Source organism: Cornus florida, unplaced genomic scaffold (assembly GCF_030987335.1).
Source record: "Cornus florida cultivar Cherokee Brave unplaced genomic scaffold, ASM3098733v1 CherokeeBrave_3.0.0_Hap2_Chr10, whole genome shotgun sequence".
Lineage (NCBI taxonomy): Eukaryota > Viridiplantae > Streptophyta > Magnoliopsida > Cornales > Cornaceae > Cornus > Cornus florida.
The window spans coordinates 79,795,296-79,939,474 of record NW_026775580.1 but is presented as its reverse complement, the minus strand read 5'-3'; the positions used below and the strand labels follow the sequence as shown (position 1 = coordinate 79,939,474).

General features: G+C 36.4%; 9 protein-coding genes, 1 long non-coding RNA gene and 2 pseudogenes across 22 annotated transcripts; 5 read left to right on the top strand and 7 right to left on the bottom strand.

The window, feature by feature from the left end:
- Nucleotides 1-6,306: 6,306 nt before the first annotated feature.
- On the bottom strand, nt 6,307-6,975 carry LOC132277936 (uncharacterized). The gene has a single exon (XM_059779776.1). The coding sequence runs from the start codon at nt 6,973-6,975 to the stop codon at nt 6,307-6,309; it is 669 nt and encodes a 222-aa protein (XP_059635759.1).
- A 586-nt stretch (nt 6,976-7,561) lies between these two features.
- On the top strand, nt 7,562-15,730 carry LOC132278807 (uncharacterized). Its single transcript, XM_059780705.1, has 7 exons — nt 7,562-7,643; nt 7,725-8,211; nt 8,371-8,581; nt 10,994-11,250; nt 12,886-12,987; nt 14,547-14,642; nt 14,764-15,730. The coding sequence occupies exons 3-7, from the start codon at nt 8,419-8,421 to the stop codon at nt 14,956-14,958; spliced, it is 813 nt and encodes a 270-aa protein (XP_059636688.1). The 5' UTR covers nt 7,562-7,643; nt 7,725-8,211; nt 8,371-8,418; the 3' UTR covers nt 14,959-15,730.
- Nucleotides 15,731-23,941: 8,211 nt separating this feature from the next.
- LOC132278808 (uncharacterized) lies at nt 23,942-36,485 on the top strand. Of its 8 annotated transcripts, none has more exons than XR_009471124.1 (10): nt 23,942-23,976; nt 27,254-27,355; nt 27,767-27,812; nt 32,551-32,664; nt 32,784-32,844; nt 34,802-34,915; nt 35,035-35,095; nt 35,240-35,626; nt 35,748-35,793; nt 35,874-36,484. It is a non-coding gene; the product is annotated as an uncharacterized LOC132278808 (long non-coding RNA). The 8 variants fall into 8 exon arrangements; XR_009471126.1 differs by having other exon boundaries at nt 23,959-23,976; nt 27,268-27,355; XR_009471127.1 differs by having other exon boundaries at nt 23,960-23,976; nt 27,764-27,812; nt 35,874-36,485.
- Nucleotides 36,486-38,474: 1,989 nt separating this feature from the next.
- LOC132278866 (glucan endo-1,3-beta-glucosidase 6-like) lies at nt 38,475-43,326 on the bottom strand. The gene is made up of 2 exons (XM_059780763.1): nt 41,911-43,326; nt 38,475-39,814 (listed from the first exon to the last, which is right to left on the bottom strand). Exons 1-2 carry the CDS (start codon nt 42,246-42,248, stop codon nt 38,698-38,700), a joined length of 1,455 nt encoding a protein of 484 aa, XP_059636746.1. The 5' UTR covers nt 42,249-43,326; the 3' UTR covers nt 38,475-38,697.
- A 3,890-nt stretch (nt 43,327-47,216) lies between these two features.
- Nucleotides 47,217-48,850, bottom strand: LOC132277935 (uncharacterized). Its single transcript, XM_059779775.1, has 3 exons — nt 48,641-48,850; nt 48,431-48,553; nt 47,217-47,363 (listed from the first exon to the last, which is right to left on the bottom strand). The coding sequence occupies exons 1-3, from the start codon at nt 48,848-48,850 to the stop codon at nt 47,217-47,219; spliced, it is 480 nt and encodes a 159-aa protein (XP_059635758.1).
- A 13-nt stretch (nt 48,851-48,863) lies between these two features.
- LOC132277934 (uncharacterized) lies at nt 48,864-49,256 on the bottom strand. Its single transcript, XM_059779774.1, has one exon. The coding sequence runs from the start codon at nt 49,254-49,256 to the stop codon at nt 48,864-48,866; it is 393 nt and encodes a 130-aa protein (XP_059635757.1).
- Nucleotides 49,257-49,277: 21 nt separating this feature from the next.
- On the bottom strand, nt 49,278-52,361 carry LOC132277933 (organic cation/carnitine transporter 7-like). Its single transcript, XM_059779773.1, has 4 exons — nt 51,268-52,361; nt 50,422-50,935; nt 50,079-50,298; nt 49,278-49,491 (listed from the first exon to the last, which is right to left on the bottom strand). Exons 1-4 carry the CDS (start codon nt 51,526-51,528, stop codon nt 49,278-49,280), a joined length of 1,209 nt encoding a protein of 402 aa, XP_059635756.1. The 5' UTR covers nt 51,529-52,361.
- Nucleotides 52,362-57,850: 5,489 nt separating this feature from the next.
- Nucleotides 57,851-76,136, bottom strand: LOC132279233 (organic cation/carnitine transporter 7-like). 4 transcript variants are annotated; one of them, XM_059781159.1, is made up of 8 exons: nt 75,932-76,136; nt 73,940-74,043; nt 63,726-63,810; nt 63,365-63,633; nt 59,499-59,736; nt 58,651-59,164; nt 58,324-58,526; nt 57,851-58,233 (listed from the first exon to the last, which is right to left on the bottom strand). In XM_059781159.1, the coding sequence occupies exons 4-8, from the start codon at nt 63,631-63,633 to the stop codon at nt 58,003-58,005; spliced, it is 1,455 nt and encodes a 484-aa protein (XP_059637142.1). In that variant the 5' UTR covers nt 63,726-63,810; nt 73,940-74,043; nt 75,932-76,136; the 3' UTR covers nt 57,851-58,002. The 4 variants fall into 4 exon arrangements, with proteins under 4 accessions (XP_059637142.1, XP_059637141.1, XP_059637144.1 ...); XM_059781158.1 differs by lacking the exon at nt 73,940-74,043; XM_059781161.1 differs by lacking the exon at nt 73,940-74,043 and having other exon boundaries at nt 63,750-63,810.
- A 14,021-nt stretch (nt 76,137-90,157) lies between these two features.
- Nucleotides 90,158-90,844, bottom strand: LOC132278993 (arabinogalactan O-methyltransferase 1-like; annotated as a pseudogene).
- A 4,624-nt stretch (nt 90,845-95,468) lies between these two features.
- LOC132277932 (uncharacterized) lies at nt 95,469-115,084 on the top strand. Its single transcript, XM_059779772.1, has 6 exons — nt 95,469-96,239; nt 96,331-96,494; nt 102,429-102,603; nt 102,709-103,224; nt 113,386-113,622; nt 114,992-115,084. The coding sequence occupies exons 1-6, from the start codon at nt 95,469-95,471 to the stop codon at nt 115,082-115,084; spliced, it is 1,956 nt and encodes a 651-aa protein (XP_059635755.1).
- A 7,084-nt stretch (nt 115,085-122,168) lies between these two features.
- On the top strand, nt 122,169-130,832 carry LOC132278781 (organic cation/carnitine transporter 7-like). 3 transcript variants are annotated; one of them, XM_059780667.1, is made up of 8 exons: nt 122,169-122,387; nt 122,516-122,589; nt 122,662-122,788; nt 124,202-124,439; nt 128,219-128,732; nt 128,867-129,069; nt 129,957-130,283; nt 130,475-130,832. In XM_059780667.1, exons 2-7 carry the CDS (start codon nt 122,520-122,522, stop codon nt 130,263-130,265), a joined length of 1,461 nt encoding a protein of 486 aa, XP_059636650.1. In that variant the 5' UTR covers nt 122,169-122,387; nt 122,516-122,519; the 3' UTR covers nt 130,266-130,283; nt 130,475-130,832. The 3 variants fall into 3 exon arrangements, with proteins under 3 accessions (XP_059636650.1, XP_059636648.1, XP_059636651.1); XM_059780665.1 differs by having other exon boundaries at nt 122,516-122,788; XM_059780668.1 differs by lacking the exon at nt 122,516-122,589 and having other exon boundaries at nt 122,170-122,387.
- Nucleotides 130,574-138,569, top strand: LOC132277931 (organic cation/carnitine transporter 7-like; annotated as a pseudogene).
- The last annotated feature ends 5,610 nt before the right edge of the window (nt 138,570-144,179 follow it).

Genomic DNA, 144,179 nt, shown 5'->3' with positions numbered 1-144,179 from the left:
TTATTTAGTGTTCCTTTCCTGTCTAAATTCTTTTATTATCATCATTTTGTATTCCATGCTTGTATATTGCCAATTGTTTTTTATATCCCTCGTTTTTCGTGTATAAGCCTGATCAACTTATGCGTGGAAAATGTGGGGGTGTTACACCGGGGGTCCGAACCGTTAGCCGGGTCCTTACTCGAACCCAAGGTCATCCACGTCAAACCTAACATTTCAAGTGTCAAAACATGGTCTTGAGGGTCAACACATGGCTCTCACAAAGTCCTTAAACAAACTCCAAGGGGTCAAGAGTGGGTTACAGAGGAAGAAGGAACAAGGAAAACTAAACAAGCACACTTCGGTCGACTGAAGTGGAGCTTCGGTCGCCGAAGCAGGCCTCCAAGAATCGGTCGACCGACACACTGCTTCGGTCGACCGAAGCTAATATACGGAGAGCACATGAACATTTCGGTCGACCGAACCCTATTTTGGTCAACCGAAATGGAGATCTCGAGCTTATAACTTATATTGGTGTCTTTAATAAAAAAAAATACCCATACATAATTCTTGTATGCTTTCTGTAACATCCCGAACCCGGGGGTCAGAATCGTTAGCCGGGTCCTTACTCGAACCCGAGGTCATCCACGTCAAACCTAACATTTCAAGTGTCAAAACATGGTCATGAGGGTCAACACATGACTCTCACAAAGTCCTTAAACAAACTCCAAGGGGTCAAGAGTGGGTTACAGAGGAAGAAGGAACAAGGAAAGCTAAACAGGCACACTTCGGTCGACCGAAGTGGAGCTTCGGTCGGCCGAAGCAGGCCTCCAAGAGTCGGTCGACCGACATATTGCTTCGGCCGACCGAAGCTGAGATACCGAGAGCACATGAGCGTTTCGGTCGACCGAACCCTATTTCGGTCGACCGAAATAGAGATCCCGAGAGCTGCATTCAGTTCGGTTGACCGAAACAGGTCTTTCGAGTCTTGGTCCTGAACTTAACATACTGTGATATGAAAATGAAAGGGGAAGCTAAAATGGAGACTTTACACCATGGGCAACTTACATCAAAATGAATTTCAAGCATCTATTTACATTATCCTTTACATACCAAATGAACTTAATACATTTTTACATCATATACTTTACAAAATAAGTTCAAATTCAACAAAATACATTTAAAATGCCCTTCAAATTCTCTCAAGCCTGTGGTGGATTTTCATCCGCCAATTCTTTGCCGTAACCTGAAAAAAATGATAAATATATTGGGGTGAGCAAATTGCTCAATAGAAGGCACTTCAGACACGCCTCTTGTGTCCCCGTGAATCCATACAAAGAATAGAGTAATAAGAAATAGGGATCATATAATGTAGGGACAATAAACAACATAATGACAAACTCATTATAACCAATGCAATGCAATGAAATGCAATGCATGCTAATGTCGCTCCCCATTTTCATTCTAAAACCACCACTTTCAAACGGTTAATATAACCCGCCCTTTGGTGACCTCGCAGCGACACGAGAGAAGGATTGGCTAGTGTCCCTGACCCTTGGTACCCCCGCGATATCATTATGGGGCCCTGCTAGCTCAACCATGCTAGGGCAGTTTCCTTAGTTCCCTCTAGGCTCTATGAACCCTCCGGCCCTTTGGTACCTCCGCGGCGACTAGGTTTTCACAAAATCAATTCATCAAAAACAATTTCCCCAAAACTCCCCATTTTCATATCAAAACAATATTTCCCTTTTTCATACCCAATGTTGATGGATGAATGCATCAATGTCATGTCTATGCCCATCATTCCACAACCAACTCAAATTTAATTAACAAAGCATGGTTCATAAGGATTTCCAAAGAATTTATAACATGTGGTCATACAAGAAGAATCTAGCATGATAGACATATGAAAACCGGCACTCAAACATGTTTTTCACATAGATCATTCAACACATATAATTACACAATTGAGCAAATTACATAACAACTAAGCAATTAACTAGATGCTATACAAATTAGACATGTTAAACAACCATTTATGAGAAGATAACTCACAAACGTACAAGATTGCATGGATTAATGGCCCCTACCTCTAGATTGAGCAAAACCCTTGAAATGGGTCTCCAATTTCGAAATCCCTAGGGAGGCTCAAAGCTGAAATTGTTGGTACTCATGTGTAGAGCTCGTCGTGCTTTCCGTTTTGCCTCAAACGGCACTCCAAATCACTAAGTATGGAGATGGAAATCAAAGATCAAAGCTTGTAAATCAAAAGGAAAGAAAAAGAAAATGAAAAGTGAGAGGAAGAGAAGGTTACGGGGAGAGAGAAAGAGTGAGTGAGAGAATGTGGTCTCTAGACCACTTTTGAGTTAGTGGTGGGTCCCACTCCTTTTGAATTTCTTTTCTCTTTTTCTTTAGTTTTAATTCAACACCACAAAAATAAATATATGCACCACCAAATAAATACCACATAAATCTCATGAAATAAAATGTATGAAATGCAAATGGACTCAACCACAAAAAGCGAAAAGACAGAAATGCCCTTGCGGCAACAAAATTCCAGAAAAATGGAAAAATGCAGAAAATCAGAAACATCACACTTTCATTTTATACACATGTGGGATAATAATTTTCCTTTTTCTTATACATCCTACTTTTTTGCCCGTTATGTTTTCTTTGTGCAGGAAAGCTTGTTCAACCTGGAGGTACTCTTGATATTTTTTATTTACATTATAATTATCACGTTGAGATTAGTCTGTTTTAAGTGTGATCTTGCAGTTGGGGATTTGATTATATGCATTTTCCTATTATTTTCTTATTGTTGAACATTTGTATTTGCATGTTGCAACCATCATAAATATTGCAAATATGTGCTCTTCTTATGCACCTTTTTGTAAATGAGCAAATACACTAAATTAGCATATTGGATTGGTAAATTGAAGCTTCTACACGTACTCCAAAATATTGGCCTTGATGGAATGACATCGAGAACTGATTTCTAATTCCAAATAACCTGTCTATCATGAAGTCAACATCACACTTCCTGCAGTTAGTGCATGAGCAACAACTCAAACACTAGCAATTTGTAACGTGAGTTAATAAACATGAAGCGCTTAATTCTAACGATAATTTTTTTTTCTCCTTATTACTTATGTTAGTTTTGATTTTAAAGAAAAATAATAGGAAAGGAAGCTCAAATAAGAAGGATACATTTCTTTCAGTGCTTTGCATATTTCATTTCAATATTAGATAGCATGAGCCTTAACTCATAATATTATTCTCCTTTTCTTTTAGACAATTGATTTGTAATTTTTAAAAATATTTTCCAATAATGTTTTATTTTTTATTTTTTGGTTAGAAGACCATCATTTCCTTTCTTAATATAAGAGTGGTTTTGAATGATGCAGCTTCTATTTTAAAGAATCCAATTTACCTTTTCTTTTTCCCCCAAACTCTAATTTTACAAATACTAATATGAAGTTACAGAATTAAATAAGTTATAGGCATTTTAGGAATCAAAATCTGATGGCACCATTAGGGGGTTCTACTCATAATAGCATAGATAAATTTTGACAAATATATGGGATAGTTCTGTGACATGATACTCCCAGTTCTCATAATTCATCTATGAAGTGAAAGACAATCACATTCACGACCTGAACTACCTTATAGAGTTTTAATTATGTATGATCAATGTTTTAGCATATTAGGATGGATTTGCACAAATGACTAGGTAGAGAGAAAGGCAAGGAGAGTCAAATGAGAAAGAAATTAAGTGGAAGATATGATTGTATAAAGGGGTGTTGGAGAAAGGAATCGGATAGGAAATAAAATATTACGAGTATAATTTGTTGGCTATAGTTTAAACCAACTAAATAATTTCTAAGTGAAGAGAGAAGAGAAACAAATATTGTATTGTATTGAATTCTTTGTTGTGTTGATATGCTTTAACAACAAATCCCTTGCACTATATATATTATTCTCCTATAGACCTTTGAACTTTTCAAGACAATTCTCAACCACACATATGATGCCTGCACTCACATGATACATGCACTCACTTGATACATGTACACACTTGATACATGTACCCTCTTGATACATGTACAATAACAATACATGAATAAACCCAAAATGCATAATGAACATGCATGGCATTAATTTATTTTTAACACACCCCCCTTAATGCCATGTTGTGACACCCAACAATTCTCTAAAATATTCAAACTTATTTTTTGGAAGTGCTTTGGTAAAAATGTCCGCAACTTGGTCTTCAGTTTTACAATACTTGAGTTGAATCTCTTCATTCTCCACGGCTTCTCTAATGAAGTGATGCTTGATTGCAATGTGTCTTGTGCGACTATGGAAAATAGGATTCTTTGTCATAGCAATTGCGGATTTGTTGTCACATAAAATTGGAGTAGCTTCTCTTTGCTTCTCACTAACATCTTCAAAAATTCTCCTTAGTCATATTACTTGTGACGCTGCCAATGATGCTGAAATATACTCAGCCTCGGCAGAAGATTACGACACCGTTTCTTGCTTTTTAGATGCCTCTTGTTTAATTGCTTCTTCAAAGTTCTTCAGTTCAACAACACAAAAAATTGCATACACATCATTAAGACTTTTCATTCTTCTTGGAGTTGAACTTGGAGATGAGGAATTTGAGTTTGATGGAAAAGTTGGGATTGATTGTAAGTTAGATACGGGAGACATTTCTTGTGGAACTTCAAGAAAATCTTCATTTTCACTTTCTTGATTTCTTGATTCTTCATTGAAAATGGAAATTTGATCTTGAACTTTCTTCTCTTTCCAATCCCAAGCAGCCTTCTCATTAAAGAGAACATCTCTACAAATAATCAATTTATTCTTCTTCAAATTAAAGAGTCTATATCCCTTTGATTTTGAGCTATAACCCACAAAGATGCATTTTTCACTAACTTCATCAAGTTTGTGCCTCACTTCTCTTGGAACATAAGCAAAACAAATACACCCAAAAACTTTCAAGTGGTTCAATGATGGCTTCTTTCCACTCCATGCTTCAAATGGAGTTTTATTCTCCACCGCTTTTGTTAGACTCCTATTTATCAAGTAAACAGCCGTATACACGACTTCATCCCAAAATGATTTAGGCAGCCCCTTCTTATGAAGCATTGATTTTCCTATCTCAATAATTATTCTATTTTTTCTTTCTGCCACTCCATTTTGTTGTGAAGTGTACCTAACCATTAATTGCCTCTCCAAGCCAATATCTTCACAAAACCTTTTAAACTCATTTGAGTTGTACTCTCCACCTCTATCACTTCTTAACACTTTGATAAGATGGCCACTTTGCCTTTCAACAAGCTTTTAAAATTTTTTGAAAATAGAGAACACATCTGATTTTTGTCTCATGAAATAAATCCATGTCATTCTTGAAAAATCATCAACGAAAATAATAAAATACTTGTTAACCGCTTGAGTTGGTGTTGTCATTAGTCCACACACATCGGTATGAACAAGCTCTAATGATGTTTTAGCCCTCCATGCATTCTCTTTCGGAAATGACTCTCGGTGATGCTTGCCAAGAACACAACCTTCACAAACTTCTTTAACTTCTTGTATTGTTGGCAGCCCATACACCATGCTATTTTGTTGTAAATTCTTTAAGCTTTGGAAATTCAAATGCCCAAGTCTTCTATGCTAAAGCCATGACTCATCAACAACATCCATCTTCAAGGCCATATTTTTCTAACATAAAAAAGTGAGAGGAAAGCTTCTATTTTTCCCCATCTTGATTTTTGCCACAATATGATTTTATCCTCCCTTGTCATAAATTTTGCAAGAGTCCTCATCAAAATGAATAGAGTACCCATGCTCTACAAGCTGTCCAACACTTAACAAATTTTGCTCCAAATTTGGAACAAGTAACACATCCCGAATATGTTTTCTTCCTTTTTTTGTCTCTATGGCAATAGTGCCTTTTCCCTTTGCTTAGACCAAGGCACCGTTTCCCATCCTCACTTGAGAATTTGATGAAGAATCAATCTCAAAAAATATATTTTTATCTCTGGTCATGTGGTTACTACACCCACTATTAAGAAACCACACATCATCCTTTTGTTCCAATGTCGTGTGACAAGCATAAAACATGTTCGCTTCACCTTCTTGCTCTTCGAAAAAATTAGCTTGCTAATTTGTTTTCAACCGGCAATCTTTTGAATATGTCAAAATTTCTTGCAATTGAAACATTGAAGTTTTCCTCGAAACCAACAATCTTTGTCAACATGGCTACTTCTCTTGCAAATTCCACAATTTTGTTGAGTGAACTCTATATTTCCACTTCTCTCAAAATTATTTCTTCATCTTCCTCTTCCTCTTGAATTTCTTCCTCTTCCTCTTTGAATTTTCGTATCTTCCACCTTTAGAAGATTCACCTTTGGATCGATCAAAACTTGATGGGTATTTTTCTTGATTTTTGGAACTAACATTGAGCTTGGATTGAAAAACACTCTCAATTGTCTTTTTGTAACGCCTACTCAACCTTTGCTCAAATACTTTTATGGAACCCATCAATTCTTCAACACTCAAGTTTTCAAGCTCTTTAGTCTCTTCAATAGCAGTAACAATAGAGTCATATTTTTCCGGCAAACTAATTAGAATTTTTTCAACAATTCTTTGATTAGAAATATCTTCCCCATAGGTCTTCATTTGGTTTACCACCTCCATAATTCTAGAAAAATAATCTTTCAACAATTCCATTTCTTTCATCTTCATATTTTCAAAATCTCTTCTCAAAGATTGGAGTTTTACAGTTCTTACCTTCGTGCTGCCTTTATACTCATTCTCGAGAATATCCCATGCCTCATTTGCTTTAGAAGCATTGATAATTCTGGGAAAGATTGTATCAGCAACTCCTTGTTGAATCAAGCCTAAAGCTTTTGCATCTTTCTTCTTATGATCTTTCAATTGTTGTCTTTGGGCATTAGTCAAAGTTGTTGTATCATTCGGTTCATCACTCATTTTCAACATAATTCCATAAATCATATGAGAAAAAAATTGTCTTCATCTTCAAATACCAAAAATCATAATTTTCCCCATCAAAAATGGGAAGTGATGATTGATGGGCACCTTGGTTTTGATTGCCTGTAGTCACCATCACGATCGATCTTCTTTGGGGTTTGTTTTCCCGTCAATAAGCTTCACGCCCAGTTTGCTCTTGATCGAAATCAAGCTCTGATACCACTTATGTTGGCTGTAGTTTCAACCAACTAAATAATTTCTAAGTGAAGAGAGAAGAGAAACAAATATTGTATTGTATTGAATTCTTTATTGTGTTGATATACCTTAACAACAAATCTCTTACACTATATATACTATTCTCCATAGACCTTTGAACTTTTCAAGACAATTCTCAACCACTCACATGATACATGCACTCACTTGATACATATACAATAACAATACATTAATAAACCCAAAATGCATAATGAACATGCATGGCATTAATTTATTTTTAACATAATTAGCGTAATAACTTCTATGAAGGAGCTTTCCCCGTTTTATATATGTTTTGTACTATGGCACTTCTTTCTTGGGCGTTTCTATTGCTAGAATCGAATTTCATAATTTTAGACACTTAATTTTAGTTATTTGGTAGTCCCCAACACATGACCTACGGAGTACAAATGGTAGGTGTATCAGAATTCACGCAATATGTATGTATTTGAATGTATGAATAATTGGTATAGTCTAAGATATTTGTTTTACAGAAAGGCCCGACATCAAGTCTAAGTTCAATAATATGTTATACCAACTCTTCCCCGACCCAGTCAAGGAGTTTGTTTTGAGGCTATCCTTTGTGTGTTGGGAAAATTCGATAATGCTGAGAAGTATTTTTCTTGAATTTCTAACCTCTTCTCCTTCTATTTTTTATTTTTGTTCTAGTCTTTTCTAAATTAAATTTGCATGATCTGCTGAATTATTCTTCTCTCCTAGCCTCCTTCCCCAAAACCAAAAAAAAAAAAAAAAAAAACAACTAGTTGATGGTCATTATTTTCTTAATTCATTCTAGGATGGAGGAACGAGCTGCTGGGTGGTATCGTCTTACCAGAGAAATCCTTAAGCTCCCAGAAGCACCTTCTGTATCATCAATGGAACCTAATGCTGAATCAATAGATTCCAATCTGTCAAAGCCCACTAAAGATAAATCTTTAAAGACAAGGCGTCCACAACCCTAAGAGAACTTGTAATTAGAAGGTTCGTGCTGTTTTTATTTTTTATTTTTTCCAATAGAAATTTTATTTATTTTTTGGTGGTGATGTTCTTAAAAGTTGGTGATGTGGTTGAACCGCACTTGGTTATGAGTAATATTTTTTAATTAAAGTCATGCTGGACTTCCTTTGCAATTTCCTTCAGGTTGGAAAGTTCTTCCCTCAGGTTCTCGAAGCGAGAGTTGTGTAGGAGATGGGAAAAAGTCGGGCTGCTGCTTTTTCCTTGGGTGTTCAGGATATTGATGGAGGAGTGCATGTTAATTCATATTCTGAAAATTGTGATTCAATTTATGCAGATTATGAGAACACAGTTGCCGAAGGTAGGCTTTTCTATTTTCCTTCTTGCCGGTTACATGGTATTTCTTTGCTTAAGCTCAACCTTCGTTGAAGTTTCTACAGAATCAATGGTCATCAAAATCTGATGTTTTCAGTTAACATGGTGCTAGATTATGATTAACAATGACATGTGTATACATACTTTAAAATGGTGTTACCACAATTTTACCAGTGTTAACGCTGGTGTTTTCAGTTAACATGGTGCTAGATTATGATTATCAATGACATGTGTATACATACTTTAAAATGGTGTTACCACAATTTTACCAGTGTTTTTTTTTGGTAATTTTATCTAATGTTATTTTGGAGTAATGGGGAAAAGAGTCTGACAAGCATGAAGATGCATTTCGAGCCTGTGTGCAGCCTTTTGTGCAAAAATGATACCAAGAAATAGATTTGTCTCTAGTATTCCCTTCCCAGCACTTTGTAGGTGGGGGTGGGATCTGCACTGGGTTATGCCTACTTTTATAGATATTTTGGTGTCTAACTCGATCTATTGTGGCTCCATTTCTATCTGATTGTAAGAATATGTGGCTGGAGCACCTCTTCTTGTCAAACTTTTAATAGCGGGTGGAAAATGTGGTTGTAGTTTGTCAAAATTATATTGATTATACATAGGAAGGGAGAGGTTGACGAAAATGTTACTCATAATTAGAATAAAATGGTTTAGTTGGTTGGGTGCTTTTGAAGTTCTTGCAATTGATGCATATCTTAAAATAGAAAATTTCTATAAAGCAAGTGATAGACAGACAATGCTGAGTACTTGAAAAACAATATGTTCATAAATTTAGTATAGACAATTTTCTAACATGTCATAGGCATAAATCCATCTTGTCTTGGTGATGTGTCCATCAAACTCGAGCCGTCATAGTTGATTGGTGCTTGTGTAGAAGATTCTTTTGTAGTCTATAATCTATTGAACAAAAACAAGTACCAGATGTGTAATCTAACATGGGGGTACCAAGTAGGACAACTTGCTTGGATATTTTGAGACAAGTACATTTGTTTGTGTTTGTGAATCGACACTATCGAACATGAATATTTATATCTGATTGATTTAAGAGATAACTGAGTTCTTGGATGAGTCACTTGTCTCCAATTGATGTTATATTTGGCTTGCGTTATGAACACAATAAAGGCATATACTCCTACTCAGATTGGTAAAAGATGTATTCTACATTAAGTTATTGGGTTATAAGTTTTGGTGTAAAATGATCCTCTACACAATTTATCTATGCTTGCGCATGTTAAGGAACCCTTGAGAGTTTGTAAATGCTAAAAATAATTATAAGCACAAAATGTTGTAATGCCCTTATAGTTTTGCACAAATTTTATGTAAATTAACATGGAAATTTTTCTAGATTGTAATAGTGAAAAGTATCTGAAATGGCACAATTTAATTTTATACTTCCAAGACCGGGAAAAGGGATGAGAAAATTTTAAATGTAGTTGAAAGGGTCAAATGTGGAGAGGAAAACAAATATTGCTTAATGAAGTGTTGACAGGAGAAGATGGTTCTATGTAAAATCCCAATTAGTTGGGATAAAAGGCTTATTGAGTTAAGAAGATGTTAATTGTTCACTTCTCGGTTGGTTCCTTTATTTTTCCATAATTCTTTTCTTTACATTGCTTAAATATGTAATATTTGGAATTTTGGGCCATGTATGAGAACTAGGGTTTTGTTTCATTGTTTTTCGGTTCTGTTCTCTTCTTGGTAATCTCTTCTTTTGAGTTTTTCTGTTTCAATTTGTCAAGTCAAATTATTGCTTGGAGTGAGATAAAAACTTCTCATAGTTCTTTGATATATATATATATATATATATATATATATATATAAGTCATTTAGAAGGTGACGTTATTGGATCAAATTCTCCAAAATAGGATTTGGAAAGAAGGAATAAGATACATATGTAGTAAAAGGTTTTATGTCTACTATACTGAATTTTTTGATATCCTAACTATTGATTTAGCTTCTTTGCCACTAGAACAGAAGGAACCATATTTCCTCTTTTCTTTTTTTTTCATGCATTTGAGCATATTGTTTTAAAACCACATAACTTACAATACAATATATTCAATTTGGTAGTGTTACATTCAAGCTACTTGGGAAGAGTAAACTATAGCCATTTGTCTCCTTTCTTTCATGATTCAGTGCTGAATTGTTTTGGATTAACTGATAGGGAAATTTCTTACTTGTATCCGTTGAATAGCAACCTAATTGTTTGAATATACCTTGAGAGTTGTGAATTTATCCAAATGGTCGATATCATCTGAATGCATTTTTTGTTTTGCTCCTTCCCCTGAGGGGCTTTTTTTACATGATTCCTGTCGAAAAGAAACCTAATTGTCTGAATATATTGAGTTATGAATTTATCCACATTGTGGATATCATCTTAATGCATTCTTCATTTTTGGCGCTCCCCCTCCTATAGCTCACTGCAAAGTCTCTTCTGTATCTAATGGACTTGGCAGCAAGGAAAAAATTGTGGGTTTATTGGCTTCTTTAATGGAAGTAGTGCAAAGTACTGTTGCATGGGAATGTTTTTATGTTCGGGAAATGGTAGTCGATGCATTGATCTGGATCCAAAGTCCACAGAGATCATTTGATGAACTAGAATACATTATTGCGTCAGAACTCTCTGATCCAGCTTGGCCAGCAACGCTATTCATGTTGCATGCTCGTTTTAAGGTACTTGGCATGCGTCAAAGATATTTTATTTATTTATTTTATTTTGAGGCATAAATGATGTTTCTTTTGGCAGTCCTTGTTCATTTGCATTTTCTTATCTAATCATATTCCCTGCTATACATTATTACAATGATATATATATTTCTTCATTTGTAACTTCATGCATTCTTAAAGACGAACAATTTTTTATGTAATTATTGAACACCAATTTCACCTGTATGAATTGTAATTTTTAATGCTTGTATTGCCCAAGTGGCATTTGACAGATTGACAAGAACATTTTTTGCGCCTTAAAAATAGGTTATTCTTCTTTTTTTCTGTTTTGAAGGAATCAGTTGATCACACATTCATCTATCTTTTGGATCACAATTTATGTCCCATTTTTTTCTTTTTTTCTTTCTATATGATCATGGATTCTTTTATGGTTAGGTTCTATTAGGGTCTTTCTGTTTGCAATTATGTGGAGTACAAGGAAGATTTTGGGGGAAAGATTATTGGTTCTTTAAAGGGTCAGTTTTGGATATTGAAAAGTTACAGAGATAACAAATTATTTGTTTTGTTTATGTGGTTTTACTTCAATATCTACAGATCTGTGACTGGACTAAACAACTAAAAAATCATTATAGTTATTTGGAGTTCTGTTCTTCCATTTGAAATTATCCATGTTCTTTTTGGGAGTTGGTTGCTTCCTGTCCTGGCCCTGTTTTTTCTTCCCCTTACTTTTCAAATCTAATATAATTTTTAAAAAATATTTAAAGGTATTGTTATGTGATATAATTACTAATTGATATCATGTTTTAATGGTACTCCATTCGTGTAGAATTTAACAAAGTATTTAGTCCTTAGACAGATGTAGACTAAAGAGAAAATTTTATAGGACCGTTATTAGACCAACTATGGTGTATGGAGTGGATTGTTGGGACATAAAAAAAGAAACAAGAACAACGCCTTCATGTAGTAGAAATGAGAATGTTAAGATGGATGAGTGGTGTGACTAGAAGAGATAATAGGGTCACTAATGAGATTGTGAGACGAAAAATTAGGTAGCACCCATTGGTGGGAAAGTTAGAGAGTAGAATTAGATGGTTTGGACATGTACATGAGAAACCTATAGATGCGCTGGTCAAACGAGGAAGGCTAGTTGCAATAGAAGGTAAGAGAGGGAGAGGGCGTTCAAAAATGACATGGGAAGAGGTTATTAAAAAGGACTTTAAAAAATTAAATATTGTAGGTGAAATGGCATGTAATAGAAGAGATTGGGAGAGAGAATCCATGGGGCCTACCCCATTCATATGGGATTAAAACAAGGATGATGCTGATGAGGATGATTTAGTCCTTAGAGTGACGTGCTGTTGGTTGAAACATAAATTTATAGTGCAAAAAAATATTTATTTTTAAAAAATTTATAGTATGACATGCATTTTACAATACTTTTTCTTATTAAGATCGTATTCAGCATTCTATAAAATTTATCACAGCTTGTAAGAAAATATCTTTTGTTGCATAATTAAGCTTTATCACTAAAAAATTTAGTTTTGAATACCTCACATGAATTTATATGTTCCCTTATATTACACATGCTTATGGTGTAATGTACTTGTCACTTTCCTTTTTGTTTCATTGTTGACTTATTAGGCCACTCCAAATATGGCTGTCACTCCGCTTGAAATTGCGAGAGAATTTGCTACTAAAGTGCCTGGGAAGATTGATGTTGATGTGCTTCAACTACTGGGGAAAGTACGTTCACACTCAATCCCCGTGTCTGCTATACTTTTTCTCACTGATGCAAGATTTCTATATTTTTTTATTTTTGTCATTATCTATTGATTCTCTTGTGTTGAACTATATCTCTTCCATTTTTCATATACGGTTTGTTGGTAGCAAAGTGGAACAATGTTCATGACTTATAATTCATTGTCTTTTTTACTTATTTATTTTGTATGTCATTCAAATAAGCAGGTGGAATAAGTCTAATGTAGAAAAATTATGCAAACTATAAGATTATATGAAAGAGATAAGTAAGAATACAAGAAAGAAGATGAGCTATCCTTCAGAGGATAACAAACCAATCTTCATTGAGAGAAAATTGGCCCTCATATAATGAATTTAAAGAACAAGCCCCTTTTTTAGCCAAAGAGTCTACTTTTTCTTTGTTGATGTTGGGATCCATTTGATTTCCACCTCCAATGAAGTAAACAAATAAAAAATCTCTCTCAGAATATGATTATATTGCCAAGGCTCAAAAAGTCCCAATCTAATCCACCCTACCACCAATTGAGATCGCCATCAATTAAACAATAATGCAAGTCAAGGCATACACTGTTCTTAGATCTTCAAAAGGGTAGAAAACATGAAATGGTGTTTCAGGGCCTCCCCGAGGTACCCCTAATGCAAAAGCTAGGGATTACTAAGGTAACTAGCACCAAGGTTATCGGGTATTGTGGCAGGGTTCATCTAATTGGTATTCATTTTATTATGGGCCATATACTAAACAAAAGAGCCTTGACTTTAGGAGTAACCTAGGCCTTACAGATAAGGTTTTCTGCAAAGAAGGAATAGTTTTCAGATTTTGAAAGATGTCAAAAATAAGATTTAGAATTAACAGTCTCACTGAATTTTGATCTCAAGCATGTCTCACTTGGCCTAAAGATGATATACATATCTCCTTAGGAAGGGGGAATTTGACGAAAGCTCAATATTTTCCTGACCATTCAATTTTTGGAAAGAGTGGATGTCCCAAAAGTGAACAGGATGACAATGGACCCCAGAAAATAGGGGACCCTTGAAGCCTAGATATTCTAAAAGGACAAGGGAAGGCCCATCTAGTTAAGGATCATTCACTGATGCCACAACCTAAAGAACAATCTAACCATCTATTACTTTCACATATGGAACTTTCTCCTTTTTTCCACAAGTGTTTAAAATTTTTTCCTTGTTGACTCATGCCCTAGAATTGTACACTCTTGATCATACTTCCTGCTGTTTTTTGTTCTCACTGTGTTTCCTGCTCATACATGTTAGAGTTGATTCCCCATTTTACATTTGGCTGACATGCTGTCATGGTTCTATTACTTTAATTGACCTTGTAAACGACTTTTGTCACTTTAAAAGGTCTCTCAACCATCTCTCTCCCTTTCAGGGTCATCTTTGTTGTATGTCAGCCGTCCATCTGGTATTTAGATAGGAAGTGGCCTATAGTAGAGTAACTTTGAAAATATATAAGCTTTTGTTGCGCTTATGATTTGTTAATGATTTTTACTAACCACATTTCTATTTAATGATTGTTCAAATTGCAGACTTGTCTTGTTGGAGCAGGTCATGGATCAATAGATAGGGTATCTGCCTCTGATCCGAAATCGGCTCTGGCATTACAGAGATTAGTCCAGGCAGCTGTAAGCATTTTATATTATCAGTAGGTTCATTGATGAGTATGCTTAGTTCTGATAACCCCAAAAAAGGGTGCGGACTAGGTTCATTCTTCTTTTATTAGTCTATGAAATAATACACTTGCAGGTAATGTTTCTTGGAGAAAATGTGAATTATGCTGCTTCTGAATATGCTTGGGAATCTACAACCCCTCCTGGAACTGCATTAATGATGCTAGAAGCTGATAAATTGGTTGCTGCTGCCATTTCTCGTAATCCTACTCTGGCCGGTGCACTGACTCAGCCCCAAGGGTGTGCTTTCAGTGGTACCTGGGAGGTATAAGTTTTCACCTTGGCATTCCCCAGAGAGATTGTCTCTCATAATGTCAAACATATAAAAAAATTTATAAGTCAAGTAGTCAACTCGTTCTTTGCATACTCCATGCTTATGATAAATGATCTTTATGTGTCGGTTTAAATTGTTCAACTTTTAAATTATGAGAGTAAAGGTCATAATATATATTGCACCACGTATTGACAGTTCCAAAATTCCTTGTTGAAGGAAGAACAAAGCACCCAAACATCTCTCTCTCCTCCTCCGCACATTTGCAAAAGAGAGGTGGTTTATTTTTATATTTTTTGTTTTTTATTTTAACTTTGCAACAACTTTGGAATGAATATTGATGATTAAGAGCTTGAGGATGAGGAGACAGATTATTGTGAACTAGTGCTGCATGTGGAAGAGGGATGAGAAGTTGGTGAACCATCTACTTCTTCATTGTCTAGTGGCTCGGGATAGCTTGGCCATGCTCTTGGGTTTGTTCGGGGTATACTGGGTAAGGCTTTTTACGATGATGAGCTTGCTTGAGACTTGGAGAGATTGTATAGTGGGGGTTAATGGAGGGCCGACACCTTTGTGCTTATGGTGGTGGATTTTGTGGAGGGAGAGTAGACTCCTATTGGGGTGCTTAAGTTCTCTACTATTAATTCTTTCTTCTTCTTTTTTCTTCGTGTTTTTTTTTTTTTTGGATGCTTTACTTATCAAGATATGTAAAAGAGAGTTGATGGTTGTATATTTGGTTACTGATATGAAATAATAAGTTAGAATTCTTATCTTTCATGGATTCAGTGATGATGCATGTATTTGAAGTCTATAATAAGTATGGTACTATAATTTTCTTCATTTATACTAGATTTTAACCAAGTTTTTTATTAATGCTGTCATTGTTACGCTTACACTTGTCACTATAGATGTTGGTCCTCTTAGGTATGATTGGAGACTTTTGAAAATGACGAGTTGTTTTTCAAACAATTGAGTGGCCTTTAAATTCCTCTGTCTCAAACGGTTGACCAATATATTTTATAAATACATATAACACAGATTGATACATATATAGAAAAAGTAGGATGAAAATGATGGCCTCCTCTCAGGGGAGATTTGAGGTGCACCCTATCGAGTTCGCTTTGAGTGTTTGGGGGCATTCATTCCCAAGGAATGCAGTTTGGTGCATCTAGTGTTGTCAAAGGCGCAACCTGTGCCTGCTGTGTGCCCAAACACGCCTTTGACAATATTTATGTCTTTAATGTGGGATATGAATACTTTAATAGTAATTTAATTTTTTCATTGTGCACCTCGCCTTGTTTCTAGGTTCCAGAGGACATCTAGTGCCTTGGTGCACCTTGGGCCTTTGATGACAATGGGTGCATCAAGTCTACCCTTAATGTGGATTTATATATATATACATATTCCTTGGACAACAACTCTGGAGTGGATATTGATGATTGAGAGCCTAGGAGAAGACATAACTAGAGTTAATATGGCTATTTAATTAACACGTGACATAAATCAAGAGTGACACTTGTTGCTAATAAAATAAAAGGAAGGCCGGTTTAGGTTGTCTAGACATGTATAATTTTGACCTGTGGATGCACCGTTAAGAGAAAAAGAAGATTAGTTTCAAGAGGAATAAAATAAAAGTAGGCTAAACAATTTGGATAGAATAATTAGATTTGATTGGAAAAAAATAAATATAATGGGTGAGAGAGATCTCAATAGTAATGAATGAAATAAGATAATAAATATGGCCTATTCCATTTATGTGTGATACAGGGAAGGATAATTGTGATGATCATAAACTTACGGAAAAAGAAGAATGATAGAATATGTAACGACCCACTCCACCACATGGTATGATATTGTCCGCTTTGGGCCTGAGCCCGCACGGTTTTGCTCTTAGGCTTCACCCCAAAAGGCCTCATACCAATTGGAGGTGACACACTTACATATAAGTACTTCACCTTTCCTCTACCCAGGCGATGTGGGACTGTGCACCCGTAGCTCGCCAGTGTGGTAGCCTGACAGTGTCTCTCGCACCCGCCCACGGCACACCCGCCCACAGGGTCATCACAATCCACCCCCCTTGGAGGCCCGACGTCCCCGTCGGCACACTTCCGGCTGGGTCAGGCTCTGATACCATTTGTAACGACCCACTCCACCACATGGTATGATATTGTCCGCTTTGGGCCTGAGCCCGCACGGTTTTGTTCTTGGGCTTCACCCCAAAAGGCCTCATACCAATTGGAGATGATGCACTTACATATAAGCACTTCACCTTTCCTCTACCCAGGCGATGTGGGACTGTGCACCCGTAGCTCGCCAGTGTGGTAGCCTGACAGTGTCTCTCGCACCCGCCCACGGCACACCCGCCCACAGGGTCATCACAATCCACCCCCCTTGGAGGCCCGACGTCCCCGTCGGCACACTTCCGGCTGGGTCAGGCTCTGATACCATTTGTAACGACCCACTCCACCACATGGTATGATATTGTCCGCTTTGGGCCTGAGCCCGCACGGTTTTGCTCTTAGGCTTCACCCCAAAAGGCCTCATACCAATTGGAGGTGACACACTTACATATAAGTACTTCACCTTTCCTCTACCCAGGCGATGTGGGACTGTGCACCCGTAGCTCGCCAGTGTGGTAGCCTGACAGTGTCTCTCGCACCCGCCCACGGCACACCCGCCCACAGGGTCATCACAATAATAAGGGCTCATTAGACCCATGGCCATAACAAAAGGGTAGTGCACTCCCAAATAAGTAGGTCCCTGACCATACCCAAAAGTCATCATAGGATCAACCCCTGACTACCCATTCGACTAATCCAAACTCATCCATTAATTATTAATTATGATAAATTACGAAATATATTATCAATTAATAATTTAAATTAATAAGTAATACACCCAAACACACTTTTAATTTAAAAAATAGAACTCTAATGACCCAACCACTTAGAGTACTAAATTCTGGACATAGTCTAATATTTTTAGAATAAGAATACTATTTTTCCTTATTTCCTTTAGTTTAAAAAATCAATTGAAAAGAATAATAATAAAATATAAAGAAATAGTATTTTATTTTATTTCCTTTAATCAAATTGTATTTTATTTCAATTTATTTTCAATATCAATGAAATATGAAAAATAAGAGTAACTTGCAATTTAACCCAGCCATCACGTGCGTACGAGTCACTGTAATTATGGGCTAAACTCAGATGTATAAAATATCAAATAAACATATGTATAAACAAATGCCATTGATGCACGCATTATCCAGTCCTGCTACGTGATTGACATGAACCAAAGTAATCATGTATACAATGCAATACTCTCTATATCTATCAATCACAAACAGACAGTCTCTAAACTCAATTTTCGCAAGTTATATATATATATATATATATAGGTAAGAATGACCAAAAAGTAAGAGTATTCAAATTAGTTAATATTAAATCATATAAAAATCCTAATCAAGTTGCAATACTACTGCCAACTATAATCCGATGCATACAATCACTTAAGAATTCTAAAGGCATACTAGATTAAATTTAAGAAAAATTCAAAGTTACACCCTAACCATTCCATCCCAATTAGACTCATAATGTACCAGCAATCCAATCAATATCTTAAGAAATTTATCTATCAACCTGTATCATCAGTAACCTAAATTATGGGACTTTGATTCGGATCATCAACTATTTTATATAACAAGATTAGGATCGTACAATTTCGGTTCAATCAAAAAAAAATGCAGACAAGGCTTCAATTCCTAATTCACATGTTCGTTTCTAATCATATATACATATATCCATATAAAGATGCTTGCTTTCATCTACATGCCTACATGAATTATACATACATGTATATATATAGATCCAAAGTTAACATACATAATAGACAATTTATAATTCTATGATCCAGTCCTCGAACCATATCTCATAGACTACATCAGACAAATTGTTCATAACAATAACTAAATATTAATAATCATTCTGATTATTTTGGTGAGATCAATAAATCGTAACATGTAGACTTATATTTCAATTTACTAATATAATAGTAACATAACCAATCTTTACAAATTTAACAAAACCAATAACCAAAGTTTCTACAATTGAATTTTTATCTAATCTTTAGTAATAAATAATTCTCGTCCAATTAAATTCAAGACAACAACCTATACAACTATATTATCCTAATCATAACTATCATTAAGTATATATATATATATTTTTTTCCTACTATTTATTAAAACATACAAAATTCATCAAAAGCAAGTTCCAAATATATATAAGAGTACAATGCAAGATTAACTTGCCTGGTATAAATAATTCTTCCTTTCTACGCGACTTCCCGATTACCGTTCCTTTCCCCCGGCTACTGCAGGAAAACACGACGTCAAATCACTCTCTCTGGTCCCTTCTTCTCCCGTTATCGTGCTAATATATCTTTTTTTATATATATAAATAAAACGTATTAGAGAGTTATAGAGATATAAGGAGTCTGGTGAGATAAATTAGTTTTTTTTTTAAATTTAAATTATTTAACAAACTTTATCACAATCACCCATTTAAATTAAAACAGAGATAACCATTAAATTATATTAAGTAAATAAATATATGATATAAATATATATATATGTATTTTACACGGGTCTTACATTCTACCCTCCTAGAAAGAAATTTCGTCCTCGAAATTTGCGTACCTTATTCGAATAGATGTGGGTACTTTCCCTTCATTTCTGACTCTAGCTCCCAAGTAGCCTCTCTCTCATCCTGATGATTCCACTGTACCTTCACCAGAGGTATCTCTGCCCGCCTCAACTGTTTCACCATACTGTCAACAATGCGAACAGGTGTCTCAACATAGGTCGTATTAGGGCAAATCTGGACCTCTGTGCAGTCAATGACCTGAGTTTCATCCCTCAAGCACCTCCTCAACATAGAGACATGGAAAACATCATGAACAGCTGATAGTCTAGGTGGTAGAGCCAATCTATATGCCACCACTCCAACCCTCTCTGTGATCTCAAAAGGTCCAATGAATCGAGGAGCTAACTTCCCTTTCTTCCTACCAAATCTCGTAACCCCCTTCATTGGTGATACTTTCAAGAACACCAAGTCACCCACGCTAAACTCCAAAGCACGACGGCGTCGGTCTGCATAACTCTTTTGTCGACTCTGAGCTGTGCGAAGTCGATCTCGAATGATGGCAACCTTCTCCGTAGTCTCTTGCACCAACTCTGGCCCCAAAAAACTACCATCACCAACCTCAGCCCAACATACAGGTGAACGACAAGGTCTACCATAAAGTGCCTCATATGGTGCCATGCCGATACTAGCCTGATAGCTATTATTATAAGCGAACTCAACCAATGGTATGTGATCCTCCCAACTGCCCCGAAAATCTAGCACACAAGCACGAAGCATATCCTCCAACACCTGAATGACCCTCTCAGACTGGCCATCGGTCTGAGGATGAAAAGCAGTACTCAAACTCAAAGGAGTACCAAAAGCTGCTTGGAAACTACTCCAAAATCGAGATGAAAAACGAGGATCACGATCTGAGACAATAGACACCGGCACTCCATGAAGCTTAACTATGTCTCTAATGTAGATCTTACACAATTCCTTTACAGTATCAGTAGCTCGAATGGGTAGAAAATGAGCTGATTTAGTCAATCGGTCCACTATCACCCATACTGTATCATGGTTATGTATCGACCTCGGTAACCCCACTACAAAATCCATCGTCACATGCTCCCATTTCCACTCAGGCACAGGCAAAGGCTGTAATAGTCCTGCTGGTCTCTGGTGCTCAGCTTTCACTCGCTGACAAGTGAGACATCTAGATACAAACTCTGCCACATCACGTTTCATGCCTTCCCACCAGAACTGCCTCTTAAGATCATGATACATCTTAGTGCCACCTGGGTGCACTGTGTACCTAGAGTGATGTGCCTCCTCTAAAATCTCTCTCTTGAGGTCTGCTAAGTCTGGAACACATAGCCTACCTCGAAATCTCATACCACCATCAGCTCCATATGTCCAGTCAACATTACCTTCATCATTAACAGCCTCAACTGCTTTGGTCTGTAACCTGTCATCCTGAGTCTGAGAATGAATGATCCGGCTGATCAAAGTAGGTTGTACAGTCAAACTACAAAGAAGAGCCCCTGTACTCTGAGAACTCGGCATTATAGAAAACTCTGCCAATGCCTCTAACATCATCCACTCCTGAATCATCATAAAGGCAACTAATCCTCTCGGTTTTCGACTCAAGGCATCCGCTACCACATTAGCCTTTCCAGGATGATACTGAAGGGTCATATCAAAATCCTTCATCTTCTCCATCCACCTCCGTTGCCTCATATTCAACTCCTTCTGAGTGTAGAGGTATTTGAGGCTCTTGTGATCAGAGAATAACTCAAATTCCTCGCCATACAAGTAATGCCTCCACACCTTCAATGCAAGAACCACTGCTGCCAATTCCAGATCATGTGTAGGGTAATTCTGCTCATGTGGCTTAAGCTGCCTAGAGGCATACGCTACCACCTTGTCATCTTGCATCAAAACACAGCCAAGACCCTGATGTGATGCATCTGTGTAAATCACAAATCTCTCACCACTAACAGGAATGGTAAGAACTGGTGCCGAAGTCAATCTCGTTTTCAACTCCTCAAATGCCTGCTCACAGCGGTGATCCCAAACAAACTTCACATCCTTCCGAGTCAAACGGGTCAATGGTGCAGCAATCTTGGAGAAACCTTTAATGAAACGCCTGTAGTATCCTGCCAGTCCTAAGAAGCTACGAATCTCAGTGACAGTAGTAGGCCGTTTCCAACTCATCACAGCCTCCACCTTGGCAGAATCTACTGAAACTCCATCCTTAGAGATCACGTGCCCCAAAAACTGAATCTGCTCTTGCCAAAAGTCACACTTCTCAAACTTAGCATAGAGCTGATGCTCACGCAAAGTCTGAAGTGTAATGCTCAAGTGTCTCTCATGTTCCTCCTTAGTCTTGGAATATATCAGAATGTCATCAACAAATACCACAACAAACTGATCCAAGTAAGGTCGAAACACTCGGTTCATCAAATCCATAAAAGCTGCCGGAGCGTTAGTCAGCCCAAAAGGCATGACTAAAAACTCATAGAGGCCATAACGAGTCCTAAAGGCAGTCTTAGGAATATCCTCATCCCTAATCCTCAGCTGATGGTACCCAGTCCTCAAGTCAATCTTAGAGAACAACTGCGCCCCTCTGAGTTGATCAAACAAATCATCGATGCGTGGCAATGGGTACTTGTTCTTAATAGTGACCTTATTCAGCGCACGGTAGTCAACACATAAGCGGAGTGACCCATCCTTCTTCTTGACAAAAAGAACAGGTGCTCCCCAAGGTGATGTGCTAGGTCGAATAAACCCCCGATCTTGCAACTCTTGAGTCTGTTTCTTCAACTCACTCAATTCAACTGGCGCCATTCTGTAGGGTGCCCTAGAGATAGGTGAAATACCAGGAGTGAGGTCGATGCAGAAATCCACTGCCCTCCTAGGAGGCAAACCTGGAATATCCCGAAACACATCTGCATACTCTGACACTGTAGGCAACTGATCTATAGTCACGCATTGCTCAACCACCTCGATGTGGGCCAGAAATCCCATAGTCATGGTGCCCTCAAACTCCCCACACTTATATCGAGAAGGAAACTGTCCCGGAACTGAGAATACAATAATCCTCTCATGGCAGTCCAACTGAGCATGATATCTAGCCAACCAATCCATACCCAGTATAGCGTCAAATTCTCTCATACGTAATACTATTAAATCAATAGGATACTCCAACTCCCCAATTGTAACAGGGCAAGCACGACATATTCTATCAAGTGTCGTCGCGCTCCCGAGTGGAGTTGTAATAGATAAGGCATTACTTATATGTCCAGGTTCTAATCCCAGTGTATTCACAAATGATAGTGCAATAAAAGAAAATGAAGAACCTGAATCAAATAGTACTCTAGCTATACTGCCATAAATAGTAAGTGTACCTTCCACTGCTGGTGGTGCACGATCCTGTCTCCCATCTGGAACAACTGCATAAACCCTTGCACCTCCTTGTTGATGTGGTGCCTGACCTTTCTGCTGGTTATTCTTGTGAGGCTTGGGACAATTACGAGCCAAATGTCCTTGCTCACGACAATTGTAGCAATGCCCGCTGAACTGATATGGCTGTGCATCATGAGGTGTGGCTGGTACTAAAGCTGTGGATTGCTCACCTTCACCAACTCTCTGCCGTTTCCCTGCTCGCCAATCTTGTCTACCTCTCTGCCAAGACTGACCCTGCCAGTTTCTCTGAGTCTGCTGCTGCTGCTGACCCCTCTGATTCTGTTGAGAGTTACTCTGATTCTGTTGAGTGTTGCTAGTCCCCTTACCTTTCTGTTCTGCCCTACGCTCCTTCTGTTTCTGAAAGGCAATATTATTATTCTCCTCTACTGCCATAGCACATTCCACCACTCTAGCATATGTGTCAAAACGATGACCCACCACAAACTTCTTCACATAAGAGACCAATCCTCGCTCAAACTTTCTAACCTTGTGTAACTCATTCGCAACAATGTGAGGAGCGAATCGGGATAGCTCTGTAAACTTCCTCTCGTACTCACTAACTGACATCTCATTATTCTGTTCCAGCTGCGTGAACTCTGCTGCCTTCTTTTCCTTCACTGATTGTGGAAAGTATTTGTCATTGCCGATTGCCCTTTACTACGTTGTTCTACTTCGTAAAGACCTCAACTCCTATAGCATATTTAACCACGACTTTTCTTATTGTTGACAAAAGACTTTTGGTTTACCTTAAAATTTGGTTTAAGCCTGAATTTGGACATCCTTACATCTTCGCCGGTCAAATTTGTCTGACTGAATTTTTGTATTATTAGCGGCAAATGATGATGAGGAACACTTGTGAGAGGCGGCGATGGCTTAATTAGCAGCCGTACTTTTCGTACTGATGCGGTTAAGAATAAGTTTCCAAGTAAGTGTGTTTATGATACATGTGTCTTAACTTTTCATTTGAATGATAATTTTAGTACATGTGATCCCTGCTTGAGCGCTAGTTTATAATACGTTACTTATCCTGCTCCAAAAGCTCTATTTATAGCTTATGAGCTTAGAGCCTAATGCAGTTTTATATTTTCATTGTTTAGGTTGCACTTCTCTGTTCATTTGAATTTGGCTGGGAGCTTCTTATAGATTGAAACCCTCTAGTTTTAAAACAGATTAAAAAATAAAATAAAAATGATGAGGGGAAGATTTATAAATCTTATCTCTAGGTATCCTGGTGGGATTCAAATGAATACATAAGACATAGATACTATTTGTTCGGATATTTCATATGTTCAATCTATAGTTGTTGCCATTTATGTTACCCAGACTTGGGTATGGGTACGGGTTCGTGTCTAGGGGTCAGATTCATCAATCTATCACTTTACAGGAAATGGAGATTTGGCTTAAAAGTATCCAATATTTGGACACGCCACTTCGGCGAAGAAGAAAATTTGTAAGCCTTTTTTTTTTTTTTTTTTGTGAGACATCAGTTTTCTAATGAAAATAAAAAAATAAATATATTAGCTGTACTTTTTGATAGAAAATTTTATTTTATTACCTTATTCATTTGGCTCATTTGCAAAGTCAAAGTGTCTTTATAAAGGGAGAACAAACAACAAAAGGCACAATATTGTATATAGATACTATACATATTACCAAAAGTAAAGTACAACACACCTGTAAACTATTAGACTTTTCACTTTTGTTAAAAGGCCAAATGTCTTATATCTAAATTAGGATGAATTGAAATTGAATAAGAAATAGAAAAGGAATGAGAAAAGAATCATCTAAATTAGGATGAATTGAAATTGAATAAGAAATAGAAAAGGAATGAGAAAAGAATCATCTTATATCTAAGTAAATTGTAATGCAAATTGGAGTACGTTTCACAATTGTGTTTTTTGAAAAGTGAATTGCTTTCAAAAACAAATGAGAACCATGCTAGTAATGAAATAAGGTCATTAAAGTAGCACCAGCATATAAAAATGAGGACCGTTATTGCCATCAGGGCTTGCTCAAGCCCTAATCGGAATTGAGTGCGAATATAACGGGCCAGCTTTGGTCTATTTGAAATGTTTTGCTTGTTTTGCTGGGCTGCGCCTTCCTGTGTAGTCAATTTTTTGGGCTTGTTTGGCTTGTTGCTATCTCGGTGAATGCCATGCTGTAATTTTTCTCAATCTAAACCACACTTCTAAACACTATATTTTTAAATATTCAAAGTGATCATCAAGTTAGGATCTCAACTACCTTCCGAAAAACAATGATAGGACCTCTTAAACAAGTTCGTATTTCGAACACAATGGTCGACCAGCACAATCCAAATAATTAAGAAAGGATTTTGTAGGGCCAGAGTCCTAGTTGTGCAGTACGATTTGTGGAATTGGTCAACTGATTGCAAATGCCTGCCCCTAAAACCTAAATTTGCAGCACAATTAAGATTTTTTTTTCGGTCTAGTGATTTTTTTATGAAATAGCGGAGGTATAACTGGACCGTAAGTTACTTAACCCTTAGGTTGCAATACAATTATGAAATTCTCATTAAAAAAAAATAAAGAAAAAGAAAATGAAAGTGACAAAAATGTGAGCAAGTGGCATAACAAACAGAAGGTAAATTGCTTAAAAGTTTATAGTGACAAATAAAGAATAAAAATGATGTAATTCAAAGTTACATGTACAATATCAGATTATAGGCAGCCCCGGCCCAAACTGATTTGAGAGAATCCAGTTGCTTTAAAAAGTTGTGAATTTAATGGGAAAATTAAATATAGTCTGGAAACACACACGAGTAGAACCATCAGCACAGGGAAATAATTTGGAGGTTCTGCAACCATCTTCATGTCTCCCAAAGAAAGAAGCTGCTATTTTAATAGTTAGAGCTATAAACACCTTCTTCTTTTAAGCATGGCCTGATTATATGCTCTGTTTAATCTACTTTGCTTGCATTAAATTATCAGTTTCCGAAAGGTGCAAAATCTGCTTCCTCTAGAGTATCTTAATTAGGTATTTATACAAATATAGTTTTGTGCATCCTAAAGCCACTGTAGATTCATCACTTAAATTGGTAAAAATATAACCTGAATTAATCTATTTATTATGATTTTTTTAATAGAAGGAAATCTAATTAGACAAGAATAAATTTAAAGAAAATAAAATAATTTGAAACTTACGGGTAGTTATCATGTGGTCTTCCAATTCTATCTTTCCACATGTCTTCTCAACTATATTCTTTAACCCACTTTGATCTCACGTTTTAACTCACTTTGTTTTTTTTAAGAATCTGAAGTAGCTATCCAGAAAACTACGTAGTTTCCTCATCTTTAATTGTTCCCCAAAACTTGTGCCATATGTTATTCTTACAACCATTTCGTTAGATGCACTAACACTTCAAATTTATTATAATATTGGGGTATATTCTGAGCAAGTGTGATCGGCCACATTTCAAGTAATCATAAAATCAGTTATATTTCAAGATATCGGTCACATTTCAATCTTCTAATAATTAATCGATAATTATAGTACAAACACTTGTAATACAGAGCTATTTGATCTAGCACCGGCTTCATGGAGACCCAGATTCAGCTTGTTCCAGTCCACGCACCAAGGATTATGATTAACATATCATTACTGTATAATGATTACCATCTTTCAATATTATATATATATATATATATATATATATTACGAGATGAAAACCGATAAAATTCTTCAGCATATTTAGCAATCGTTCTACTTACCAGCGTAGGACTGATATTTCTGATAAAGAACCTGTTCGTTATGAATCATGGTATCAATGTTAAGTTCATGTATCATTTATGAAGTTGGAAACGATACTGAAAAAACACCAAGAAATTTTGAATACATCGCCTGCTCCTAAATGCATTTTTGTTTAGTTTTTTTGTTTAGTTTTGTGTGCCGATCTACTTTGGGTCTGTTTAGTAATATGAATTAATTCCTACTTTCTGCTGTCAATTCTGAGAAAACAAAAATAAAAGTAAAATCACGTTTATTAAATTACTTTTACTTTTTCATTTTAAGGAAGTAATTTCTAAATTTGTAAAGAGAAGAGTTCTCACTTTCTCTATTTTCTGTACTGTGCGGAGAAAGTATTTTTGATACTGTAGCGCTAAGTAAAAACACTGTAGCGCTAACTTTGAAAGATAAAATCTGTCCTCATTTATGTCATCATCTCAATGACGCAACCCTAGCATCTCGCCCTCAGATCTGCTTCTACCAAGGCGATTCTTCATCCCTTATCTGCGACCGTCGATCGGCGAAGGAGACTCAACGGCCAACCAACAACAACACCTGTAAGTTCGCCTTCTCTTCTCAGATTCTATCTCTCCTCGTATATGAAAATTTTGCCCTAGAATCTACAATTTTTTTTCCTGAATCATTTTGCAAATGGCTTGATGAGCTGCCGCCCTTAGGTGAGAGCTATACAGAGTAAACTTTTGGTGAATTTTGGATCTGTGATGCATGGTAGATCTGTTATATATTTCGTGGGCTCTATTTGATTCTATAGTAGTAACTCTCAAGGAAAACCGAGTCTTGTTTGGCCACACTTCACAAGCTGATAGTTGGTTCTATTTGATTGGCTTTTGAAACTTTTCCATTTGAATGTTTTCATGAAATTCATCTGGTCTTTCTTTATTTATTTTTTTAATTTGAAAATTCTGCCTAAAATTTCGTCCATTTTTGGTTGACCATGTGATAAGAAGAATGTGAATAATCCTTGCTGCACTCTACTTCCACGCATATCAGCAGGTAAGCATTTCAAAAGTTGTGTTTCTTTCATTTCCTTTTTTAGTCAAATTTCATTTGTTCTTTAAGATCGCTTAGTTTATTTTTCTAGCACCTGCCCTAGCAGCTTGTTCAAGTTGTAAATTTAAAATACAGCATTCATTGTAATTTTATCCCAAATTGTTTGAACTTTTATCATCTAGCACAAAAATGCATACTGCTAGAAAGATAAGTTGAATACATTGACAAATTCAAATGAAATTTTGCTTTTTATGTTGTTGCTTATATGAGAATTTTTGGTCAATCTTTAATATACTTCTGGTTATTTGATTCCAAATCTTGAGTGATTTTGAACATGTAGCTCTGTAGAAAATGTTGGACACTAAAATTTTCCTTTAAGGTGCTAATTTCACCTCCAGATGGGTATACTATCTGGCAGTGTGCATCTTCCTATTTTTTAATTTATTTAGGAAAAATATTTGTAAGACATTAAAATGGTTGAGATTATTCAAAATTTTCTACCTACATCATTAGAAAAGAATTGTCTCTACTTATTTGTTTGCTTGCTTGCGGAATTATTTTCTAATAATTTTCCTTTTTTTATTTGGTAATGAGCCATAAATGATTTATCTTTTTGTGAAAAATAAAATAAAGAGCAGACTAATGACATTTACTTTAATAATTGTGAAAAAGGGTTTTACGTAGGCTTAGCAATTATAGCCATGCATTACTAATATGTAAGTTTTGGGTGTAACCCAAAAAAATAGAAGAAATCATTAGCCTCAACTTTTAAGTTGATTATGAAGGTTGAATTTGTTTCTTCTATGATTAAATTTAATCACCAATAATGTCAAGGCTAAAATAATTCGGTAGTTTTATTTGTTAATAGACTTTATAAATGCCAAAATGCAATAGATATAAAAAGATATAAAATAATGTAAATTACTAAAAGCAAAAACAGAAATTTATTATTTTTTACTAAACACACTTTCTGTGTTTTGCTTTCAAATTTCAAAAGTAGACAGCAGTTTACTAAACACACTTTCTGTGTTTTGCTCTCAAATTTCAAAAGTAACTCGCAGTCTACTAAACATAATTTTATTTTCTGTTTCACCTCAAAGAAATCAAAATTATGATTTTACTTTTCGAAAAAATGAAAGTAATAATGTATTTCTTTCTCCATCTCTCTTCTCCAAAGAACCAGTCTGAACGTCTCTCTTTCACTCTCTTGTTTCTCCCCCCCGCCCACCAAAACGAACTAAGGTATGCTTTTCTTCACGATTTCTATTCATATTTTTAAAACTCCAATTTCTCAATCAATTTCCAACTCTCCCCGTTCTCCTCGTTTTTAGAATTATTTTGTGTATTTCTTCTTACAATTGCAAAGCCCAGGTTTCAATAACTTCACAGCATGCCGTTGATATTTTTTACAATCGAGAAGCCCAGATTATTATTATTATTATTATTTTTAATTTCTGGTTAGCAGAAAAATTCTTTGAGTTTTATTTATTAATTTTTATGACAATTGAACAACCTATTTTTTCCATAAAAGTCCTAATAAAATTTCCAATCTAGAAGGATAGTATTATAATTTCATACCATGGATATACTTTATTTAGTCTTTACACTGTAAATGTTAATGCAGGAATATTTTAAAATAAAGCATTACTTATCTTATCTTTTTCCTCCACGATTTGTAAGAAGAAAAAATCTTCTAGGGTTTCACTACACTTATCTTATTAGGACTCGTCACACTCTCTGGACACGTACTCACACAACTCCGTTTTGACTGACCCTTCCTCCTCTTTTCCTTAACTTTCTCGCTCTCAACATATCTCCTCCTCTCTGCTCTCTCGACCACAAACCTCTTCTCCTCCCCTCCATTTTGTATTTTTTATTTCTTTTTAATATTTTCAGTAGGCTTTTTGTTTCAGTTCCACTTCAACTTCTTACTATCACTAGTTCATAAATCAGAGTTATGGAAGGCCGACCCAAAGAAGTCCTCCCTCTATTGGTCTAGAGAAATAAAGAGAATAATGCATATTTCATGGGACTTCAAATCATGTTTTGGGGAATCAGAAGGGTTAATTTATTTAGATTTTTTTTTACACCGGTAACCGACATATTGTGCCTCATACACTTGTGCTTAATGGTTAAAATTCTGACATTTGCTTCAATGATTAAAATTCAGAGACTGGAAACCACCTCTTTCTTGGTTCCCAAAACATGATATGAAGTACAATGAAATATGCCGGAGAATCACTCCCTTGTCTTCCCTTGGGCATAGGAGCTGCACTTTAAGTGGTAAGACTTAAAAATCAAAATCTGTTCACAACTGGATATGGAAAATCAGACAGCAGGTGCTACCAGGAATTTTTTTTTTTTCCTTTTTTAAATATCTGCTGATCCAAAGAAAATGAAATTTGATAGAAAATAACTAGACACAGACTTACACATGTAAAAATTTTGAAATATTTTAAGAAAAACAGCCCCATGAACACCGAACCTAAAACCAATCCTGCAGCACATGAAATATTCGAGCAGCAACAATAATTTTTCTTTTCAACGCCTCAATTATTATCTTTACTTCACACAAGCTCAATAATTTTTCTTTTCAACGCCTAAAAAATGTAAGAGAGTTGGTGCACATTGCAACCACAATCTACATCATAGACTATGTCAATGCACCATGCATTTAGTAATAATTCACTGCTCATAAAGATAACAAGATAAAGCATATATATTATATTACAGAACAAATAAATGCATAAATTATTAAACTAACATGAATAATATTCTATCACAAACTTTATATAACCATTAGCACATACAGGAATCAAACAACCAGATGGGTAGGAACCCTTCTTGGGCATGGAGGAGGTTTTTGGGAGCTAGGTATTTTTTGAAAGAGGGTCTAAAGTGGAGAATTTGGGAATGATGCAAAGATAAAGATAAGGGATGATGGTTGGGTTGATGGATTGAAGGGTTTCAAAGTTTTTTCTACTGAATCAACAAATGGGCAAATTCAGTGGTTTCTCAACTTATTGATGATCTCTGGAATGAACCTCCAATTGGTCAACTCTTTAATCATGTTGAAAAGGAGTTGATCTTAAAAATTCCTCTTAGTAAGATGGGGAGTGATGATTGTCTTGTCTGGGGTCCTCCTAATGACGGTAATTTCACGGTTACCATGTGGGAATGGAGTTAAAGCTTAAGGAGAAATCTTCTAAATCCAACAAGTAAGTGTAGTAGGAGAGTGGTGAATTCCAGTTTTTTGAAGACCGTTTGGAATCTGAAAGTTCAACCTAAAATAAAGCACTTTCTTTGGAGGGTCGGGCTTAATAAAGTGACTATTGCTGACTCATTGTGCAAGAGGGCAGACCCAGTTGATGTGGTGTGTAGTTTGTCCGGGGCTGGCCCTGACCAAGGCAGTCTCCTAGGCCTCAAAATTTATAGGCCCAAGGATGATGGGCCACCACAAAAATAAATAAATAAATAAACATCACAATCACATATAAACAATAATAATTTTTTGGACTATTAAGAATTTAACATTTAAACAAGACAATCTGATTCATAATTCCAAACTCAATCCTAGCAGTTCACACCAATTAAGAAAGGACATATCTTCAACCGTTCAATATTATTCCTGAAAAACACACGAATAGCCATTTTGAACCGTCGGATTCACTTTTCCTCCCCACACCTGCATCCTAAATATATTTTTAGGGCAAATCATTACAGCCTCCCCAATCGCCTCCATCTCTCTTCTCGTTCTCAACTCTGAACTTGCCCCTCCCTCTTTCTCTCGCAACTGCAAACTACAAAATCTACAAGAATCAGAAGTTTAGAACCCATATATTTCAGTTTATCTATCTGTCTGCTAGAATCAAAAGCTCAAAACCTATTACCTATATCAAAACCCATATCGGCGTATCATTTCAGATTGTTCAAAAAATCAAAACCCATATCTTTCGGTTTCCATCGCCCGCTGTTCCAGTTCGGGTCCGTTCGCAAGCTTCAGCCGCTGGCCCGCTGTCTCTCAACTCTCAAGCTTGCCTCCCTGTCTCTCAGCAACTGCTAACTTGTATGTATGAGTTTTGTTTTAATTTTTTTTTTTTTTTTTTCTAAATCAATTAACCAAGGTCTGTAATTCTTGTTTTGCAAACTTAAATCCTATTTGGTGAATTTTTTTATGATCTTTTTTATATAATTTTTATTTTATGAATTTTAGTTATAAATATTTGTGAAGATAATGACTGAAATAGGATCTCCCTTGGATTTGAAAGACTAATTGGTAAATTTGGGTTGGATGTATGAGTTTTGTCCACATGATTTGCATTTCTATACAGGAGTGCCGTCACTTTGATGTAACATATATTAAATAATTTGTGTCTCTTGTGTGTGTTAATAAGCATGTATTTGTGTGTGTAAATAAGTATGTATGTGAGAGAGAGAGTTACCCTAAATTGACAACCAGATTCAACAAAGATAAAAGCCATAGTTTGACACATCACTTAAGATACCTTCAAAGGAAATGAGCAGAAAAGCCATGCCTAGACGGGCTATTGTTACTGCAGAGTGCGAATGCACAAGTAGTGATCTTCTTCTTTTTCATTCTAAAATTATGTAGATTGTGTGTCCTCAACTCTTCAGTGCTATATTCCATTTTTATTTTTTTGGGTAATTTTTTTGTGATTTTTTCATTATTTGTTTGTTCAAAAACCCTAAATTTTCATACTTATTTTTTCATATTGTGTAGATTAGAGAGAGAGAAGAAGAGGAAGTTGAGTGAAACCCAATTCACTTTGGTGGTCTATTATTAGGGTTACATTGTCGCAATTTTAAGGGTTAGACATGTCCCCTCAATCATCAGGTAGCTAACTTTTATTTTTCTTCTAACTTTTTGATCTTTGCTAGTATATTATTTTATTAACGTTTTGCATGCTCTCTTTATCGATTAAGATGTGTATAAATTTTGTGCTTTTAATATAGGTTTAATTCTTGCTAAGGGAGAAGCTATTTGGAATGAGTGGTGTCGGTAAAGAGTAACTGAGTAAGTCGATTTGTGCTTATTTTTTATTTTCTGTCTTATTTATTAGTATGGTAATAAGTCATTCATGGTTAAGCAATATATTCATCTTAGTTGTATTAAAGTTGCGATATTTATCCTGTGCCAAATTTTATGTACATAGCCTCGTTGGCAAACAATTGATATGCTAAAACGAATTCAAAGAAAATATTAACTGCTCAAAACATTAATTTGCTGCTCATTACCATTTTGGTCTGTGTAATGTGTGTGTGCCTTTCTGCTCTCTTTCTCCCCCTGATACCCTCAAACCAAATTCTACAACCCCATTATATACGGTGATACATTGGAGTGAACATTGTAAAGTGTAAATATGGATTATATGCATTTTTGCCGTTCGCAAGCTTCAGCCGCTGGCCCGCTGTCTCTCAACTCTCAAGCTTGCCTCCCTCTCTCTCTCTGCAACTGCTAACTTGTATGTATGAGTTTTGTTTTAATTTTTTTTTTTCTTTCTAAATCAATTAACCTAGGTCTGTAATTCTTGTTTTGCAAACTTAAATCCTATTTGGTGAATTTTTTTATGATCTTTTTTATATAATTTTTATTTTTTTATTTTATGAATTTTAGTTATAAATATTTGTGAAGATAATGACTGAAACAGGATCTCCCTTTGCAGGATTTGAAAGACTAATTGGTAAATTTGGGTTGGATGTATGAGATTTGTCCACATGATTTGCATTTCTAAACAGAAGTGCATTCACTTTGATGTAACATATATCAAATAATTTGTGTCTCTTGTGTGTTGTGTTAATAAGCATGTATTTGTGTGTGTATAAATAATTATGTATGAGAGAGGGAGAGCTATCCTAAAATGACAACCAGATTCAACAAAGATAAAAGCCCGGAAACTAGAAAAAATTAAAAAATAATTTTAGGGCAAATCATTTCAGCCTCTCCAATCGCCTCCATCTCTATTCTCGTTCTCAACTCTAAACTTGCCCCCTCTCTCTCTCCCTCTCTCTCCAACTGCAAACTATAAAATCTACAAGAATCAGAAGTTCAAGAACCCATATACTTAAGTTTATTTATCTGTCGGCAAGAATCAAAAGTTCAAAACCTATTACCTATATCAAAACCCATATCGGCATATCATTTCAGATTGTTCAAAAAATCAAAACCCATATCTTTCAGTTTCCATCGCCCGCTGTTCCAGTTTGGGTTTGCCATTCGCAAGCTTCAACCGCTGTCCCACTGTCTCTCAACTCTCAAGCTTGCCTCCCTCTCTCTCTCTCTGCAACTGCAAACTTGTATGTATGAGTTTTGTTTTAATTTTTTTTTTTCCTAAATCAATTAACCAAGGTCTGTAATTCTTGTTTTGCAAACTAAATCCTATTTGGTGAATTTTTTTATGATCTTTTTTATATAATTTTTATTTTTTTATTTTATGAATTTTAGTTATAAATATTTGTGAAGATAATGACTGAAACAGAATCTCCCTTTGCAGGATTTGAAAGACTAATTGGTAAATTTGGGTTGGATGTATGAGTTTTGTCCACATGACACTTTGATGTAACATATATCAAATAATTTGTGTCTCTTGTGTGTGTTAATAAGCATTATTTGTGTGTGTAAATAAGTATGTATGTGTGAGAGAGAGGGTTATCCTAAAATGACAACCAGATTCAACAAAGATAAAAGCCATAGTTTGACACATCACTTAAGGTACCTTCAAAGGAAATGAGCAGAAAAGCCATGCCTAGACGGGTTATTGTTACTGCAGAGTGTGAATGCACAAGTAGTGAAGGATGTATAGACCACTAGTCTTTTTCTTCTTTTTCAATCTAAAATTATGTAGATTGTTTGTCCTCAACTCTTCAGTGCTATATTCCATTTTTATTTTTTTGGGTAATTTTTTTGTGATTTTTTCATTATTTGTTTGTTCAAAAACCCTAAATTTTCATACTTAATTTTTCATATTGTGTAGATTTGAGAGGAAGAAGAAGAGGAAGTTGAGTGAAACCCAATTCACTTTGGTGGTCTATAATTAGGGTTACATTGTTGCAATTTTAAGGGTTAGACATTTCCCCTCAATCATCAGGTAGCTAACTTTTATTTTTCTTCTAACTTTTTGATCTTTGCTAGTATATTATTTTATTAACGTTTTGCATGCTCTCTTTATCAATTAAGATGTGTATAAATTTTGTTCTTTTAATATAGGTTTAATTCTTGCAGAGGGAGAAGTTATTTGGAATGAGCGGTGTCGGTAAAGAGTAATTGAGTAAGTCGTTTTGTACTTATTTTTTATTTTCTGTCTTATTTCTGGTGTGTGCATGGTTCCTATCATAGATTTTGTTTGATCTTATAATTTTTTCATTTTTATAAAATTGTTTTAAAAAATATTTTGTTTGATCTTGAAATGCAGCCCTTTCATAGATTCGAACATCGAACTGGAGCACGACAAAAAGTTACATTCTTATGGGCTGTTCATGGAAACTCACGCTGCATTACGAACGCTTAAGAGCCCTAAATATTTGTGTTTTGAAGAGTTGTCAAGTGACGCCATTAAAACATCCCATAATTGTTTGTTTTTGGCAATCTCCACCCTTAATATTTCCGGATTTTTTGTGGAAGGGAAACAAGCAGGGTATAGAGGAATATTGAGAGATTCCTCAAATTCTTTTTTGTACCACATCTATGACCAACTTCCTGGTGCAAAATCCTTGGAATCTGTTGTGCATTAGATCCTATAAAAAGGATACCGGCAGTTAGGAAAATAATTTTAGAAATTGACCATCAAAACATTGTCAAGGTGCTAACTTTTGCCGAGCATGCTCCATTGGAATATATATATAAGCTTTTAGTACAAAGATTGAGTTTAAAATCAGATTCCAGTTTCAAAATACATTGATTTGTAAATGATGGTTTTGCAGGCAAATTTTTGATAGGTTGTCAAACTTAAATATTGGAACTTTATAGGTAAGCTTTTAGTACAAAGATTGAGTTTAAAATCAGATTCCGTTTCAAAATACATTGATTTGTAAATGATGGTTTTGCAGGCAAATTTTTGATAGGTTGTCAAACTTAAATATTGACAAGCATCGGATCGTGTTTCTACATACTCAGGGCAACGGTACCACCAATCGGATGGCATATCTAGCTGCCAACACGAGGGTATACAGTTTTCTCTGTAAAGATCTTGATTTAAATCTACAAATTGGCTACGATAATGATGGGAAGTGTTCACGTTACGAGATCGTTTACAAAAATTGATACCGACTCTACATGATTATTGTTAGATTGCATCAGGGAGTTCCCACTCTCTTTGTAGCTACAGACCCTCATATATATATATATATATATATATATATATATATTCCCAGATGCTATGAATTGGTGGTATACTGCGTTTATGGCTGGGAATCTTCTTCCCAACAGTTATAGATAAATTGATACCGACTTTGTGATAGTTTACTCTGTTTTTTTGGTGCTCCATTTCCCATGCCTGGTGCGTTTTTGTTTATACAGCCTTATTTTTGCTGGGGTTCCTGGCTTTTCTCTTTTCAAAGGGGAATGCCTCTCTTTCCACTTATGTACCCAATAGTTTGAGTTAATGAAAATGTTAATTACCAAAAAATATAAATAAGACGTTTGCTTGCAAGCAGTGTTAGTGTTGTCATTGGGCTTGAGCTGAGAAACTATAGTTTCAGCGGCCACTGTGATGGAGCAGAAGAAACGCAAGCTAGTGATTATTTTACAGTTGGGTAATAATTTTTTCCATCTTATTTTCTTTCTTTCTTAATGCGTGTATTCTATGGTTCTAGATTTGTTTGGTTGATGGGAAATTTAGAAAAATAAAAATTGTGAAAAATTCATTATTGGGAACCTGAGAAAGCAAAGACTTGCTTGTCTTTTTAGCCTAAACCTAATGCATCAATTTCAGTTAGTCTAGAGATAATATTCTGTTCCCTTCTTTCTTGTCTTCATTTTGACTGAAAAGGCCTGCAACTAAACCGACGGATGTCTGCTTTGTTGGCAAGAAGAAAATTGGAAACTTCAGAGATACTAATTAAGCATGCTGAAACTTTCACTCGTTGATGGTAGTGTCGGCCTATGTTTTTTTGTGGTTTAGAAAGCTTTCAAAATTACGCGAAGGCCGAAACCAAAAGAAAAGGATCTACTAACACGAAACCCTAAAAATTAACCATCTCCTCTATAGATTTAGAATTCTTTTTCATCACCCAACAAAAACGATAGTTGATAATATAATTTCAAAGCCTCAACATAACATTCCTTCCTCCTCATCAAATGATCCTTTAACTCAATAACCTGCAGTACAACATATATTTATTATTAGTCTCATGATTCAGCTTAAATATTGGTTGGAAAAAAAATGCAGAGACCTCCATGAGATTAGAGAACTAGAATTGCAATAAGCATAAGTTGAACTTGCTAATGCAAAAAATAGTGGTATATGTACATACATGTGTGTGTGTGTGTATAGAGGAGACTGGGTGATGTAATTAGAAAGCAAAGGTGAGGCAAATGATTGTTGGTTCATCATGGCTCATTATGCATAGTAGCATGCGTGTGACTGTGGATGTGTTTAATCCTAAATTACACACATTCATGAGAAATATTAATGTTAGGTACTTAATTCTTCATTTATTTAGCAGCCCCTATGTCTGTTAGTGGATCTGTGGGCCTCTTGGACCTTATGGACATGGAAGGCCCAATTACTTGGCCCTTTTCAACTTCAGGTTGGGCTGTAGTATGACTTCAAAATTCACCCTTGTATCTGCCTGTGTTTTGAGTCTCTTGATACGAATACTGTCACACTGGACGATTGTTCTGTTTTTTTTTTTTTTTAATCACTAGTTTCCAACAAAAACTCTTTATTAGTAATGATTGACATTTTTTGCTATTTCAATCACTATTGTTCAACAAAAACTCTTAATTGGTGATGAATAACGACATATATTTCTCATTTCAAAGTGTTCAAATTAACAATGGATATATCAATCAATAATAATACTTTATCATTTTTCTTTGGACACCAAACAAAGTATATGTGAAATTGACATATCTCTCTCATTTCAAAGTGTTCAAATTAACGATGGACACATCATTCGATAATAATACAGACTTTCATCATTTTTCTTTTGACACCAGATAAGTATATGTGAAATTCGATACTCTCTCTCTCTCTCTCTCTCGGCAAGGTGCTAATCTTCTATGGCTAATTCAATTACTATTGTCCAACAAAACTCTTAATTAGTGATGAACAAAGATATATTTCTCTCTTTTCAAAGTATTCAAATTAACGATAGACACATCAGTCGATAATAATACATGCTTTCATTATTTTCCTTTTAACTCCAGACAAGTATATATGAAATTCGATGCAAAAAATTGATGGTGCCATAAAGATGAACTAGATTCAAACTTATAAATTGATGGTGCCAAAAGAGAAGAACTAAATGCAAATTTAACATTTGACATTATTTGAACAAAAATTACTTCCCTCAATGTTGAGCCCACGTTTTTTTTTCTTTTTTTTTGGGGGGGTGGTTTTGGTGGTGGTGGTGGTTTAACAACTAAACTCCACATTCTCACATCAGCATATGCTATACCAAATCATCATCATCATCAACCCATACTTCAATTAAAACCTGCCTAGCAGAAATATTCATTCATAAACTCCATCTACCATACAAAGAAGACTTTGAAGCAAACCTATCTGCAATCCTGCCTAAGAATTGTAAATGTTTTGTCTTCTAGATTGCAAAATTATAATTGGATTTTGGCTTATGCTACTCATAAGTTACTCCCCCTATTATACAACTATTCCTATAAAACAGACTACTAAGATTAAACAAGAGCTCACAGAACCCTCCACAAAAAGAGAATGAGGCCTACTGCAAAACCCCATGTTTGTTGAATACTGCACAATCTCCTTTCAGCCCTCCCATAGTACGGTTGGATCATGACCACGAATCTGCAGCTTCCGACTGAAGGTTCTGTTTTTGTGACCATTGAAACGTTCGGAAATTTGCACGCTTTTTCAAGCTGATTATTTATCTGGTAGTAACTATTAAATGCATATGAAATGTTCCCCCTAGCATCCAAATTCCCACAAGTTGTCTGGTAGCCCAGGCTTGTGCAGTCAGCACGTCCACAAGCATAGTTCACACTCGGTGCCACGTCTGGATCATCAGGCCTTACTGATGGCTTCATCACACACCACTTTCGCTCTAGATACTGCACACCCTTTCCTGGGACTAAAGCTCCCAAATTCGTGGTACCGAGGTTAAGCTGGTACTTGGCTAGCCCATCGAATGTAAATATCCCCCAGTGGCGCTCAAAATTCCCTGGCTGAATACTCTTGGCATCCTCATCAATCAAACTAAACAAGTAGGCATCAATGGGACCAGGTCTCATTGGGGTTCCTTTCCCGCCCGATATATGGGACATGAACCCTTGGTTAAACCGCTTGGCATAGTCTAGGTTAGCATTTGGATCTCCATCAGTCGGCCAACCAATTTCTCCAACTATTATGGGCAGATTTCCAAACCCATTCTTTTGTAGTGCCCACACAAGAGTATCATGATTTGCATCAAACATGTTGTAATAGGTTGTGCCGCCATCAGTTATAGGAGATGCATTGCCATCAAAGAACGCATACTCAACAGGAAAGTTGGAGTCTGTGTAAAGGCTTATGAAGGGGTAGATGTTGACGGTAAAGGGGCCACCATTATCGCTCAAGTACTTGACTATGGCAAGCATGAGGTCATGAATGTCGGCTCGGAAATCGCCGCCAGATGGGACGTCAGTTGAGCTCTCGTAGACATCAGCATTGAGGGGGACAGTGACCTTCACTTGGTTGCTAAGACCAGCCTTTATCAGCGCAGATTGGACGTTTTGGAGAGCAGGGAATGTTGTTGTGAGAAAGCTTCCGTTATATGTTTCCAAGAAAGGTTCATTTCCAACTGCGACATACCTGTAACATTAAAAAGGTTGGTTGCATAGGAGCAAGTCAAGAAAATGCTAGCATTTACACCACTCAAGAAGGCCATTTCCCTTTTGACAAACTTAAATTATATATGACACAGAATGCATCGATAAAAATGAAAGAAGTAAAGCTGCACATTTTAGCAAGATCATAAAAATGAGAGCAGGGAACAGTAAGACAATTATTTGAATAGGAAAGAAGACATAAAGCAAACAGATACTGTTCAACTGCCTTTTTTTAATCCAAAATTAGACCTGTATAAAAGAGTTATTTATGAACAAATGAAGAAAATTAAAAAATCAATATAATCTCACTTCATATGAAATGAAATGAACCATCATCCTATGCAGAATTTTCAAAATTTTCAAAAAAATGATGAAAAATGAGATTAAAAGAAAATAAAATTTTTTAAATCTGAAAGTTCAATTTTAAGAAATTGAATTTAAAACCCCATTTTTGTCAGTAACAATCTTGATTGCCCCAACTCAACAAATCCACTTATAATTATGATCCGCTATGACTATACTAGATAATTCAGAGGCCAATCAAGTATATCAGACTGAAGCAAAAACACATTAACCAGAAGGTGTGTGTATGTGTGTGTGTTTTTTTCCCCTTGACATGTAACCACAGAAGGTGTGTCTTTTATAAGTTGTTTGGTGATATATTACCATCTTTAAGCTTCTATGAGAGGTACTATGTTGAACACCATCTGTTGAGAGTAGGACACACAGTCCATCAGGATGCAACTAGCACTTCCCTGTCATTACAAGATTACAAATTCAAATAGAAGCGGCACTACAATAAATTGTAATTCACTAAAAATTCAAACCAGTTTCAAGATATTTGTACTTTATTTGATCTGCAGTCAGCAAATGAAGTACAACTTGCAAAAAAAGATAAGTAGAGTTAATGGCCAGTAATGGTGTGTTAGAACCAAATGGGAAGGTTGGAGGATTTGATAAAGCTGCTGACGAGGATTTCGTCCTTTGAAAACAAATTCCATTATGGCAGCCAGTTATTTTATCATTGATAGGAAGCCTCATCATTCCCACAAGACAGCTGCAAAACAAGATTTTTACGCTCTTAGTTTTTCAAATACCGATCCCTCATTAGCAGCTATATTTTAATCCTCTACCCTTCCTTTTTTATTTTTTGGTTCTATAACCACCATTACAGGCCACTAACTCTCTGTTCTTCCTTTTTGTTGTAATCTGTACTTCATTTCGGAACAGAAGAACAAAACGTACAAATTTAATGAAAATGGGGTGAATTTTTAGTGAATTTTGTGATTCTTATGGGACTTAGAAATTCTTCCAGTGCCACTACTTGTACTAATGGAGCCTGGCTAAGAAAAGGTATAGTATGTCTTCAGATGTCATAATATGGATTTACTAGTCCGTCTCGGGATTTTGCATTCCTATACAATTTACATTCAACTTAAGATCCGCTATGGAGTTGGTTTTGTGTGTCACTAGATATTTTTTAGATTGTTAGCAATATTATTTTTTACATTTCAGTGATTTCACCCAAAAAAATAATGATAGAGCAGAATCACAAAACGGGAACATGGAGCCAACAAATTTATTTAAGAAAGGCTTCCATTGAATTGAGCTGTAGAGTCGAGTTTTAGCCCCCCCAAAAAAGGAACTTTATTTTGTGCACATGTGGGAGTGAGTTTGTGCATATAAATTTTGATGAGAACCAAATAAGACTGAAAAATATGGAATAATGTAATATTGTAAAGCAAAGTCCAAATTTGTTAATAAACAAGCAGCAATAGCAATCTCCAGAACACACCATCATACTACTAGCTACACCTCACCTTCTGATAAAAAAAAATAATAATAAATAAATAAAATAAAAAATTAACATAATTCTATTAGGTGTAGTGTACCATTTCTTAAATTAACCACAACACAACAATAAGGATGCTACTGACAAATCAGTTACATATTGAGATCTAAATTTAAAAAAGACATAAAATTAATCTAAATTTTCAAATTAGCTTCTGATTATATCTAATAAAATTCAAATGACAGAAATAAGAGAACTAAAAGAAGGGTGAGATAGGAGAAGCTGACCTGATGTTGACATTATTGGTGGTGATATGAGTAGACACATTTTTGGAAACCCATTTCTCAGCATTCTTCACACTGCTAGCAAGAGAAGCAAGCATATCATTGGGGATACCAACCATGACCTCAATTCCAGAATTACCCAGAGCTCTTAATGAATCGTAATTGGCGTCGAAAAGCTTAACCTTCTGAATCCCATTGTCCTTCAGAAGTTTCACCACAATTCCTGGTGGCAAGGGATGTGTTGCCTGTGTGCCCCAATTAGCACCAATCCCACTCACTGAATTGACAAATGTAGACACTGAAACTAAAATTAGTCCAAAAGCTACTGAAAACCACCCCATAATACTCTAATCTCTATCAATCTTCTAAGCAAATAGCTCATGTGAAAAGTAACACCAATTTGGGACTTGAAATTAGAACACTCTTAGAAAAATTAAAGAGCTTTTATTGACTGACAATGGGTCTGAAACTACTAGAGGTTTAGATAGACTGTGCCCAAATTGGGACAAAAAACAGAGGCAGACATAACAAGAGCTCAAATTTAGTAATGATTATGGGTACAAAAATGAAGATATTGGTTAGGAAATGCAGAGAAAAAAATTAAAACCCAACAAAGAATGATCTGAAAACAACTAGAATTCCACAAAAGGGTGAAAAAATGCGACGGCTTTTTTACCCCAGAAAATCACATCAGAACTGAAATGAAGTGTGACCCATGTCTGAGATGGCGTTGAGGTTAAAAAATGAAAATTTTACAACACATAGTGATTATATAAACCCAAGAAGATTTAAGGGTTTGTTAGTGATGATAAAGAAAAAATTATATATCAAACCTTGAGATTTTGATTTTTTCTTTTTTTTTTTAACAGCTTACAGGTTAACACAAGATTTTAGTTGTAGATAAATACTACACAAAGCGCACAAAAAAAAAAAATAATAAATAAAATAAAATAAATTTGATAATTAGGGTTATTGAAGTTGTTGAGATGGGTGTGAATGCAGAGGACTCAAAAAGGGTAAAGATGAAGCTTAGGTAGCAAAGAGAACAAACTTAACATTGTGAAACAAAAAGAAATTAAGAATGAAAACCTAAAAGATAAGATGATAAAAAGGTGGAGGCAATGAGGCTAAGAACAAGTTGAGGATCCTGATCTTGAGTGAGAGATGAGCTCAAGAATATCTTTTTTTCTCTTTCTTTACTTCTTTTTTCTTTTTCTTTTTTTTTTTTTTAATTTCTGGAAAGCTCAAGAATTCACTCATACAAAAATTAGCAGTACTCTCTAGAGAGAGAGAGAGAGACAGACAGACAGAGAGAGAGTAGCGTTGAAGAAAAAACAATAGTAAAGCCAAAAAAGTGAGAACATGGGGTGTGTTTTTAGTAATGATTCCTCAATTGTCTGGATCCTCCTAATGGTGTTCTCTGTTGCAGGCTTGCAGCTTGACATAAAATATTTCAACAAATTTAAATCCATTTATCCTATATTTTAACGTATGCTCTGTGCTGAAATTTAAAATAAATGTATAGAAATACCTTTTAACTGTATTGAATTTTTTAAAAAAAATTATGGTAATTTTTATTTTTATTGTAACGCATTTAGATAGTATTTTAACGCATTTATTTTTAAAATTACGTATAAAATATAAAATAAATATTTTGTTAGACAGGACATCTATTTTAAAAGGTGGAGTACGTTAAAAATCACCATAACCCTAATATGGAGATCCGGATTCATCTTCTCATATCATAAACGTAAAAAAGAAAAAAAAGAGAAGGAAATAAATGAGCAGTGAATGAAGTGTACCATCTTTTTCACTAATGATCCAAAGGCGACCCAACAGCCAACATCTTTGTGTGTTTTGTGAATTGCTACGTTGTGTGTACCGGGAGACAGTGAGAGCCACTTCATAGTGACTTTCAACAGTGAATCTTATTCTACTGAAAATGACCTCTCAAATCTACTTATTTGAAGTCACATTGCATCGTAGAGAATCTAAGTTCTTTTGATTTTTATTTAATTATTTATTACTTAATGAGTAAAACTTAAGTACACCATCTCTATTAATAATGTGGGCCAATAATAAATAGACATGCCATCTTTAATAACTAAATTTAATATGTTAAGTAAATACCCACTATTAAATCATAACCAAATTACAAAAATGGTGATTTATTATTAGTCCACATCACTAGTAAGAATAGTGTAAATCTTCATTAGTGAGAACCTAAGTATCATTCTTACTTAAATGACATGATTTTAAAGCATCAATTTAAATTCTTACAATTTTTTTTTATATCATTGCCAAGAAAAAAAAAAAACCACACGCACCACTCATTTTGCTCTTTTTAAAAACTCAAATTCTTATAAGTCACTTTTAAAAATAGGATAGTTACATTACATTTTATTCAAACTTACACCTAGGGGTACAGCGTGGGCTGGCCCAACCCAAAACTGGGTTGGGTTGGGTCAACTTGAATTGCACGCAATATGGGTTGGGTTATGACCTGGACCAAATATGTTCGGTCGGGTCGAGTTCACGGGTTGATTTATTTATTTCACGGGTTGATTTTTTTTTTTTTTTCCCCATATATATATATTATATTTTTAGTAACTAGAATCAGAAGTTCAAAACCCCATATATTTTAGAAGTTCAAAACCCATATATTTCAAACTTTTAATTTATCCATCTGTCTGCAAGAATCAAAAGTTCAAAACGGGCATATCATTTCAGATTGTTCAAAAAATCAAAACTTATATCTTTCACTTTCAAGCTTGCCCCCTCTACTTATAACAATTTCAATAATGAAAATGCCATGGTACAATATGTGTAATTTAGACAGTAAATCAAACTTTATGCTACTTTTTTTTCACAAATATAAAATAATAAACTTGTAAATAGCACATTAATGAAGGGACTAGAGAGAGACCATGTAAGATCCATGATAATCAAAGAAAAATATGCTAAAATATATTTAAAAAATAAAAAAGACAGATGAATTTTTTTTTACAGATTGCACTCCACCTGTTTAATCTTTTAAGTAGAGTGACAGGGTATTCATAAGCATACCATTTCTGCAATAATTGCAACATTTTTTTATCAATCTCAGTGGAAACTTACAAAAATAAAGTTTAAATTTTGAATGCAACTTCCAAAAAAATTGTCCAAAAACGAATCTATAAAGTGAAACTGATGTAAACCAGTACTCACTTTACCCAAGATGTCAATAACCCGAGTTCACTTTCTTCTCCATTGTTAAACCCAACCCCATCGCTTACACAGTTACACTCCTCAGTCTCTTCTTATATATATATATATATATATATATATATATATATCTACACACCTGTGTCTTCAATCTAGCAATATGGCCACTCAGACCCACTCACTCTATTCTCTATTCATTTCCGTCCCACTCACCTATAAAAGCTCACGTTCATCAATCCCACTCTTGAAGTTGAAACCAAACACTCTGATTATTGCCGGAAAATCTGACCCACGAATCTCTGGCCGCAAGCTACGCGCCGCCGTCATCGGCAGGGGCCAGCCGGATCCTCCGCAACTGAAACCCTCGCTGCCGCCGAGATCGAGACCTTCCTCTTCGAGCGCAGCCCCAACGGCGCCAAGCCCTAAGTTAGGGTTTGTGACTTTATGTTTATCATGGATTATTATTTTTATTTTATTTTATTTTTTTTTATGAAATGTTTAATTTGGGTTTTCGGGTTGGGTTCGGGTTGAACCTGGTCCAAACCGAATAAGGTTGGGTTTTGAAAAAATCCAACTCGACTTAAACCCGAATTGTAAATTTATACGTCCAGATTTCAAAATTTATGAGCTGGATTCAGATTGGGCTGGGCTAGCCCGCCTAAGTTGCACCCCTAATTACATCACATTACTTTAAATTTGATCACAATTAATTCAAAATTGCACCACCATTATTTCGAAATAGAAATTTTGTATACGAAAATTTTGAATTAAATTGATATAATTTAAAAAATAAGGTTAATTTTACTGACACACCATCAGGTTTGACCAAATATCACATTAAAATACTTTTTGAAAATTACACTTACTCACACCCCAAATCACTTTTCCGTCATTGACACTATTAAAATAGGTGTTAAGTGACATTTTTACTCTTATTTTTAATTGTCTTTTAATTTAAAACATCATAATTATATAAGGACAAAATTACTCCCATCAATTATCCAAGAGGAAAGGGTCAAAGGGGTATTATTTATTATTTATATGACATATATTTCCTATTTTTAATGTGATATATATGAAGAATTAGTGTGTGTGTGAATAATTAAGCAATTTATTTTCTGAACTTTGTTGGATTTCTTGTAATGTAATATATATATATATATACACATACATACATATATTTCTGAGGGTATTTTGGTTACTTAGCATGGGTTCAATAGGAATAGAAATATCATTTTATATATTAAACAACCCTTTACTAAGTTAACACAAAGTTAAAAGGTAATAAAAAAAAAGTGATGTGACACATCTCAAAATTAATTTTAAAGTGTGATTAAAAAATGGACCAAATATTTATAATGTAAATAATAATTATTTTTAAAATGTATTTCAATATAATATTTTAGATTTCAGTGTGATTAACCTTGGTCAAAGTGATAAAGTGATACATACAATCTCAAAATTAAAGTAGTGAAAATTTAATATTGAAAATAGGTGCTAACAGATAACCACTTCTAAAACGCCGTCGTTCTAACAGTGGAGATAAAGCGAATAATATTACGTGTTTTGTGGCTCGCGATTTGTGTATACAGTGGGACATATTGCTGTAGGTGATGTGGTGGTGAGGATTTTGATCCTATTCCTAGGACTCGTAACCAATTTGTTTACCAAAAGAAAAAAAGAGAACACTTTAGCATATTTGGTACACGTCAGATGCACGTGGACGCCACTAATGGACGAATGGAATATTTATTTATTTTTCAATCAAAAGAAATGGTACAAGTATATAGTATTCTATATATATAATGGTTCAATTCGGTCTTGTCTCAAACATTCTTAAGACAACTGAACGCCATTAATTTGGATGAAAACACCACTTTTCATCCTAATTGCATGCGTTAATATGCTTATTGTGCTAAAATAATCATAAATTTGTTTTTGTGTGTGTGAATACTGAATAGAGAGACTAATTATGCTTATTGTGCTAAAACAATTATTGTTATCAATCTATTCAGTCAATAAAAAATAGTCACTTTGAATTACAATGGGCAAGGGAAGCAATGGCAGAAAGGTTGATATAGCATCTGAATTAGAGACAGTGTCTATTAATTCTCTTCCTTTGGGTCTCCAATGGGAAGAACAGAACAGAGTCCTGAAAGGACTATTGCAACTTTAAACAAAGTAACAGCAGCTGTTTGACTCACCATTCTAACAGCTACAAGAGGACATATTAGAGCAGCTCCATTAGTGCTCTGGTTGGTGAAAATGGCCCAAATTTTGAAGATGGCTTACTTCAATGGAATGTTGAAAAAGTGGCCACCAATTTGTGATCGTCAAGGAGGTCACCAAAAAGGGCGATTGGGAAGGCGATTGTGGCTCACTTTTTGTGGGCCCATTTTTATTTTTATTTTTTTATTTTTTTAATTCAGGCCCAGAACACTATATCAGCCCAGAACACTGTTCCTAAGGGCATGTTTGGCTGAAATAAAAGCTAAAATTCAAATTTTTGGCTTACTTTGGTCTCTTTTTTTTTTTTTTTTTTCTTTTTTTCTTCAAAATAATTAAACCAAAAAACCGTTAAGGTACTGTTTGACTGACACAAACAGTGCCTTAAAGGCTTTTTTTGGATAAAAAAAAGTTTTAAAAAATTGGAAAAAGGTGATTTTTTTTCGTTTTCAAAATTTCAATGTTCCTATTGACATTATAGCCGTTTTAGGTACTGTTTGGCTGACCCAAACAGTGCCTTAACGGCTATATTGGCTAGCCAAATAATTTTTTTTTTTATTTGATTTCCCTAACAAATTGAAATTTATTTTAAAATATGATTTTTTTATTAAAAAAAAATGTGTCTTTGTTTTCACTATAAATTAATAAATTAAATAATATTAGATATTATATTGTTTACAAGATTTCATACATATTGGCTAAATAATTTAATCAACAAATAATTTAATTATTTATTTCAAAATAAAACATTACACAATAAATATTCCATTACATAAGCTTCATAATAATTTAAAAGTAAAATAATGCAACATAAATTAAACACGTTCTTCACCAAAGCGGCTCCACAAATTTTTAATTAAATCTTTCCTCAACCGCGTATTTGTCTCTTTGTTGCGAATTTGGACTTGGCGAAAGTAGATGTGTGTCGCTAAGACTGATGGATTTTGAATTAAAGTGGGAATCGAGATTGTCTCCTCCCGTGGCGGAGTCCATCTTTCAACATTGGCATAGCGCTCATCTTCAATGATCATGTTGTGAAGGATGATGCACGTTTCATTATAAGGCACAAGTCCCCTTTATTCCAAAAACGTACTGGTCCTTGCGTTATTGCCCACTTGCTCTGCAAGACCCCAAAAGCTCGTTCCACAGTTTTCCTATAAGCCTCTTGTCTTTGAGCAAAAAGTTTTTCTTTTACTGTAGTTGGGTGCGGGATGATCTGTATCAAAGTTGCTCACTTAGGGTATATACCATCAGATAGGTAATATCCCATTGTATGATAATGGCCATTCAAAATGAAATTAACCGGAGGAATTTGGCCAATAACGATACTGTCGAATATCGGAGAATGATCCAGTACATTAATATCATTGTGTGAACCCGGCATTCCAAAGAATGCATACCAGATCCACAAATCTTTTGAGGCAACCGCCTCCAATATGAGTGTAGGCGTAAGAGAGCGTCCTTTGTGCATGTCATGCCACGCCACCGAACAATTCTTCCACTCCCAGTGCATACAGTCGATAAAACTAAGCATACCCGAGAATCCTCTCTCTTCCCCCTTCTTGAAGTAGTTGTGCTATGTCGGCTTCGTTGGGTAGGCGCATGTACTCTTCCCCATACACACCAATAACAGCCTTACAAAATGTCATCAGGGTTTCAATGGTAATGCTCTCGTCGATTTTAATATACTCGTCACAATGATCGACTGCACAACCATATGCGAGTATACGTATTGCAGTTGTCATCTTTTGCATAGAAGACAACCCCAAACGACCTGTTGCATCCCTTTTTTGGATGAAGTAGTCGTTATGAGCTTTAACATCATTCAGGATACGAAGAAATAGTTCTCGTCGAATCTTGAATCGTCTGTGAAAGTACTTCGGTGGATATGTGCAATTCTCGTCAAAGTAGTCTTTCATTAGTTGACGATGGTTTCCCTCTCAATTACGATGAATGTACCGCTTCTTACATGGTTTAAAAACTTGCTCTACTATCTCTGGGTTCATTGAATTCAAAATCTCACGAAAGGCGTCTTGATTACGTTGAATCATTGAGTCAATAGGGTTATCTGATGAAGAGGATGATGATGAAGATGAAGAATTAGAGCCTGACAAAGGAAAAAATCGTGATGAGGAAGCCATTGGAATTTTGAGACTAAAAGAGATGTGAATTAATATTTTGCTAGAATAAGTTGAGATGAATGTAATGATGATGAAATGAACAAATGATTGTTTATATAATATGAAAAATATAGCAGTTAAGAAAAAGTTAAAAAATAAATTTTATTTTAAAATTTTAAAATATTAACATTTTTGAAAAACGAAAATGCACCATTGGAGTACATGTGATAACTAAAATTTGGAGACTCTAAAACGCTAATGTGGCTATGAGAAATGCTGATGTGACTATTAAAAACTACTAATGTGATAAATTCGGAGAGCCAAATTTTAGAGAGTCTATTGGAGATGCTCTTATTCCCCCCAATTCTTCCTATAGACGACGCACTTCCAATCAGGCACGAATTTACTGTAGGCTAAGTGGGACATATGCCCTTACTGAAATTTTTTGTTATTTTATTTTTATACATACTTTCCCCCCCCCCCCCCCCCCCCCCCCGGGATATGCCTAGACGTTGAGATATGCCTACAGATACATAACATGGTAAAGGAGGGACAAAAGTTGCATAAAAATCAGTAAAGTCCTCCTCGTGTGGAAAAAAAAAAGGCTTTAGAGAAGAATACTGGACGTTGAGATGTACCTCAGCAGCATAAATAGAGACGACTCTGAAGGCCGTTGTAATGGACATGCGAGCTCCAAAGATCAAAGTTGTTGTCAATGTCTCATGTTGATGGGAAAGCAGTGGCAGAAGTAAAATGAAACCTAACACGAGCATAATTTCAATGGAAATTTTGCGGCCAACCCAATCCACAAGTATGGCTGATAAAACAAGCCCAGGAACCTCTGCATATAAACTAAAGAAGTGTTACCTAAGATTCTTCGGGCAAAAGAAATAAAAGGAAAATAAATCAAGTATGATCTTTCAAAATATTCTTCAACATAACAACTGAAAAATATAAGTAGTACCTGCCAAAGTAGTGACAAACACGTCTACGTAGAGGCTAGCATCCTGGATTTTTTCTGAAGGCAATGGGATTGAGCTACATTTACTTTTCCCACTGCTCAGCTCGGAGGTAAGCAATATAATGCCATAATATGAAAATGTATTGCAAAAGTATATTAACCATAGGAGAAGGGTGGTTGTAATTAGTTTTGTTGAAAAAAGCTGAAACAATGAAGAGGGGCTTTTTTTGGAATCCTTGATTTTTTTTCTTGTTGAGGAGCGCAAATGAGTGTCTTCCAACAGGACAGATTCTTCCTCCAGCTTAGTTATTTGAGCAGAAACAAGCTCACCGGGAGGGAGATTTGTTCTGTTCAGCAGTGCAACCTTCTCCAGTACATCCTGTGCTTCAGCTGTTCTGCCTTTCGTATACAGATACCTTGGAGATTCTAGTGTAAGACCATAAAATAGAAGCAAAGCAAAAGATGGTGCAGAAGACAGTGCAAGTAGCCACCTCCAACCCAATCTTGGCATGACAATCTGCAATAAGACCAACAAATTAATGAAGGTTTTTCCGGTCTTGCCTACTAAAAACACATGCCTAAATGATGCTTCAACAAAATGATTGTTTCTTTATGGAAAAAGAAAAATTAGTCGAATTACTAATATAGCAATAGTTGACACCCTTGCAGCTAAGACCAACAATGAGCTAGATCCACCACAGAGAGGGAGGGAGATATAAGTGGACAGAGATACAAGAAGTTAAAGCATTAAAATCCAAGAAAATTTACATCGGCAAGAACAACAAAACAATGCATGCAACCCATTTTTATTCCTTGTCTAATTACTTAATTGAAGGCTATTAAACATACCCATGCAAGTGCAGCCTCAAAAATTGTTCCAAGCGTCCAGAAAGTTGAAAAGATAACCATCCAACTGCCTCTGTTTGCGGTAGGAACAAACTCTAGAAACCATGTTAGTAATACATACCCACCTCCCAAACCAGTACCAACCAAACAACGAAGAATCACCAACCATATATAACTTGGGGAGAAAGCACTTAAAAACCCAGCTACAGTATTCACTACAGCTATACCAAGGAAACCCTTCCTGAAAGAAGCAAATGAAAGCATATCACATTGAGGTCGAGAGCAATGCTATGAGAAACACGAAGAAAATGTGACACAGGTTCACAGAAATCCATAACAAAGAAATTAAACCTAATGGTACATAATCCCAGATCAACTATTTATGTCAACACATATATAATTTATTATGCTAAACAGTTCAGTACTAGATCCACTTTACCTCATGTCGCGTTTAGGAGCACCGAATTGGTGCCTTGGAATCAGTGCTCCTAAATATAGCTTTAATTTACTCAACTAAGCTTTGATATTTGGTTCAACAACCTGATATACGTCCAAGGCTCCAAGCAGTAGCGAACTTTACATGGTATAGCGTATGAGTAGAGACTAGAGAGTAATTTCATACACATCTACATCTTAATTGTAGCAAATGTACAGCATCATCAACAAAGGTTAGCGTACAGTTTATAAGACATGTTTCACTAATACAACTGAAAATTCATTCATGATACGTGAATAACAATAGGACCCTGCACAATGGTACTGCACCAAAACACAACGTTTCGTATACTATAACTATGTATATTCATAAAATAGAATCAAGAGAAATTTGTTGCAAGCAAAAATCAGCTGACTAGGATCCAAGTAGAAGCATTCTATGAATCTTATTTTCAGTCCTTTGTGTGACAGAATTGACTGGGGATGTGTTTGCCCAAACTAAATATTGATAAGGAATTGTGTAGAAAATCAGAGAAATAATATAAAATCCCGAATCTTTCAATGTCATGAAATCTACCAGGTTCATATAGAATAAGCAGATTCTAGTAGACAGCTAAATATCATATAAAGTAAAGCAAAATGATATATCATTCGCAATTACTTATAGATAGCTTGTATGTAATTACTTAGATAGGATCCTTTATCTCATCAGACCATAGCATAGCCTCTGGCTTGAAATATTTTGCCACTTGTCATGGATTATCAATTATCTACATATATGCTTTGCATTTATGGTGTTAGTTCACATACTTTGATTAAAGGCTAATCTCTGAAAGTTCCATTAGGTTGAGCAAAAACAGTGCATTCTACAATATAATAAAGGCTATTATCTTTTTAGTTGCTTCTGTTAGAATGGGGTCCCGGGAAGGATATACTGAAACAGATCAAACCTCCAGCTGAATTTGCACAAAGAAGCTGCCCTTAACCTTGCATGCATCCATATTATCATTCTTAGTAGGCTGAACTTTTACCAATGAATCAAGCAATTAATATAATATAATCATAATCATAATTTTTAAAATCTTTGTAAATCTTTATCTTTGAATAAATTGTTTGTTTTATAACTAATTATCACAGGGTCTTTAGGCTTCGACATGTGTGTCCAAAAATTTCCTTGTTTTAAATGGTTGCTACATTTTTATCGAGTGTCTCAAAGCTCTGCCCAGAATAAAATGACTAATTCACTTCTTTAAGTTTCTCTATTTGCTTTGGCCATCATTGACAGACTCGACTTCCCATTTTTCTGAATTAACTATTCTCTAGTTTACTGGGCAACATCAGCCTGCTACGAAACAATATTTGCAAACAGATTCCTTGACCAGAGTAATGACGACATCAACTGCAATGAAATTTTTCTATGTATAACTTGTGAAACGTGGAAGAAATTTTAAGAGTTCTTCAAAATTAAAAATTAGTATCTTTTATGTACCAAAAAGTAAAAAAGAATAATTGACATTTCATTGACCAAAGATAATTGACTTGAGAGACATGAAAGAGAGAGATGAACCTTACAATCAATAACATTGTAAACTTTAAACAGGATAATCAATTCTATCTGCTTCCCCAACATAAATCTCTAAATGCCAAAGAAAGCATATAAAAATAGAAAAAACAATGCAACTTAGCTTGAACATATTCCAAACTCCAAGGAGTAAAAAGGTAAGACAGATTCTTTTATATTTTTATTTTTTTCTAGTTTGTAGTTTACGCTCTTTACTTGGAATTTTAATGAAATTTCTTAGAGATGCCCAAATAAGATTAATTTCCAAAGCAGATGAACAATGTCAAGATAAGGTTCTAGAAAATGAGGAATCGCTTTAACTATAACTGAGCCACCAGTGAGTAGAGGCCTAGTGGAAGTCTGAGTTGTCACGTGAGAGGTCTTTAAAGAAGAGTCGAGGAAAAGGGGAAGAAAACTCTTGTAATCTCCCTTGGAGAAAACACAAGGTTGCTTGGTTCTTTAATGCTTTGCTTCTTGGTTGTTGTGTTTGTAAATGACCTATTTACTCCTTTTATACTGGGTTATCATTGGGTAAAGACCATGGGTTGTGGGAATTACTCACTGGTTCTTGGTTAGTAGGCTGCAAGGTAGAAAAAGGGAAATTATATGACCATTTCAAGGCAAGTTGTCTGCTTGATTAGGGCAAAAGAGGAGGACAAGCCATTTAATGCGACTATAAGAGGGTGTGCCTATCATTAAATGCAAGGGCTCCAGGGCTTGCCTCACTCTGGGAGTGATTACTTCTCTTTGTTCTTCTGTGGCCAGGTCAAAGAGTGCCTGCAGCCCCTCTGATGTCCCTCAAACCCCAGCGGCTAGGCCATCACTCCCTAGGGTCCCGTACTGGGGGTGTTATACCGAGGGTTTACCCCCACACAGCGGGGTGGCATACCTTCCTCGAGGTTGTCCATAAGAGCAGCTCCTCGAGGGCCTTCAGTACTTCCTAGAGGTTCGTCCATAGAAGAGCACACTCTGAGGGATTGAGGTTTATCCGCTGAGAGGAACTCCTCGAGGACAGAGGTTTGTCTAGAGAGAGGGACACCCCAGAAGATCAAGGCTTATCTGTAGAGAGGAACTAATAAGAGGATTTCAGAGGTTTATTCGTAGAGAGAAATTCAATGCAGTTATTAGTTGGCTTTGAGGCCTATCCACCGAAAGGAGGTCCTCAATAAGAAAGGTACTCTAGCAGCCACACTTGTGACACTCAACTGCTGAACTAACTAGTCAGAGAGAGAGAAGCCTAATGATCATGGCCGAGTTGGAAAGGTCTCACATGACATGATTCAGACCTTGAGTTGGGGGACTGAGTGCCACAAACAGAACAAATCATTATATCTCCAATAAAACAAAGGCGGCTTTAGGGTATGAGAATTAAAAGCTAAGCATTATATTTATCATCACATGAAGTAATTTAGACATGTTTTCTGTAACTTAAGAAGCAAATGTATGAGATGCTTTACTGTCTATATGACAAAAACATAGTACTATATAAAAAGGCATATGACTGAAAGAAGAGAAAAATATAAAATTTCCTACTTCCTTCCGTAGGTATCTGATATGAGGCCAATTGTATATGCTCCAACTAGCATGCCAGCAAAAACGACAGTTGATATCATGCTCTCTTCTGTAGAGGAGAGTCCCCACTCAGACTGAACTGCTGGCCCTATAAAGGAGAGAATCATTATTTCCATTGCTTCTGCAATCCAACCCAGTCCAGCATAAGCAAAGACAAGACCCTGGAAGTTCCCAAAACCAATCGCAGAAAGTGTTTCATCTAGTGTGTATACCAGGCTATGATCTGCCATCTAAAGAATCAAGAAAGAAAGAAAGAAATTTAAGATCGTACCAATGGTGCAAGCTTTATATATAATCAGCAAAGTCTCTATTTATTAACTACTAACATTGTAGCAACATGAAACAAGTGCCACAATGTCTACTTCAGTTGGTTAAGAACTTTCCTTACAGCTGCAGTAACACAAAATCATCTACACGAAGAGAAGTAAGAGATATACTTGTAAGTTACTACTATTGAGATGCATAAACGAATAATATTCGACAAAACCAACACCACAAGCATGATTGAGGAGTCATCATAGTTACTGACAAATTGCTCTGTTAGGTAGGCTCAGTAACTATAACAAGCATTGCACCTAGTTATCATTTTGTTGCTTAAAACCACTGTTAATAAGCATCCAAGTTAGTTTCTAGCAGGTGGGTCTTCTATTAATCGAGTTGGTTTTCATCCAAGAAGTTCCACAGTCGAGTTTATCTTCCAACTTGGGCTGTGATTGAACAAGAACTTAATGAAGAATGGATTCAGAGAACAAACAGTTGTATGCAATTTTTTTAGGTGACCATAAAATCAGTTTACCATGTAATTTGCCGATAAATTTGATTTCTTGATAAAATAGGTATAATGAGATCTAGCCTCACTGAGTTGCATAAAAATGTCCAAGGTCCAACCAGGGTACTCTCTGGTTTAGAGATAGGGACACTACTGGTCCCGCTACAGCAAGTCCTGTAGAGGAAGGACTTGAAACATAGTCTCTAATCCAAAAATAAGATTTAGTGCTTCATGTTTATATTTGAGAATAATGTCCTAGCAGATTGTAATCACTAAGCCGTATTCAGTTGGAAACTTGAGAACTACCTGATTTCAGTCCACATTATGATAATTGTTGAGTTTATGCTAGGTAAATCGGTAGCCTAGTGGTATCTTCTACTGTGACATCCTATTTATCAAAAAAATCTGGTTGAGGGGAGAGGTTGTTGACACTTATATATATGGATGTCTCCTAACAATATAGACGTAGACGTGTTTTGAAAACCGTGAGCACGAAGTGCAAAAAGGACGGGCAATATGTGTAGGGCAAGTGGTGGCAGATGGTAGAGTACATTGGATCCCAAGAAGGGGAGTACATTGGATCCCAAGAAGGGGTGATGGACTCCATCACCCCTTCTTGGGATCCAATGTGTGGATTTCTTGCTGGCGACAAAAATCTGTCATTTCCACAAAATTTATCATGATTTAAACTCAAATCCTGATAAATGTCACAGAAATTTCAGTTATTTCTGGAGAACTTGACTTCTGTATCCTGCAGTCTGTCCAAAAACTTAACCAATTATTTGTATTTCACTCTAATGCGTGTAGAGGAAACCTTTATTTTCAGATCTAGAACAGACAAACAGCTGGGAGTCGCAGTAAAAATTTATGAAGGAACAGCTTGTAATCAAATGTATTATTCAGACAATGAACCCAAATAAATATCCTTTTTTATTTCTTTTTTTTTTTCTTTTTCTTTTTTTTGTGGGTAAAAACGAAATGAGTAAAAACACCAGAAGCATATAATTGTTAGAACATAGAAACATGAGCTGAAATACGCATATATAGGACCAAAATGGTAAATATTTCAATAATCACAAACATTAGTTGCAATATTCAGGATGGTTGGAAATTTTACCAAATGAAAGCATTTGTTGCTGCAGAGTCAAACCCAGTGAAGAAACAGAGTTGGCAGCTTTCATCCAAACATCATTTGTATATGATGATTGCCGGTGAAGGGTCTGAAAGGAATAATATATATATATATATATATATACACACACACACACACGGAGTATTATATATATTTATATATGTATATGATGTTTCTCTTTAAATTTGCATTGAAATAGGCAATAATGCTTAAAAGTGTTGTGAAATAATTATAAAAGTCAACTCCCTTCTTAGGTTTTCGTTTCTTGACTCACCCCAAGTAGACTCACAAAAGATTCACTCCAAACTTAAATAATGTACGCAAAAGGTTGATTGATTCACTTGAACACCCACGGGTGTGTTGTAAAATTAAAAGAGTCGTTGAATTTCTTTAAATTAGGAGTGGGACTAAGGGAAGATTTAATCCAAACAATTTGTTTCTAAAAAAATTACTAGTCTAAATAAAATATTAATGGAATTGAGACTGAGTTTAAATTTTAGAATTCCAATTTATAAGTTTTACGAACCCGAACGAACAAAATACATGAAAATTTTATAATTGTTATATTTCTAAGGCTATATGTTTTTTTATATTATTATTTATAATTAGATGATTTATAATATCATACATGTGCTTGTTTTAAATGTTTTAAAGTAAAAAATATATATATAATAATTGAATTTTAGTTAAAGAAACGAAATAAGAAATAATATTAAATTTTAAAACATGTTATCGGTATTAAAAAATCGAATGGTTGATATATCTTTTATTACAAGTTATAAATTATTATCATAAGATTATTTTAAATATCGTTGTTGGTTGATGTTTGTCATAAGATTATATTACATATAGTTGTTGGTTGATTTTTGTCATATAGTATGACTGATTTTATTTCATTTCAAGTATATATAGTTATATATTATAGTATTTTATATTTAATAGTAAGTTACTAAAATTTTGGACACCACTTTCCATCAGACTTGCATGTGTTTAACATGCTTATTGTGCTAAAATACTCGCACATCTTGTATGTGTGTGTATGTGTGGAGAGAGAGGAGGACAGAGTAGTAATTAACCACTGCTAAAACAATTCATTATTGTCCTGAATCTATTAAGCTAGTAAAAAGAAGTCACTGTGAATTATTATTATATTATGGACAATGGTAGAAAGGTTGATAACTCATACAATGGTGAAGAGCAAAACCTTCTCAGCATTCTTTCCTTTATACAATGATGAAGAGCAAAACCTTCTCAGCACATTACAATAACTCATTCTGAATTAGATACTGTGTCAATCAATTCCCTTCCCTTGGTCTCTAATGGGAAGAACAGAACAGAGAGTCCTGAAAGGACTATTACAACTTCGAACAAAGTAACAGCAGCTGTTTGATGGCAACCACTCACCAATCCAACAGCTACAAGAGGACATATCATGCCCCCAATCCTTCCTATAGCTGTCGCAGTTCCGACCCCGGTTGCCCTCACAGAAGTAGGATATGCCTACAAATGCATAACATGGAAAAGAAGGGAAAAAGTTGAATAAGAATCAATAAAATCTCTAATCAAATAATATAGGATATTGAGATGTACCTCAGCAGCATAAACAGAGACAACTCTGAAAGCCGTTGAAATGAACATGCGAGCTCCAAACAACAAAGTTGTTGTCAATGTCTCATGTTGACGGGAAACCAGTGGCAGGAGTAAAATAAAACCTAACACAAGCATTATTTCTATGGAAAATTTGCGGCCTATCCTATCGACGAGTATGGCTGATAAAATAAGCCCAGGAAACTCTGCAAATAAACTTAAGCAGTGTTACCTAAGATTCTTTGGGCAAAAGGAAAAAATGAATCGAGTATGATCACAGTATAGTTCAGAATATTCTTCAAGATAAAAACTGAAAGACATAACTAGTACCTGCAAAAGTAGTGACAAACACATCTAAGTAGAGGCTAGAATTTTGCATAGTTTCTGAAGGCAAAGCAATTGAGCTACATTTACTTTTCCCACTGCTCAGCTCGGAGGTAAGCAATATAACGCCATAATATGAAAATGTATGGCCAAAGTATATTAACCACAGGAGAAGGGTGGTGGTAATTAATTTTTTTGAAAAAAGCTGAAACAATGAAGAGGGGCGTGTTTTGGAATCCTTGATTTCCTTTCTTGTTGAAGAGAGGAAATGAGTGTCTTCCAATAGGCCAGATTCTTCCTCTGGCTTAGTTAATTGATCAGAACCAAGATTGCCGGGAGGGAGATTTGTTCGGTTCATCAGCGCAACCTTCTTCAGTACATCCTGTGCTTCAGCTGTTCTGCCTTTCATATATAGATACCTTGGAGATTCTAGTGTAAGACCATAGAATAGAAGCAAAGCAAAAGATGGTGCAGAAGACAGTGCAAGTAGCCACCTCCAACCCAATCTTGGCATGACAATCTGCAATAAGACCAACAAATTAGTGAAGATTTTTCCAGTCTTGCCTACTAAAAACACAGTCCTGAATGATGCTTCAACAAAATGGTTGTTTCTTTTTGGAAAAATTAAATTTAGTTGAGTTACTAATGTAGGAGTAGTTGACACCCTCGCAGGTAAGAGCCTAAGACCAACAATGAGTTAGACCGACCATGGACAGAGGGAGAGATGTGGACACAGATACAAGTTAAAGCATTAAAAATCCAAGAAAATTTACATTGACAAGAACAGAAAAACAATGCACACATCCATTTTTTATTCCCTATCTAATTACTTAATTGAAGACTATTAAACATACCCAAGCAAGTGAAGCCTCAAAAATTGTTCCAATCGTCCAGAAAGCTGAAAAGGTAACCATCCAAGTGCCTCTGTTTGGAGTAGGAACAAACTCTAGAAACCATGTCAGGAACACATGCCCACCTCCCAAACCAGTACCAACCAAACAACGAAGAATCACCAACCATATATAACTTGGCGAGAAAGCACTTAAAAACCCAGCTACAGTATTCACTATGGCTATACCAAGGAAACCCTTCCTGGAAGAAGCAAATGAAAGCATATCACATTGGGGTCGAGAGCAACACTATAAGAACCATGAAGAAAATGTGCACACAGGTTCACAGAAATCCATAACAAAGAAATTAAACCTAATGGTACATAAAGCCCAGATCAACCATTTATGTATATATATAAATTATTATGCAAAACAGTTCAGTACTAGATTCATTTTACCTTATGTCACATTTAGGAGCACAGAACCGGTGCCTTGGAATCAGTGCTCCTAAATGTAGCTATAATTCACTCAAGTAAGCTATGATATTTGGTTGAACACCTGATATAAGTCCAAGCAGTAGTGAACTTTGCATGGTATAGCATATGACTGTATGAGTAGAGACTAGAGAGTAATTTCATACATATCTACGTCTTAATTGTAGCAAATGTATGGCATCATCAACGAAGATTAGCTTACAGTTTACAAGACATGTTTCAATAATACAACTGAAAATTAATGACACGTGAATAACAAGAAGACCCTGCACAACGGTACTGACAACAAAACAAAATGTTTAGTTTACTATAATTATATATATCCGTTCAATAGAAGCAAGAGATATATGTTGCAAGCAAAAATCAGCTGACTAGGATCCAAGTAGAAGTATTCTATGAATCATAATTACAGTCCTTTGTGTGACAGAATTGATTGGAGATGTGTTTTCCGAAACTAAATATTGATAAGGAACCGTGTAGAAAATCAGATAAATAAAATGAAATCCTGAATCTTTCAATAGCATGAAATCTACCAGGCTCATATAGAATAAGCAGATTATAGTAGACAACTTAATATCATATGAAATAAAGCAAACTGATATATCTTAATGGACCCACTAAATATTTTGCCACTTATAATGGATTATCAATTATCTCAATAAATGCTTTGTATTTATGGTGTTAGTTCACAAACCTTGATTAAAGGCTAATCTGTGAAAGTTCTATAAGGTTGAGCAAAAACACTGCATTCCACAATATAATAAAGGCTATTATCTACTAACGGGCCAGTGGCCTAGCGGTATCAACCTCTTACTTCCCAAAAGGAGGTCAGGGGTTCAAGTCTCAGAAGAGACAAGTGTGTGTGAGTACCAACTAGGAAAAAAAAAATAAAGGCTATTATCTATAGTTGCTTCTGTTAGAATAGGTTCCCGGGAAGGATCTACTGAAACAGATCAAACCTTCAGCTGAATTTTCCCAAAGAAGCTGCCCTTAGACTTGCATGCATCCATATTATCATTCTTGGTAGGCCAAACTTTTACCAATGAATCAAGCAATAGCTCCTTATGCTTAATATAATAGTATAATTAATCTTGTAACCCTCCGTCTTTGAATAAATTGCTTATTTTATAATTGATTATCACAGGGCCTTTAGGTTTCGACACGCGTGTGTCCAACAATTTCATTGTTCCAAATAGTTGCTGCATTGTCATCCAGTGTCTCAAATCTCTGTTGAGTACAAAATGACTAATTCACTTCTTTAAGTTTCTCCATTGACAGATTCAACTTCCCATGTTTTTTTGAATGAACTATTCTCTAGTTTACTGGGCAACTCAGCCTGCCATGGAACAATATTTACAAATAGATTCCTTGACCAGAGTAGTGGTGACATCAACTGCTATGATTTTTTTTGTGTAAGTTGTGAGACATGGAAGAAATTCTAAGTGTTGCTCAACATTAAAAATGAGCATCTATTATGTACAAAAAAAAAAAAGAAAAAGATAAAAAGAAAAAGAAAGAATAATTGACATTTCATTGACCAAAGATCATTGAATTGAGAGAGATGAGCCTTAATATCAATTACATAAACTAGAACAAGATAATCAATTCTATCTTCTTCCCAAAAAAAATCTCTATCTGCTTCCCCAAAATAAATCTCTAAATGCCAAAGAAATCATCTAAAAATAGAAAACACAATGCAACTTAGCTTGAACAGAGTCCAAACTCCAAAGAGTCAAAAAGGAAAGACAGGTTCTTTTTTGAATTTTCTTAAAGAAACCTAAATAAGATTAATTTCCAAAGCAGATGAACAATGTCATGGAAAGTTCTAGAAAATGAGGAACTGCTTTAACTATAACTGAGCCACCTAAGTAGAGGCCTAGTGGAAGTCTGAGTTGTCATGCAAGGGATCTTCAAAGAGGACTCGAGGAAGAGAGGAAGAAAACCCTTGTAATCTCCCTTAGAACAAAGACAAGGTTGCTTGGTTATTTAATGCTACGCCTCTTGGTTGTTGTGTTTGTAAATGAACTATTAACTCCTTTTATACTGGGTTATCCTAGGGTAAAGACCATGGGTTGTGGTAATTACTCACTGGTCCTAGGTTAGTTGGCTGCAGGGTACAAAAAGGGAAATGGTGTGAACATTTGGTGGCTCAAGGCAAGTTGTTTAGTTGATTAAGGTAAAGATGGAGGACAAGCCATTCATCGTGACTATTAGAGGGTCAGTATTGCATTAACTGCGAGGGCTCCAGGGACTGCCTCATTCTAGCATTGGCACCCTTTGACATCCCTCAAACCACAGCCACTAGGCCATCACTCCCTAGGGTCCCATGCTGAGGGTGTTATACTGAAGGTTTATCCCCCACATTGCGCGGTCAGCTCTGTTACATGGACTCTTCAAAAGTAGTGAAGTACTCGTGTCGGACACGTATCCCTCGGACATGGGTATGGGATATGTGTCCGACACCTTTGGTTGGACATGTACTTAAAAAGCATATCCAATCATTCAATTACATTATATTATTACTTTAAAATGAATTAAATACCTATATTGAACATTATATTAGATAAAAACATTACTTTACTCTAGAAAATAAAATAAAATCATTAATAAAATGAATATTTAGCCTTGTCCATGTGTCCTTTTGTTTGGTAATCCGACACATGGATACATACCCGTGTCTGACACTCGTACCCGAGTTCATGTAACATAGGCGGGGTGGCATCCCTTCCTCAAGGTTGTCCATAAGTGTAGCTCCTTGAGGGCCTTCAGTAATTCCTAGAGGTTCGCCCATAGAAGAGCATACTCTGAGGGATTGAGGTTTATCCACTGAGAGAAACACCTCGAGGATCGAAATTTGTCCATAGAGAGGAACTCTTCAATAAATCGAGGTTTATCCGTAAAGAGGAACTTATGGGAGGATTTCAGAGGCTTACCCATAGAGAGGAAGTCATCGTTGTTATTAGCCAGCTTTGAGGCCTATCCATTGAAAGGACGTCTTTGATAAGAAAGGTACCAATGGAGGGTCTTGGGGATCAATCCACAATGGTGCTTCAGTCCCTCTAGTAGCTACACTTGTGACACTTAACCATTGAATTAACTAGTCAGAGAGAGAGAGAGAAGCCAAATGGTCGTGGTTGAGTTGGAAAGGTCCCAGTCACATGGCATGATTCAAACCTTGAGTTGGCGGACTGAGTCCACAAACAGAACAAGGGCGGCTTTAGGGCGTGAGAATTAAAAGCTAAGCATTAAATCTATCATCGCATGAAGTGATTTATACATGTTTTCTGTAACTTAAGAAGCAAGTGTATGAGATGCCTTACTGTCTATATGACACAAAAAAAGTACTATATAAAAAGGCATATGACTGAAAGATGAGAAAAATAGAAAAAATCCTACTTCCTTCCGTAGGTATCTGATATGAGGCCAATTGTATATGCTCCAACTAGCATGCCAGCAAAAACAACAGTTGATACCATGCTCTCTTCAGTAGAGGAGAGTCCCCACTCAGACTGAACTGCTGGCCCTATAAAGGAGAGAATCATTATTTCCATTGCTTCTGCAATCCAACCCAGTCCAGCATAAGCAAAGACAAGTCCCTGGAATTTCCCAAAACCAATCGTAGAAAGTGCTTCATCTAGTGAGTATGTAAGGCTCTGATCTGCCATCTAAAGAATCAAGAAAGAAAGAAATTTAAGATTGTAACAATGGAACAAGCTTTATATTTAATCAGCAAAATCTCTGTATATCAACTACTAACATTGTAGCAACACGAAATAAGTACCACAATGTCTACTTCAGTTGGTTAAAAATCGTCCTTACAGCTGCAGTAACACAAAATCATCCTACATGAAAAGAAAAGAAGTAGGAGATATACTTATAAGTTACTTCTATTAAAATGCATAAACGAATAATATTCAACAAAACCAACACCACAAGCATGATCGAGGAGTCATCATAGTTAGTAACAATCGATCTGTTTGGTAGGCTCATGTGGAGGGAAAAAAACTCCCTCCAATAAAAAGCGCACACGTCATCACTACACATATCTACATTCCAAGGACATATAAGGCCCATCATGCTCAAGCCCAAATTAAGGGTATTTTTAGCCCAAGACCATTGTTATTTGTCCTCCAACCTCCATCAAGGCCGAATCAAGAGGTCATCAGCCCAACTTGTTAATATTTAACATCCGGTTCGTTACTCAAGCCCAGCCGGATACTTAGTATGTTCAGCCCAGTTATTCAAGAATGCACAAGTCCTACCAGTTGAAGAATTTACCGTAGAAGGAAAATCCTGAGATAGGAAGTTCTGTACAAGGCAAGTTCTATGTATGGAAAATTAGACAATGGAAAGAACTCTATTAGTAAAGAATGTTTATATAGAAAGAATTGAAGGGCAAGCAACGTGAGTCCTACCATAATTTTACAATCTTTTGTATATAAATAGAGGCTTAGACCTCCAATAAAGGGATCAAGCAATTCTACGCTTCTCTATACACTGTTCTTATTTATTCTTATTGTTTTTTGAGTGAGTTGTTTTATTTTTCTCAATCATTATTGGTTGAGCGAAATTTTGCACCTACACTTTGGCGCCGTCTGTGGGAATCGTATAAAAATATACTCCCACTTGTTCTTCAAATCAAATCCTTAGTCGTATCTGGAATGTCAAACGGAGAGTCAGCAATGAATCAACAGATAGAATTGATGCAAAAGATGCGAGAGGAGTTCTTGCACCAATTTGAGACATTCCGGCAAGCAAACGATACGAGTGTCGCCCAGATAGCTGCGCTTCAGCAGCAGACTCATACGCTGCACACGGCAATGGCCAGGCTAACGCCACAACCACCACCAGGCGATGCTGCAGCACCACCCCCCACCCAGAATTTACCTCCAGTTCACGAGCCTCCGGCCAACGGGACACCACCCAACGGGGCTCGACCTAATGAGGTTCAGCAAAAGCAAGGGACGAGGTCCGAGGCGGGTGCTTCGGATAATCTCCCGCGTAGCACACAGGACGAACAGGCCGAGTCCAGCCATAGGCTTACGGTATGGTCCAATGGCGTTTCAGATGGCGCACGGGTACAAGATGCCTTCGACGAAAAGAAGCTATTAAGAGTTCAGACACCAGCCGAGATGGCTAGAGAGCACAAGAACTCCTTGGTCAAGACCCCCTTTACTGACGATGTGTACCTTGTGGAGAGACCAAAGAAGTTCACTATGCCATCCTTCACCCAGTTCGATGGGGCAGGAGACCCCTCTTGGCATCTCGATCATTATGCGCAAAAGATGGCACTGGACGATCATAACGATCCGTGGATGTGTAAGGTTTTTCCTACCAGTTTGACCGAAGCAGCGTTAGAATGGTTCAGGAATAGGCCACACAAGTCTATCCCTGATTATGAGACCTTGTGCACTATGTTCTTAGCCCAGTATTGCGGAAATAAAAAGCAGAAGAAAAGTATCGCCAGCCTTTTCACCATAAGGCAAAAGAAGGGAGAAACTCTGCAAGATTTCTTATCCAGGTTTAACATGGAAGCCCGGAGATAGCAGATTGCCACCCTGCCACGGCAATCGAAACATTTAAGTTGGCAATGATCCAGGGAACCAAGTTTCACACATCCTTAATCAAATATTCCCACCCCCCCGGATATGCAGACTTTAAACGCTAGGGCACAAATCTACATTCGGTTGGAGGAAAACGTAGCCCACCGTGCACAGCACGCTACCCTCGTCACAGTGGAAAACAAGTCTCGAGAGAAAGCTGCAAGCACAAGGATGCAGAAGGTTCCTCATACCGCCACACAAGTCACCCAAGCGCCTGAGAAGAGGCGAAGGACAGAGGACAGGCTTACCCCTCTCCGTACTACCTTAGCGCGCCTATTCCAAGAGAATAAGACGAGGTTCGCAACTCCTCAACCCATAAAACAGCCCTTGGAGCAGAGTGACAAAAGCAAACATTGTGCCTACCATAGAGACTATGGGCATACCACCAATGACTGCAGGTCCCTTCAGCGACAGGTAGAAAGCATGATAGCGAAAGGAGAGTTGGTGGAGTATCTCGCCACGAAGGAGTACGTAAAACCTCAGGAGGTCAACCCTCGACGGGTAGAGGGCTGTCAGGTAAAGGTTATCCATGCCATACACGGAAGGTCAGAGGATGATGAAGAGTCTGAAGAGTTGTACAGATCCAGGCTGAGAGAGGCTCATAAGTTACGAAGATTGTCTTCAGTAAACACGGTTGCACCAGGCAGCATCAACATTGGATTCGGTAACAATGATCTGTCTAGAGTCCAGCGCCCGCATGAGGACCCCTTGGTCATTAGCCTCCTGGTAACGAATTATATGATCAGGAGGGTGCTGATAGATCCGGGAAGTAGCGCCAACATCATTACAAAAGCAGCTTTTGATCAGTTGGGGGTTTCACCATCGTCCATCAGGCCAACTTCCAGCCCCCTAATGGGATTTGATGGTACTAAGGTGAATCCGCTTGGGGTGATCAATCTATCCGTTACTGCAGCAAAGAAGACTCTGAAGGAGAACTTTGTCGTGACGGAGATTCATCCATCTTATAACCTCATTATGGGGAGAGGTTGGATCCATCGTATGAACGGAGTCCCCTCTACCCTTCATCAAGTAATGAGGTGTTTATCCCCAGATGGCAGGGAAGTCATCGACCTCTGGGGAGACTAGGTTGCTGCAAAAGAATGTTACATGCTAACGCTACATGAAGCAAAGAAGGCGTCGAAATCACCTCAGTTAGAGGCGAATCCCAAAGACGCAATCAAATAGCAGTTACAGTATCCTCTGCCCAAGTATCTCAAGGCAGAGGAAGAAGCCGAGGCTGAAGCACCTACCGAGGAGTCCCTCGAAGCTATAGAGGTAGTCCTCGAAGACCCTCAGAAGGTCACCTACATTGGCTCATCTTACACAGCCGAAGAGAAGGAAGCATTGATCAGGGTCATTCGGTGCAATTCGGATGTCTTTGCCTGGGATCACTCGGACATGGTAGGGATCGATCCTACGGTTTCGTGCCATAGTTTGAGGGTTAACCCAGAATTCAGGCCAGTCAAGCAGAGGCACCGACGGTTCGCACCTGAACGGAATCGCATAATAGCCGAGGAAGTAAATAAACTATTACAAGCAGGATTTATTCGAGAGGTGCAATACCCACAATGGCTCTCAAATGTAATAGTCGTTCAAAAGAAGAATGGGAAATGGAGGGTATGCGTAGATTATACCAACCTTAACAAAGCTTGCCCAAAAGATAGCTTCCCTTTGCCCAAGATTGATCAAATGGTGGATGCTACGACAGGTTATGAGAGGCTCACATTCCTCGATGCATACTCCGGCTATAATCAGATTCCCATGAATCCTGAAGATGAGGAGAAAACCGCTTTCATCACAGAGACGGGCACTTACTGCTACAGAGTGATGCCCTTCGGTCTAAAGAATGCCGGAGCCACCTACCAGCGACTTGTCAATAAAATTTTCAATAATCTACTGGGGAATACAGTTGAAGCCTATATCGATGATATGGTGGTCAAAAGTATACGGAAAGAGGACCACCCGAAGCACCTCCAGGAGGTCTTTGATACTCTCAAGAGGCACAATATGAAGCTGAACCCCACCAAGTGCTCCTTCGCCGTCTCGTCAGGACAATTTATCGGGCACATTGTAAATAAAAGAGGAATAGAAGTAAGCCCAGCTCAGGCAAAGGCACTCATACAGAACCGAGAGCCAAAAACCCGCAGTGAAGTGCAAGTTCTAACCGGCCGAATTGCGGCTCTCAGCCGGTTCATATCCTGATTATCTGATAAGTATAAACCTTTCTTTGATGCTATTCGATCCAAAAACAAAGATATGTGGGGACCTCAGCAGCAGGAGGCTCTCAATCAACTGAAAAGCTACATGACAAAACCCCCAATCCTTTCTGCTCCAACGCCCGGAGACACTCTCATCCTGTACTTGGCAGTATCAGCTGTAGCAACAAGCGCAATGTTGATCAAAGAAGGAGGCAAGGTTCAGCACCCAATCTTTTACACAAGCAAAACGATGACGGATGCCGAGACACGGTACAGCAAGACGGAAAAGGTAATCCTGGCGTTAATTTATGCCAAGAGGAAATTTCGACATTACTTTGAATCTCACAGCATAGTGGTACTTACAAATCACCCTATACGGGCTATCCTAGCTAAACCAGACTTGTCTGATCGAATTACAAAATGGGCTATTGAACTTAGCTCTTTTGATATCACCTATGCACCGAAGGTATCTCACAAGGGGCAGTCAGTAACGGATTTCCTACTAGAGTATGAAGATCAATCTGAGGAACCGACACTTCAAGAGCCGTACTGGGAGTTACGGGTTGATGGCTCTTCCAACCAGAAAAGGGCAGGGGCCGGGATTGACATCACAACACCCGAGGGTACCAAGCTGCAGCAGTCAATTTTGCTAGATTTCCCAGCTACTAATAACGAGGCCTAGTATGAGGCGTTACTTGCCGGACTTCAGCTAGCTAAACAGCTACAGGTACGGTGTTTAAAAGTTTTTAGTGACTCACAACTTGTGATCAATCAAGTGACAAGGCACTATTATCCCAAGGAGGAACGTATGAAGTCATACAAAGATGCTGTAGAGAGTGCCATCCGGGAACCATCCGGGAGTTCGATCAAATCGAATTCCATCAAGTACCACGAGATGAAAATGCCGAAGCAGATCGATTGGCCGCAGCCGCAGCCGCATCATCTTCAGACGAAGAGTTGATTCGGCTTGTTCCAATCGATGTTCTCGAAGAACCCAGCATTAATCCCCGGCAAGAGGTGATGGTGATCCCGGAAGTTCCACGCGAGCCATGCTGGATTGATCCAATCGAGGCCTACCTCAAGGAGGGAGTTCTCCCAAATCAAAAAGCTGAGGCAAGGAAGCTTAAGTTTACCGCGGCTAAGTACTCAATCATCAATAACCAGTTATACCGAAGGTCATTCTCTGGTCCTTATCTCAAGTGTTTAACCCCTACTGAGGCTCTCACAATTCTAAAACAAATTCATGAAGGAGATTGTGGAAATCACTCGGGAGGAAGATCCCTTGCACACAAAATTCTAACCCAAGGTTATTTTTGGCCATACTTGGCTCGGAATGCCAAAGAATACTCAAGAAGATGTGACAAGTGTCAGCGCCATGGTCCAATAAAGCATCAACCTGCCGAAGGTTTGCACGCCATGGCTAATCCATGGCCGTTCGCCCAATGGGGGATTGATGTAGTAGGACCGTTACCCAAAACCATGGAAAAAAAGGAGCATGTGCTTCTGGCTACGGATTACTTCACCAAGTGGGTGGAAGCTGAAGCCTTCTCTAGCGTCACCCACGAAGAAGTAAAGCATTTCATTTGGAGCAACATTATTTGCCGGTTTGGGGTACCAAAAGTCATCGTAATGGACAATGGTAAGAACCTCGATAACAGAAGTACAAGAAAGTTCTTTAGCGAACATGGAGTCCTGCAAAAATTGGCTGCAGTTAGTCATCCACAAGGCAATGGGCAAGCTGAAATAACTAATCGCACGATATTTGGGTGCTTAAAGAAAAAATTGGAGAAATTGAAGACAAAATGGTACGAGAATCTCCCTCAAGTGCTCTGGGCCTATCGAACCACTCCAAGACGACCCACGGGAGAAAGCCCATTTGCTATGGCATACGGATCCGAAACTGTCATTCCTACCGAGTCCATAATTCCAACCCTTCGGACATCCTTGGTACTAGAAGGGAACAATGAGCAACAACTCGAACATAGCCTTGATCTTGTGGACGAAAGGAGAGATGCAGCAGCAATTCGGCTCGTGGCATACCAACAGCAGGTGTGTAACAGTTATAACAAATGCGTCAGATTCAGAAGCTTTGTGGTAGGCGATTGGGTTTTGAAGCAAGAGACAGCTCATGTAAAGAAACTGGAACCTAATTGGACTGGACCCTACAGGGTTACCGAAGTAGTGGGGAAAGGAGCATATCATTTGGCCGAAGCTGGCGGACGTCCCATTGCGCGTCCTTGGAACGCAATACACCTTAAAAGGTATTTCCATTAGTTAAGTTTGTCAATTTTACTACAAATTCTTCACAAATAAGGCTGAGTATGTCCACAGTCAGCCAAACTTTTCTTTATTTTGCTTTTATATTCAGTACAACTCTACTCTATTTATTTCTTTCTATAAAAATGGGGGCCATACTACTCTATGATTATGCAATTTTTATGCATGCCAAGTCGCACTATGCAATTTTTATGCAATTAGAAGCAAGCTGCTAAAAAGCATGCGTCACAATGATTTTTAAGAAACAAAAAACATGAGTTATGGCCTATGGTTAAAACTTTCTATCCCACATCGACAAAAAAGTATGTGCTACATTCTATTATATATGGGAATATTCAAATAGTTAATTACGGTGTAAGGAGGGCCCACTGGTATTTAAGGCTGTCAAGCTCGATACCAGAGGCATTCCTTACACCGACCTTTTTGACAAAATTTAGTCTATATCCCACATCGGATAGAAATAGAAAAGAAATGCGGTTCATATATGCGTGGTCCACAACATTTGGTTGCCAAGAAGGGAGTATCAGTGGAGGAGGAAAGTCTCCAAAGTCAACAAATAGGAAACTTCACAGCCACTGTTACTCGCTTTCTTGGCCTCTTATCATTTTTGAATTCTCGGCCTCATGATAAGTAGTTTGAGAAAAAATATAAACAAACTTCCCTTCAGGCTCAGCGCCGGGGAGTATTTCATTCGCTTCGGACCTTAAGTGTCCAATTCGGCAAAACCTCCCCTCAGGCTCGGCGCCAGGGAGTAATTCATTTAACCTCCCCTTAGGCTCAGCGCCGGGGAGTAGTTCATTCGCCTCGGACCTTGAGTGTCCGGCTCGGCAAAACCTCCCCTCTGGCTCAGCGCCGGGGAGTAATTCATTTAACCTCCCCTCAGGCTCAGCGCCGGGGAGTAGTTCATTCGCCTCGGACCTTGAGTGTCCGGCTCGGCAAAACCTTCCCTCTAGCTCAGCGCCGGGGAGTAATTCATTTAACCTCCCCTCAGGCTCAGCGCCGGTGAGTAGTTCATTCGCCTCAGACCCTAGGTGTCTGGCTCCGCAAAAATCTCGCCTCGGACCCTAAGTGTTCGGCTCGGCAAAAATCTCGCCTCGGACCCTAAGTGTCCGGCTCGGCAAAACCTCCCCTCCGGCTCCGCGCCAGGGAGTGTTTAATTCGCCTCGGATCCTAAGTGTCCGAGACAGCTTCGGACCCTAAGTGTCCTATTCAGCATTATTCCTCCACGACTCAGTGCCGAGGAACAATTCGCCTCGAATCCTATGTGTCCGAGACAGCTTCGGACCCTAAGTGTCCTATTCAGCAATATTCCTCCACACTCAGTGCCGAGGAATAATTCGCTTCAGACCTCTGGTGCCCGGATCAGAACTCTTTCCTCTGGACTCCAAGTGTTTAATACCCTGTGGATGTGGATATATCATAAGTTCATCATGATCCACCCCACATCAGGAACACACGAGAAGGAAAGAGCATGTATACGTCTATTGCAGGTAAGTCAAAGGCAAGGAGAGTTCATTTAACAGTTAGATCATTGTCCATATGAATCATCCTGAGATATCAATTAAACTGTTAAAAGGATCTCCTTCTTCCCACCATCCTTGCTTTTTCTCGGATAGCATAAATCCGAAGCATAAAGACAATGTGTTTTGTTTGTCATAAAAACATTACCAGTCAGAAAAATATGAACAGTATCAAAAGCATACAGCAAAAACAAATCAGGTATTGAAAGCCTAAAACAAAAATTATATTTATTATCCTAAACATACTGTCAATAAAAACAAAATACATGGTTCTACTTCCTCTTCGGATCGAAGGGAGTAGATTCAAAAGCATCCACTACAGTAGGACTTGGGGTAGGAGGAATTGAAGCCGCAGGGGCAGAAGAGCTAGGAATACCCTTCAGGTGCGCCTTCACCATCTCGGCAAAGCGGATTTCAGCTTCCAAAGCCTCTGGCCTTTCATCATATGGGAAGTGCACCCCCACCTGCTTGTCAAAAGCGTCCGGATCCATCGTCCTAGGGCCTGAGCCCTGATTATAGCCAGACTGGAACGCTTTAGCACTAGCCAGGTGTGCCAGACAAGAGTAGCGCCCCTGCATTTGCTTCCCCGCCTTGAAGCAAGTAGTAAGAGCCTCGGTCAGGCGTTGAATTTCAGCCTGAAGAGAATCCACCTTAGCCTCAGAGGCAACCAACTGCCTCTAATACACATCCTTGGCTTCAGTAGCTATCTTCAGATTGGTAGAGGTAGTGGTGGCTCTCTTCTCTGCATTGTCAAGATCCTTTTCCAGCTTCTTGATGGAGATGGATTGGGCTTCAGCAGTGACGCAGAGGGCCATGGTGTGGTATAGACTCTGTATAACAGAGGAACAAATATGAGCATAAATGGAAACATAAGCAAGCAAGAGTAACATAATTCTGAAGGAGCAATGCGAACCTCTATAGCCCGGACCGGGGCAGAGGGGAGTAGTTGTTTCAACCCCATTTGGCTGATGGCTTCCTCGTCCTTTGGGAGCCACATCCCTCGGGCCACAGCTAGTGCAGCTGAAGGGTCTGTGATCACAGAATCCCCTGAATGCAGGACTGACTTGTCAGCCCTGGTGAAGGAAGGAGTCCAAGGAGCCCCAGTTTCAGCCAGAACAAATGCCCTGACTTCATCTTCAGGTTCGGCCTCTCCAGCCTTTTTCCCTCTGCTTTTAGAAGGGACCTTGCCCTTACCGGAGGATGGGGGGTTGAGGCGAGATTTCTTCACTGGTGGTTCCTCAGCCTCCACCTCACCCTCAGTAGATCTAATAACGACCAAGGATTGGGCATCTTCGGCTTTCTTTTTTAAAGCCTCAGCCCTCCGTATCTCCTCCTCAGTCATGGGGAAACTGTCAAAGGATGGTAGAGACAGATCCATGAGGTCTGCAGCAACAGCACTGGAGGCAATATCCTTGAGGTTTGAAGAAGTTAGCAGGTCCTCAATAGGCGAGGGGTCACTCCAAACTCGTTCCTCAAGAAAAGAAAGTCTGCTCCTTGCTGCGGAGGATGGGAATGTAGCTGAAAAAACACCAAGAAACTCATAAGTACGGCGAACCATTAAGACTTGGCAAGGAAAACAGCCAGAACACTTGGTATGAAGGGAGGTTAAGTATTCTATACCTAATTTCCCGAACTTGCGCGGGATGGGGAGCGTAATTGATTGGGGCACGAACCATTTTCCTTTAACTATAACCATCCTTTCTTTCCACTTATTCTCGGATGAAGGAAGGTTCGTGCATATCCTCTGATGAAGGGGAGAGGTAAAAAAGAAGCGACCAGGCTCGGTCCCATGCTTAGATATATTGTAAGTAAGCAGAAGGTCGGCAAAGGTCAAATCCAGAGCCTCTAATTTCCGGCGCACCAACAGTGCCGAAAGGATGCGAAAGAAATTAGGATTTACCTGAAGGGGGGCAAGACCTAACTTGTTGAAAACTAAATGATAAAAGGGATGAAGAGGGAATCGGAGGGCGTTAAGATGCCCTACCGAAAGAAGCAATTCACTCTCTTCAATTCCCTCGCCGGAGGTAAAATCGGCACCCTCGGGATATTCTGCAATTTCTACTCCCTCAGGAATATCAAATTCTTCCATTACCGAAGCAATAGAGAACTTGATGCGGCGAATAGAGATGATTGCTTTCCTCTCTTCATGAGTAAGAACATTATCAAAGCCTGAGGTGGATGTCTCGGCTGGAAGGAGGGAAGTACTTAATTGATTCAACGAAAAACGATCTGTAGAAACCCTAGGAGGGGGAGCCCTAATGCGAACGGGGGAAGATGAAGGTGTGGATTCAGAATCTCCAATGTCTATACGTTCGGGAGTAGATAAAGTACTCATAATGAAAGATTGAAGAGAAAGATGCGAAAAAAACTAACCTGACAAGGCGATGGAATGAAGAACGCAGGAGTGCAGCAAGGGCGAATGTAACTCTTGCAGAATCTTGTATGATGGAGTAATAATGAAAGACCTCGAACTGTTTCTGAAGCAAAGTAAAAAACCGATTTCAATTCCCTCTTTAATGGGAGCCGTCACTCAATTAAAAATGAAATTTGGGGCAAAGTGTGGAGGGAAAAAACTCCCTCCAATAAAAAGCGCACACGTCATCACTACACATATCTACATTCCAAGGACATATAAGGCTCATCATGCTCAAGCCCAAATTGAGGGTATTTTTAGCCCAAGACCATTGTTATTTGTCCTCTAACCTCCATCAAGGCCGAATCAAGAGGTCATCAGCCCAACTTGTTAATATTTAACATCCGGTCCGTTACTCAAGCCCAGCCGGATACTTAGTATGTTCAGCCCAGTTATTCAAGAATGCACAAGTCCTACCAGTTGAAGGATTTACCGTAGAAGGAAAATCCTGAGATAGGAAGTTTTGTACAAGGCAAGTTCTATGTATAGAAAATTAGACAATGGAAAGAACTCTATTAGTAAAGAATGTTTATATAGAAAGAATTGAAGGGCAAGCAACGCGAGTCCTACCATAATTTTATAATCTTTTGTATATAAATAGAGGCTTAGACCTCCAATAAAGGGATCAAGCAATTCTACGCTTCTCTATACACTGTTCTTATTTATTCTTATTGTTTTTTGAGTGAGTTGTTTTATTTTTCTCAATCATTATTGGTTGAGCGAAATTTTGCACCTACAGCTCGGTAACTGTAACAAACATTGTGCCTCGTTATTATTTTGTTTCTTAAAACCACTGTTGATAAGCATCCAAGTTAGTTTCTAGCAATGGATGTTCTGTTAATTGAGTTGGTTTTCATCCAGGAAGTTCCACAGTCGAGTTTATCTTCTAACTTGGGCTGTGATCAAAGAAGAACTTAATCAAGAATGGGTTCAAAGATCAAACAGTTGTATGCAATTTTTGTAAGTGGCCATAAAATCAGTTTTGCCATGTAATTTGATGATAAATTTGATTGCTTGAGAAAATAGGTACAACCAGTTCTTGCCTCACTAAGTAAGTTAAAAATGTCCAACCGGAGAATGGGTTCAAAGATCAAACAGTTGTATGCAATTTTTGTAAGTGGCCATAAAATCAGTTTTGCCATGTAATTTGATGATAAATTTGATTGCTTGAGAAAATAGGTACAACCAGTTCTTGCCTCACTAAGTAAGTTAAAAATGTCCAACCGGAGTGCTCTCTGCTAGAGAGATACGGACACTACCCAGTTCTAGTCCCGCTTCAGCAGGTCCGGAGGACCTGAATCAGAGTCTCTAACACCAAAATAAGATTCAGTGCTAAATGTACACGTGTAAATAACTTCCTAGCAGGTTGTGGCCCCTCAAGAGTTTTTAATCGGAAACTTGAGAACTACTGATTTCAGTCCACATTATGACAATTTTAGGTTCATGTTAGATAAATCTGTAGCCTGGTGGTACTCCCTACCTCCCTAATCCTAAACCCTAAACCATTTGAACAAATGGTTGTGAGATTCTTGCCAAGGGGAAAAAAAGAAATCTGTCATTTTCACCAAATTTAAAATGAATTCTATGGCAAAAAATAATAATAATAAAGAGATGCAATATTAAACTTAAATTCTGATAAATGTCACTGAAATTTTTGTTATTTCTGGAGAGCTACACTTCAATTTCTTGCTGTCTGTCCAAAACTTAAAGTATTCAAGTTCCACTCTAATGTGCATAAAATAAACCCCTTTTTTTCAGATCTGAGAACAGAGAAGAACCAACAGAGAAACAGCTGGGAGTCTAAGCGAAAATTTATAAAGGAACAGCAAGTAATCAAATGTATTATTCTCACAATGAAATGAATTGAATATCCATGAATGAACTAAAATACAAAATATAGCACCTCAATTGTAAATATTTCAGGAATCACAAACATGAATTCGAGTTGTTACCAGATGAAAACAGTTGTTGTTGCAGAGCCGAGCCAAGCCAAGTGAAGAAACAGAGTCGGTGAAGGGTTTGAAATATCAAAAACATGAACGGAATATACGGGTAAATGGGTAAGCGTATAGAGTATATATTTATATTATATATGTCGCCATATTAGCAATTGCGAATGAGATCACCGTATCTTTTTAAATTTTGCACTTAATTGTACTGATATTACGACTTCTTGTGTTGTCTGTGGACTATATATATATATATATATATATGCTGCTACGCGGCAACGGAAGTGTGGTGAAAAAAAAATACAGTTAAAATTTAAAAGTTCTGTAGAGAATATTTAGGAATGGTTTAATTATAAGAAACAATATGGGTAATTTGGTATTCTTTGTCCCAATTTGAGACTTGTTAAAGGTGAGTGCTAGCTGAAAAATGATATTTTTTTTGAATTTGAAGCATTTCAAATGAACGTGGTAGAATTTATTTATTTACTTACATAATTCTCATTCGGTAATTTTTAAATTCAAAAAATATATCATTACTCTATTATTATGTTTAACGATATAAAACCAGTACCTTAAATTTTAAATTATATTTCCTTCAATTTCAAATTTAAAACGTAAATTTATTACATTCAAGTATAATATATGGCTATATTCTGTTGTATGAAATTGAAATTTTGAAATTAAAATTTATTCTTAAAAAAATAACACACAAAATTAAATTAAATTTTTTTTCAAATCTATTAATTTACGTAAATTTTAAAACTTAAATTACATGCATCCGAACAAACTATGTGCAATTAAAATTTCCAGAACAGCAAGAACGTTATCTGATGTGACAAAAACGAAAGGGAAAAGATAAAAAGAGCAAAGCTCTATTTAGGACCTTTCTTTTCACTTGCAAGACTTCCATTGCTTATGAAAAATAGTGGGGCCCATAGTGGGACATTTCTTTTCACTTGCAAAGTTATGAAAGTTCTACTTTTGAAGGTTACATTCGAATCTGAAAACATCATTATGGGATTTGACATCTACGTAATTATTAGTACTTATTACCTTACAAAATCTCTGAGCCACAAATCTGATAGCTATATGTATCTCATTAACTTGACATTTTTCATGCCCCACTTACATTAACAGTTGAATTTGACAAAAATCAAATTACTTCCTCTGCCCCATTTCATATTAAACGTTGCCTTTGAAAATTGTGACTTACTACTTCCATTAACAATCGTACTTGCATAATTCTTAAAGGTGATATTTAATATGGGACTGATAGAGTATATGCTAATGGTATTTGAAAAATGTAAGATTTTTTTTTTTTCCTTCTTGACAAGAATAGTTTGTAACTCTTAAAATAATTTTTTGTATTCAAAAAATTAAAAATTATACTTTTTTTAAACTATTTTTTGAAAATGCAATTATAAAAATGTCTATTTTCAGAAAAGTGTATTTTATTATTTTTTAAAAATTATTTTCTGTTCTTTTAGTTCTTACTATTTTTAGAGGTACAAAATAAGCATGTCACCCATTTGTATCACTTGACTTGAATTTTCCCCATCAAATTTGAAAATTATACATTAGGCTACAATATCTTTAGTTGAAAATAATTTATTGTTACACGCCATGTATATACATATAAATGGTACTACTAAAATTTATATATATGCACCAAATTTAAGAGAGTATATTAATTACTAGTATTAACTTACCAACTCTCACAATCTCAAATCTGATAGCTGTACATAACTTGACATTTCACAGTGACCCACTTGCATTAGAGTTGATTTTGACAAAAGCAAATTATATAAAGTGTTAATGGGAAATGTAAAAAAATTAAAATAGTTGATTTTTAGTTTAAAAAACATGATAATAAAGAATATTGGAATTTAAAATATCTTTTATTACAAATTTTAAATTATTGCCATAAAATTATATGACGTATAGTTTTGTGATTTTTGTCATGTGATAGGAGGGTTGTATTTCATATCAAGTGTATGTTGTTAAATACTTTTATATTTGAGTTTCCTGAAATTGATGCAAGTTAAAATATTAAAATCATGTGTTTGGTGTGGAGTCTGTGGACTAACCCATTTTCCCGTCAAGCGAGGTAAACTCTCACCTTTTTTTTTTTTAGAAAAATTATATATAAATAGAGTCAAAGTTTCATATTTACTTAGAAACTGAGTCAAAGTTCCATATTTCTCTAAAATGGATTGCTAAGGTGGCACATGGTTTTTTACTGTTTAGAAAATTGTGGTGCCTAAAATGTCCTTCCTTAACAAAAAAGTAGTACCTTCAGTGCAAAAAAGTAGTACCTTCAGTTCAAAAAAGTAGTACCTTCGGAGAAAAAGTAGTACCTTCGCGGGTGTTTAAAAAACATGGTACCTGGACGCTAAAAAGTAGTACTTCAGTTCAAAAAAGTAGTACCTTCGAAGAAAAAGTAATACCTTCGCGGAAGGGTATTTTAGGCACCACAATTTCTAAACAGTAAAAAACCATGTGCCACCTCAGCAATCCATTTTAGAGAAATATGGAACTTTAACTCAGTCTCTAAGTAAATATGGAACTTTAACTCAGCCTCTAAGTAAATATGGAACTTTGACTCCATTTATATGTAATTTTTCCTTTTTTTTTTTGTAATATTTAATTATTAATATATTTAAGGATTTTTAAACAATTTTTAAAATTTGTACGACATGATAAGATGCCGTTTGAGATGCAATGAGTTTCCTAAGATTGATGCAAGTTAAAATATTAAAATTATGTGTTTGACGTGGACTAATCCATTTTCCCATCAAACTAGGTAAAATCTCACCCTATTGTAAAAGACCACAGTGAGAAAATTCAAAAAAAAAAAAAAAAATGCATAGCTCTCTTAGGAGGTTCCACTTCACCTTGAATCATTTGAAAATAATAACAATAATAAATGTTGAAATATGAGATTGTATCTCCAACCCGAGTATAAGGAAAAGAAGGTATTAAGTGTGTTCGTTGTACCGGACACATAAATTTTTTTAATACACAACACTGAATCACTTTTCTTCTTTTCTTATAATTATCCACACTGAGTCTATAGCCTCGTCAATCCACATGTTATCATATCGTACCTACCTTAATCGTCTTCCTCTTCCTCTTTCCCTAGTAATACCCACGCTACATTACTTTTTTTCAATTGACGCACTTAAAAGGTCTTATTTGCACATGTATAAATCTTAACCGATTTAACAATTTTGCAGGCTACCTTACAATATAATAATATATCTATATAACAGTATAGAAAATGTAAAATAAAGACACGAGAAAAATATAAAACTAGAAAAATTGGTGAAGAGCTTGCCTCCTTCCATATCTATCTGATATAATGCCCCATGAATAAGCTCCGATTAACATACCAGCAAAAACCACTATTGTGATGAGGCTGTAAAGGAGTCCCCACTGGGGTCCTCCAATAAAAGAGAGAATTGTCACTTCCATGGCCTCTGAAATTCATAAACAAGCACAAAACCTTGGAATTTGCCAAACCTTATTGCAACAAGTGCTTCGTCCAGTGTGTATACGGGTAATGACCTGCCATCTATCTATAGGAACCAAATAAATACTATTCGGATATCACTATTCATATATATGCATTTATTGTGTTCATAATGCATGCCAAAATATCCACGTCAACTCATCCAAGAACTCATTTATATTCCATGTTTGATAGTGTCGAAGGATTCACAAACACAAACAAAATGAAATAACCAAAATTTCCAAGGAAGAAATCTGAATTGGAATCACCATTACACATCTGGTTCAATATATCAGAGAATTAAAAAAAAAAAATTAAAATAAAAAAAAAAATTCTTCTACACAAGCACCTACCGACTATGGCAACTCACGTTTTGATTTGATGTACTCCTAATCACCAAGACAATCTTTGTCCTCCTTCAAATTCTTCTCTTCTGGGAATAAATTTTCGTGTCGTGGAATCCTGTCTCGATCAAGCTCCTTACAAGGTCGCAGCTATGAAAGCGGTTCCATTCCCGTGAGTATATTGATATTCTACTTTATAGTCGTCAAATTTTGACTACATATCAAAATTTTCCCTGCAAAGTTATAATGTATATAAGCTATAGCATTTAAATTGGAAATTGGAATTTAAACTCAAAACTTTATACCAAAAGCTTATATGATTCCTCGGAACATGCATAAGAATGCTCAGCACTTGTAAACTTTTTTATGGTCAATTTTGATGTCATGTCACCATCCTTTACAAATGAATGTATTTTGAAACTGGAATCTGATTTTAAACTCAATCTTTGTACTAAAAGCTTACCTATAAAGTTCCATATATTCCAATGGAGCATCTCGGCAAAAGTTAGCACCTTGACAATATTTTGATGGTCAATTTCTAAAATTATTTTCCTAACTGCCGGTATCCTTTTTATAGGATCTAATGCGCAAAGTGCGCAACGGATTCCAATTAAGAATTTGAGGAATCTCTCAATATTCCCCCCATACCCTGCTTGTTTCCCTTCCACAAAAAATCCGGAAATATTAAACTTATGCCGGGTGGAGATTGCCAAAAACAAACAATTATGGGATGTTTTAATGGCGTCACAAATATTTAGGGCTCCCAAGCGTTCGTAATTTTGCCTTTGTTCCGGTCAGGACATCTAATAAACATCCACATGAAATCTCTTCTAGTAATATATTTCAACATGTCAGCACCCCCAACTGCATTAACTTTTTGTCGTGCTCCAATTCAAAAAACAAAAAACTGCATTTCAAGATCAAACAAAATATTTTTTAAAACAATTTTATAAAAATGAAAAAATTATAAATATATTTTACTTACCATTGTTTCGGGGATACTTGGAATCTTTCCTTGCCTGATGCAACGGGAAAGGGTTCTTGAGGCATAATATAAAAACATGATTCAAGGAAAAAATATAACAACAAATCAATATTCATGGATTGTTTTTTAAGTATAGGTAAAAAAGAAATAGAGTTGATAATAAAAGTTCCTAGAAGAGGGAAGCTATAGCTAAACGCAATGCAAAATTTCAAACTGAATTAGATCTTTGACACCATGTCAAAGCTCTAAAAAATGCTTTCATAGATGATGGGAAGTCCATGTGGACCTTGAATAATTGGGAGTGTTGGTCAAGTTGCATCATTTATGAGCTTAGTGGGCATTATGATGCAATGAAAGTTGGGTTTTATTTACTTTTCTTATGTTATTACGTCACGAGTGATGAAATTGAAGAGTCCTAATGATTACCTTAATTCTGAGGTAAGAGCAAAAGTCATAAGTTAAGCTCCACATAATTCTAAGAAACATGAATATGAGCATAATCCTAAAAAGGAATAGAGTGTAATCTTCGTTGGGCAGTGAATGAATGAATAAAAATATCTTATGATATTTCTTTGTCAGTGATTCACAAATTATGACGATGAAACCCCTTATCTAGGTGTGATGCATAGACGTGTTGGTGTCATGGTGTGATTCCAATAGGCTGCTCTTATTCTATTTCTTTTCTCCTTGATTTTTCTACATTTCCAAAGTGAAACGTGAAACAAGGCAAAAGACCATAAAACAGACTGCCATTTCCTAGAAAATTATAATTTAGACTCGGATCGAACTAAAATTAATAACTATAAGCAAAAGCATTATGACTTGAAATGTTAATAATAGCTTAGTTACATTTGACATAGGGCAAGACCTACTAGATCACATCAAGGCCAAACCGGCTTAACCATCCTTTAGCCACTCATATCACACAACCTTTGAATAGTCAATCATTTCAGTTCATTCAATGCATTGAATTCATTTAGTAACTTCCTACACACATTTGCACACCATTCATGCATGTATTGACCAACTAATTCCATTTCATGCATTGATGTGATAGGCAGGGAAATTGTTCAAAGAAAGAAAGAAAGAAAGATGAAACATTCTGGTCAGAGCTTTAGCCATTGGACCAGTCACTCCCCTGCCTCTCCTTCCCCAAACTCAAACTGCTGCACGCCCCTGACTTGAGTACCCACTCTGGCCACTTACGCAACACAGCAAGCAAACTATGCTTGGGGAATCCTCTCAAAGACCCACGCCTACAAATTGGATTAAGTGGGTTCCCCCGTTCGTTACGACCTTAGATTTAGGAAGAAAGGTACCAAAAACGAAAGATTTGTATCCTAACCTTGACCTGCTTACTTTAATTTGTATGCATAGTACTCATAACCCCTCAATTAGAGCCACTTCTAACAGGGCATAACCTACTGGATCACATCCAATTACATTGATTTCTTTTCAATCACCTAGATAAGGAAAATGGGGATGATGTAAGGCAAGAAGTGAGGAAGGAGACAAGCCCTTGCTTGCTTGTCAATTTTCTTGTGTTTGCCTCCAGCAAGGAAAGGGCAATAACAAAAAGAGGGTCAAAATAGGCTAGAATACTTCTATTGCAAACATAAAATAGCTACATATATGTATCACAAAATTGATTTCAAGGACTCCATTGAATAGTTTTACATGTATATCATAACCAACCCCATAAAAACAGATGAAACCCAAAATTTTAAAAAAAAAAAATTAAAATAAAAATCGGAATACCCAAAGCAGATCACTATGACTGTCATCTACATAATCAATGAAAACTTATATAGCAAATGTATCCACAATGTAATCGTATCCCAGTATCCAAATCCTAGAAAACCCAACTACCTTTTTTAAATCCAATATAAAAGAAAACAATTAGTATGTGAGTATTTACATAGTTCATATTAGACATATGTGTGTGAGTGTGTGTGTGTGTGTGCTCGCGCGCGTTTGTGGTACATTATTCCAAGTAGACCCAAATTTTACCCAATTTCTAAATATAAAAAATTAAAAGTGTACATACAACATATCAAAATTATAATCATAAGAAACAAAGACGAAAATATTATGATTTACAAGTGTCAAATAGCATATTGTAAAATCCAAGACATAATCCAAATACTACAATTTACAAATGTCGGAGGGAACCCAAATTCTTATAATACAAAATATCATGATTTACAAGTGTGGAACACTCAAATCAAGAAACCCAGATTCTAATAATACAAAACAGAGTATACAGTTGTCGAACAGTCAAATCAAGAAACCCAAAATCCAAAAATACAAAAACAGAGACCCAAATATCATAATTTACGAGTGTAAACAGTCAAATCAAGAAATCCAAATTCTAATCATACAAAACAGGCCAAATACCAAGATTTACAAGTATCAAAAAGGTCAAATCAGAAAACCCAAATTCTAGTCATACAAAACAGAGACAAAGATCATGATTTACAGAACAAATTCACATATGCTACTTTTGATTCAAAAGTTTGAGTGATAGTTTAATTTGTCAAAAAATAATAATAATAATAACAAAACTTGATTCATTAATGTAAATTATGTTTTTAAGGAATATTTTCAAATACATAAGAAAATAACAATTACAATGTAGCATCCATGACTAACAAAACAATCCAAAAAACATACCTTTTGTTTTTCCGAATCTACTCAATCCAAAGGACTTTTTTCTCTTCCAAACAAGTAAACCTACAATTTGAAGGGGGGAAATCAATATTTTTGAAATATGGACATTAGTATTGAAGGTTTTTTTTTTTATTCATGAGCATCCCAATCATAAGGATGCATAACCTAGTACATTAAATCAAAAAAACAAACATGTAATTACTATAGTCCTTAAAATGCTAATTAGAGAAGTGAAATTACTGCATCCCAATCATAAAGATGCATAACCTAGTACATATTATAGTCCTTAAAATGCTAATTAAATAAGTGAAATTACTACATTAAGACTGAGGAAGCATAGCCAAAACTTTAATCTATGCTGTCAAAAATAACATAGCTCTAGAAGTATAGACCAACGCGAACGTGAGAGAGATTCGTCGAAAGGAGAAGGGCTGAAAGAGATCAACACACACAGGGAGCGGTTGGTTGGTGAAGAGGGTGCGATAGGAGAAATGGGTAGGTGAGCGACATTCGTTGGAAGGAGACGGGCACAAAGAGGGCGGCGAGTTGGTGAAGAGAGTGAGAGGCAAGAAACTGGTAGGTGCAGCCACTTAGCTGATTTAGGTTAGGTCAAGACAAGACTTAAGAGTCAAGATATATTTGTAGCAATACCAATACAAGGGTAAGGGTATATGGGTAATAGTAATATACATTCGGGGCAGCAGCTAGGGGTGCAAGTTGGGCGGTCCCAACCCGAATTTGGGTTGTATTAGCCCAACCCGAGCACCATCGAAACTAGGGCTCAGCCCGTCGATCCGAACCCGATAATTTTCAGGTCTGACTGGATGTTGGGCTGAACCCATTTTATTATTTTTTATTTTTTTTATTTTCTTTTTTCACTTCTTGTTTGAAGCTTGCCTGATTGCTGGAAACAAATCGGATTGGCCTTCAATATTTTTTTTTCTCCCCTTCTTCAACACCCACCCACCCTAGAAAACCGTTAATGCCAAACAACCCCTTAGGCCCTTATAAACTCTGTGCAAAAAGGAAAATTTAAAAGAAAACCCAAAACATCAACAGAGAAACACACCCAAATCCATTCTAGATGTTTATGCAACAATTTCAGATTCATCATTTAAGGCTTCATAAACACCACCATCCCAGGACAAGACACCAGGCTCACCATACTTACGTAAGTCACGTTATTTCTCAAATAAGAGATGATCGGTGGCGAGAAGATGGTGATGACTATAGTGAGTGAGACGATGGCGACGTCCGGAGGCGGCTGGAAGACAACGATGACCTATAGAGGCTACGGCAGCGACCTACAGAGGCAATGCCGACTATGGGAGGGATTCTCTGATGAATGACCTATGTGGTAGGACTCTAGGAACACCATAATGGTGTTCATTTAGGGTAAAGGAATAATATACTCTTTCAACAACCGTAGGATCAAATCAACCAAGGGGCAAGATTTAATCTAAAATAGTAAAATATAATATTATATATATATATATATATATATATATATATATATATATATATAATTTGCAATAGACTTATTCTAACCTGATCCCAACCCGAAATAGGCCCAAATTAACACTTTCAGCCTGAGTTTAACCCGACTTCGGGCTGAGCGGGGTTGAACATGCCCAACTTGCACCCCTAGCCGCCTAGGGGCAAGTGTTTACCAAATCCATTTTATTGGGTTGAACACGCCCAAAATAATATTTTTGAAATATGAACATTAGTAGTTGAAGTTTTTGTATTCACGACTTAAACTAGAATTACAATCACAAGGATACATAGCATTGAAATAGCAAGAATGATACAGCTAAAGAACTTGCTCAAGATGATTTCAAATATTACATAAAATAGAAAAAACAACTTTGTCATTAGAAAACTTAAAATGCCAATTAAAGAATATAAAATTAACTACCTGAAGACCAAGGAGGCATGTTTCTCGATGGCGCTTTGATTTGAAGTTGTTAGAGCCAAAACTTTAATCTAAGCTGTCAAAAATAACATAGATCTAGAATTATAGACTAACACAAGTAACATAGCACAATAATAGACAAATAGAGATATATACACATATTTAACAAATTAAAAGAAAAAAAATAGATCCATAAAATCATTGCAATGAAGTTGAGAAAATTAGTACATTTAAGTGACATACGAACCCGAGGCCTTAGCTCGTTAAAAAATACAATAAAAGATGCACATAACACAAGATATGCATATATATATATGTGTGTGTGTGAGTGTGTTGAAGAAAAAATAAAAAATAAATTATTCTATATATCTCCCCAAAATTTAGCTTTCTGTGGCAATTAATTACATGGAGTAATTTTGGTGGGCATGAAATCATGTGCAATTTGTCTTTACTAACTCGCAGTTATTACGAAGAGAGACGCTCGTAGAAAAATAGCTTTGTGGTGGCAGTCAGATTAGGAAGTAGGCCGAAGATGGGTAGAAAAATAGCTTTGTACCACAGCAGGATTAAGAAACAGTAGCTGCGGCGGCTAGGGTTGGGATGAGATGATGGGCTAGGGTTGGGATGAAATAAATGGTGGGAAAAGAAATGGAAGGAATGGAAGGAAAAGAAAAGAAAGGTCATGGAGGGAGATGGGATTTTGTGTTTGGATTAAAATATGAGAAAGAAAACAAAGGAAACAGAGGGAAACGGAGGGATTCAACAAGGAAGCAACATCAATTTTTGTTATCTTCCAAAAAATGGGAGGAAATGGAAGGAAAGGGAAGGCTAGGGGTGTTGTATTATTTCTGATGCCAAATTTACCCTTACATAAAATCAAGTTTTACACTTGATTTTAGATTTAGTGTGCAAAACAAGAATTCCAGACCTTGATTAGTTGATTTAGAAAAAAAATTAATACAAAACCCATACATACGAGTTAGAAGTTGCTGAGAGAGGGGGGCAAGAGAGTTGAGAAACAGCGGGCCAGCGGCTGAAGCTTGCGAACGGCGAACCCGAACTGGAGCAGAGGGCGATGGAAGTTCTGATTTTTTGAACAATCTGAAATGATATGCGGATATGGGTTTTGATATAGGTAATAGGTTTTGAACTCTTGATTCTTGTAGACAGATAGATAAACTGAAATATATGGGTTTTGAACTTCTGATTCTTGTAGATTTTGTAGTTTGCAGTTGCAGAGAGAGAGAGAGAGAGGGCAAGTTCAGAGTTGAGAATGATAATAGAGAGGGAGGCGATTGGGAGGCTGAAATTAGTTGCCCTAAAAATATATATTGTTTTTCTGGTGGCCCATCATCCATCCCAACCCTAGCCGCAGCAATATACTTCTGGCTTTCTTACCTTTCTTTTCTATATTATGATTTGCCCTTCTATATTTCTGGTGGCCCACAATATATTAATGAAATATTAATAACATACTTTTAAAAAATTTTGGCCCAATAAATTTTGGCACAATATTAATGATTTGCCCTTATTTTAAAATATAGAAGGGAATAATAATAAAAATTTTAAAATACTTTTGTTTCTTTTCATTTTTCAAAGGTGATTATTATCTTTTTCTTTTTTCTTTTCACTAATTAATCAAATATAATAGGAGGTTAAAATTATCCTTCCCTTCCCTCCCCTTTCATTCCCCTTCCCCTCGTAACTAATGTTATCATTTCTTTTCTCTCATAGCTAATGTTATCATTTCTTTTCATTCTCACTCTACCAAACGTAGCCTCAAAATATTTACATAGGGCGTCGTTGAGGGAGAGGGGTCTAGGAGCTCAATTTTGGGTTTTATAGTAGAACCCTTGAGCCTCTATGGACGGAAAAGCCCAAAGTTTTCTTTTTGTGTTTATTTTGCGTAAATTACCCCGACCTCCCTGAGGTTTCCTATTATTACCCTCAAATCAAAATTATTGCAAAGTAAAACTAAGCCCTGTCAGACTATCAGTTCCATTTAGTAGACTAACAACCATAGTATAATTACAAAATAGACCTTAACTAATGCTTCTTGCTGTTGTTGGCCACTAATAAATATATAATTTATAGTGTAAAATGCAAAAAAACTCCTTGAACAATGTTTAAATTTGTAAATAACCTTCTTGAACTACATTTTGTGCATAAAACCCCCTAAACTATCTCATTTTGTTGTAACATACCCTAAGGACTATACTATATTTATTAAATGACCATAATACACTTTTCTTATTAAATTACATCTAATATATTTTTCTTTTCTAAATAAATTATGAAAAAAATTCATACTAATTTGATGAGATATTTTCCATTAAATTTGCATAAATTTACCATTAATTTTTTTAATTAATTATTTAAATAAAAAAAATTAGTAGAATTTTTATTTAAAAAATTAATTAATTTTTAAATTTTTAATGAATATATTACATGAAAATAAGGTATTTTTTTCAAAAGTATTTTATTAATTTTTCATCAATATATTGTATGAAAAAAATGATATTTTTTTACTATAAAAATGTTTAAATTGGTTATAATATATTTTATTATAAATAATAAAATTTTAATAATAAGTTAATCAATTTAGAAAATGGTAGTTACAAATCTATTTATCTATTTTTTTTCATTTTTATGATAAATTGATACTAAAAATAAAATTAAGGTAAATAGTGTAATTAATATTTATATAAAAGAAAAAATAATAAAAATAATTTAATAAGAAATAAACATTTTAATGAGAAAGGATAAAATAGTTTTTTGTGATGAATTGTTCTTAATTGCAACAAATTAATAGTTCAGGAGGCGATTTTTAGTTCAATGAGGTTATTTGCAAAAAGGCAAAAGTTTAGGGGATTTTTTTTGACACTTAACCCTAATTTATATGTATATTTTCCTCCAGTCTCACGTTAGCACCACCGCCTCCAATGTGGTCGCCACTTCACCACCACCACAGTCACTACCACTTTCTCACTCCTAACTCCCACACAATCCCGTGGACTATCCAATATTATTACCCTCAACTATTACCAAAAAAATATGCCCAATATCACCGACAAGCAAATTGATCACCTCCCCCACCACTACCGGCGACGCCTTCTACCTCTTCTTCCACATCATCAAGGGTTGCAACGCCTCTGTCTCCTCTACCGCCTTTTATCCTTCCTGCCTTTGGCATCATCATTCGCGCCAAGACCGCCCTCGAGCTCGCCTGCCCCGCCGTCGACGCCTCCATCTCCTCGAGCTCGCCTGCTTCACCGACATCTGACATCCTAAACGTATCTGGACATATCTAGCTGTATCCAATATTTAAATTTTTATTTTAAAAAATTAGATACTTCTCAGCCGTATCAGACATTGTCTCACCATATCCTGATCGTATCTATATCGAACAAGTGTCCAATACTGTCATGGAACGTTTTTCGGAGGGTTCGTGCTCCATGTGGCATGAATCATATTTTGCTTGTGTGTGTATTTTTATATAATACATCTGTTTTAATATGGAGTATAACTATACAAGATAATGGATTTGTGTGCTAATTTTGGTATTTGAATTTGGGTTTTTTAGAGATATATTTTTTATATATAATTTGCTGAGAGTTTTTTTAACATTTTATTTTTCCATTTTAACTGATTTTAATTGTACTAACTATCAACGAGCACCAAGAGTGCCGATAGTTAAGTCAAGCAAATTTAAGCAAATTTGAGTGAGGTTGCTGAAATTTTTTCCGTTAGTTTAATCCGAGAGTAATAAGAAAAAACCTCAGGGGGAGGTCAAGGTAATTTACCTTGTGTTTTTTATTTTATGATTTGTTTTTAAGATAATTTAATCACTGAAAGTCTAGACCACCTCTCTAAGTTTATCTTAATTTTCTTTTGGTAAATGGAGTTGCAAATTTATGTTTAATTCAAAAATTCGGGAATATTGCTGTACAGTACCGCGGATAATTTGGGTACTTTAAAAAAGTTGATGCTGTGGTACGGTCATATGGTGGTTTAAAGGAGCAGGTAGATTCATTTGGGTGTTTTTCGCAGATTAAATTTAATTATTGCAAGAGACAAAAGGGAATAGGAGTGGAAAATTTTGACAATTCCTATGATGTATCTCACAACTCATTTAGATATGCTAGTAATGAAATATTAAAAAAATAAAAAATAAAATAAATAAAGAAGAAGTCAACGACGAGGACTAACACAATAATGGACCGCACATTTTAGTTTACCCATGTGAAGATTTAAGCTAAATTTTTTAATGTCATCCAGATTTGTTTTGAAAACAAAACATGAGTTTATTAAATTTTTTAAAAAGATAAAATTTAAAAGTTGTAGAATAATTCCTTATATTATTATTATTTTTTTAAAGCTAGGCATTGGAATTTTAGTGTTAAAATGGTCACATGCAAAGTATATGACGCATTAATGAATTGTTTTGACGAAAATATCCATTTGCATGCAATAAAACCGCAACTTCTCATTTGTAAAATCAATAGGAAAGCGTAGTATGGCCATGCATAATTTGTACTTGTATATTTTGAAAAAAAATTGGTAAATGAAAAGTATATAATTTGTATTTGTATATCCCGGCAAATTTTATACTTTAACTAAAATTATATAAACTATAATTTACATTTTTTTATTGGGCAAATTTCTCAAAACTCCTAAAACTATCAAAACATGATCATAAAACCCCAACCAGTTTTAAAAACCCCTAACAATATTATAACATTGTCATTTTACCCCAATTCTGTCAATTGGCCGTTAAGGCATGTGAAATGACTAAATTACCCTTACTATATCCCCTTTTATTTAAAAAACCAAAAAAGTATATTTTTGAAATTACAATATTATCCTTTTACCACAAAATCAAGAAAAAGATTAAAAATAATATCCTCCACCCAAAGTGTAGCACCCGATCACTCCTCCGCGAAGGCTTTCTCCACCCTCCGGTCAACGTCGTGCAGGAATACATGCGTCACACCCGATCTCTTCTTGTTCCTCGCCATCCCCGGCGCCGAGTAGATCGATTGCCACCATCCTCCCCGCCGCCGCCGCCGCCGCCGCAAAGTACCCTTTCGGCGCGTCGATCATGATCAAGTCCCACTCTTGTCGTACACCTCGCTGGGCAACCCGATCATCGCTAACTTGCATCAGTCGTACCCTTTTATGTACGACTTCGCTGGCGAGCACTCTGGCTCTGACTTGTATGATCGGAGCAAATTGTCGGCCTCGTCGAGCCTATCTTGTACTTGATGGTGTGGGCTTTTAGGTACGGGGCTTTTTGGGTCACCGTCTTGAACCATTTCAGGTCTTCTTTGAGGAAGAAAGTGGTCCCATCGGGGTTGAGTGAGGCCCACTTGAGGGAGTCCAGGCCGAGCCAGAAGACGAGGAAGTTGCAGGGAGAAAGAGATTGAAGGACGTCGTAGGTGACCGAGATCTCGCCGAGGGATTGCTGCGGGACGTCGTGGGAGGTCCGACATCAACCTCTCCCTCCCCGGGGACGCCTTCGATGTCATGTCCGCGCCAAGACTGCCCTTGATCTCGCCTGCCCTGCCGTCGTCGATCTCCTCCGCCAACGTCCTCGCCGTCGCTGCCCGGGAGCTCGTCACCATGATGTCCTATCATTATCATGCTTTGGAGATCATTTTTGTATATATATGTGTGTATATATAACGTGGAGATCATTTCCTTATATATGTGTATATATAGAAAGAGCATAATATACGGACCTTAAGAGTCATGGTCGAAACCTGACCTAGCATTTGGAGGTTACTCCCACAGTGAAAACGACCTCAAGCACTCACTCCATTATGGTGTGAAAATCAAAGCAATGAATATGAGGAGATTGTTGCGACAATCACAGTAGAGAGAGAGATTTGAATAAATTGAGTTTAAGGTTTTTCCGGCGCCGGTTGGGGCTGAGATCAGGGTTAAGGGCTTGAAGAAGGTGACGACGTGTTTTATCAGCATCTTATCGATCGTCTCGTCCTCATCTTTATCTGCTTGTCTTTGATTGGAGTAATTGGTTGGGATCCTCATCGTTGTTTCATGCGTCCGCCGGCGAGACTTCCTGATTACCAAATGACGGACGAATGTCCTGGTTTAAGCTCCTTCCTTTGATTCACCGGATGCTTCTGCAACACTTTTAGGCATGGAGGAGAGAGAAGAAATGCTTGGGGGTATTTTCGGAATAATACATGTAAATATATATCACTTGTTTGCACATGTTACATCAAGGGTATTTTCGTCACAAAAGTCACATTGGCAAAGCAATTGTTAACCACGCGCTAACGGCCCCATTTGACAGAATTGGGGTAAAATGACAACGTTATAATATTGTTGGGGGTTTTTAAAACTGGTTGGGGTTTTATGATCATGTTTTGATAGTTTTTGGGGTTTTGAGAAATTTGCCCTTTTTATTTTGCAAAACTTTAAAACTGAATATATATACATATATCTAATATTAACATGTATGTTTACACATATAATTTTAAAGCTTGTAAAATAAATAATAATAATTTTTTTTTAAGAGCAAATTACATATAGCACCAACGTGATTTTCATCTCATGCACTTAGACAGTAGTATGTGTCAATTAATAGCAAAGTCTAAATTGACTAGTTGACCTTTGGAGATGAAGCTAAATTTGCCTATATGACCTCAATGCATGTAATCATTGTTTAAAAGAAAAAATCTTGAAGGGAGTTGGTGAGTGTCACTTACTGTTTTACCCCTCCTTGTATATTCCCCTAATTTTTTATGGTTTATTTGTCATTTTAGGGTTTCAATAAATCATATTTACCCTATTTTTGGACCGATCATTTTATTTGTCATATTTTGATTAATCATTTTAGGATTTTGGTTAATCTCTTTAATGGTTGTTGTGTATTGGAGCTTACATCTAATATTCGAAGGGGTTTATATCTTGAATGTTTTGTTTATTGTTTATAAATCGCTCTTTTAGGGGTTTTTTTTCCAACCAATTGTCAACATACTTGTAGTTTGTATTTTTTTTAATCAATGTTTTATGGAGATAATATTGGTTTTTTTTTAATTATTTATTTTGTGTTTTCTATTTGTCATGATTGTAAATATATAATTTTTGTTTTTTGTTCAGATCCGAGTTGGGTTACTTAATATTTTTTTTTTTTTCAGGATTTTTTTTATTACAATTGAAATGTAATATTTGATGTTAAACTTGTGTTTTGACATGTTATATAAGGTTTTTCTAATGCAAAATTTTTTATTTTTTTATTTATATTGCTAATGCGAAAAATTCAATATAAAAGGGTACTTTGAAAAATAAATAATAATATAGTGAGAGAACCCTAACTGTTACTAAAAGAAATACTAGTAATAATTAACTTTGAAGAATGGTTCACCTAATAAGGGACGGACCTAGGATGTAAGGTAAGGGGGCAAAAATGAATTTTGGGAGGCAATAGTACATTTTTTAGTAATTTGGGTGGGGGGGGGGGGGGGCAAATGTAATATTTCATAAGTATATTATTGAAAATAAACAAATTATAAGGGTAGAATACTAAAAAATAAAATAAAAATCAATGGGGTAATTGCCCCCACTGCCTTTAATGTGAATCCATCCCTGCATGTAATCCATTGTGATCCATTGGCATACTTTTGTTCTTTTGAAATAATGTAATTTCATACAATTTAGTCTTCTCTAGGGATGGCAATGGGGCGGGGTAGGGCGGGGATCTCATTCCCCATCCCAGGTTAAATTTTTTACCCTGCCCTCATACCCGTTTAATTTTCAACCTCCTCCCCCATCCCTGCCCCGCCCCGCCTCGCCATATTAGCCCCCGTCCTTGCCCTGCCCCGCGTAACATTTTTTAAATTTCAATTCACCTTCAACAAAATCAATACAGTCATAATATTTTTCAACCTAATAATTTAATAAAACTTCAGCACAATTATAACAATTTAAAACATGATTAGATGTTTGATGCGCAACGACTATGTTTTTTCTTCATGTTGTGAGGGAATAGATCTAGGGTTTTACTTTCAGAAGTGAATATATTATATATATAGTTATATAATTTAGTAATATTTTATAACATGTAGGGACTATTTTGTAAAAATGCACTATAAATGGGGCGGGGCGGGGTTATCCTCCCCTGTCCCCGCCCTATCCCCTCCCTATTTACATAAATGGGTCCCCAAATTTGCCATAAACAGGATGGGGTGGGGTGGGGCGGGGACCCACCGGGTATGGGATTTTGCCATCCCCAATCTTCTCACAATAATAAGGTTATTTTTTTCCAAAAATATAGTTACCATAAACTGATTTGATGCATACTTAAGAATGACGGTCATGTATTAGGTCAATGAAATCTACACATACTTCTATCTAGATTAGGGGTGGCAATTCGTGTTTTAGTGTCGATATAAGGGTATTATACTAAATAGGTAAATCCAAACCCAACCTATTTAATAATCGTGTCAAGAATTCTCAACACTAACCCAACTCGTTTATTAAATAGGTAAACGTATTAACCCGTTTAATGATCTGTTTATCAAAATGGGACATTTAATATTTAATCAAATATTAAATAATAATAAAAAATTGTCATAATTAACCCAAATATTCAAAATAAAAAATATATATATCATAGGGCGTAGACAAAGTTTATGTTGAAATGACTTAGCTATTCATAATAATTGGGTTTTAACAGATAACATATTACATATGTGATATTCACGATTATAACATGTTGAGTTAAATGGGTCATAAACGGGTTACACAGGTTGAACCCTTAACTCTAACCCGATACGGTTAAGTAAACGGGTTATTCGTGTCGACCCTTTAATGATCTAAACTCGTTTATGCCAATATAATGACCCGAACCTAGGGTCCAAATTGCTAACCGGGTCCTTACCCGAACTCGAGGACACACTAGGGGTAAAGAGGACTTTTATAATAAGCAAGGATAATCTGTCCTTAAAACTAATCAAATGAAGTTTCAAACAATCATTCTAGTCGTTTCATGACATTTGAAGAGGTTCTACGATCATTGATAATGATATACCAAAAGTGCTCCTACTCGGTTCAAGGGAAATCCCGACACTGTCTCACTAAAATAACCATATCTCTTAGCATGAATTGAATTTGAAGATGAGATTGGTGTCATTGAAAAGATAACTTAAAATCCTTGAAATGGACTTAAGAATGACTCTATTTGGGTTCGAAACGAATAAGTTATGACCGCACAAAGTCAGATGATCAAAACTGATAAATTGCCAAGGCAAAAGTGGACACTGGAGGACTTGAACCGGTTTTCAATTCCTTAAACCGGTTCCACATGGGCAGAATGCCTAGACGTGAACCAAAAACACCCTTGAACCGGTTCCATGGCAGTTAAACCGGTTCCAGAAGACCAGAACCTTAAAAATGCCCAAAAAAGGCTAAAATTAATCACTTGTGTAAATGAGTACTCCCTTGGTCCCTTGGTAACCTTATTTAAAGTCTAATCATGTCCCCATATATGCAATTAATAGTGTGTAAAATATAATTAAACTACCGTGCCTTCAATTAAATTGAATACGAATCTAATACATCGTTTCAACCTTTTGTTTATCGAAACTATCTACTAACCCCCTCGAGTATTAAAAAACCCCCTGATACAACAGAAAATATCAAATTGCCCCCCCATTCCGTCATAGAATCGTTAAGTTACTGTGAAATGACAAGAATACCTTTAATATTATTTTAAAATGAAAATGTGAATTTTGAGGATGAGGATGTGAATTGTAATGATATTGACGATGTGAATGATGAATATTACAATGACAATGTTTTGTTGGAATTTTATGATGAAACTTTTATGATAGATGAGGAGGTTGATGAAGTAAGAAATAATGAAGATGCAACTGATGTGAATGAGGCTACAAATGATGAAGAACCTGAGATTGAATTTGATAAAGATGCTGACAGTTATCAAGCTTTTAAATATGCACCAAGTGAGGAGTTGATAAGTTTGGGATACTCAAGTGGTGAAGAATGTGAAGATGATGCCACAAGTGGCCCATCTTATCCAAATTTCAATGTTCATACAGACTTGGGGAAAAAAAAAACTTGAAATAGGCATGAAGTTTGGTTCTCCAGCAAAATTTAGAGAAACGGTAAGGGATACAGCTATAATAGGCAAGTTTGACCTATCATTTGTGAAGAATGATGGAGATAGAGTCACAGTGGTATGCAAGGCTAAATGTAGGTGGAGGATTCATGCCTCTGAAATTGGTGAAGATAAATCATTCCAAATAAAGACATTCAATGATACTCACAATTGTACTGGTGTAAGGCACAACAGTCAGCTGACATATAGTTATTTAGCAAAACATTATACTGAAAAGATTATGGCTGATCTAAATTGCTCATTGAAAGGTTTTGTGCAGATAGTTGAAAGTGAATTTAATGTTGATGCGACAAAACAAAAGGTGGCTAGAGCAAAGAAGTTGGCTTTACTAATGATTGTAGGTGATTATTCAAAGCAATTTGGAAGAACTAGGGACTATTGTGCCTTAATCCTGGAAACAAATCGTAGGATTGTTGCTAATGTAAAAACAATACCCTATAGTGATGATGGTACTTCATTCTATAGATTGTTTTATTCTCTAGAGGCTATGTGGAAAGGATTCTTAGAGGGTTGTAGACCATTAATTGGTCTAGATGGATGTTTCTTGAAAGGACCCTATGGGGGACACTTATTGTGTGCTGTTGGTAGGGATGGCTTTTATCCAATTGCAATTGGTTGTGTTAAGGCAGAATGCAAGGACTATTGGGAATGGCTCTTGGATGAATTGATGGCTTTAGTTAGCAATTATCAGAAGTACACATTTATCTCAAATCGACAGAAGGTATACATGTTTATCTTTCAATGTATATGCTCATTTATTATCTTACTTTAATGTTTTACATAAATATAATATTTTGTTCTCTTATTTTCAGGGTCTACTTGAGGTATTTGAGCATAAATATCCTGGAGCAGATATTAGGTTCTGTATTAAACACATGCATGACAATTTCAGGCAGAAATACAAAGGCAGAATACTAAGGAACATATTCTGGAATACATCCACAGCATACACAAGATTTGATTTTGTGCTACATATGTAAGAGATGAAGGCAGTTAACAAGGATGCACATGACTGGTTAATGAAGATTCCCTTAAAGGTTTGTGTAATACCCCTAATTTTAAAAGGATAGTCCTGGTATTTTAATTAATTATTTAATTACATTTTTATTGGTTTAATTGTTTATTTGCTTGTTTTATTTGAATTAATTGAATTAATTATTTTTCTTTGATTTATTTGACTTAAATTGAATTAATTATTTTTATGTGACTTATTTGAATTAAATTGAATAAATTGAATATTTTTTTTTTTTTTTTTGAAGTATTGCAATTGATTAGGTTTTGTTTTATTTTTTCTTCATGTTGTAGCCGACTTAGTTCTCCGTCTCATATTACAGTTAGGCTTCAGTTTAAGGGTGGCCTATAAATATAAGTATTAAGTTTTGCTTAGGGTTTAGAATCCTTTTCACGACTGTGGAGGCAGAGAAGAACAGAGAAGGGTTTACAATAGTTGGATTTCGCCGGAGAATTTAGAAAGACAACGGTCTTAGACCTAAAGGCAAGTTCTATTCGTAACTCTTTCCATTTGGCTCGTGTTCTTTACACGACTAATACAACCCCAGGACTAAATAAAGATTAAGCTTAAACTGGATTGCACGTCTGAGATACTTAAAACTGGACGTGTTTACAAGTTGGTTATTGTTTGTTTTAAATTCTTTCTTGTGTAACTCCTGTTTTACTTCATGTTTTAATTGATGTCAATTAATGAAGAAAGTATTTAATCAGTGCTGGAACACCTTGGGAAAACATTAAACTTAATCTGGTTCGCATGGGTGATCACTTGAAACAGTACGTTCATGAATGGGTAATTGTTCCGGTTTAAATTCTTCTTGCATAAATTGTATTTTAATTGATGTTGGTTGATGAATTAAGAGTTTAATTAATTCTGGAATACACTGGACCTAGTATTAAACACCTAGGAGCTTTAGGAATGGAGGACAGATGATCAGAAAGTCAGAAAATAGCCGACGTCGGAGAAGACGGAGGCTGGGAAGAGTGGAGGCGGCTCCACCCTTCAATGGAGGTGGCTCCATTGAAGTGGAGCCGGCTCCACACTTTATTGGAGCCGGCTCCAAGAGGGTGGAGCCGGCTCCACATGTTTTTGAAGCCTGCTCCCTTGATTTCTTTAATTTTTTTTATTTTTTATTTTTCTGCTATTTCCAACGAGGTTTGGCTACTGTGTATGGATTTGTGGGGTTTCAGACTTCAGTTAGGGACTGTTATGGTAAGTTTTGGATGGTTTAGAAGTGCAGGTTAAAACACAGAAGGTGTACCTAGTTCTACATTGTTAGAAATTTGAATAATAGAAATTTCTTAATAACTTACATATACTGAATTTGATTATGGTTATTTAAACTGCCGGGACTTGTTTTAGCAATTTTTTGTCAATGATTATACGTCTCTAACCATTTATCAATGATGTAAAATAAGCATGTCAAATTATATATTTTTGTTATGCTTAGTGAGGATTAATTGATGTGCAATTTTTATTACTTATCACATCAATTATTGGGTAGGTATAATACAAGCATGATAGATTATCTATTTTTATTATAGTTATCATGAAATTGATTAATGTATCTCATTACTTAGAGTTATCAATTACCAGAGTAAGCATGTTAATTTAAATATGATTGTTTATGGTGGATCAGTTGATATGTGCATTTATTATTCGTGTTCTCAACTGCTGGATGTTGGATTACATGCACCGGTACAGGAAGGTGGTATGTCTAGGTTTGGATTTGCTTGAAACGCTAAGTCCTACCTATATCGGAATTAGGGAACGGATTATAAAAAAATAATATCCTACTTATATGTAAGCCTGTGCTGCCGAACAAGCTTAATGGCTAACTGGATTTACTATGGATAAATAGGACGGTCTTTAAGTATATATATTTATGTTACCGCGATCTGAGCTTGAGTCTCAGAGTCGTCGGTTAGGAAGCGTATATGCAGTAGGATGCGTAGCTGGATATGATAGGTTGAAATATACCCTGTTAGGCTTAGGTACTCATGCCCACTCAGGTGCGTTTTGCATGTTACCTTCTATTCAGGTTGAGACCCCATGCATAGTCCAATGAGAGTCATGTAGTGTGGATATATATATAAACAGATTATATAGCTATTGTTGAGTTGGTTATAATGTATATGCGTATCGAGTTTTTACTTGGATTGTAGGATAGAACTTGTTCATGGGCCTGACCCACTTCTATTTTTCAGGTAATCGCCAGTTCCAGACTTAGACCTGATCGTGCTGAGCAGAAACTATTACTCACTCTTTCGACGACGTAGGACTTCTCTCCATGGTTTAAATTTTGGATGTTCTTTTAGTTATTTATATTTCAGTTTGGATTTTCATAATAGGGGTCCAATGGATGGATCCCCGAGTTGTTTAACTGTTGGAGGTTTTATGGAGGATTGGATTTTAAGTATTTAAATTTTAAAGGATTCTATTTTAATTTCTTCCAGCTGTTAGTTATTCATTTCATATTCAGTTTTGTAATCTGTGTTCATTTAAAATACTTTAATTGTTTGATATTCCATCGGGTTCGGGCTTGGGCCTGATCAACTCGTGTCTCGAATCTGAGGGGTATCACAGTTTGGGTAAGGTCAACATATACTACAAAGAGTAGGAATATTGTAATACTCCTAAAATTAAAAAGGATAAAATTGGAATTTAAATTTCATTCTATGTGCATTTTTGTCTATTGATTTTGTAATTGTTGTATTTTGGTTGTTTTATTTTAAATTGTATTTTAAATGCCTTAATTGGTTAATTATTTAATTGTCTTATTTTCTTTATTTGAATTATGGTTTGTTTAGTTATCTGAGTTATTGTATTGTTGGTTTTATTTTAAATTGTATTTTAAATGCCTTATTTGGTTAATTATTTAATTGTCTTTAATAAGTGCTTAAGTAGAAGTTGAATTAACAGTTTTCAGTTAGGGTTTCTTGGAGCCGTCATACAAGTATTTAACGTGTATGTGACTTAAGTTTATGGGCCGACTCTAGTTTAATTAGGGTTTTGCCTTAGCTCTAGTTTAATTAAGGTTTTCTAAAGGCCTATATATATACGTGTATGAGTTTCACTAAGGGTTTTGGAAGAACCTTATTCACGGCACAGTAAAAATAGAACGTAACAGAGAGAGAGTTGAGAGAACAGATGCAATGGTAAGAGCTACCAAGGACAAGAACAAAGAGGGTCAAAGAAGGGTTGTGGTGGATTAGATCACACCCATAGGAGGCTTGAAGGAAGTTAGTAGTTGCCGGAAACTTAGAGACGACGCAGGGATTTCATAACTGAAATCACAGGCAAGTTCTTCTCTTTCTCCTTCTCTTTGGCTCGTGTTCTGTGCACTTAGATAATCTCTAGGGTTTAATCAATCAATAACTGGAAGTTATATGTTTAATATATGTTATATGAATGATCTGTTTGTCGTAAATTCAAATCTGTTTACAGTTCATGTATTAATCGCTCCCAGTTTTGTTCTTAAAAGCATATTAAGTTCTGTTGTAATGTTTGTTACTGTACTTGCTTCCATCTTCTATAAACGAACCTTGGGGATATTAATGGGGTGATAGAAGACCTTAGGTTCAGTATTATTGAGGAACAAAGGGGTTGGAATGGAGCTGTGGTTGCAAAATAGTTTCAGTGTTGTCCCTAAAGCTTGTCTAGTTCGGTAGCAAATTTGATCTATGTAATTGATTTAAATGGTTAAAATCAAACCTTTGGGATGCTAGTGGATATTAATAAGACCCTTAAGATTAGTTTTTGAAACCAACTGAAGGGCAGAAACATGCTGGAGAAGAAGCAGAAAGTCAGAACGGAGCAGAACGGGGACAAAGGCTCTTAAAGGAGGTGAGAGCTGGCTCCATGGATGTGGGAGCCGGCTCCCATACTCATTGAGCCGGCTTTACATTCTTAAAGCCGGCTCCAGGCTCAAAAAAGAGCCTGCTCTTGGAATTTAGAGCAGGCTCTTTCAAGTAGTAGTTTTCTGATTTTTTTTTTCTACGAACTGTTTGGATACTATTGGAGCATGGGAACGTTTCTGTTGACTCTGGGGTTTTACAGAGGGATTAGAGGGTTGGCTTTGAGAGTTATTAAGTCCTTAAATTAAGTAAGGTTGACCTCTAAGTGAATGAAATTAACAGTGCGCTAATTTAACAATTGTGCATACGGTTAACGGCTGGAAGGAGATTTGTTGTCTAGTTTTAATTTGACAACTTAGGGTGCTATATAATTATTCTAAATGAAGATTAAAAGCACAGTGAAGTCTTTTAAATTAATAAATTGGACTTGGGGCATAGGGCATGTCTCTGTGCTAAAAGATAAGACAGAATACAAGTATACAACTTAGTACGCTATTACCTGGATGGAAGGAATTAAATTGCTTAAATTAATGTAGTGATTTATTGGACTATAATATGATTATAGAATTTATTTTAATGCTTGATAGAGTCATTGATATATTAGATTTGATCTATGTATGCTCTGGATGGTAGTTGCCGAATTATTAATTATTTCCTGCAACTTTATGGTTTAACTCTTGGATTTAAATTGTTAAAATACTAAATACTCTTTTACAATTATTTAGGAGGGTTTTGGATTGTAAATTGCTAAACTGTTAATTATATGTTGTAATTTACATGGTTTGGATGTTAATTGTGGACTCTTATATATTATTCTACAATTAATTGGATTATTGGTTTGAACTGTACATATTGTAGTATCACATATACTATTCTGCAGTTATTTGGATATTTGGTTTTGGACTGTAAATTACTTGCTGATTATTTATATGTTGTAATTTACATGGATATGGAGGATTGTATGCACCGGTATAGGACGGTGACATACTAGGTATAGTTTAGCTCAAAACGTTAATTCATACCTTATGGATTTTAATTGGTGAACAGTTTTATCTGTTTAATCAATTATATAGATTTTGTGGATTGTATGCACCGGTATGGGACGGTGGCATACTAGGGACAGACTGATTCAAAATAACTTAGTCCTACCTATTTTGGATTAAGTGTTCGAATTATAAAAACATAATTCTCCTTATATTTAAGTCTGTGCAGCTGAATAAGCTGAACAACTTATTGGATTTTCTATGGATGGATATGAATGGATTTTAAATATATGTTTATGGTACCACGAGAGGAGCTTGAGTCTCAGACTCGTTGGTTAGGGTGCGTATATGCAGTGGATGCGTAGCTGGCTATAGTAGATTGAGGTGTACCCTGTTAGGTCTAGGTACTCATGCTTACCTTTGGGTGCGTTTTCGCATGTTGCCTTCTATTCAGGTTGAGACCCCTACTATAGTCCAGTGAATGTCCCTTAGTGTGGATATATCTATATGTATGGATTAGATAGCTATTGTTGAGATATTTAGGGTGTATTTGCGTATCGAGTCACTGTTTTGATTGTAGTTATAGTATAATTTGCATGTGGGCCTGACCCACTCTTATTTTTACAGGTGTTCGTTAGTTCTAAACTCAGAGCTGGATCGTGCTGAGCAGTTACAGTTATTCACTCCACCGATGACCAGGGTTTTATTTCATATTTTAGACTTGGGATTCATTTCCAATCTTTTGAGTTCAGTGAGATATTTTAGGGGTCCATTAGATGGATTCCCGAGTTGTAATAGGAATGGAGAAGTAGGATGTATCAGAATCATTCTTTGTTAATTAAATTTTATTCTGAGATTTTTGGATTATTATTCTAGTTTCTTTTCAGCAATTTATTTATTTATTTATTTTTTCTTTTCTTATTTGTATTCTGTGTTCGATTATTGCTAATTGATTTGATATCCTCGGGTTATCGGGCGTGGGCCTGGCCAACCCGCATCCGGAAATTCGGGGGTATCACAAATATCCTATGTGTCAATAACATGTGCGAGTCATTCAACAGCTACATTGGGAAGGCAAGGGAAAAACCTTTAATTTACATGTTTGAGAAGATTAGAAAACAACTGATGCTAAGGTATCAAAACAATATAGAGATGATGGATAAGGTTAAGGGACTGCTGTGTCCAAAAATTAAAGAGAAATTGGATAAAATTTCTGAAGATGTCAGAAGACTGCGTGTGAGTTATGCAGGGAATGACAAGTATGAGGTGGAAAACATGACATGAAATGAAGTTGGGGTTAGTGATTATGTGAATCTTGCTACAAGAACTTGTTCTTGTAAGTATTGGGATATAACTGGCATACCTTGCAAACATGCAGTGGCAGCAATTTTGGATAGGAGGTTTGATCCAGAGCTGTTTGTTCACCCTTCTTACTATAGAGAGACATACTTGAAGTCTTATGGATATGTCATAACTCCAGTGTCTTTAAAGAATCTGAAAAGAGAAGTTGGTACTGCTCCAATACTGCCACCACCTCATAGGACTAGACCTGGAAGACCTAAAAAGATCAGGAAAATAGGTTTAGATGAGAGTAAGTCAAAAGGTTCAGTGGTGAAGAGGTTAAAAATGAGATGCATTAAATGTCTTGTCTTGGGTTATAATGTAAGGACTTATAAAGCACTTGAGCAAGCTATAAGACAACCAAAAGGTAAGGGTGGAAGACCAAGAATAGTAAGAGGCACAGGTGGTGTAGGTGGTGGTAGAGATGAAACTGTTGCTGGTATGAGTGCGAGGAATTCTACTACAGAAGGTAGGAGATCTGCTAACAGAGGTGGTGGGAAAACTAACAGAAGTGGTGTGAGAGTTAACAGAGTTGCTACTAGGGGTGGTGGTTGTGACAACCCCACATTTTCCACGCATAAGTTGATCAGGCTTATATACGAAAAACGAGGGATATCAAAAACAATTGGCAACATACAAGCATGGAATACAAAATGATAATAATAAAAGAATTTAGACAGGAAAGGAACACTAAATAATACAACATCCATCCATCATTTACTTACTACAGTACTCCATTACAACTTGGAAATCCTATGTCAAGGATCCCTAAATATAAACCTGAGAGTTCAACGTTAAAAGTAAATAAAAACTGAAACTGAAGTAATACATAAAACTTCTACCCTGAACTGGATCGTAAGAGTAGATGAGTTCCGATGGTGGTCCCACACTGCTAACCTCAACCTTAGAATGGGTACTGACCGTATCTTGAAATAACAACAACGGTGGGTCAACCCCACGAGCAAGTCCTGTCTACTATGACCCAAATCAGAGAATCAAATAAATTAATCATTTATATCCGGATGAGTACTATATTTGTATACATCCTAATGGAACTATCCAATGTATAACATGACCTCAACCAGAATAGACAGTGATCATTTAGACTCACACTAGGTGGTTAAGTGTCTCCTTTCCCTACCCGGGAAATCAGCTATTATACATGGTGCACGGTACTGACAACACAAACTGTAAAGACTACACAGTAATAACGCATCTCAATGTACTAATGAGTTACTGAGTATAACAATTAGGCAATACATGCCAATAATAATACTAAATATACTGAGTATGTTAATTAGGCAACACATGCCAATAATATGAATAAATATACTAAGTATATCAATTAGGCAACACATGCCAATAATATTAAACCACATACCCCGACAGCCACACATCTGTCTATAGCAACGAATGCATAAGGTATAAATGAGTCTAAACTTATTAGCCAGCTCACATGGTTCTATATGGCAACACATCCATATAATATAAATGCGACATAATAAACAGTCCATTTATTCCCTGAAATGCACACAGCATAATAATCATGGTTTATATACGATTAACAGTATAAATATCCCATAATATAAAATGGGTAATTTATATGACTAAAACCATGGCATTATTTAATTTAAAAGCAATGATTAATACCATTTAATAAAATAATAACACCATCTATATTTAACAATGTCGTTAAATAAATCACATTCATATCCGTACTGTAAACGAGCCAATAAATGCTTAGAAAAGATTAATTGGCCATAAGAATAATTAACGGGTAATAAAATAATAATTTCGTGGCCCGTCAAACCCGTAAATACCAACACAGGCCCTAAAAACAAGGTTTAAGGTTCTGAAATTCACAAAAATGGCCCTAGGGGTAGTCTGGTAATTTTTAGTATCTGAAAGGGCCCTTCACGCGCCCCCACGCGCCACCCTAAGCTTCCCCACGCGCAGCCAACTCATTCCCACACACGCACGCGCCTACACGCGCCATTACGCGCGTCTAGAACCTGCCACGCGCGCGCACGCGCTCCCACGCGCCCTCTAATGCTTCTTGCTGACGCGGCGGCTCCTGATTCGGTGGTTGCATGGACTTTGTTGTGGGCGCACTACACTGGATAATTCTATCTTAGTTCTTCTAATCCAAGGGTCCTGGTTCGCGCGCACACCATCCTATGGTGTGTTGGACTACACCGAATCAATCTGCTGATTAGTTACTCATCTAACGGCCGGATATCCATGCGCACAGTAACTATAGTGCGCCGTATCACACCGGATTACTCCGGTCATCTCCCCCATTGCCGGCGACCGAAAAACTCGCCGGAAGGTCGCCGGAAAATACAGAAAAATTTCAAAAATTGCCCAAAAATTCTAGAAAAATTTCTAAAGCCTTAAATAACAATTCTTAAGATTCAATTAATTACCTAGGCCAATAATAAATTATTTAACCCTTAAATATTTAATATCACATTATTTTAATAAATTAAATATTTAATTTATCATTGTCCTAGCATGGTTTCTAACCTAAAAAAAAAATAGCCGAATAAATGTAATGAATAATTTATGGACTCAAAGGGGAAAAGTTAATAATAACTTGCCTTATGGATTTAAAATAAATCCGCCGGTCTGCGCGTAGTTGGGTAAATTCCCTACACCGGTCCAAGTTCCTTTCTTTTTCTCTCTTCCTTTCACTCTTCAACAATTGCTCACTGTTATTTTGCTCTTCTACTTACGTGAGTTTTCTTTCAAATTGTAACTAACTAACTAATATATACTAATTTATATAATATATATAATACAAATATCTAACCTAAACATTAACTTTCAACATTCCCACCTATATGGCTTTAAGGCAATGCAATTTTAGTCAAGTTATTTGATCTACCATTCTACCATAGTAAATGAAATTCTATCCTAATATTAACTTTACATCATGACATTGTTTATTATTATTATTATTATACAATACAAATTAAATACTTTAATTAACTAATATTAATTAATCTAAAACATAACCAATAAAATTTCTAAACTAATCATTATAATATATAGAACATAAAATCAATATTACATGCACAAATAAATAAAATTAATTAAATAATTTAATATATATAATTAAAAGGTGAATAAATCTACACATTAAAGAATTAATCTAACACAAAATTAATTTAAATAAACTCTTTAAAATTACGGGGTATTACATTCTCCCCCCCTAATAAAGGAATTTCGTCCCCGAAATTCACTACATACCTGTATGAAAGAGCTCTGGATACTTGGCACGAATAATATCTTCCCGTTCCCAAGTAGACTCTGTCTCACTATGATGACTCCACTGTACACGTACTAATGGAATAGTCTTCGTGCGCAGTATCTGATTCCTACGATCGATGATACAGTAAGGTTGCTCTAAATAGGTTGCATCGGGTTGTAACTCAATCTCACCCACATCAATGTGTTGATATCGATCTTCTTCCCGTAGAAATTTTCGCAGCATAAATACATGAAAAACATTATGTACCCTATAAAGATTATCTGGTAGAGCCAGACGATAAGCTACTGCCCCAATCCGATCTGTAATCATAAAAGGACCCACAAAACGAGGCGATAACTTACCCTTGGACCCAAACCGCATTACTCCCTTCATGGGAGAAACCTTAAGCAAAACCTGATCACCAACCTTAAACTCCAAAACACGAGTTCGACGGTCAGCATAACTTTTCTGTCTGCTTTGTGCGGTACGCATTCGATCCCTAATGATAGCGATCTTTTCTGACGTGTCCTTAATAAATTCAGGACCCAGAAAGTTGTTCTCACTAACTCCAAGCCAACAGACAGGAGATCTACACGGTCTACCGTATAAAGCCTCAAATGGTGCCATGCCAATAGTTTTCTGATAACTATTGTTATAAGCAAACTCTGACAGCAGCAAATATTCCTCCCAATTGCCCTTAAAATCAAGAACACATGCCCGCAACATGTCTTCTAAAATCTGATTAACTCGCTCAGTCTGTCCATCTGTTTGAGGATGATAAGCAGTGCTAAGATAAAGTTCTGTACCCAAAGCCTGCTGAAAGCTCCTCCAAAATCCTGATACAAACTTCCGATCTCTATCTGATACGATGGACAATGGTACGCCATGAAGTTTCACCATTTCTGCAATATAAAGCTTAGCATACTGTTCTGACGTAAAGTTTGAACGAACAGGCAGAAAATGAGCGGACTTGGTCAATCTATCAACAATGACCCAAATAGAGTTGTGATTATGATATGAAGTAGGTAATCCCTCTATAAAGTCCATAGAAATACTCTCCCATTTCCACTCTGGTATAGGAAGTGGCTGTAACGATCCTGGCGGTCTCTGATGATCAATCTTAATCATCTGACAGGTGCTACATTTAGAGACAAAGATAGCTATATCTCTTTTCATGCCGGCCCACCAAAACTGGCGTTTCATGTCCTGATACATCTTGTCTCCCCCTGGATGTACAGAGAACTAAGAAGTGTGTGTCTCTCTCATCACAACATTTCTCAAATTGTCAGCTGAAGGCACAATTAAACGTCCCTTGTACCTCAATCCTCCATCAGTCCCTATAGAATAAAAAGGAACATCTCCGGAGGCTAACTTCGAAACCCAATCAATACACTGTTGATCTGAGAGTTGCATTTGAATGACCTGATGAATGATAGAAAGAGTTACTACCACACATGCCATAAAAGTGTCTGCTAACTTATCAACAGTCTTTAAAGCATCCCACTCTGTTGCAAACAAAGCTGAAAGGCTGACATAGGGTCGGCGGCTGAGTGCGTCTGCTACAACATTCGCTTTTCCTGGATGATACTGAATAGAGAAGTGATAGTCTTTCACGAACTCCAACCATCTGCGCTGTCTCATATTCAGTTCTCTCTGTGTGAACAAATACTGTAGACTTTTATGATCGCTAAACAATCGAAAAGTCTCCCCCAAAAGATAATGCCTCCAAATACGCAAGGCAAAAACCACTGCTGCGAGCTCTAGATCGTGAGTCGGGTAATTAAGCTCATGAGGCTTAAGCTTCCTAGACCCATAAGAAACTGGTCGCTCTTCTTGCATCAACACACAACCCAAACCTTTCAGAGAAGCGTCGGTAAATACTAAATACTCGATTCCACTATAAGGTGTGGCTAAGACAGGTGCAGAAGTTAACTTACTCTTCAATTCAGCAAAAGCAGTCTGACAAGAATCATCCCATACAAATGGTACATTCTTCTTAGTCAGATGAGTAAGTGGATCCGCAATTTTGGAAAATCCCTGGATGAACCTGCGATAATACCTCGCCAATCCCAGAAAACTGCGAATCTCTGTCGGTGAGGTAGGCTGTCCCCACTCCATAACTGCCGCAACCTTGGCTGGATCTACTGCTAATCCTTCTTCTGACACTACATGGCCCAGAAATTTGACCTCTTTCTGCCAAAATTCACACTTCTCAAACTTCGCAAACAACTGATGTTCTTGAAGTGTCTGCAACACTATGCGTAAATGTCTGGCATGGTCCTTCTCCGACTTAGAAACCAGAATATCATCAATGAAAACAATGACAAACTGATCTAAGTACTCTCTGAATACTCTATTCATCAAGTCCATAAAGACAGCTGGGGCATTAGTTAAGCCGAAAGGCATAACACGAAACTCATAAGATCCGTACCTTGTGAGAAATGCTGTCTTTGGAACATCTTGTTCTCTGACTCGTAGCTGATGATAACCAGACCTCAAATCGATCTTTGAGAAGTAAGTAGCTCCCTTCAATTGATCAAACAGGTTATCAATTCTGGGCAACGGGTACTTGTTGCGAATAGTGACCTTGTTGAGTTCTCTGTAATCAATACAAAGACGAAGAGATCCATCATTCTTTTTGACAAACAGTACTGGTGCGCCCCATGGTGAAGTACTCCTGCGAATAAATCCCTGGCTGAGCAGCTGCTGAATTTGATCTTTCAACTTTCGCATCTCCACTGATGCCATTCTGTACGGCGCCTTAGCAATAGGTGTAGTGCCTGGAGCTAAATCAATGACGAAGTCTATCTCTCGACTTGGTGGCAAGCCTGGAATTTCCTGGAATACATCCTGGAATTCCTGTACTACCGGAATACTGTCAAGAGATACCGCAGTCGCTTCCTGTGAGTGCTCCTCAAGAACGAATAAATAAATGTTAGGCCCTCCATTAGGTTGTGGTACAACAAGAAGATACATCTCCTGTCCTGGTATAGCAAATACAATAGACTTTTCGTAACAGTTAACCTGAGCATGGTACTGAGATAACTAGTCCATCCCAAGTATAACATCATACGAATGCATATCTAACACTAACAAATTTGCAAGAAATCGAAGCCGGCCCATATCTATAAGGATATCACCGCTACACTCTCGTAAAATTGCGCCAACTCCCAATGGTGTATAAATATTAAGAGGTTGGTCACATAACTGAGTCGTCATACCAGATAAGATAACAAAAGATCTAGACACAAAAGAATGTGATGCACCAGTGTCAAACAGTATACGAGCAGTTCTACCATGTATAGAAAACATACCCTCAATAGCCTGAGGAGCCTGCGCATTATGTGGCATGAAGTTATAAACTCTGCCATGATGCAACTGATGTGGAGGTTGTCCCGGAGGAAATGGTGGTGCTGGAAGTGCCGGAAAATTCTGAACTTGCCCACGTGGCATCGGTGGGGCCGGTAGAGGTAATGGCTGATTAGGTCTCGGCTGCCCATACTGTCCCTGCTTAGCTTTGGGACACATCTTGGCCGGATGCCCAATTTCTCTACAGTGATAACAACGTCCCGTAAAAGGACCTGCCTGCCTTCTCTGTTGATTTCCCGACCACTTTCCTGTCCGGTCTGAGGTACCCCACCTTGTCTACCCTGATTAGGGACTCCATCCCTCTGCACATCTGGGTTTCCTTTGTTTTTCTTCCAAGGTTGATGTCCTTGAAATCTGCCCCGATCATTGGACTTGGTACCACTGCTGCTTCCTTTCTCCACTGTCTGGTATTCTCGGTTAGCCCGCTTATCTCCCTTGGACTTCCGGTAATCACTCCTCATCTGGCAGTGCTGTAAAGCGGCATTAACTACCTGGATATAAGTAGTATATGCAGGACTACCTATGATCACCACTTTAATCGACCATATCAACCCCTTCACAAAGCGGTCTTCCGTATTGACCTCCTCTAGTGCAAATAATGACAAATTAATGAACTTCTGTTCATACTCAGCCGCAGTCATATCCTCCTATTGCAGATCCAGAAATTCAGTCTTCATTGCTGATCTTACTGACATAGGAAAATACTTGTCATCAAAGCGAGTCTGAAATTCAGCATAAGTCAATCTGGTTCTCTCTTCGACAGTAGTAATAGACTCCCAGCACTGCAATGCATTGCCTATCAGCATAAACGTAGCTAGCATCTATTTCTGTACTTCGGTACAGATTACCATCTGAAGATGACGCTCGCTATCCTGTTTCCACTGATATGCTAACAGGACATCTGTGGACCCTGCAAATATTGGTGGATTTCCCCGGATGAACGAGTGACGAATTTTGTCCCATGACATTGGCTGTGCCACTGGTTCAGGAACAGGTACTATCGGAGGAGGTTGCTGGTTTCGTAGAGCAGATGCTACTCCTGCTGCTATAGCTCGTGTAATAATATCAGCAACTTGAGGGGAAAATTCCTGATTCTCATTTTGAGTTGGGGAAATACTGCGATGACGGTTCGCATTCCTTGTCCCACGCCGAGACATCCTTCTTTTGGATTCAGAAAAATCTAACGTCAGTACATTATAATGGACCGACTAAAAGAATACAAAGAACCCTAATACTTAGGCGCTAATTATCAGAATACACAACGCGGAAGTATAGTAATCATAGATCCCTAAGACACTCAAACCTGGAATGCTCTGATACCAACTGTGACACCCCCACATTTTCCACGCATAAGTTGATCAGGCTTATACACGAAAAACGAGGGATATCAAAAACAATTGGCAACATACAAGCATGGAATACAAAATGATAATAATAAAAGAATTTAGACAAGAAAGGAACACTAAATAATACAACATCCATCCATCCTTTACTTACTACAGTACTCCATTACAACTTGGAAATCCTATGTCAAGGATCCCTAAATATAAACCTGAGAGTTCAACGTCAAAAGTAAATAAAAACTGAAACTGAAGTAATACATAAAACTTCTACCCTGAACTGAATCGTAAGAGTAGATGAGTTCCGATGGTGGTCCTACACTGCTAACCTCAACCTTGGAACGGGTACTGACCGTATCCTGAAATAACAAGAACGGTGGGTCAACCCCACGAGCAAGTCCTGTCTACTATGACCCAAATCAGAGAATCAAATAAATTAATCATTTATATCTGGATGAGTACTATATCTGTATACATCCTAATGGAACTATCCAATGTATAACATGACCTCAACCAGAATAGACGGTGATCACTTAGACTCACACTAGATGGTTAAGTGTCTCATTTCCCTACCCGGGAAATCAGCTATTATACATGGTGCACAGTACTGACAACACAGACTGTAAAGGCTACACAGTAATAACGCATCTCAATGTACTAATGAGTTACTGAGCATAACAATTAGGCAATACATGCCAATAATAATACTAAATATACTGAGTATGTTAATTAGGCAACACATGCCAATAATATGAATAAATATACTAAGTATATCAATTAGGCAACACATGCCAATAATATTAAACCACATACCCCGACAGCCACACATCTGTCTATAGCAACGAATGCATAAGGTATAAATGAGTCTAAACTTATTAGCCAGCTCACATGGTTCCATATGACAACACATCCATATAATATAAATGCGACATAATAAACAGTCCATTTATTCCCTGAAATGCACACAGCATAATAATCATGGTTTATATACGATTAACAGTATAAATATCCCATAATATAAAATGGGTAATTTATATGACTAAAACCATGGCATTATTTAATTTAAAAGCAATGATTAATACCATTTAATAAAATAATAACACCATCTATATTTAACAATGTCGTTAAATAAATCACATTCATATCCGTACTGTAAACGAGCCAATAAATGCTTAGAAAAGATTAATTGGCCATAAGAATAATTAACGGGTAATAAAATAATAATTTCGTGACCCGTCAAACCCGTAAATACCAACACAGGCCCTAAAAACAAGGTTTAAGGTTCTGAAATTCACAAAAATGGCCCTAGGGGTAGTCTGGTAATTTCCAGTAGTTGAAAGGGCCCTTCACGCGCCCCCACGCGCCGCCCTAAGCTTCCCCACGCGCAGCCAACTCATTCCCACACGCGCACGCGCCATCACGCGCGTCTAGAACCTGCCACGCGCGCGCACGCTCTCCCACGCGCCCTCTAATGCTTCTTGCTGACGCGGTGGCTCCTGATTCGGTGGTTGCATGGACTTTGTTGTGGGCGCGCTACATTGGATAATTCTATCTTAGTTCTTCTAATCCAAGGGTCCTGGTTCGCGCGCGCACCATCTTATGGTGTATTGGACTCCACCGAATCAATCTGCTGATTAGTTACTCATCTAACGGCCGGATATCCATGCGCACAGTAACTATAGTGCGTCGTATCACACCGGATTACTCCTGTCATCTCCCCCATTGCCGGCGACCGGAAAACTCGCCGGAAGGTCGCCGGAAAATACAGAAAAATTCTAAAAATTGCCCAAAAATTCTAGAAAAATTTCTAAAGCCTTAAATAACAATTCTTAAGATTCAATTAATTACCTAGACCAATAATAAATTATTTAACCCTTAAATATTTAATATCACATTATTTTAATAAATTAAATATTTAATTTATCATTGTCCTAGCATGGTTTCTAACCTAAAAAAAAAAATAGCCGAATAAATGTAATGAATAATTTATGGAGTCAAAGGGGAAAAGTAGATAATAACTTGCCTTATGGATTTAAAATAAATCCGCCGGTCTGTGCGTAGTCGGGTAAATTCCCTACACCGGTCCAAGCTCCTTTCTTTCTCTCTCTTCCTTTCACTCTTCAACAATTGCTCACTGTTATTTTGCTCTTCTACTTACGTGAGTTTTCTTTCAAATTGTAACTAACTAACTAATATATACTAATTTATATAATATATATAATACAAATATCTAACCTAAACATTAACTTTCAACATTCCCACCTATATGGCTTTAAGGCAATGCAATTTTAGTCAAGTTATTTGATCTACCATTCTACCATAGTAAATAAAATTCTATCCTAATATTAACTTTACATCATGACATTGTTTATTATTATTATTATTATTATTATTATACAATACAAATTAAATACTTTAATTAACTAATATTAATTAATCTAAAATATAACCAATAAAATTTCTAAACTAATCATTATAATATATAGAACATAAAATCAATATTACATGCACAAATAAATAAAATTAATTAAATAATTTAACATATATAATTAAAAGGTGAATAAATCTACACATTAAAGAATTAATCTAACACAAAATTAATTTAAATAAACTCTTTTAAATTACGGGGTATTACAGTGGTGGTGTTCACATAGGTGGTGGTGTTCACATAGGTGCTGATGTTCACATAGGTGGTGGTGTTCGCATAGGTGATAGTGGCAGAATGTTCACATAGGTGATGGTGGCAGACCTGCTAGAGGTGGTAGCAGTGGTGGCACAACTACTAGAGCTGGTAGCAGCGGTGGCATAGCTGCTAAAGGTGTTGGCAGTGGTGGCTTAGCTGGTAGAGGTGGTGGTAGTGGTGGCATAGCTGGTAGAGGTGGTAGCAGTGCTGGTAGAGGTGGTGGCAGTGGTGGCAGAGCTGGTAACAGACCTGTTGTATTTCATTCAGAGGTAAAAATTATATTTTTTTTATTTCATATTTATTATACATTATAAACACATGTAGGTTGACATTTATTGCTTTATTTAATAGCCATTAACATCCACCCAACATTATGGTCTTAGTCTTGGTATTGCTTTATTGCTTTATTATTATTCAACCTCTTATTATTTTATTTTACGTTACATTAATAAAACTAAACTAACACATATTTTCCATCCATTGAATAGGCATCAACATCCACCAAATATGAAGTGGTTCATATGGACTTTCCATCCACACTTAACACACAAGAATGATGGCATGTTGATGAAAGTGGCAGTAGCTTTTTTGTGCAGCTTTTTTGGAGGACAAATTGAAGAAATAGTTAACTGCATATTAGTATTTTCTTATGTTTTTAATGTAATGCTAAACAATGACAGTGGTGGGTTTATTTTGGACAGTGGTGGGTATTTTGTACTAGTAGTGTAATGTGGATGGTTTATTTTGGACAGTGAATGTGTTGATTTATTTGACAATGGTGGGTTTATTTTGGATAGTAAATGTGTTGGTTTGTTTGGCAATGCATGGTAATGTAATGACAGTGGATGTTTTTAATGTATAGCTATTTTGGACAGTGAATGTGTTGGCTTATTTGACAATGCATGGCAATGTAATGACAGTGGCTGTTTTTAATGTATGACTATTTTGGACAGTGAATATGTTGGCTTATTTAACAATGCATGGCAATGTAATGACAGTGAATGTTTTTAATGTATGGCTATTTTGGACAGTGAAGCTATTGGTTTGAATATATGTATGCAACTTTACCTTGAATGCATTTTTGGCAAATTGTAATTTGTCACTTTGATTTTGTTCATGCAATTCGAAACATAAGACTTAACACTTACAATTCTACAATTTAACTTCAATATACACTTTCACTCATGCACTTGACAATTCAGAAAGTACATTGCATACACACTTCATGCGACTTCAAAATATATTTTGCATATACAGTCTCATATTAAAATCAACTGACTACTTTCTTCCTAAAGCTATTATACATACAATAACACAAAACATAACAAATGCTACAACTAATTGCTTCAGAATTTTTTGGATTTCTTCCATACTTTTTCCCATTGCTGCCAAACGGGAACTAACTGTATCATATCGGAACTTCAATTCTGCAATTTCACTAAACTTGCTTTCGTCTGCTTCAGTATATGGTGGCATTGTACAAATTTGATCACATTATGCCCATAAAGAGCATTTTTTTGTACCACAAGAATAGTATATCCCCCCTTTGTTGTTATACTCATCTGAACCTGTAACTCTCACTTGGATAGCCACAACCACATATTATGTTGTTATACTTGAGATCTTGCCAATTAACAGATTGTGTGGTCGAAGAAGACATTTGGGTTCCCTGATCGCGGTTTAGGGCTTCTAATAGGGCACACAGTGGCTACGATTTTGGGCTTCAAATAATCAATTGGGGACTTCAATACATCGATTAGGACTTCAAATCATCAATTAGAGAATTTAATAGATCAATTAGGGCTTATGCTACTGCTTCTTTGGAGAATCCTCAAACCACTTCAATCATAGACAAGAACAAGAGAAGACAAGAGCGAAGAGAGAATAAGGCACTTAACGAAGAGATAAGAGAGAAGATGGCAGTTAACGAAGAGAGAAGCGATAGCAACGAACGAGAGAAGAGATTTTCTATGGCGGCAATCCTTACTAACTAATGCAACGACAGAGAAGGAAGGAGATAACAAACCTTAAACATTGCATAACCGAGGGGGTGGGGTTAAATAGGGTTTTTTCGTCATTTCTATACAACAAGGGTACTTTTGTCATTATATTGGGGTATCTGGTGCACGTGGCACTCACGTGATAAGAAGACGTTAGTTTTTAGACAGTCAACTAACGGGGAATGGATCATATGATAGTTTCTATACTTGAGGGGGTTAGTAGATTGTTTTTTAAAATAAGAGGGGGGGTTTTTAGAATTTAGCTCTTATACAAATCTCATTTTATACAATTTTTAAAGAATTAAATACAAAGATTGATGCCTCCATGGCCAAAATTACATAGCTTCAATAAAAAATGAAATCCTAACTACATCAATATCCATGAATGCATATCATTCACCGGCTCATCTCTGAATTTCTGAAAAATGTCAATAATAATGGGGTGAGCTTAATAGCTCAATAGAAAAATCCTAAAGTACATTCCTAAAAATCCCATAAGCCACAACCAAAGAAAAGGAGATCAAAGAAAGGGGATCATGGGAATATAAGCCATTTTATCATACATAAATTTTACAAATTCACAAACCATTCCATCATACATGAAATGCAATTGCCCATTCTTCTTTTCCAACCCAACCTCATTAAAACCTTCATAACCATCACCTTAACTTACAACACAAACCATCATCTCACTTCTTAACATTTTCTTCCACATCAAACCTTTATCCTCTCAACTTACCCCATGCCAAGAATATGCATATCATACTACCATTCATCAGTATACAAATCATAATTTACATCATAATCATCATATCAAAACATCAAAACATAAAAAATCAATCATATAAATCATACTTTCACATTTTCTCATAGGAAAATAGCATGTTAGACACAGATATAAGTAATCATCATGTTCTCAACACAAAGCAATTAAATCAACATTATCTCATGCTTAACATCACAACCAAAATTTACAAACTAAGCATGCTTCACAACATTAAAATTTTCATACAAGAAAGCACATAGAAACTCACTAAAACTATAAGACTTGTAATTTAAACTTTCCCTACCTCAATGGAATAAGCCAAACAAGGTCTAAGGCCTCCCAAAATTCGAAATACCAAATGCAAGCAAGAGTGGTCTCAAATGAAAGCCTATAATATGATGAACAACTTTCTCTTTTTTGATCTTAGCCAAATCTCACTCTAAACCCCCAAAAAAATGGGTTGAAGTATATAATATAAATAAGCATGCATATAGATTTAGAGAGAGAGGGAGAAGATTAGAGAGAGAAAGAAGAATCTGAAAAAAATGAGGAGGAAAGGGGTGGGCTTGGCTTGTCTTCAAATTGGTTTCAAGGCCAAAAATGTGCCATGTGTCAAAATTTGGTAGGTTACTAATGTGTGCAAGTTATCATCATGCCCTTGTCCTTCCTCTACAATGCCAACCTTGTCCTATAAATATCTTTCTAATATATAGCTACACATATATGTATATACATGTGAAATGACTACAATGCCTCTCACTTAAAATGAGAAAATCGGGAGGAGTTCCCGAGTTCGGAAATCGCCCCGACTTCTGAAAAATTCTAAAAATGATACTGGTCACTTCTAATTGACTTAAAATGATTAAAAAATATACTTCTAAAACCCTCAGCTAAAAAAAAAGAAAGACCAAAAAGCCCCTCGAGGCACGCAAAACGAGGCAATGATTAAAATAATCCAAAAAAATGGAAAAACCCAGAAAATAAAAAATGGAAAAATCGATAACATTATAGCCAAACCCAAACCCTTTTAAGTCGTGTCGTGTTGTCGTGTCGTGTCGTAATTTGCCACCCCTAATCTAGATGCATGAAATAAAAACCTTGTGGGTGCTAACTGCTATCTATAATTTGTGCATTTTTGTTTTTTTGTAATACAAACAATTTATATAAAGACGTTTTTAACATATTGCATATCGATATTTAACAAAGGAAAATAGAGTTAATTTTGTTATTTCCTCACCGCTGAGTTGGTAGGCCGATTTTTTATTTTTTATTTTATTTTTACACTTTAACAGTTAGGTAGTCTGAGCGTGTGATTTTAACCAAACTTAGATGAGGTTACCATAATACGAAGAAGTTTGTTTGTTTGTTTGGTTTTTTTTTTTTTTTTTTTTTCTTCTTCAAGAAACCCCTACGTGAGTTGATTAAAAAATAGGATTAATTTCAATCAAAGTTTAATGGTGTAGTACAAAAAACTCAAGGATGTTAAGGTCATTTAGTATTAAAAAAATCTGTTTTGTCAAGCACCTTACAAAGAAGTTATGTGTATATACGGATAATTTACATCAATCTTTTATCGAGGGTTTATTATTTTAATATATTTTAAATTTTAAATTGTGTATTTAACAACTCTAATATTTTTTTTTGCCTATAATAAAAATTTATAAAATAATAATTTTTTCTCCTCCTTATATAAAATGAAATATAATTTATTTTTATAATATAAAAGAATTATTGATATTTTATATTGAATAAATTGCACTAATACTCCTAAAGTTTTGATTAATGCCACTCAAATGTCGGTCAATCATTGTTTTTTATAATGGGTTTCAAATGTCTTATTTAGTCTTTATTATTTAATTCAATTATATTCACAAAATATCAGTCAATTAATTGATTAAAATACTAATCCAACATTTAAAATTTTAATCCATACGACGTACATATTCGTATTTAAAATTTTACGTTTCTATATTTTTTAGTCATATTTTTCCTAAAAAAATCAAATTATACATATTTCGGAATCCATTTTTTTGGGTACCATATTTTACTAACTATGCTATCAACCCACTTACTTGTTTTTCTAACATAATTAATGTTCTGCCTATATCATTTTCAATTTGGAACCAACCAACTGATACACGTGATTTTTTTTAGCTGATTCATCTCTGCCTCGCGCTACCAACCCATTTACTACCCCTTGAACAGAGATCAAAACCCAATCCAAACTCCAAAAGATGCAGGTCTTGCAAAGATCCTAGCAAAATATTTTACCATAAAAAAGAAAGAGAATGGAATAGATTGAGATTTTATAGTACAATGAGTGGAAGTTTGAATATATAAAATCTCGAATCCTACCAACCATAATGTTGAGAATAAGAGAGGCTGAGAATGAGAGCTCTTCTTTATTCACCATTGGCTTAGCTAGCTGGAGCTATTTGTATGGTAAAAAGGAGGACAGTTGAAACAAGACAGTGGAGTATTTAGTTTGGTCATTATAACACCGTGGTTGATGATATTGAATTTGAACACAGTTGGACAACAACTATTGCATTTACTATGATCGTCATGACAATCTTTAACTCCACTATGATACCAACAGTAATATAAATATTTACTGTATTCTGTTTTCCAAATATACAAGTTCAAAATTGATGCACGTTATGTTTCCTTCATAATGTGTGGTCCACCCACTTTACATAATGATGTCAGCACTTCCACTGTACAATTGAATTACCCTGCTTTCTCTGCACTTCATAAATTAAGTCATTACAACACCTGTAAATGTTGTATGGATTAAACGTAATATTGCTGTACAGTACCGCGGATAATTTGGTTACTTTAAAGAAGTTGATGTTTTGGTACGGTCATATGGTGATTTAAAAGAGCAGTTAGATTCATTTAGGTGTATTTTGTAGATTAATTTTAATTATTGCATGAGACAAAATAAATTGGGAGTGGAAAAAATTGACAATTCTCATAATGTACGAGTATCTTACAATCACAATTCATTTAGATATGCTAGTAATGAAATACTAGATAATTGAAAAAAAAAAGAAAAGGTAGAAGAAGAAGAAGAAGAAGAGGACTAACACGACCACACATTTTAGTATACCCATGTGAAGAAATAAGTTAAATTTTTGAATGTCACCGAGATTTGTTTTGAAAACACAACATGAGTTTATTTAAAAAATTTAAAAGATAAAATTTAAAAGTTGCAGAATACTTCCTTCTATTATTATTATTTTTTAAAAACACATTCTCTGCAGCTAGGCGTTGGAATTTTAGTATGCAAACTATATGACACATTGATGAATTGTTTTGACGAAAAGAACCTTTTGCATGCAACCAACCCTCAACTTCTCATTTGTAAAATTAATAGGAAAGCGTAAAATGGGCATGCATAAAATGGGCATGCATAATTTGTACTTGTATATTTTGAAAAAAAATTAGTAAATGAAAAGTATATAATTTGTATTTGTATATTTGATCCATTTACATTTTTATAATTTGTGTTGGTGAATATGACTTACTGTTTTACCTCTCCTTGTATATTCCCCTCATTTTTTATGATTTATTTGTCATTTTAGGGATTCAATAAAATCGTATTTACCCTATTTTTGGACCCATCTTGTTTATTTGCTTATTTATCATATTTTGATTGATCATTTTAGGGTTTTGGTAAATCTCTTTAATGGTTGTTGTGTTTTGGGGTTTACATCTAATATTCGAAGGTGTTTATATTTTGAATGTTTTGTTTATTGTTTATAAATCGCTCTTTTAGGGGTTTTTTGTTCTACCAATTGTCACCATACTTGTATAATGTGTTTTATTATTATTATTATTATTATTATTTTCATTTTTTATCAATGTTTTTACGGAGATAATATTGGTTTTTTTTTATATTTATTTTGGACTTTCTGTTTGTCATGATTGTAAATATATAAGTTTTGTTTTTTGTTCCAAGTTGGGTTACTTAATTTTTTTAGGATTTTTTATTACAATTGAAATGTAATATATAAGGTTAAACTTATGTTCTGACATGCTATATAAGGTTTTGCTAATGCAATTTTTTTATTTATTTTTATTTTTTAATAATGCTCATGGGAAAAATTCAATATAAAAGAGTACTTTGAAAAAGAAATAATAATATAGTGAGAGCCCTAAACGCTACTAAAAGAAATACTAGTAATAATTAACTTTGAAAAATGGTTCACATAATCCATTGTGATCCATTAGAATACTTTTGTTCTTTTGGAATGATGTAATTTCATACAATTTGGTCTTCTCATAATAACATGCTTATTTTTGTCCAAAAATATAGTTACCATATATTAATTTGATGCATCACTCAACAAGGGCTGGCATGTATTAAGTTTGTGATTGGTTGACCAATATATTACATATATTTCTATCTAGGTGCATGAAATAAAAACCTCGTGAGTGCTTAACTGCTATTTATAATTTGCAGCTTGTTTTAGTAATACAAACAATTTATTTAAGCCAAATCCATCGACGTAAATAGAGTTAATTTTGTTATTTCCTTGCCGCTGAGAGCATTGTTGGTAAGCCCATTTTTTATTTTTATTTTTACATTAATAACGGCTACTTTAACAGTTTGTTATTTTAGCCAAACTTTTTAGTAGAGGTTACGATACTACGAAGAAGTTTGTTGGTTTTTTTCTTTTTCCTTTTCCTTTATTTATTTATTTTTTTTCTTTACTTCTTCAAGAAACCCCTATGTGAGTGGATTAAAAAATGGGATTAATTTCAATCAAAGTTTAATGGTGCAGTAACCAAAACTCAAGGATGTTAAGATAATTTAGTACTAAAAAAATCTGTTTTGTTAAGGACCTTACAAAGAAGTTACGTTTATATATGGATAAATTACATAAATTTTTCATTGAGCATTTATTATTTAACATATTTTAAAATTTAATTTGTGTACTTAACAATAGCTCTAATATTTTTTTGCCAATAACTAAAATTTATAAAATAATAATTTTATCTCCTCTTTATATAAAATGAAATATAATTTATTTTTATAATATAAGATAATTATTAATATTTTATATTGTATAAATTGTTCTTCTACTTCCTATTAATATCACTCAAATGCCGATCAATCATTCTTTTTTATAATGGATTTCAATTATCTTATTTATCTCTTATTATTTAATTCAACTATATTCACAAAATATCATATTAATTGATTAAAATACCCCACATGACCCAACATTTATAGACCTTCAACACCACCACAACACTGATGCCAACACCACTAGACCAACCGTAACTTTCCGGCAATGGTGACGACCAGTGCAAGCTCCAGCGACTAGCATCTCTTTAATCCCCAAACACTACCACAAGCACCACCAAAACCAGACACCACAATATATATAAACAATTATCTCCTCACTACCGCCGCCACTGGTGCGTTGGTCGCCGCCATTATCGGAGCTCTTCACCCAATCGGTGCAAAGTCATTCAATCGGTAGGTGATACACGCATATGTTTGTATCGCTGAGAATATGTATTATATATATACGTATATACTCTGGGAACGTATAATTTAGGCACGTGCTTCGGATTATACATGTTGTATATATGTACATATATAATTTGGCCATGCATATCCTCTTTTCTCTAAATGTGGTGGTGTGGTGTTGTATGGTTTCCAAGGTAAAAGGAAATAGTTAGTAAGGTTAAATGGGTAATTTCACATGGTTGTTAACAAAAGGACATGTTGATCCTTTTATGATATTACAGTAGTGTGTGTTTGAACGTTTTCAAATCTAAGGGGGTGTTGGGACTCAACACGCGTTGACTGACATCTAACTCCGGAGAGTGTTAGTGCAATTTAGTCTTTTATATTTAAAATCACTTTTATAACGCACAGTGAAACTGACAACTGTGGTGTAATTTGCTTAAATTTCAGTGAAATAATTATAATTTGTATTGTGAAAGAAAAAAAAAATATTATAATTTGTATTGTGAAAGAAAAAAAAAATATTATAATTTGTATTAAATTGCATATAAAAGTTTCGGGCGCACAACACTCGAGCTTATTTTTTTCCGTCCACTTTCACGACTAATTCTTTAGGTGGAGTCTTGGATAATGGAGACAGAGGAACTGTGAAGCCATGAACCCAACCGAAACATTGGCCGAATACAAGCAGCAGAAAATATGTATAAGAGAAGAGAGCTGAGAAGCCCAAGAGAACTGTACATGTATTGATTCGATATTTGGTATCTCATCCACAGACTCGAGGTGAAGTGTAATTTTTGTTTTATTTATTAAAATCATGGTTTATGCTTTTGGGACAGAAAATTAATAATCATTGTTCTGAACTAATTGGTACTATATACTAATTAAATTTGCTTATTTGGTTCCTATAGATAGATGGCAGGTCACAGCACTGTATACACAGTAGACGAAGCACTTATTGACTTAGGTTTTGGCAAATTCCAAGGTCTTGTGCTTGTTTATGCTGGACTTGGTTCAATTTCAGAGGCCATGGAAGTGATGATTCTCTCTTTTATAGGACCAGCAGTTAAGTCCCAGTGGGGACTCTCTTCTACCCAAGAGAGCCTAATCACAATAGTGGTTTTTGCTGGCATGTTAATTGGAGCTTATTCATGGGGCATTATATCAGATAGCTATGGAAGGAGGCAAGCTCTTCACCAATTTTTCTAGTTTTATATTTTTCTTCTGTCTTTATTTTATATTCTCTGATACTGTTATATAGATATATTATTATATTGTAAGGTAGCCTGCAAAATTGTTAAATCGGTTAAGATGATTTGTACATGTGTAACATGTGCAAGACTTTAAGTGCATGGGTTAGGAAAAGTGATGTAGTGCTGGTAATACTAGGGGAAGAGGAAGACGTTTAACCGTGAGTAGGATATGATAGCATGTGGATTGACCGAGGCTATGCTTTAGCGGAATGGAAACACATGATTCATGTAGCCAATCCCAAGTAGTTGGGAAAAAAAAAAGGTTTGTTAGTTGATGTTGTGTCCAACAAAATTGTTGGGCTAAAATGAATTGATTCACCTTTCAAATGAAAGAAGTGAAATTTATATTATATTGCAAGATGTTTGATCCTACACAGTTCCTTGCCTTAATCGGGTCATAAGGCATTGTTTAATTTCAGTTTATCTTCTTCTACAGAACGGAAGCATCCCAAATGAACAAGTGAATTTTCTGGTCGCAATACAGCAGAGTTCTTGAACTGCTTGTTGATTTTATGGACTTCGTTTGAAGCAAGTAAATTTACACACACACAAACATAGATGTGCCCAAATGCATTTGAAGTTTAGACTGATGGTGGAAATGTATTAGGGTGAGAAATCAAACTTATAATCTATGTGAAAATATGATTATCACTGCCTGAACTTGTGGAGTTTGTGCCGACCTCCTAGTAATTGTTTCTCATGGTACCTTACCCATTTTTTGGTTTGACAAAAAGAACTCCTATTCTGCTGTTCCGTTCTGTCACAAACTAGACTGTTAACCATGATAAATGATACATATAGATATAGTTAGCGGGAGTGTCTTAATCATGTTGACGCCTTCAGTTTAGATAACAATTATTTCATTGTTGGTTTTCATATGTACTTCTAGGGTTCTACAAAAACACATATCATTGGTTCAATCAATGTTGACCATCATGCTTTGGTGTGACTACATATTTCCTCTATCAGTGCATTTCTTATGGTCCTCTAGTGGCCAGCCCTATCATTATTTATGTTTTCCAAATTACTTATTGGTTGTCAATTTGAACATGTCCTGTAAACTTTAGATTCACCTTGCCACTGTGATTTAAACTTAACCTCATCTTAAACGTCACATACTACTTCAACATCATAGCATCTAATTCAAATTCTGCCCAAGCTTTATTTCTGGTTTGGTAGTTTTTTGCATTCTGATTTGGTAGTCATTTGTAGAATTAATTTATTTGTTCAGGACTTCAGTACATTTGATGGACATCTGCTGTCCTATATACATTTTCTATTTAGTGATTTCTGGCTACTTAGCTCAAACTTCACCATAATTGTCTCCTTTCATTTGTCTCACAGGAAGGGTCTTCTCAGTATAGCTTTAGTGACTTCTGGAGCTGGGTTTTTTAGTGCTTTTTCCCCAAATTATATATCATTAGTCATCATCCGTTGGTTGGTTGGCATTGGTTTGGGTGGTGGGCCTGTGTACTCAACTTGGTTTCTAGAGTTTGTTCCTGTTCCAAACAGAGGCAAATGGATGGTAATCTTTTCAACCTTCTGGACAGTTGGAACAATACTTGAGGCTTCACTTGCATGGGTACGTCCAAAACTTTCTCAGTGATTCTTGTCGCCTTTCAGGAACTCTTTGTTGGTATTATTTCTTTTAGTTCTTGTTTTCTTCCTCTTTACCATTAAACCTCAGTACCAAAGGGGTTAAAAAATATGGGAGAAGGGATTTCCTGGCTTTCTCTGAGTTTTTAGGATTCATCTTTCCTTTTCAGCCATCTGCTTGCTCGTGTTTCACTGGACATTTGAGATTCATAATACCTTTACAACCTTTGCTTACTTTTCCTAAATGGAAACTTCTCTTCCTTTGCTCATTATCTGTATCAATAAAGCTCTTGCCTGCCTGTTATTTTGGTGAACTCCTTTTTTATTTATTTATTTTCAGGATGTAACGATTATATTACTCACAAATTGAAATTAAAAATATGCGCAATTACCAAGAACAGACTCTTCTTGAGAACAAAAACAAAAGGGGAACTTCCGCTCTCCTACCAATTTAAGAGCAAGTCCTATTACAATCAACTTCTCTAAAGGACATTATCTCAACTTTTTTGACAACTCCAAAGGCTGCATCAGGCAGCCTTCAACTCCCTTGAGACTCTCTTTTATTTTGATAACTTTGCAAAATTAACCTAACTGTTCATGAACAACTTGGATTTGGCTCGTCTAAGGTGGTACAGTCTCATTCATTAAAAAAATGAGCTATGTTTGAACATCATATTCGGGCTCCTTTCTTAATGAGCCAAGCTTCAGCCCCGACTTAACTTGGGGAAGATTGTGAACAAAGGCTAGTTATGTGTATACATGGAATTGGGTGTGACTAAATAAAAAGATGTAAAGAAAGAAAGGTCTATAAAGAGCACCAATCAATAAAAGTCACATTTTTTACTTCATGTAAGTCTATAATGGGCATCATTTTGAGCCATTTGAGATCCTAGAGGTGAAACAAAAGTTGCTCAGTTGCTGTCAGTAGAAGCCGGCTGATAAACCAAGAGGGGTAACATGAGTACACGAGAAGAGTGAAAACCTAGTTTACTGTTCTTTTAACCAAGTTCAGAAGACTACTTCAGATGGGGGTTTCAGATTTGCAGGTGTCAGAAGAGATTGGGTGTTTGCACATATCACTTGACTACAAAATCTTTATTATTGACTCGTTGATGAGGGCTTTGATGTTATTGAGTGGAGATAGCGTCAAGTCATGCCCATGACACTTGGAGAGCTATCAAAGAGTTTGGCATAAGTGCGGAGTTATAGTGTACATTGTGTGGTTTTGTGACACACTTGAATGCGCAGGAATGTCATTTTGATAAATATGTGGAACTTGGGGTTGGAGGGGTTGGAAAACTATAGAAAAAATAACTAGACAAAGACCACTACAACAGTATATGATGCGCTAACTTAAGGTGTGTAGGTTTAGTTTGAACTTTTGATCAATAATGACTTCTAGAGAATAACTGAAGTTTCTTCATGTGAAGGGGGAAATTCTTGAACAATTTGCATTGATAGGGAGGAGGCATAGTGTGTATCCATCACTCCTAATGCCATGATGGGCACTAAGTGGGCAAACTCGAGAGTAGTCACAGACTCACAGGTGGATTTAGGCATTCGTGAGAGGTCTTTGCCCTTTGGTGCTTCCATGGGGATGGGGAACCAAATAAATGGCACCATTGTGGTCAGTGGCCAACGTGATTGGTATAATTCATACATCGAAGTTTCAGATGTGACATCTGCAATGCCCCTTGATATACCCGCTCAAGGAATGTAGCCTTGAACAGAGTGGAGTTTTAGGCACCACCTAGGCCTCATTGCAGATGATAGGTGTTGACTTGGGTTCAGTCTTGCTTATGGCGTGTTGTTGTTAGAGATGTGTGGTATGAAGACAACTCGATAGTAGGATGCTACTAAGCCATGTAATTTGTTGGGAACTGAATTTTTGGCGTGTAGACAGGCTAGGTGTTCCTTGTGGACTATGGATCTATAAACTTATTTTACTTGGATAGTGCATTGGAGAGCCGTACTATGGGCGTGCATTGGCCTATGTGACTGTTGGTACTCATACCTGCATGGGGAGTGGACTGTGGGCTAAGAAGCAGGGACACGATATGATGCGGATACGTTGACCTGTCAAATTCTAAAAAAAGTAGGACACGGATACGGACACGGACACGGACACGGCTAATATAAAATATAAATTTTCATTTAAATATACATCTATTGAGTAAAACAAATTTTTTATTTTTTTTACCCATTGAGTAAAACAATTATCGAACTTCAATTAATTTACAATTTCTATTACTAAAGTTACATAAGTTAGGGGATGAAGATCTTCGAGTATGAATTATAGTATATATGATATTACTCTCCTATATTGTCATTTATTTTTTATTTTTTATTATTATTTTTGCGTATTGTGACGTGCTTAATGTCAATTTTTAAAGAAAAAGAGGTTGGACACCTTACTTTGATCTCTTGTTTCGGACTATCTTCTCTTTCTCTTTTCCCAGCCCAAAGGTTGGAGTTGTTGGAAATAGAGTGCATGAGAGGAGCTACACAAGTCATTATAGTAAAGAGGAAAAAAGGAAGGGGGCAAGTAAGAAAGGGCCGGCAGGAGAATAGGCTATAAGAAGGTTAATAGAATGGATTCAAGTAAAAATCGATTCAATTCTGATAATGTGTTTGTTTTATATAAGACAGACAATGTGGTATGTGTTGGTCGAGTGTTTGGTATGTGTTGGTCGAGTGTTTGGTATGTGTTGACTAAGTGTCCAAAATAATAAAAATTATTTTTATATTATGGACACGCCATGAAGTTTCGGACACGTCTGCTATCCATGAAGTGTTGGTGTCCAACACAATGTCTGACATGAGCACGGCACCTCCGTATAAGTGTCTGTGCTTCTTAGACTACGGGGCAAAGGTAACTCTCTAAGTGCTTATTTGGAGTTGAATGGCTTCTTGGCTATTCAAGGTGCATTATATAGATCCAATATGGGATATGGGCCTTCCGGTTCCTGCTAATGAAAATTAATTTGTTTTGTTCTCAAATCAGATGATAAAGTTGACCATATTCATAGAAAATCCGATTTTGTAGCTGATGATCTTGCAGCTATGGGGCATAAATTTCAAGGAGATTGAGTGAGATGAAGATCTTCCTTCCAGAATAAAGCCGTGAAGTATCTGAGGGTTCTTTTCTTAGGGACAATCTACTTCTAATCTATTTTGATCTGCTCTTATCCTAAAAATATCCTTTCTAGATATAGTATATTGTTGAGTACTCATTAAATGTCTTGGAGTAAGTTTATTTTCTATCCTTCTTTTGTTTTTTCTTTTGTCTCTTGTCACCATTCTAGACTTTGTATTACGCTTCTTTATCCCAAGGAAAAATGGGTAGGTTGGTGTTTTCAACACCTGGTGTGCAATGATCAATGTGGAATTCCATTAGCTGTAAAAGTGTTTCTTCATTTCATGCATTAGGCAGCTTTGTTGGTAATTTTGAACTTCATTAGGAGCTTTCAGAGTCTGGAGTTGTTCAAAAAGTATGCAAATGGCCTTTCTTAAAAATTGAGGGGGAGTCGAACTTTATTTCTGTAAATCATAATTGGTATATCCAGTGTGTGAAGATCTGTAAATTTGCACAAAATTTATTAAACATGTGAATTTTTTCAAAATCATATGCATATTTTGATTTTCTAGTGTAGAAGTTTGATTCATAAGAAGTCTTTAAAACTTGAGGATTATTTCGCTAATGGGAAAGGGAGGAAAGGATTTAAGACTATTTAGACCTTCATTAGTAAGTTCCTTTAACTGCAGATTGTCATGCCAAGATTGGGTTGGAGGTGGCTACTTGCACTATCTTCTGTACCATCTTTTTTGGCGCTTCTCTTTTATAGTCTTACTCCAGAGTCTCCAAGGTATCTATGTATGAAAGGTAGAACTACTGATGCCCATAGTGTGCTGAAAAAAGTTGAAATACTCAACCAAACGAGACTGCCTCCTGGATTGCTTGTTTCTGATCGAATGATTGAGTTGGCTGAAGAAGTTGCTCCATCAGAAGATTCACAGTTACTCTCCTCAACAAGAAACAAGAGCATGGTTTCTGAGACAGGCTTCTCATCGCTGCTCATGCTTTTCTCATCAGAATTAATTACAACAACCCTTCTTCTTTGGGTTGTATTCTTTGGAAATGCATTTCTGTACTATGGTGTTATATTACTGACCTCGGAGCTGAGTAGTGGGCAAAACAAATTTAGCTTGAGTACCGTGCGTTCAAACTATTCAGAGGACGATGGCCTCTATCTGGATGTATTTGTCACTAGTTTGGCAGGTAACAGTTTTATGTCTGTCTAATTGCACTTGATTTGGAAATTTTTTATGTAGTGTTTTGATGGTTTTCATCTTTTATTTATTCATCCTATTCAAACAAGGTTAGGTAACATAAGGCTTGTGCTTATTTTTCAGAGCTTCCTGGAATTGTTTTATCAGCAGTTATTGTGGACAGAATTGGTCGCAGGCTTTCCATGGGAATTATGTTTATGTTAGGTTGCATCTTCCTTCTACCATTGGTTTTACAACAGCATGAGATATTAACCACAGCTTTATTATTTGGAGCCCGTATGTGCTTCATGGGAACTTTCACAGTTGCATATATTTATGCTCCAGAGGTAAATTTTGGTTTTACTCTTCTTGAAACACTTATCTTTCTTGTACCGTTATCTTATTGTCATTTCTGTGGACAGGGAGTTTTTTTATAGTATCTTTAGAAATGCATAATTGTAATAGATATGGGAAGCCATCTTTCAGAGTTATACTGCCTTGCAGTTTTATACAATTTCCATGGTTTACAATATTTGAATCCTTTTTTTATATTGGATGTGACTTGTACCGGAGAAAAATTATTAGTTAGGTAACTCATGAAAATGAGCAACCAAGTCTGTTGAGATTCAGCAATGAGGTTCACTAACTCATGAAGATAAGCTACCAAGTCTGTTGAGATGCTCCCTGTATGAATTATTGTGAGCAGAAAAAAGAGAGTATTGAGATTATTTCCTTGTTTTCATTATTTTTTTTTTAAAAAAATAGTATAGAAAGGAACACATCTCTTCATCTCTACTCAACAAGGGGATTTAGTGTAATTTTTAATTGAAAACTACTCTTGACCCAAATTTCAGTTTTCTCCTAGATTCTCATAGGGAGTGTTCAAAGTACCCTTCAGAGTGAAAGCATCTCTTGCATTTTACGTATCGATTTGTACTTTTTGTTGCTTGTCAAGGATCTGCTCTAGAATTTCATAAAATCATATTGTGCCAGTTTTATTTTTATTTTTATGTGCATTATTGTACTCTATTTACTGTTATCCTTTTCTAAGTGATTTTGATTTATGCTTCAGTTCCAACGACATTATCCATATCAGCATTGAATTTAATTAAACATTTTTGCTCTTTTCAGTTTGTTCAGATTTATTCTTCATCCACAATAGTAAATTCGTTCCAATCAAGTCACTTATTGTCATATTAATATATATATATATATATATATTCCCTTTCTGTAGATATATCCAACCTCTGTGAGGACAACTGGTTTAGGAGTTGCAAGTGCTGTTGGAAGAATTGGTGGCATGATATGCCCCCTTGTGGCAGTTGGATTGGTGACTGGTTACCATCAAACAGCTGCAATTATTCTATTTGAGGTTGTAATAGTTATTTCAGGACTCTGTGTTTTGCGCCTCCCATTGGAAACCAAGGGACGTGGATTGACTGACACTGTTGCTGTATCTAGTTCAAGTTATTTGGTTAATCGAGAAGTTTGTGCAGTTGTGCCCTTCCACATGGTAAAAGGAGTGCCGAACTTTTCTTTGTAGCTGCCCGTAAAGATGCAGGTGACTATAGTTTGCTTATAAAATTATGCACCACCATACTTGGAATGAATTCTTGCCTTTTTCTTTTATTTGTGCTCTTAATTGTATTGCCACTTTTACTCGGGGGATCTAAGCTGAAATTCACTAATCCTGATTGTTCACTTATTGCTGTGATTTGTTATTTCCAACTTCTCATGGCGGTTCAATTATAGGTTTTGGCAATGCCAAACAAAGGATGAGTGGATGACTGATTATGCGATACTCAAATAACCAGCATCTGGGATTAAGAAATTACCTGTGTACAACTTTCGATGATTGATGAACGAGGCTATTTTGACGAGCTGATGAAAGTCATAGAAGCTGACAATCGTAATCCATTTAGTTCCTTGTAATATCGTTGTGTTCATTTCAAGGCACTAAATGGAGAAACAAAATTAGTTCACATCAAGTAGCACTGGTACATATTTAGGGAAAAGGACACTTTGGTCCTTTGAAGACTATGAAAAATGAAAGTTACTGCTTTTGTAATTACTTTTGAATTTTGATTTTATTTTATTACTTATTTTTGTATATTTTGGTTGCGAGTTACTAATTTGGCAATTTTTCCTCCAAAAGTGCACTTTGATGCAATTCTTCCTTTTTTTTTTTTTTCTTTTTTTTTTTTTCCTTCTTTGCCAATGCAAAACCAAGATATATGTGTGTGATTGTGTGTGCATCTGTAAGCAAACCTTGGTAAGAAAAACCACTGTCACATTAACGGCACTCAACTTCAAATGACATACCGAAGTTGGGTCCCCAAGAAGAGCCACGAGAGAGACTTCCTTATAGCATTTCCGTTGGGGAAAAAGGATGCTATGCTGCTAATGGAGTTATGACCCTGCTCATTTATTGCATTTACTTTTAGTATTTACAATTCTGATTTGAGTACAGCATTACTAACACACACAAACGCATACCATTTTCTCTATTTTTGCAGGTGATTACTTTTACATTTATAATATGCAGCATAAGGCTCAAGATGTATTCATTGCTCGTTACTTTATTCGTTTTCAACTTTCTCAACAGGTCACCACTTTTCTCTTTGTGGATTGGTGATCTTCTGCCTGATAAATGCTTAGCACAATTCCCATTAGAAATGGTATATCCATTTCTCTTCCCTCCACGAGCTCGATCATTGGCCTACATTTATGAAAATTAGAGATAATGATATATCTCTTTTAAAGTAAATTGTAGAGAATTATAGCAGAAATACATTCCTAATACGATTACTAACATCCTCGGGCCAATAATTCAAAGACACGGTGATAGTCATCTTTTCCTGACAGGTTGATCAAGATTGAGTCTACTATGAATGATAATCAGTACTCTCATTGTTCTTTATTCAGCTCCAGGGACTTCAGGTAAGAAACAAAAATTCTTCCTGATCTTGTAGTGGTTTGGTGTGTTATTTGCCAGGTAATAGTAAAAGGAAAAAGAAACTTGGATCTCTGCTAAGTATGAATTCAATTCTCTGTCTCCCAAGTGAGATCCCCCCTCGAAATTGTTTTCACCCTAGAGGAGTCGAATTTTATATCTGATACTTCTTGAGGCACCAGACCAAGTCACTTATGACTTACCCACTTGAGCCAATCTGTTGGGTTAATGGCAATATTTATATGGTTTACCACCATGGGTTGTAGCTTAGTTGTACTTTCTCGCTTTTTATAGTAGAAAGGTTGAGGATTCAAATTGGCGGCAAAGTGGGCGTATGAATGTGCTTCTTGGCAAGGTATGGGAAAAAAAGAAAAGAAATTTATGTGGTTTTGTAAAGCTATTGTTCCCTGCAACAGTTTTATCTTTTGGACGGTTCTTTTTAAGACTCCACCACATATTGAGCAATCAAGGTAGAGCCCAGGGTAGCTAGTCTTGCCCTGAACCTCAGGTGTGTGTTCTACAAGATAGTGACTTAAATCACCTACCCATCTTCTGCTCCTTCACACAAGGAATTTGATATTTCATCCTGCAAAAAATTGGCATTCAATGGCAATATCAGCAAGGTCTCTCACAATATTCACTGGGATGCTATACCCAAACCATTAGCACTGCTGTATGGTATTTTTACCAAAATCATTGTTTTTGGAGGAAAAAGGATTCCGGAACTACCAATAATGAGTATAGAGAAGTCTCACAATGAATTTGATATTTAATATTATGTGTTGAGATGCTCTCCTCATTACACTAAATAATTATGAATGCTGTCCTTGTAAACTCAGCAATTAAGGAAAAATCCTTGTAAAGTCACCCTCTCCTGTTTGGCCCCATTTGGTGCCACTCTTTTTCTAAAAATAATCTTTGTGTACTCTTAAAATTGGCAGGTATATAGATATATATAACCATTTATATGTATGTATATGGGGTGTACAATAAATTATTCTTGTGTGTGTATATATATATATACACTTCCTCTGTCTCATATTATATATATATATATATATATATATTTGTGAAATTCAACTGGTGGTGCAAGTGGTCCATGTGTATAGCTGACGAAGAGAATTGGTAAGTTAATTCCGAAAAAAAAAAAAAAATGGTAAGTTAACAAGACTATACTAACTAATAAATATTGTAGATAGATGCCAAATTCCAGGTATTTTTTCTATTTTCCAAGGTGGATGATCAGCCTTTGAGTTTCCAAAGGGGCAAAGTGGGGTGTATGGCAAAGTGGGGTGTATGGGTTTCTTACTAGTGACAAAAGAAAAAAGAAAAAGCAAAAAAAGCCCATAATGTAACCTTCAAAAGTATGCCTACAATTATTTAATAGATATATGCTCTTTTTCTTTTCTTTTATTTTTAATTTTCCTTTTTGTTTTTGTTACCCGCCAACGACAATTTAAACCATTTACAGATATTATTCATTGACGGTTACAACACAAACACCAGTCAACCATCGTCCCATTTTTTATAGATAAGTACATAATATACTCGAAGTCTCCAACATTCTTACATATATATATATATATATTTATTTATTTATTTCTGTCATATAAATATCAAGAAGTTGTTCAACTTCTACAAACCTCCAAATGCACATATTGTTTCTTATAAGTAGACCATTCCTAAAGATTCTCCAAAAATAACAGGTAAAATAAATTAACATTCACTTGGAGGTTTGAAATTGGAATCGGACCTCACTGTACTTTATTTTACAACACTTCCCTTGGCCTGTAGGAACATATGTATACATGTAATAATCATGTATATAATATAGTGTACAGATAACAACAAGAAGTCTTAACATCAGCAGTATTAGGCATTGTTTGTTTCGCTTTAAAATTAAAAAAGAAATGGTGATGTCACACGCAGTTGTTAGCATGACAATATATATGTATATAATATAATATAAATATCTAAATATGTACCCATATGGCCATATATATACTGTTCCATTAATGTTTTTGAAACCCTTTGCCGGCAATCATCATATACAAATGATATTTGGATGAAAGCTGCTAACTCTGTTTCTTCACTGGGTTTGGCTCTATAACAACTGATTTCATATGGTAATTAATGTTTCTAATTATTGAAATATTTACCATTTTGGTGCTATGTATGTGAATTTCAGCTCAATTTTTGTGTTCCAACAATTATATGCTTTTGCTGTTTTCAAGGATATTCACTTCATTCCATTGTCTGAATAATACATTTGATTACTAGCTTTTCCTTTATAAAAAATATAGCTATTCTGTATGCACATTAGAGTGGAACTCGAGTACTTCGTTCAGTTTTTTTGACAGAGCAGGAAATAAAAGTGAAGTTCTTCAGAAATAATTGAAATTTCAGTGACATTTATCATGATTTAATTTTAATATTCTGTCACTTTCTTTTGCCATAGTAATGATTTAAACTTTGGTGAAAATGACAGTTATTTTTCTCCTTTGTCAAGAAACTCGCACCCCAAATTTGTTCAAAGGGTTTAGGGTTTAGGGAGGTAGGGGATGCCACCAGGCTACAAATTATCTAATATAAACCTAACCAGTATCATAATGTGGACTGAAATCAGTAGTTCTCAAGTTTCCAATTATATACATTAATGGGACTACAACCTACTAAAAAGTTATTGACAAATATGTACATGAAGCACTGAATCTAGGGTTAGAGACTCTTTTTCGAGTCCTCCCTCGCTGGACGTGTTGTAGCGGGATCAAAACTGGGTAATGTCCCTTTCTCTATCCAAGAGAGTACTCTGGTTGGACATTTTCATTTCAGTGAGGTAAGATCTGGTTGTACTTATTTTCTCAAGAAATCAAACTAATCAGCAAATTACATGGCAAAGTGATTTTATACCACCAACAAAAATTGCATACAACTGTTTGGTCTCTGGTCTCTGAATCCATTTTTCATCGGGTTCTTTTTTGTTCACAGCCCAAGTTATAAGATATGAAACTTCCTGGATGAAACCAACTCAATTAAAAGAACATGTACCTGCTACTAACTAACTTGGATGCTTATTAAGCAACAAATTAAATAATAACTAGGTGCAATGCTTGTTCCAGTTACCGAGCCTACCTAACGGATGAATTTGTCAGTAACTAAGATGACTCTTCATTCATGCTTCTTGTGTTGGTTTTTGTTCAATATTAATAGTAGTAACTCACGAGTATATCTCCCACTTATTTTCGTGTAGGATGATTTTGTGTTACTGCAGCTGTAAGGAAGATTTTTAACCAACTGGAGTAGGCGTTGTGGTACTTAGTTCATGTTGCTACGACATTATTAGTTAATATGTATGGACTTTGCTAATTAAACATAAAGCTTGTTCCATTGTTACAATCTTAAATTTCTTTCTTTCTTGATTCTTTAGATGGCAGATCAGAGCCTTTCATGCTCACTAGATGAAGCACTTTCTACGATTGGTTTTGGGAACTTCCAGGGTCTTGTCTTTGCCTATGCTGGATTGGGGTTGGATTGCAGAAACAATGAAAATACTGCTTCTCTCCTTTATAGGGCCAGCAGTTCAGTCTGAGTGAGGAATCTCCTCTACTGAAGAGAGCATGATATCGACTGTTGTTTTTGCTGGCATGCTAGTTGGAGCATATGCATGTGGCCTCATATCAGATACCTATGGAAGGAAGTAGGATTTTTTCTATCTTTTTTTGTCTTTCAGTCATGTGCCTTTTTCTAAGCTACTATGTTGTTGTCCGATAGACAGTAAGGCATCTCGTACACTTGCTCTTAAGTTACAGAAAACATGTCTAAATTACTTCATGTGATGATAGATATAATGCTAAACTTATAATTCTCACACCCTAAAGCCAACTTTGTTTTGTTGGAGAATATAGTACCGACACTAGTTGTTCTGTTTGTGGGACTCAGCCTGCCAACTCGAGGCTTGACTCATGACACGAAGCAGGGTCCTTTGACTCCTTTCTAACTTGGCCATGATCAATTGGCTTCTCTCTCTCTGACTGATTACTTCAACGGTTGGGTGTCACAGGTGCAGTTACTAGAGGGACTGAAGCGCCATTGTGGATCTCTAAGACCCTCCAGAGGGTACCTTTCTTATCAAGGACCTCCTTTCTATGGATAAGCCTCAAAGCTGGCTAAAAACCGCAATGACTTCCTCTTTACAAATAAGCCTCCGAAAATCTTCCCATCAGTTCCTCTCTATGGATAAACCTCGATCCTCTAAGGAGTTCCTCTTTATGGATAAACCTTGATCCTTTGAGGAGTTCCTTTATATGGACAAATCTCGATCTTCGAGGAGTTCCTCTCTATGGATAAACCTCGATCCCTCGGAGTATGCCCCTCTATGGATGAACCTTGAGGAAGTACTGAAGGCCCTCGGGGAGCTGCACTTATGGACAACATTGATGAAGGGATGTCGCCTGTGATCTGGGGGTTACCTCGCTATAGAACCCTCAGTATGGGACCCTAGGAAGTGATGGCCTAGCACCTAGGTTCAAGAGAACTGAATCAACTATAGATGCTAGTCTTTATTATATTATGGAATGCAGTGTTTTTGCCCAACCTTGTGGAACTTTCAGGATTATCCTCTAATCGAAGTTTGTGGACTAATACCATATAATGCAACACGTGCTGTTGTCATATATGGAGATAATCCATGATAAGTGGAACATATTTCATAATTATTTAGTGGGACCATTAAGAATATATCAGTTCCTTATAAAAATTTAGTTTGGGGAAACATGTCCCCAATCATTTCTGTCAAAAAAGGTCTATAACTATGATAAATAGAATGCTTCTACTTGGATCCTACTCATCTGGTTTTTTCTTGCAGCATATTCCTTCCTTGCTTCTATTGCTATAATTAAGACATAGATATGCATAAAATTATTCTCTAGTCTCTACTTATAAGCTATCCATGTAAAGTTCACTACTGCTTGGAGCCTTGGACTTATATCAGGGTGTTCAACCAAATATCATAAGCTTAGTTGACCGAATTAAGGTTAAATGAATCTGGTACTGGACTGTTTTGCGTAATAAATTATATATACGTTGACATGAATAGTTAATCTGGGCTTACGTATCATTAGGTTTAATTTATTTTTTACGGACTTCTGTGACCAGTGCACACATTTTCTTCATGGTTCTTATAGCTTTGCTCTAAACCTCAATGTGATATGCTTTCATTTGCCCCTTCCAGGAAGGGTTTCCTCAGTGTAGCTGCGGTGAACGCTGTTGGTGATTCTTCGTTGTTTGGTTGGCACTGGTTTGGGAGGTGGGCATGTATTCTCATCATGGTTTCTAGAGTTTGTTCCTACTCCAAACAGAGGCACTTGGATGGTTATGATTTCAGCTTTTTGGACACTCGGAACAATTTTTGAGGCTTCACTTGCATGGGTATGTTTAATAGCCTTCAATTAAGTAATTAGATAGGGAATAAAGAATGGATGCTTGCATAATTTTGTTGTTCTCGTCAATGTAAGTTTTCTTGGATTTTTAATGCTTTAACGTATATCTCTGTCCACATCTCTCCCTCTGTTGATGGTTGATCTAGCTCATTGTTGGTCTTAGGCTCTTAGCTGCAGGCGATATAGGAAAAATATTCACTATTTTGTTGCTCTTATTGCAGATTGTTATGCCAAGACTGGGTTTCAGGTGGCTACTTGCACCGTCTTCTGCACCGTCTTTTGCTTTGCTTCTACTTCATGGTCTTACACCAGAACCTCCAAGGTATCTACATATGAAAGGCAGAACAGCTGAAGCACTGGATGTACTGAAGAAGGTTGCACTGCTGAACCGAACAAATCTCCCTCCTGGCAAGCTTCTTTGTGATCAATAACTAAGCTAGAGGAAGAATTTGGCCCATTGGAAGACACTCATTTACTCTCCTCAACGAGAAGGAAAATCAAGGATTCTGAAACAAACCCCTTCTTCATTGTTTCCACTTTTTTCAACAAATTTAATTAGAACAACCCTTCTCCTATGGTTAATATACTTTAGCTATACAATTTTATATTATGGCATTATATTGCTTACTTCTGAGCTGAGCAGTGGGAAAAGTAAATGTAGCTCTATCGCTTTGCCTTCAGAAAAAATCCAGGATGCTAGCCTCTACTTGGATGTCTTTGTAAATAGTTTATCAGGTAATAGTTATGTCTTTCAGTTGCCATTTTGAAGAATATTTTGAACTTTACTGTGATCGTACTTGATTAATTTTTTCCTTATATATCTTTTGCCCAAAGAATCTCAGGTAACACTTGTAAGTTTATTTGCAGAGCTTCCTGGGCTTGTTTTATCTGCCCTACTTGTCGATAGGGTAGGCTGCAAGATTTCCATGGAAATTATACTTGTCTTAGGTTTCATTTCACTTCTGCCACTGGTTTTCCATCAACATGAGACATTGACAACAACTTTGTTGTTTGGAGCTCGCCTGTTCATTTCATCGGCCTTCAGAGTCGCCTTTATTTATGCTGCTGAGGTACATCTCAATGTCCAATATTCTTCTCTAAAGGTTTTTTTCAACTATTTTCCCTCCTTTGCCTTGTTATGCAAATGTAGGCATATCCTACTTCTGTGAGGTCAACCGGAGTTGGAAGTGCGACGGCTATAGGAAAAATTGGCGGCATGATATGTCCACTTGTAGCGGTTGGACTGGTGAGTGGTTGTCATCAGACAGCTGTTGTTATTTTGTTTGAAATTGTGATAGTCCTTTCAGGACCCTGTGTTTTGTTCTTCCCATTGGAGACCAAGAGAAGGGAATTGATTGACGCAACATCCAATTCACAATGAGAAACTGTTGCTCACTTGCTCTGGCCCCTTGGCTTCTGCAAACCTTGATAAGGAACTCACTCTCCCTTTTCTTAGTTGTTGTCTCTCTATTATTTTATTTTTTTTCTACTTGTAAATTTGCTGTTGGGAAAAAAGAGAAAAAGAAAATAGTACTCATAAAATCTCCCCACCCAGCTGTAAACACACCGACGCAACCCCAAACACAGCCACAGGCCACCAATTTGAGGAAATCGTTGTCAAAGCAAAAATCTCCAATTTGTGTTTTTGACAAACCCTAAATCGAATTAAAACACTCTTGAATAAGTTTAACTTAAAAATTTTCTTTTTCTTTCAAAGATTCTATCTTTATACATTTATCTTTTGTTCCTATGCGTTAGTGCGGTTGGTTGGTTGATTGTCTGTCCTCTGTGCAAATTTTGAGTAAGTTTTAGAGGTGGGATGTGTGGCTCCAACGATGGAGATTTAATATATCGTAATATGTTGTACAAATTTGGCAATGAATGCATTGGCCAGCTGTAACGTCACAAAACGTGTCATCCCCATGAAAATTAACAAACAGTTCTCTCTCTTATACTCATATATATATATATATATATATATATATATATATATATATAAACTCTTATTTTGTAATCATAACACTTAGATTGGTTGGTGAGGAACAAATCTAATCCAACCTCCTTATATAGGTGTCTGGGCTACAATAACATTTATACATGTGCCTTTGATTTTTCCATTATGAGTATTCTAAAATGAGATTCTAGAATACTTAAAAAAAGAAGTAAGTTGCAACATAATTTATTTAGAGGAGATAAGAATTTGGGGACTTATAAAGGCTAGAATCGATGGAATCATGAATTAGATTGAATTGTACTCCATCAGCCTAGTGTTTCTGGTTTCTTCTGCATCTTTTTCTTTTTTGGTTTTGTTTAATGAATGAAGATGCTAATTGATGATAAAATCAAAACGGATAATGATTCTCGAAAGCTTAAAACTTTAATTGAGAAGGAGGGATTCTCGAAGTTTAAAACTCTACTGCAGAAGTCCAGTCAAAGGAATTTTTATTCCTTTTTTTTTTTTTTGGTGAAGTGAATAAAATCAACACATGTGACACTTGACTAATGAGAAATCATCGCATGGTCCGGACAGTGGTCTCGAGCCCTTGGTCAATCACTAGTTGACATGCAAGTCAAAAAAAGGATAACATATGAAATTGTAATTGTAGTATAATAACATGTCAACTGTTACAAAAATTTAGAAAAAATCGTGTCAACTAGATCAAGTAGGATCATGTAATGATTTCTTTAAATTAATTAGTGAGAGAGAAGCCAAATGAGCATGATAAACCATTGAGTTGGGATGAGGTCATTGCGTCGTCATCTTCTTGTCGGAGACCAACGTTTCATTGATGTTAAATGCTCCGAATGATCCCTCCCATTCAGAGCATCCGTTATCAATTAATCAAATGGCAGACTGGCAGTTCGTTGAAGGTTTTGCTTCCTTTCTTCCCTTCTATGAGATTGGGCTTTGACTTGGCCTACTTTAAGGTGTTTGGGCTTAGCCATGTGCTTTCTTCTGTTTGGGCCTTCTCTTGTGACCAATACATTGTATATATTTCTTCTTATTTATAAATTTGCTTTACCCTTCGAGAGAAGGAAAAAAAAAAAAAAAAAATAATAATAATAATAATAATAATAGTACACAATGTCTATTTCAGTTGGTTAAAAATTTTCATTATAGTTGCAGCAACACAAAATAATAATAACAATAACCATTAACTCAGTGGTATAAAATTTCAGCCCTTAAAAGAGGATGTGACACAAGTGTGATGCATAAATGAAATGATCTTTAGAGAGAACGTGGTATTTGTGTTGGTATTAGTAATGGTGTAAAACTAAAAAGTAAATGCACATAAATGGGCAGTGTCACAACTCCATTAGCACGAGATGCTGCAAGGAAGTCCCTCTCATGCCTCTGGTCGGCAACCCAACTTCATTATTTCAGTGATTTTTGTGCCGCTGATTTTTCTTACCTCGGGGTTTGGTTACAAATGCACTCGCAAACATTCAAATATATCTCGGTTTTGCATGGACGAAGTGTGGAGGGAAAAAAACTCCCTCCAATAGCAAGCGCACACGTCGCCACTACACGTATCTACATTCCAAGGACATATAAGGCCCATCATGCTCAAGCCCAAATTGAGGGTATTTACAGCTCAAGACCATTGTTATTTGTCCTCCAACCTCCATCAAGGCCGAATCAAGAGGTCATCAGCCCAACTTGTTAATATTTAACATCCGGTTCGTTACTCAAGCCCAGCCGGATCAAAATATGTTCGGCCCAGTTATTCAAGAATGCACAAGTCCTACCAGTTGAAAGATTTACCGTAGAAGGAAAATTCTGAGATAGGAAGTTCTGTACAAGGCAAGTTCTATGTATGGAAAATTAGACAATGGAAGGAACTCTATTAGTAAAGAATGTTTATATAGAAAGAATTGGAGGGCAAGTAACGCGAGTCCTACCATAATTTTACAATCTTTTGTATATAAATAGAGGCTAAGACCTCCAATAAAGGGATCAAGCAATTCTACGCTTCTCTATACACTGTTCTTATTTATTCTTATTGTTTTTTTGAGTGTGTTGTTTTATTTTTCTCAATCATTATTGGTTGAGCGAAATTTTGCACTTACACTTTGGCGCCGTCTGTGGGAATCGTATAAAAATATACTCCCACTTGTTCTTCAAATCAAATCCTTAGTCGTATCTGGAATGTCAAACGGAGAGTCAGCAATGAATCAGCAGATAGAATTGATGCAAAAGATGCGAGAGGAGTTCTTGCACCAATTTGAGACACTCCGGCAAGCACACGATACGAGTGTCGCCCAGATAGCTGCGCTTCAGCAGCAGACTCATACGCTGCACACGGCAATGGCCAGGCTAACGCCACAACCACCACCAGGCGATGCTGCAGCACCACCCCCCACCCAGAATTTACCTCCAGTTCACGAGCCTCCGGCCAACGGGACACCACCCAACGGGGCTCGACCTAATGAGGTTCAGCAAAAGCAAGGGACGAGGTCCGAGGCGGTTGCTTCGGATAATCTCCCGTGCCGCACACAGGACGAATAGGCCGAGTCCAGCCATAGGCTTACGGTATGGTCCAATGGCGTTCCAGATGGCGCACGCGTACAAGATACCTTCGACGAAAAGAAGCTATTAAGAGTTCAGACACCAGCCGAGATGGCTAGAGAGCACAAGAACTCCTTGGTCAAGACCCCCTTTACTGACGATGTGTACCTTGTGGAGAGACCAAAGAAGTTCACTATGCCATCCTTCACCCAGTTCGATGGGGTAGGAGACCCCTCTCGGCATCTCGATCATTATGCGCAAAAGATGGCACTGGACGATCATAACGATCCGTGGATGTGTAAGGTTTTTCTTACCAGTTTAACCGGTGCAGCGTTAGAATGGTTCAGGAATAGGCCACATAAGTCTATCCCTGATTATGAGACCTTGTGCACTATGTTCTTAGCCCAGTATTGCGGAAATAAGAAGCAGAAGAAAAGTATCACCAGCCTTTTCACCATAAGGCAAAGGAAGGGAGAAACTCTGCAAGATTTCTTATCCAGGTTTAACATGGAGGCCTCGGAGATAGCAGATTGCCACCCTGCCACGGCAATCGAAACATATAAGTTGGCAATGATCCAGGGAACCAAGTTTCACACATCCTTGGTCAAATATTCCCCCCCGGATATGCAGACTTTGAACGCTAGGGCACAAATCTACATTCGGTTGGAGGAAAACGTAGCCCACCGTGCACAGCACGCTACCCTCGTTACAGTGGAAAACAAGTCTCGAGAGAAAGCTGCGAGCACAAGGATGCAGAAGGTTCCTCATACCGCCACACAAGTCACCCAAGCACCTGCGAAGAGGCGAAGGACAGAGGACAGGCTTACCCCTCTCCGTACTACCTTAGCGCGCCTATTCCAAGAGAATAAGACAAGGTTCGCAACTCTTCAGCCCATGAAATAACCCTTGGAGCAGAGGGACAGAAGCAAACATTGTGCCTACCATAGAGACTATGGGCATACCACCAATGACTGCAGGTCCCTTTAGCGACAGGTAGAAAGCATGATAGCGAGGGGAGAGTTGGTGGAGTATCTCGCCATGAAGGAGTACGTAAAACCTCGGGAGGTTAACCCTCGACGGGTAGAGGACGGTCAGGTAAAGGTTATCCATGCTATACACGGAAGGTCAGAGGATGATGAAGAGTCTGAAGAGTTGTACAGATCTAGGCTGAGAGAGGCTCATAAGTTACGAAGATTGTCTTCGGTAAACACGGTTGCACCAGGCAGCATCAACATTGGATTCGGTAACAATGATCTGTCTAGAGTCCAGCGCCCGCATGAGGACCCCTTGGTCATTAGCCTCCTGGTAGCGAATTATATGATCAGGAGGGTGCTGATAGATCCGGGAAGTAGCGCCAACATCATTACAAAAACAGCTTTTGATCAGTTGGGGGTTTCACCATCGACCATCAGGCCAACTTCCAGCCCCCTAATGGGATTTGATGGTACTAAAGTGAATCCGCTTGCGGTGATCGATTTATCCGTTACTGCAGCAAAGAGGACTCTGAAGGAGAACTTTGTTGTGACGGAAATTCATCCATCTTATAACCTCATTATGGGGAGAGGTTGGATCCATCGTATGAACGGAGTCCCCTCTACCCTTCATCAAGTAATGAGGTGTTTATCCCCAGATGGCAGGGAAGTCATCGACCTCTGGGGAGACTAGGTGGCTGCAAAAGAATGTTACATGCTAACGCTACATGAAGCAAAGAAGGCGTCGAAATCACCTCAGTTAGAGGCGAATCCCAAAGGCGCAATCAAATAGCAGTTATAATATCCTCTGCCCAAGTATCTCAAGGCAGAGGAAGAAGCCGAGGCTGAAGCACCTACCGAGGAGTCCCTCGAAGCTATAGAGGTAGTCCTCAGAGACCCTCAGAAGGTCACCTACATTGGCTCATCTTGCACAGCCGAAGAGAAGGAAGCATTGATCAGGGTCATTCGGTGCAATTCGGATGTCTTTGCCTGGGATCACTCGGACCTGGTGGGGATCGATCCTATGGTCTCATGCCATAGTTTGAGGGTTAACCCAGAATTCAGGCCAGTCAAGTAGAGGCACCGACGGTTCGCACCTGAACGGAATCACATAATAGCCGAGGAAGTAAATAAACTATTACAAGCAGGATTCATTCGAGAGGTGCAATACCCACAATGGCTCTCAAATGTAGTAGTCGTTCAAAAGAAAAATGGGAAATGGAGGGTATGCGTAGATTATACCAACCTTAACAATGCTTGCCCAAAAGATAGCTTCTCTCTGCCCAAGATTGATCAAATGGTGGATGCTACGACAGGTTATGAGAGGCTCACATTCCTCAATGCATACTCCGGCTATAATTAGATTCCCATGAATCCTGAAGATGAGGAGAAAACCGCTTTCATCACAGAGACGGGCACTTACTGCTACAGAGTGATGCCCTTCGGTCTAAAGAATGCCGGAGCCACCTACCAGCGACTTGTCAATAAAATTTTCAATAATCTGCTGGGGAATACAGTTGAAGCCTATATCGATGATATGGTGGTCAAAAGTATACGGAAAGAGGACCACCCGAAGCACCTCCAG

Excerpts from the sequence above, each read along its gene's own strand:
- LOC132277933 (XM_059779773.1), bottom strand. The coding sequence starts at position 51,528 with ATGCTTTCATTTGCTTCTTTCAGGAAGGGTTTCCTTGGTATAGCTGTA. Across the intron at positions 50,936-51,267 it reads TTGAGGCTGCACTTGCATGG|ATTGTCATGCCAAGATTGGG; the intron begins GTATGTTTAATA and ends GTCTTATTGCAG. Across the intron at positions 49,492-50,078 it reads GAGGTACATCTCAACGTCCA|TCTCAAAATTCCAATGGCTT; the intron begins GTATTCTTCTCT and ends CATCTCTTTTAG.
- LOC132279233 (XM_059781159.1), bottom strand. The coding sequence starts at position 63,633 with ATGGCAGATCAGAGCCTTACATACTCACTAGATGAAGCACTTTCTACG. Across the intron at positions 59,165-59,498 it reads TTGAGGCTTCACTTGCTTGG|ATTGTCATGCCAAGATTGGG; the intron begins GTATGTTTAATA and ends GTCTTATTGCAG. Across the intron at positions 58,527-58,650 it reads GTTTGTCACTACTTTTGCAG|AGTTTCCTGGGCTTATTTTA; the intron begins GTACTAGTTATG and ends GTTTATTTGCAG.
- LOC132277932 (XM_059779772.1), top strand. The coding sequence starts at position 95,469 with ATGAAGTTTGGTTCTCCAGCAAAATTTAGAGAAACGGTAAGGGATACA. Across the intron at positions 102,604-102,708 it reads AAGATGTCAGAAGACTGCGT|TATTGGGATATAACTGGCAT; the intron begins GTGAGTTATGCA and ends TGTTCTTGTAAG. Across the intron at positions 113,623-114,991 it reads CTGTTGTATTTCATTCAGAG|ATTGTGTGGTCGAAGAAGAC; the intron begins GTAAAAATTATA and ends GCCAATTAACAG.
- LOC132278781 (XM_059780665.1), top strand. The coding sequence starts at position 122,520 with ATGGCAGGTCACAGCACTGTATACACAGTAGACGAAGCACTTATTGAC. Across the intron at positions 124,440-128,218 it reads TTGAGGCTTCACTTGCATGG|ATTGTCATGCCAAGATTGGG; the intron begins GTACGTCCAAAA and ends CTTTAACTGCAG. Across the intron at positions 128,733-128,866 it reads ATTTGTCACTAGTTTGGCAG|AGCTTCCTGGAATTGTTTTA; the intron begins GTAACAGTTTTA and ends CTTATTTTTCAG.
- LOC132277935 (XM_059779775.1), bottom strand. The coding sequence starts at position 48,850 with ATGCACTGGGAGTGGAAGAATTGTTCGGTGGCGTGGCATGACATGCAC. Across the intron at positions 48,554-48,640 it reads TTATTGGCCAAATTCCTCCG|ATCATCCCGCACCCAACTAC; the intron begins GTTAATTTCATT and ends ACTTTGATACAG. Across the intron at positions 47,364-48,430 it reads GGGCAATAACGCAAGGACCA|AGCACTAATGGAGCTGCTCT; the intron begins GTACGTTTTTGG and ends TTCACCAACCAG.
- LOC132278807 (XM_059780705.1), top strand. The coding sequence starts at position 8,419 with ATGGGAAAAAGTCGGGCTGCTGCTTTTTCCTTGGGTGTTCAGGATATT. Across the intron at positions 11,251-12,885 it reads TGTTGCATGCTCGTTTTAAG|GCCACTCCAAATATGGCTGT; the intron begins GTACTTGGCATG and ends TTGACTTATTAG. Across the intron at positions 14,643-14,763 it reads AGAGATTAGTCCAGGCAGCT|GTAATGTTTCTTGGAGAAAA; the intron begins GTAAGCATTTTA and ends ATACACTTGCAG.
- LOC132277934 (XM_059779774.1), bottom strand. The coding sequence starts at position 49,256 with ATGAAAGACTACTTTGACGAGAATTGCACATATCCACCGAAGTACTTT.
- LOC132277936 (XM_059779776.1), bottom strand. The coding sequence starts at position 6,975 with ATGAGTGATGAACCGAATGATACAACAACTTTGACTAATGCCCAAAGA.
- LOC132278866 (XM_059780763.1), bottom strand. The coding sequence starts at position 42,248 with ATGGGGTGGTTTTCAGTAGCTTTTGGACTAATTTTAGTTTCAGTGTCT. Across the intron at positions 39,815-41,910 it reads ACCAATAATGTCAACATCAG|GTATGTCGCAGTTGGAAATG; the intron begins GTCAGCTTCTCC and ends TTAATGTTACAG.